Source organism: Podarcis melisellensis (assembly GCF_964234715.1).
Source record: "Podarcis melisellensis genome assembly, chromosome: 5".
NCBI lineage: Eukaryota > Metazoa > Chordata > Lepidosauria > Squamata > Lacertidae > Podarcis > Podarcis melisellensis.
The window spans coordinates 45,323,408-45,467,586 of record NC_138537.1 but is presented as its reverse complement, the minus strand read 5'-3'; the positions used below and the strand labels follow the sequence as shown (position 1 = coordinate 45,467,586).

Sequence of the window (144,179 nt, the reverse complement as noted above, 5' to 3'; positions counted from 1 at the left end):
AAAGGCACTAACTTGGAAGTTTTGCCCCAGTGCACACTTTACTCAGAAGTAAGCCCTGCTTAAGTCAATGCTCTCTGCCCTTGCTCTCTGATGTGAACATGCAGTGGCACACACTCTGGAAATTGGTCAAGGCAGGAGAGAAAACAGGGGAAAGCGAATCAGCTATGGTGAATTAAAAGCCTCAACTGTCACCACATCAGCCAAAAGGCCACTCTCAGGGCAAACAGAGGGAACGGGGGGGGGGGGAGAGACAGGAGCAGCGGCCGTGCTAGGACAGCGGACCAAGCAGCAGCGTCCTTACAGACAGTACCACTGCAGACTGGGGAGGGGGCTCTGCAGGGTTGCTGCATCAGCCCATGCCATGTCAGGATCGTTCCGCTGAGGTGCTGAGAGAGGTGCAATTGTTGTCCATCAACCCTCCCCCCCCCCCCGAGTCTGCAGCCTTGGCAACCTCTAAGCATGTCTCTGCCAAATTAAGATGTATGGAGGCCCAGGAGTAGTTCCAACAATAAGGTCTCCTAAATGAACATGCCAGTGGGAGCTTTCTTTCCAGGGCTTACTGCAGCTGTGGGGAGGTCTGATTTTGTTGGGCTTGCTGTAGGGTGTGGGGTTAAAAACCTTGCAATACAGCATAACCCTGATGAAATACACTAATCCATACAGCTAGTAACTGAAAAAATAATAATTCATTAATTCACTGGCAACACTCAAAATCCATACAAAGTAGAAGACTCTTGATCACAAAGAAAGTCTAATCAGATCAAGTGAATCCATGGCAAGAATTTAATACACAACAACCCCCACTTTCCATTTCTTATTTTTTAAATTACTATTTCTGAATTAAAAGTTTGCTTTAATAATTATTCATTTATATAATGAAAGCAGGTATCACAACAGGATACAATACTAGGCAAATACTAGGGGGTTATTGGGTTGGTTTTGTTTTTTATTTTGATTCTGTATTGTGTGGTTTTATATTGTGATTTTATCTTGTTTTCACTCTGTTTATCTCTTGGAAAAGCTCATTTGGTTTCTAAGACCGAGGGAATGAAGATTCAACTTCGCCTTTATACAATGAAGTATTTAATATTCCATTGACTTCTTTCATCTCAGGACACAAGAGATAAACCTCTGGTGGATTCCTGGCAAGAGAAGTAGACCATAACTACATATTCATAGCTGCTCCCACAACTTGCATTGTATTCCTAGCCAAGGACTAAGCACATTTCTCAGCCCTGCTGCATCAAAATTCTTGGAATTCTGCATTCTGTTATTTTCTATTGGAAACTGCAAGTTCCTGCACCTGCAAGGAACTGTTAATAGCAGATTTCCCAAACATGTCAACCAGGTCTTTTCTGAAATGGTTGGAAAGAAGACTCAAAGATACAAAACATATGGAAAATACTTGCAAGGGGAACTGCAACTGCCCACATTTCACAGATGCATGTGAATTCAGATGCATGTGATATCATGGGAATTCAGAAGCTTGTCTTTTTCTGTAACACTTGAAGTATAGCTAAGACATATATTGGGGAAAAATTGTTTTGCCCAACCAAATTTCCATATCACTGCATTAAGTTTGACTCCTACCTCTCTCCAGCCCATTTATCTGATTTTTAAGGGTATCCCTTTCAAATTCAGCATGAGTCTTTTGCTCTTCTACAGCACGTAATTTTCGCTGCATAACCTCTCTCACTTTAGAAAGTTTTGAAATCTCTTGACGCATCTGAGACACCTCATCTTCTCTCGCCTACAGAAAACAAAAGAACAGGAATAGAGAGGCAACAATTAGTAAGGTATACATCAACTTTTGCTCCTACTGCAATGTGTTGGGTAAAAAAAAATTATAATAGCCATTGTCATTTGCAATAAAAGAAAATATTCAGAGCCCTGAAGGCTTTACAGAGCACAGCTTTTGTTTTTCATCCTCTTTTCTCTCTATCCTTTTTCTTCCGCTGCACTCTTGAGCTTTAGTACCAAGTACTCAGCTTGCCATCACTTGCCTAATGACAGCTGGACAGAAGAACTAACAGTGCACTCCAAGCCCAAGATTCACCAGGATGAGTGAGTTTGGACTAGGCAGATCTTGGGCTGTCCTAGTTCAGCTGGTGTAACTCCCTGATCATGGCTCAGCTGGGACTCAGCCTGCAGAACGCAAACGTATGCAGGGATGGGGTGGGACAGCATAACAAGAGACACTGATTCTTAACCTTTTAGTTCAGTCACATGATCTGGCAACTCAGCAGATCTTACTTACACTGGCAAAAAGAGTGGTGCAAGCCAACCTCTATTTTAAAGTATTGTATTCCCTCTTCTGGGCTCTGGCTAATCAGCCAACAGTAGCCCCACTCCTGAAAAGAGTTTAGAATATTGGTAACTTATGCCAACAACAACAAGGTTCTGTGGCATTTTAGGGTGTAATCCTATGCACCTGGAAGTAGGACCCATTAAACTCATAAGGCTTACTTCTAAGTTGACACTCATAGAACTGTGTAACAGAAGCTTTTGTAGGCTTGAGTCTACCATGTATCTGATGAAATTTGTGCCACAATTATTTTTTTAGCTTTTTAGGTGCCAAAAGTTTCTTTGTTCATATCCAAAGGAAGATCATCGGCTGTGATAATAGCCTTTGATAATGACTTTTTTTATAAACATGAACATAGATCAGAAAATACTCTTGATAGCCTGAAATGGAAATCCTTTTACTACACCAGATAAATATTTTTATATGCTTCTAGAACTTGCTTCCATTGTTTTAACCAACCAGGCCCCTTGGAAGCAAACACTTCATCAGCAAATGACGTCTTCTATTTAGAAGAACAGGTTGTACATTACTAAAGTTCAATAAACAATTGGTTTTCTGTCCTTTTCTTTAACAGAAACCATGTTGTAACTGCAGATGTGTTCTTGACTGGAGATTAGACAAAAGAGATGAACAATGGCAATATCTTAGGTATATATAGTGTCTTTCATCTCAAGGAGAGATTGGCCTATCTTGGAAAGGCAGGAATCTCTAAGATGCCACAAAAACAATGTAAAAAACACAAAAGGTCAGGGAACAAATTGGAATAGAAAAAAGACAGTAATAGGAAGAATAAGGTTTTTGCGGAAAATAAATTGTATGAGCAGATTATGATGTCACCACTTCCAAAGTTTGGGCTATCCTGGATGTCAGTGCAATTCATGTGCATGTTTTGTAATGTAATTCTCATTGGGGGTGAGAATGTTTTGTCCCAACAAGAGTTGTCTTTCCATAGCTGCTATTTGTGTTTCAAAGGAAGCCTCAGTGATCAAACATCTAGACATATAAGCTAGTAGTCACACACCTACCAAGCAGCCATTATGTACAATGCAGTTTTGAAACTGGGATAGTATCTGATGTCATACTGAACTTACTCTCAGCTCTGTGGTTTTCTGCTGGTTCTCCTGCATGAGTTGATCAATGGCCAAAGTATGCTGTTCATTTTCTTGCTGGAGCTTGAGATTTCTTGCCGTACACTGTTCAAGTTCTTTTGTGGCTCTTTCATTCAGAATCTGTGGAATTGTGGCACAAAGACATAAATGTATAGGACGCACACACATTTCCCCTTCATTTTTGGAGGGGGGAAGTGCGTCCTATAGGGCGAAAAATATAGTATAATATACTAGTACCACCCTCAGCTTCTATAAGGATTCCAAGGAGAACAGAATTCCTTCACCTTTTTTTTTTAATCAAATGCCATTTACCACCGTATTACTGTAGTAATGTATCCTATTTGAGAAATATGACAATTGTTCAGCAGCTGGGAATGAGAATGGCAGCTTCTAATGAATAACTCAGTGGGTGTAATGTTTTTTGTAGGATCTTTGTAAGCCTCCCTCACAGATAGCCGATAAATATTTTAATGCCTTATTGACATTTGGCAGTGTACAACACTTCCTGTAATCACTGCAAATGAGCAGTAGAGTCAAATGGTTCTTATCAGCAATCATGAAAATAAATTATAAATCTTAGAAGACATATGCTACATTAATAAGAAGCAGGGAGTATTATGAGATGGTAGACTACTTATTTCATCACTGCAGAAGATCCCAGGCTCAATCTCAAGCATTTCAAGGTAAAGGATTGCCGTTGGTACAGCTGGTGAAGACTGCCCCTAAGACCATGATACATCACTGCCTGTCATAATATTGGTCTAGATGGGTTGGCGTCCGTCTGCCTTGAGAGACAATGGAAGAGTGCACTTTCAGGGGTGCCTGTCATGATACTAGTCTAGATAGACCCCAAATTTTAATATAAAGCAACTTCATATGTTCAACATGCTCATAATTACTTGAGTCCATAGAAGTGCATATTCCAGTGAAATTCAGTTACCTCAATAGGAAGGACAGAAAAGGGTAGCAAGACATCATTATCTGACAGACTGATTAAAATCAATACACACAATACATTCTGGGAGCAGAGAAGCATGTTAGTAAAGCAAACTTGGCGCCATTCTGCAGCTGCTAATAGCTATGCCAGGACTGGCCCACAATTACCATTCATAATGTGTAAATGGATCATCACATCATTTTAAAAGGCTACGTCAGGACCAATGCATTTGACAGAGACAATAAAATTTTCCTTTCACTTCTGCATATATACTGAATCTGTGTTTGGTTTTATTAAAAACTTCATCTAAATGAACAACTGTCACAGACGTCTACCCAAATACACTCAGGGAATGGAAGGAAGGACTATACATTTGCATGACACAAGCAACTCCAGGAAGACTTTTGTTCCAGGAAGAAACTGCTTTACAATTACCAAACCTCTTTTATTGTTTACTAAAATTGCTTCTCATAGGGCTTTGCAGCATCAGGGGAAATGGAGTGAAAAAATAATCTAGACCATTTTAAGGCCTGACCAGAAAAATGCTAAGAAATGATATTTTGGTTTTTAAAAATGAATACTTTGCACTCTGACAGCAACTTCTGTCTAAAGATCTTTACCAGCATTCTGACAGATAACCTCACAACACAAGTGACAGATAGGAAAATATTATTGCCGTGCTTCCCTATTTATCTGCAGGCTTCAATGTTTCAGAGGGAAATGAGCAACAATTCTATGTTAAGAAATATACTAGTATGAAATGACAGTCTGGTGAGCCATGGCATCAGAGCATGAACACTGTTTTAGGCAGAAGTGAAAGTCCATTCTTATGTTTTATTAGTTTGAGGCAACTGCAGAAAAACATCAGCTTCTGCTACTCAAGCTGCATCAGTCTACACCGAGACAGTCATACACATGCTCTTCTCAGCCAAAATCAGCTTCTGGCCCAACACCACATATGTGGTGGTGTGGATTATCCCTTTGCACAAAAAAGCAGCATTCACACAATAATAAGTCAAATAATAAGTCAGCATAAGCTGATTTTTCCCCACAGCTGCCATGCTGCTTAAACCAACTGTGTGTGAATATACCCTGAGACACTGACATTTCCAAAGTGAGTGCTTGAAGACCTACAGAAACTAAATAGATTCTGGTGAGTTTTCTGATAAAATTCATTTATATACAAGAAAATATGGCATATTCATTTTAATGTATCCACTAAAAAGGTTCAAACGCATCTGAATCAAGTTCATAGAAATATTCAGTAGAAAGCCAGTAGCCCATTTAATAAGACATAAATACAACTACTAGTCGCTATCTGGAGCTGCCACATTTTCAATGCACCTTTTTTTTTTTAAAGCAACAAAGGAAAGACCATAATTTCAAGAACTATCACTGGGCTCATAATGGGTAGTGCTAGACTCACATATGTAAAACTGTGTTATGTGCTGCTGGATAATTTTACAAACCAGACATGAGTTCCATCTTTAGAATCCTTCCTGATTCCTGCTCTCTCATATTTGTTCCTTGGCAGACCTCAGAGGAAACAGGAAGTACCCTGTCATCTTACAGTGGGGAGTGAGGTACAGTCCAGATGCTGTTGGATTGGGAGATGGAGTCCAACAGTAGGGAACCATGTTTGCTTCCCATGTTACAGGATCCCACAGTTATGCATTCATTTATCTCATGTCATGTAACTAAAGGCTCACACTCAGAGATACTTTTAACAAACCCAAGGGACCAGGATGTAATTTTGTGCATGTGGCTTTATTGTCCTATTTTGCCACAAATCTTTAGAAGGCATTCTCAAATTACTTCAGTGCGAGTGAGGGAGCAGGTGGGATTTTTGTCAAAATCTATATTAGCCGTATATGACCAAGAAAAAGAAAGTGTTTAGTTTCCCCAAGTGTTTTCATTCTGTCCTGAAAATCTGACCTTGATCTGAAGAGTCTATGTGTGTGTGTTTTTAAGGAAGTTCAGTGTCAGACCCTACATTACCTTTTGCTCCTTGAGCTGCTGTTCAATTCTCAGGAGTTCCTCCTTGTTTCTATTCATATTCTGCTGCATTGCCTTCATTTCAGCCAATTTGCTGTCTAATTCCATCTGCTGCTGTTTTAGTTCCCTCTCCATTTTTTCTTTTCTTCGGGCCTCCCTTGAAGCCTCATTCTGACGCAACTGGATTTCCTGATTAAGCTGCAAACAGCAATAGAGGAGGAAATGGCAAAAAATATTTTTCTTTTAATCAGGGGAATCAGTAAGTGTATATTCTACCCACATATAAGTTTGGCATTCTACTTTTTGCTATTTAAACAATTTACAAAGCATGTGGACAGTAAGGTAAAAGTAAAAGGTAAAGGACCACTGGACAGTTAAGTCTAGTTGAATTTCATAGAATCATAGAGTTAGAAGAGACCACAAGGGCCATCGAGTCCAACCCCCTGCCAAGGAGGAAACACCATCAGAGCACTCCTGACATATGGTTGTCAAGCCTCTGCTTAATTTGACTATGGGGTGTGGCGCTCATCTCCGCTTTCAGGCCGAGGGAGCCAGCATTTGTCTGCAGACAGCTTTTTTCAGGTTATGTGGCCAGCAAGACTAAACTGTTTATGGCGCAATGGGGCACCGTGACGGAAGCCAGAGCGCATGGAAACACCGTTTACCTTCCTGCCGCAGCAGTACCTATTTATCTACTTGCACTGGTATGCTTTTGAACTGCTAGGTTGGCAGGAGCTGGGACAAAGCAATGGGAGCTCACCCTGTAGCACAGGTTCAAACTGCTGACCTTACAATAGATAATCCCAAGGTGGTTTAGACCACAATGCTACCCATGTCGCTACACAGTAAAATTGATCAGAACCCCAGCCAAAGTGGGGCTAATGAGATAAAGTCAATGCTTCACATGAAGAATGGAGGTGAAGGTGAAGCACAGTTGGTTAAGGAATGGTTTTGTGAAACAAAATATGTTTTAGGGAGACTTCAGGGAAGACAAAGAAGTGATCTGATGAACAGTGAAAGGAATGTTTCAGGAGTGAGGGGCAAGAAAGTCTAGAGATCGCTGAACACCCCACTATCTACCCCACAAACCCATATGGGCTTTACAAGTACAAGAAAGAAATGATCACAAAACTCAGATGGGATGCAAGCAAAAGGGATGGAACCAGCAGAAGGAGGAACCCTGGTTCTCAGGCTGTTCCCCTCCCACTCTACCTAAAGTTAAAAACCTACTCCTGCCTCCATTCTGCCCTCTCCCCTAATGTCTCCCCTCAATCTAATCTAGATTATAAACTCAGCAGAGTAGAAACATGTCTTCTCAGTATTTATAAAGCAGCAGCTCCGGTTGGTGCAGATTTGGCAAACATTTAAGTCCCCTACAGAAGGAAAACTTTCTGAAAAAGATATGTCAGAGATTAATGAAAGAGATTAAATGCACTGATGATGCTCTGCCACTGATGACTTCTCACCAACCCGCCTGGAAAGGGTTTAGGAAGTAAAATAGCAGGTGGTAGTTAATAGAGACAAATTGGCAAGCTTTGAAAGCCTTCTAGACAAAGACAAAAGTGACAGCAAATAGGGTTTACACAGACCTCAGCAATGGTTTGTTCCGCCACAGTTTTTGTCATTTCTGCTTCGTGCTGTTGATCTGACATATTTGTTACATTTTCACGTAACTTTACAACCTCTGACAAAAGCTGGTCTCGCTCCTTTGTTACTTCTTCCTTGAATTTTAGCAATTCCCGCAGGCTGTGGGGGGGAAAAAGATCTGAGTCAACTTCTCCGTGTTCTCCGCAAAATGTGCTTTGTGGGAAATGATAGTGTAAAGATATAACTGCTTTACATGAAACTCCCCTTCTATTCGCTCACAAAACCTGTCAACTAAATTGCATGTCTGTGAACATTTACTAAAAACACCCTATTACTACTTAGTAGCAAAAATCACAACCCAGTAGTTTTTATTCTTCAGCTGAATTCATGATTCAAACTTAGTTCCTTCCAACCTAATGATCAGAACTCTAAACTGTCATGCTCTGCAGCATGCTCACGGTATGCCCACTCCTCTACTCCTGCCTTGCCATTTTTTGGGTGTCTCCCTTTGGATTTGAATAGGCTGTCTCAGCTAATCTGAGATATTACATGACACATAAATGTCCAGGATCCAAGAGATGTACAGACAAGAACATAATCTGCCCAGGATATCTGCTCATCCGGCTTCAGCACCGTTGACCCTCCAAAGACCTTCTGACCAACAAAGAAGACTTCCCTTTCTCCCCTGCTGACCAGTATACTTTCCCACCTTTTCCATGAAGTGTTTGGCAAAGCTCTCTAGTTTCTGTGCCCTGCATTAACTATTAACTGTACATGTAAATGAAACAACCACATACTGCAGTGCTAAAATTTAGATTGTAAGCTCTTCAAAGCAGAGACCCACAGGGAAGGTGCCATGTGCACTGACTGCCAGTTATTGTTATTATCAACAGCAAAAGTTAGACACACTGAGTAACAATGAAAGACACTGGGTTCCAACTGAAAACCCATGTGGAAGGCAGCTTGAATTTATGCTCCAAGTATGCTGGCAACTGCTACGCTACTGTTACACAGGTGCTCCCAGCAGCAAACCAAATATCACAAGATTAACAGTACAAGCTAATATAGCAACACCAAATGGTTGTGGCAACTGCTTTCCCATCTACCAATCACACTGTTGCACACCGACAATTTCTTAACATTTTTCAAGGATAGAAACCACTAATCACTGCAGAGATTGAAGATGCCCCCATGGCCTTACATTCCCCAGAACATAAATCCTAGATCAGGGGTGGCAAGTGCTTCTGGGCTTGAGGGCACATTCACCTTTGGCAAACACTCTGGGGACCACATACCAGTGGTAGGTGTTGGGAAAAATGTGTGTGGGCACACAGCCCCCCCCCCCAATTACTCCCTCCCCCACTCATCATATGATTGATCTGAAGACCAGGAAGGGGCAATTTGTATCCTCATCAGGGAACTGGACTTGGCCAAGGAGTTTAAACCTTTCTGCCCACCCCAGTGCCATGCTTCTTTTATTTTTACCACTGCTAAAATCAGTGGCAGAAAAACAGTGGCAGTGGGAGGGGGCACATAAGGCATCCTGGCTAGGGGATAGACTGCTGTGGCTTTTGAATAAAGTTTATCAAGCTATTCTGAGGGTGCAAACACACAGCTTTTCACACATGAAATATATTTTCCCACCTAAAAGATAACATGTGCAGGTTTTTGCAAGATTATTTGCATTATCTTTATCAAATGTAGTCTCAATGAATGGCAATTTCTCCCAGTCCTCTCCGGATGCAACTCACTTATGCTCCTGACCCAATGATAATCCAGATCCTTGCTCCACTAATTTAGTCAAGTTCACGATTTCCTCTTTAAGAGACAGGATGGTTTCCTTTGCTTTCTGCTCCTTCTCATAAGCTGCATCCACCATTTTCCAGGCCTTTTCGATCTCCTGTGGATGGTTGAAGAAAACAGTTTCATATATTTAATTAAAAATGAACAATTAGCTAATTAATTTTCCTCCAGGTTAATGAATAAAAGTTTTCAGCCTTCTTTCAACCTTTGGTCTTCATCTGTGTTCTGTTCTATTAGCCAATTCTGTCTGGCCAGTAAATATTAGTACTTTCAATTAAGCAATCCATACCTACTAATATGGAACATTATACCTAATTATATTGTATTTTCAAAGTTATTTATTTTCATCAGCATGAATCTTGCTTAAAGTCCACTAGAATCTGTGGCCAAGTTTATCCATATTTTGCCCAGCGTTTCTATAATCATAATCTTAAAATCCAGCTTTTCTCTTAAAAAGTCCAGAAGGAGATGACAACTAAACATTCGAAAAAAACTTTCTGACATTAAGAGCTGTTCGGCAGTGCAATAGACTCCCACTAGAGGTGGTGGGCTCTCCTTCTTGGAGGTTTTTAAGCAGAGGCTGGATGGCCATCTGGCATGGATGCTTTAGCTGAGATTCCTGCATTGCAGGGGGTTGGACTAAATGGCCCTTGGGGTAGCTTCCAACTCTTAAGATTCTATGATTGCATTTGATTCAAACAAGAAATTCAGGGGTAAGCAAGCTAGTATTTTTAATATTTTCTGCTTATCTCATAAATGAGTAAACATGATATGAATATTTGGGAGAATGATTAAAATGCAAAGCAATTTATGGTTAAGCTAGCCCATAAACAATGGGGGTCAAAGGAAGGGTACTCAACCATGACCTGAAGCCATGGGTTTTGTCACAGAACTTCAAATCTATTGTTTGGGATATTATTTTCAGCTCATGGCCAGGGATTTTTTCCCTTTCTTTGTTAACCATCATATACTAGTCCATCAAATCATAAAAGTATGGAGAGAGTTCAGGTAGCAAGAAGGTTATCCCCTTAATATCTGTGGCTCTTGGGTCAGGAAAGCTGCTTGCTGCCACATCTTAGCTTCTTCTCTTCTTTTTTGGGACAGCTCAGAAGGATAATTTGAGTAAGACTTTTTTCAAAAAGGCAAGCTCTCTAAAGGATTATCATAAAGCTTTTGAAATGTGTTTTCACCTATTACATCTACCATATTTCTTCTATGTTCTATGCTCTCATACCACATCTCATTATGATGTAAATATTGTTTGATTTTGAAGTGATAATATTAAGCTCACTGTCCAGTTCAATAAAGCATTATAAACATAACTAACAATATGTTTAAGAACAGAAAAATTAGCCTCAGCCGAACTATTTTTGTGTTTAGAATCTAAGGGCCAATCTAGATTTGGTTTTAACTGCATCTTTATATTTAATATATATTTCTTTAAAATGCAAATAACAGCCCTGCGGTGGGGTGATAATTGTCATGCTCACAGCAGGCAGTGTGATTTTCCTCTGCTTTAGTCCTGAAATAACCCATCTAAAGCTACTATTTGTATTGAAGGAAAACCACTTGTTGTTGCCATAAAATTAATCCTGGTACAATTCCATGTTTTAAAATAGTATTTAATATCCATGTAACATTTACATTTGTTTAAGGAACAAATTTGTTCAACAAAGCAGATGAAGGGGAAAATAATACAGGAATATTCCTTATCCCATTGTTGTTGTTGTTTAGTCGTTTAGTCGTGTCCGACTCTTCGTGACCCCATGGACCAGAGCACGCCAGAGCACGCCAGGCACTCTTTATCCCATTAAAACCCCACAAAATTTCATTGATGTTTTTTCTTAGCACTGCAGCCCCAAAGCAAGCCATCAAATAGATTCTACAGTTCTATGATATCAGTTATTTTTTACAATACTGTCATAATAGTTTCATTAAAATCAGTGTCACCTGCCTAAGTAAAAGGTGTCATATTTCACCTGCCTAAGTGAAAAATGGTCCAATCAATTAGCCTTAAGCTGCAACTTTACTGTACATTCCCAAAAGTTCCCAAAGGACCACAGTGGCACAACTGGATAATTTGGTGCATAATGTAATTGCTCATCTCATCTCCATACTCTTCCTGCTCTCATTGACATAGTCAAATGAGTCTGTACACTCAGATGAAGGACATCTTAATACCAAATGGGCTTCTGTTTTTGTCATTTACTTTGGCTAGAGCATGACTATACACAACATTATGAAAGTGTCCTCTTGTTTGTTTGTTTTATTTCAGATGGAGGAACACAAGGTTGTTCCTTTTTGTATCAGGGTAAAAGGACACAGAAGTATTAATATGGTAAGATAATAAAATAAGCAGTTCAAGTATGACTGATTGAAGATACAAAACAAAAAAGATTGCAAAAACCTGTTAGATCTAACTAGAATTAATCTTATGCTAGCCCCTAAAATTAGATATATAAATACATTATATTTTTACCAAATTCACACTATAAAATTAGCACATTGTAAATGTAGGTTGTGTCACTCTGAGCAGTCTGACATACACAGTAGTCCATTTCCTGCATATTATTTTAAATTCACTTTCAGCACTTTTGCTGCTACACTGTAAATGTGGCTTCTGTTGAAAACTGGAGGGATGTATGTGATGAAACAATCACACAATAGCTTTACCACATGCCAAACGTTGCATGGGTTCATTTGACCTACATTCCGAAAATGCCAGTTTGATGGTGAACACTGACCTCATTAAAAACTTTTCTAGGAATGTTACAGAAGAAGAACAGGGGGAGTAGCAAGGACCCACAACTTCAGCATGCGTACACTACACATATACATTTACATTATACTCTAGTTTAACAACTGTTTCAAGTGACATGAGAATAAAGTCAATGTAACTGAATGTGAATGTATGGTTTAAATATGTATTATTAAATATTTAGTATAGGTGCCGTGAGTTTTTCTGCATAATCTGATCTTCCCTCTCCACCACAGATGATTAACAGAATTAGAAGAGCTGAGATCAACAGTAAAGGGACATCAACTTCCACTACAAACTGTAACTCACACCAAGTCATCATACTAAGGATCATGAAAGTGCTAACATTTTACGGATTCAAGACCTCCATTTATTACTATGGCCTCAGTTATGCATTTGTCATGTTTTGCTTCCCTTACCCTTTTCAGAGATGCTATTGTTGTCTGGTCATCCTGTGAGAGTTTCAGGGCAGTAGCCACTTTAGCCGAATTCACCACAATCTCTGCATTCAGCTCCCTGCATTTTGCCATGAGACGCTTTTCATTCTCATAGGACTTTCTTAGCACTGTGTGGAGCTTCTCATATTCCACGCGAAATTTCTCAAGGCTTTGATCTCCTGTAAGCTCATTGATGACTTCTTGGAAGTCTTTTTCCAACGCTTCAAAGATATTTTCTTCTATTGCAGGTTTGTCATATTTTTCCTGGATGAAAGGAAAGGGAGAATCTATCAGTCAGTCACCAAAGGCATCTTGATAAAGATAATGACATATCCCAAGATATTGGTATAATAGCTCCAAGGTACCTCCTTTTGATTAAAACATCTGTGATTATGGCAACTCATACCATATGAAGCTTACATTCCATCCTATTTTAAATGTACAATCCTTTAGGCAAGCAGAGTCTTTTAAACATGACTTCAGCCCATCTATAAAGACTTACCATTACACAAAGTATCCAATTATAAAACACAACTTTTAAAGATTCCAGTGTTTATATCACAACTGCTGTCTTTGTTTTCATGATCATATATTCCTTGAAGATGTCACTTCAAAGTATGCTGTTCTTCAATTCTTCACTAAGCAGTTACTTGGGATGGGGTGGGGGAATCAACACCATTTCGGCCTTAAAATAATGCTAGTCTTATCAATACTTTGTAATCCCAGGAAGTTAGAGAGTATATCTAGGACCTGGCAGGTTACAGTGCATGGTTTACATGCCACAGCCTGGAAGCCATTTGTTTGACAATGTTTGTCCTACATTTCTGTACACTTCCTCTGAAACAACTATTAGAAACAAGATATTGAATTTAAGTTGGATAAACCACAGATCTGACGAAAAGAAACTGATTTGCAGTATAATCCTATGAATGTTTATTCAGTAGTAAGTCATTTTGAGTTGTTTACATTTTCAATAACTAAGTTGGTCTGAAATAAAAAACACTGCTATTTGTATTCAAAAGTAAGTACGCCCCATTGAGTTTAATACAATTTACCTCCATGTGAGTATAATACTGCAGCCTAAATTGTTCTTACATAAAATCACACAGATCACTAAACATCACATTTTAACAAATAGATAAGGAATCCCCAACTTTTTGGGGCTCAGGGCCATACTTAGAAATTTAAGAGACTGTTGTGGGCACCATTTCATAGAAGAAAAAACTGAAGATTCTCAGACCCTTAGAAGAAAGAAAGAAAACAGGCAAAAAGCAAAACACCTATACACATCTCAAAACAAATAAAAAGTTTTTTAAAACACCCCTAAAAAGACAATCCCTCCTAAACAAAAGAGCACACAAACACTTGTTTCTTTAAAAAAAAAGAGACAGGCAGGGGGGCTTGACAGGTAACTAGTGGGGAGGTTTCTGAGGAAGTTGTGGTGCACACAAGTACCACACCAGAAACCCCATCTGTAAGGGAGCCTGAAGGAGTCCAATGAGGACTCAATGACCACATAACGCTGACTGATTTGAGAGGTAAAAATACTGTAAACAGCCCCAACTATTGAATTTCTAAGAAGTCAGAACTGCCTACAAAAATAGAAAAATCCAATATTTTAACCCAGCCAGAACTGTGCACAAGTGTGTCCATCCCAACTCACAAAGAAAAACCCCGGAACAGTTCAATGGGGACCGAGCATGCTCAGTGAGCATGGAACGCTGATCAACTGGGAGGAAGTGAGAAAGATGTAGAGGGAGGAGAACAAGATCCCATTTGTTTCAACTAATATATTTTAGCTAGAGAAGCCAATATATCACAATTGTATCACCATGCCGCCACTGAGCCTATAGCACACAATATTGCACCTCACCATAAAACTATTTCAATTCACAATGCTTAAAATGTAATAGTATTCTCTACTCATGATAAACTACTTCCTGACAGAAAAATATGTGTGAAATCAAACGGAAGTAAAGATGTTTTGTGGGCTAAGGGGAGCAGTGAGGCTGCCTCTGTTTTATTCTCCCTGTCTGAGTTCATGCCAAACTCAGTTATTCAGCCCATAAAGCTTGGTTTATTGCCCCCCGTTTGCCCAGAGTATCAAGAAACACAGGCTGGGAACATTTCAATTAATAAAGGACAAAACTAAGGGGAAAGGCAACGGCTAGCTGAAATGACAAAAAGATTGTTAGCTACAAGGTGCATAGGACAACTGTACTAGAAGACACACAGAAAATGGCCTCTCTTAAAGAAACCCTTGCAGAACGTGAGCGGGGGGGGGCCGCGGGAATAAAGACTTGAGAGATGAAAGAAAGGGGGATTGAAATAATAACAGACATACAAAACAAGAGAAACAAAAAAGGAGTCATTTGTTTATTTTGAGTTTTTCTATCCCACCCTTTACCAACTGTCCCCAGGGAGGAAGTTTTCACTGTAAAATATCGACAAATCATTAAAATAATCTTATATACATAATGACTAAAATAGCATAAAGCATCCTTTAAAACATGAGATCAACCAACCAGCAATAGACAACAAACTGAGTTCTCACTCCATCCCAAATGCCTTAGCAAAGTTGTTAAGAGACAGAGAGAGAAGGAAGGTAGTGGGATGAGGGAAGGAGTAAAAGCAGGAAGGGGCAAAAGAAAGATATAAGGAGGGGAAGAGAAAGTGAGCAGGTAGGAAACGACAAACAAGAGACAGAGAAGAGATCCAGCCCTTGTGTTGGGGGGGGGGGGGTGAGTCACAAAAATGGAATAGAGGCGGGGACCTTGGGATGGCTAGTGGTGTTAAATGCTTTCCAGGATTATTTATTATTATTATTATTATTATTATTATTATTATTATTATTATGGTCATCAACAATACACAAAGATTAGTCCACATGTTGATTTCTTACTAAACTGACAACCCATAGGATCAGCACATGTTCCACGAGTACAAAAGAGAGTTGGTGCCCCTGACGTTTTTTCTCTCCATTTCAAGTTCAGCGCTACACACGTCTGTTGGCGTTATCGTTGTCTGCTCAGGCCCACAGGGGAAATGGTTGATAGGAAAGCAGTGAACAAGGTTTAAAGAAGAGTCACCGATATACATAGAGAAGGCATTATGAAAACGAAAAGGGAAACTGAACATAAGAAGAACCCTGCTGGATTAGGCCAATTGGCCCATCTAGTCCAGCATCCTGTTCTCATGGTGGCCAAACAGACGTCTGTGGTAAATCAGCAAGAAAGGACCTGAGCGCAAGACCACCACTACCCTCTTCCTGTGGTTTCCAGCAACTGGCATTCAGAAGCATTAGTGTCTCTGATCATGGAGGCAAGGCATAACTATTATAGCTAGTGCCACTGATAGCATTATCCTCCATGAATTGGTCTAATCCTCTTTTAAAGCCATCCAAGTCGGTGGCCATCACAGCCTCCTGGGGGAAGGAACTCCATAGCTTAACTATGTGCTGCATAAAGTACTTTCTTTTGGTGTCCTGAATTTCCCAGCATCCAGCTTCACTGGACATCCGTGGGTTCTAGTGTTATGAGAGGGAGAAAAATTTTCCTCCAGTCATTGACAGATGTCAGCAAGTGATAATTAGAAGAAAGGAATAGAAAACAAAATGGGGAATGATGACAGAGATGGAATACAGGGCAGGATGGAATACAGATGTGGGAGAAACAAGTTAAGAGAGTCATTCTGGGAAAGGAAGGGATCAGGGTAAAAAAAATTAGACAAATTCATGGGCAGGAATTCTAGGACACAATGATGGGTAGCGAAGAAGAACTGGGCAAGAGGTAAGGCATGGGAAAATGTGGAGAGCGAAACACTTAAAATAGGTGTATGATCAGCCATGTAAACTATTCTGGATCAATTAATCCAGAACAAAGTTCTACCTGACTCCATCACTAACTCAGATTATAATCCCACTTTTTCACCATTCTTAAACCATACTACTTCTGCGTACAATAATGGTGCAAGGTAGTGAGAGCGCATCCTTGAGTTCTGGCGAGGAGATGTGTGGTGTGTGTACATACTCAAGGGGATGGGATGAGGGGTTGTTGTTTTTTACACCCCATGTCTTTATAAAATAAGGTGAGAAAGGACATTGTCGTGAGCCTACGTACAAGCGTGCAAAGTTTAGATCTATTAAAACTGGCGAAATCCACGCTATCATGTATGTTACTGCGACTGGCAAATGAAAGAAGATATTCTTCTACTTCTTCCCCAGTATTAGTGCGGGGAGGGGTGAAGGGGGACGCGGAAATACCTGAGAGGGCGCCCAGTAACCTTTGTTTCCTTTTGGGGAGAAAGGAGGCGATTCCTAGGTATGGATGGATTGGGGAAAATGTGTTGTTAAGGAAAGGTAATAAAGGGGAGGGGGGAGCCCTAGAGCGGCGGCGGAGGAGGGGAGATACGGAAGAGGCTGCACCGTGAGGAAGGGGCTCACCTCTGCCATTTTTGCAGCGGGTGGAGAAGCGCAGAGGCCCCGAGGTGAGAAGGGAGAGAGGACCCCGCGTACAGGCCGGGCGAGAGGGCCTGTCCTTCTCCTCGCTGCCGCGTTGCCGCTGTGTACACGGGCCGCCGCTCTCGTCTCCTGGCAACCGCTCCCCCTCCCTCCCCGCGTTCGGCCGGGAGGCGGCTGGGCTGAGAAGAAAGGGAGCGCCCCAAAGAGGGAAGAGGACCCCGAGGGTCTGTAGGGGCCTCGGAGTAGCGCAGGCGGCAGGCGGAACCCGCAGGGCCCCAGGAAGGCGCCTTCTGCTGAATCAGACCATTATTAGTCCAGCACATCCAGCTCAGTGCTGCTGCTGCTGCCCATTGAGTAGCTCACTGGGAAACAAGGTTTTCCAGTTCCCAGCAAGTGACTACTATGGGCTCTTTCTTTGGTCCCATAAGCTGCTCATTCCCTCATGACTGCCAATTCTTGATTTTTTTTCTCGAATATTTCCGTGCTGCCGTTCAGGACGAAGCCCACCTCAGTACAATAAAACTAGAACTGCACTCTACAAAAACACAGCCCAACTCAACACACACCTGTGAATCCAAGCTAAAACAATGAAGAGGGAAACGGTTTTTAAACCAGTGGCAGTGTAAAGCATTATATAAAGTGCTTTTTCTGGGGGGACGCAGGGGTACACATGCCCCTAAATATTTTGGGAATCTAAGTTCATTGAGGGGCAGTATTTCAATATAGGTAGGAAAATGAGAGTACCCCTAAACAATTTTTAGGGGGGGAGCACTGATTATATATAAAGCATGGGTGTAAAGCATCAATTCAGCCCAACCTCTCAATTAGAAGAGTGCCAGAGAGAGGAAGGAAGCTCCAAGCCACAAATCCTGTTTCGAGAAGACTGATGTGATGTGAATGTCTCTGATCTGGGATAGTGGTTTCACACCTAGTTGTTGGGTGATGACCACAATATTAAGCTGCTTTTATACAGCAGGCACCTCCACCTCCAGACTGTCACTATTTTCTGATGCTAGTCCATCAATTAATTCGGTAATTAATTGATTGAGAGGTCTTGCACAACTAGCCTGCTTCCCCCCAAAATCAAACTTTTTGTTATAAGGAAAGTGACAGGAAAATGCACTGGAAAGTGCAGGATAACACTTGCTTGACTCATCATCTAACCTCACCGCAAACAGATCAGAATGAATAAATAGCTGTCGTTTTCTAACTTCTGTGCAAACAAATCAATCCATAATGATTGATAGCAAAGGGAAGAACATTCCAGTTGGCAGCAATAGGAACTTTCTGGCATAGTTGAAACACCCATATTCTAACTCCAGTTGTCACTAGCTGGGACACCAACACTCAATTTTGCATTGCTGAATGTTCTTCTATGCTATAACAAGATAGCCAGCCTCTTGCAGTGTGTTGCCAACATTTCAAATTATCCAAGCCTGTGAAATGGCAGGCTGTGTACTCCTCAGTACCTTATGTGTTCATTTGCATGTGTGTGCACTGTGATTAGATGCATCCACTACCATAAAACCTATTCACAACACATAACTAGAACTCTAAATTCTGTAGAAAGCATCCGTATGTATGGAAGTCTCCCTCCCCACTTCAAAAGATCATGGAGATCAAAATTCAATGCATGGAGGGCTGTAAAGATGAGAAATGTGACATGCTGCAAGGTGTAGAGTTTGCCAGCATACCCTCATTCTCCCTCAGTTAAGGAAAGTAAATGCCCAAATAGAACTCCTGACATTTAATTCCTAGGGTGGGCCGAGGGGAAAAGCTGAAACTTGAAGAAAAACAATTCCATGTGTATGATTGCTAATAAAAAGAAAAAAGCCTGCCCCAAAGCAAAAAAGGGACAGTGATTTACTAAGGATAACTACCACAAAACCAGGGTTGTCATCTCTAGTAAATAAAAATAACTGGAGTATTGGAATTAGCTGGATCAGTCACCTACTGAAACCCTTTTGGATGCTGAATGAGCAGTGTTTGGTGAGTGAATTGTGGTTAAAGAGGAGGCTTATTTGTTGCAGACATGCTTATAGATAAGAAAAATGAAGTTATTTATTGTAGGAAGTGCATAACTTGGATAGCACGTTGTCTAGCTCTAAGCTAACTGGTCTAGAGAAGATTGAGGCAGCCTTGCTTGCTTCTTTGTTCTCCCAGAGAATAGTTAAAGATGACTTCACATCTTAAGGTTCAAGAGAGAAGTGTGAGGAGGAGGAAGTTGTAAAACAAGATGCAACCTGAGAATATCAGTCTAACAACAAAGAGTTAGAGAGGTCGGATCAAGAGCTTACAGTTACATGAATAATATGAGAATTTGGATGTCCCTAACTCTTCTGTCTTAATCCATGCAAAACCCCTCTGCAAGATGAGTTGCACACAGACTTCCAGCATGGAGTATATGGAGGAATGGAACATGGACAAAGTTATGTTATGTGACTGCTATTGTATCACGCTGAGGTCCAGCGCCGAGGGCCTTCTGGCGGTTCCCTCATTGTGAGAAGCAAAGCTACAGGGAACCAGGCAGAGGGCCTTCTCGGTAGTGGCGCCCGCCCTGTGGAACGCCCTTCCAGCAGATGTCAAAGCGATAAACAACTACCTGACATTCAGAAGACATCTTAAGGCAGCCCTGTTCAGGGAAGTTTTTAACGTGTGATATTTTACTATATTTTTGGTTTCTATGGAAGCCGCCCAGAGTGGCTGGGGAGGCCCAGCCAGATGGGTGGGGTATAAATAATAAATTGTTATTATTATTACATTAACAGAGGAATTCTTTGGGGGAGTCCTCTGTGCTTAATTCTAAAAAAATAAGGACCCAAAAGTCAGCTGTGCCAGAAATTGGTGTCCTCTAGAGGCCTTCTCTATTATCCCACAGGCACAAGGACTGATTGCAATTGCTCTGTGCCCTATCATTAGGAAGAGTGGTTGCAAATTCTTAGTTACATATTATTGCTATATTTTCTGCCAGGGAGGAGCACTGGTGGGATTTTCTTGTCTTGGGTGTCAAAAAAATTCACCAGCCTTGAGGACTATGCACTCTGCCTTGGTTGCAGGGCCCTCTTTGTTGTTCTGCCTCAGGCAGCTAAATGTCTTGGGCTGGCCTTGGCTCTATGTGCAAGAAAAAATGTACACTTCATATCTTCAGAGGCATTGTTTCTTGACCCTGGCTCAAATGAAGCATTGGAGCAAGGGAAAGATTGGATGAGCATGGAAAGAGATTTCTCTGGTGCAGGGAAGATTATTCCAGGCAGGAAAGGCTGATTGTGAAGGTGTGATGGAAACTACTGGAATAAATGGTGGGGGGGCAGGTCTTAATTTGAGTGAGTAAACAGAGAACCTGGTTCTGCCAGAGCTCAGTGCTGGAACAAATTCAATTCAGTTTAACTCCGCTTAAACACAAGCAGCCAAGTATAACTGGATAACTGTGGATCAAGTTATAATTAACATTTATTAAATGGCTGCATACCCAGTGATTATTGCGTACACATTAGCTGCATAACCAGAATCTTAATTTCTGTTTATTTTTATATATCTCAGAATCTCTCACTTTCACTGAACTGTTTGCCTCCCTTCCATTCCAGTCACAGTGAAACTGAACCCACTGAAGTGAATTTCATTAAAATCCATATGGCTCAACAGATTAGTCTGTTAATCAGAACCATTTCTTCCTATTTTCTTGCTTTGCCCTTTCTTCTTCTGTCCTCTCCTTCTTTGCAGATGTTTGTCAATATTGTCTCTTGGATAGATGTATCTGCATCTTTTGACTTAAATAAACATAACAGCCTCTGCTGATTTGATATTGGTGACATGGCTTATCTGCATTGCAACCAGCATTCAGCCGGAACTGAAAATTTCTAAGAATCAGTTTAGGCACTTCTATTATTGCACTAAAATTAAATTGCACCAGTCCAAAGAGAATAAGATTCCCTCTTCAGACTAAGGCACTGCAACAAGCATGCAGGCAGATTATTAAGGCTTACTTTTGTTCCTATAATATTACTGTGCTATTAATTATCTCTGTGTGAAATGATACAGCCACTGAGAACGGTTGTAAAAAATGACAATGGCTTTCGACCCTGTATCTTCTGCTCTTTCTCAACAAACCACAGCATGCATATATGTGTCTGAATGTTTTGCTTTGTGCCAGCAAGGTTTGTAAGCATATGAAGTACTGCAAACATGAAGTATTCCAAGGTACGTGACCTGGCATAAAGCAAATGATCTATGCAGGCTGTGGCTTCTTGAGAAATAGCTGATGATGTCAAGGCATATAAGAGTAGAAGAATAAGTTATGTTAAGATTATTACTAATATGCATATGTGTTATATTTAAGTTATTTTTTCTTATTACCTTGTGCCTGACTGTAACACAGTATGCATTGATTATATGATTAAACAGAAAAGCAATTTTTTAAAAGAGAGAAATAGCTGATGATGCAATGTCAGTGTGTTATAAAAAATGCAAAGTAAGCTATAAAAATATTAGCAATATTTTACAGCACAGATGTGGCCAAGAAAGTTCAGACCAGTTTATGTGACTATTTGGTGGATACTGTATATGTGTTTTACCAGTTTTGTAATCATAGCGTTAAGGCAAAAGTTTAATGCCTCCGTTGGATTGCAGTGGCATTGAAGTAGAAAACTGTTCAGGGGCTTCAGGGGCCATTTCTAATTCATATACAATGAAACCTCTCTACTGTCTCCGCACCTATAAACTCTCTTGGAAGACAGGTTACCCAGGAAAGAATATTTGCTTATGCAATGTTATAATGAAGAAAAGCACTAGATGGCACTATACAACCATAATCTTACAGTGGAGATGCTTAGTTTTTGCCTAAATTCTATTTTTTTAAAGAGTAAACTCATTCCAAAGCTTTTTTATGTAATGATTATTCCCCATCTCCTTGATCATTGCTTTTTCTGTTCCTTTTCCATTTCAATTATATTCACCTTGTAATCTGATCATGTTGTGTGTTGTCTGCTGAATCTTAACAATCTTAATTATTACTATCAGGCTACACACAGCTGTTGCTAACTATAGGTTTATTAACAATTTTAAGGTTGTCTGTGGTTTCATGGGAGGTAAGAGATCACAAACTCACATGGAAAAGATTTGTAAATTGCCTGCAGCCTGCCCATCCCCATTGTCCCCACTGGAAACCATGAAGGTTAAATTTAACCATGAAGGGCAAGCATGCAAACATTCACTTATACCTTACGCTAGCCACCTGCGGCCTGCCCTTTAAAGGAGAAATTGTGAATTACAGAATTTTAAATACCCATCATCATCCTTGCCTTCACTCAGTTTTGTGTACAACACTCTTCCATTTTCTTCTAGGGGGAGGGGCCTCAGAAGTGAAGTAGCCTAGAGCCTCTCTTCATCTAAATTTGGCCCTGGGGTCAGTTCACTGTCCCTCAGACCTTGCGGGGGAGCGGACTGTGTGTGTTTTTTGGGGGGGGGAGAATGAACACATTCCTATGCCCCACAAATAACCCAGAGATGCATTTTAAATACAGTAAAAAGACACATTCTACTCATGTAAAAACACGCTGATTCCCAGACCATCTGGCAGGCCAGATTGGGCCGGATCTGGCCCCCGGGCCTTAGTTTGCCATATTAAGTCAAAGTACAAGCAGGCTTTCTGTATGGGAAGAAACAACAACACACACTATTATTATTTTTTTTGTGGTCCTTCCAGGGCTGTATATTCAAATAACATGTACATTATCACCTTTCTAGGAGTAAAACCTGCTAGAGGGCTGAAAATTATAAGGGAATATAGCAGAATTATGCTTGTTGAAAAGACATAACACCATCAAAAGGACTATCACTATCACAAGCCAGTCCCTGGGAATGCTGACTGGATGAAATTTGGGGGAGGGGGGAATCCCCATCTGAGAATAAATGTCCCAAATGTGCTGCCCTTTAGAAGTACTTTTAGATGGAAAGGTTAACAACATTAATATTCCAACAGATCATGCTCCCCGTTAGGTGTGTGAGTGAGAATAGTCAAATGCAGCAGAGGGAAAAGCAACAGGCATGAAAACAGATTGGCTTGGTTCTATGAGACTATATAGCTCTGGTTGGATCTCTTTCTCTACCCTGGACATGACTGTGCCAAGCTGTAGGAGAAATGCTTCTCTTTGATGTGTCAGTCAGTGATACAAAATGAACAGTATGTTCTACTCTCAACATTTCGTACTGGTTCGGAAGTACAAGGAGTATACCGTACTAGGCAGAGTGCATCAAGCAGAACTGGCATGTCCAGATAACTGGAGTCTCCATTATTCCCAATAGTACATTTGATGCTAGATCACCTTATGCCACGTAACTTCCTAAGTGGACTGCAAACAGTGCTGGATTTACGTATAAACTAAACAAGCTATAGCTTAGGGCCCCACTCTCTTGCCCCACCCCCAAATGTAAAGGAATAAAACTTGGATGTACATTTCCAAAATATAAGATAAAAAACAAATAAAATAAAACCTACATACAGCAACAGTGTTTTGTGTTGTGTAGGCTCCTATGATGTACCGGTAAGTAATGGGCCCCGCCTGCTAGCCTACTCCCTAAAATATCACTGGTAATTATTTCACTATTAATAAACTTATTTCAGTTCAACAATTACTTTGATAAAATACATATTTTGTGATGTGCAAATGGCTTTAAGATACCTATTAGGTCCATAAATTACCATATAGCAGATATTCAACACAAAAAAACAGCAACAACTTGTTGTTGACAAAGGACGGCTGGACATATAAAGGGCCCTATTACCTTCAGTAGCGTAGGGCCTCATCAAACCTAAATCCGGCCCATAAGTACAATGTAGTAGAATGTAGAATCGGATGTATAGATGCCTCCCTTCTTGTGGCCTATACATCAGGGCAACCAAAGCCAATAGAACAAGTGCTCTGGTGCTAGAGCAACCGCTTTTTGCAAACTAAAAAAACCACACACATGCATTACAACCGATCTATTGGCTTTAAGAGAATGCTCATTTCAAGCCTAACTTATTATTATTAATCTAGAGCATTTGTACCTCACTCTTCAGCCAAAAAGGCTCCCAGAGTGGCTTACATACAATCAGCCCACAGGCTTGAAATCTAAAATAAAATGACATGGATACCAATCTATACCTCCTGCGTGTACAGTGGTACCTCGGGTTACATACGCTTCAGGTTACAGACACTTCAAGTTACAGACTCCACTAACCCAGAAATATTACCTCGGGTTAAGAACTTTGCTTCAGGATGAGAACAGAAATTGTGCAGCGGCAGCACTGCAGCAGCGGAAGGCCCCATTAGCTAAAGTGGTGCTTCAGGTTAAGAACAGTTTCAGGTTAAGAACAGGCCTCTGGAACGAATTAAGTTCTTAACCTGAGGTACCACTGTATAAGGAATAAGAGTCCAGCATCCTGTTCTCACCATGGCCAGCCAGGAAGCCTGCAAGCTGAACATGACATCAACAGCACTCTGCCCAACCTGTGCAGCCCAGCAACTGGCATTCAGAGTTGTGCGAGTGGAGGTGAAATGCAGCCATCTTGGCAAGTAGCCATCAATCAGAACTTAAGAAGCCCTATCCTGTGAAGAGTTAAGCACACCTAAACCCTTTGAGTCCAATGGCCTTAGGCAGGATCAGGCTGTTCATATGCAAAGTGTGGTCCTTGTCTTTTTTGTCCATTATTACAGTGGTACCTCAGGTTACATACGCTTCAGGTTACAGACTCCGCTAACCCAGAAATAGTGCTTCAGGTTAAGAACTTTGCTTCAGGATGAGAACAGAAATCGTGCTCCGGCGGCGCAGCGGCAGTGGTAGGCCCCATTAGCTAAAGTGGTGCTTCAGGTTAAGAACAGTTTCAGGTTAAGTATGGACCTCCGGAACGAATTAAGTACTTAACCCGAGGTACCACTGTATGTCTTCTTTCACAGATTGAGATGGGGGGGGGGGAAGAGTCTGAGAAAGGATGACCTGCCCACAGGGAGGCCAGGTAGCAAGTTCCAGACACACGTGACACTTGAATCCTGGCCTCCTGCACGTCTGCCAAACAAACGCTGTTGCATATTAACATTTAATATCTACTTTAAATTGTTTAAAATGCTTTTCTCATTTGTTTCTTCACTCTCCTCCCAAGGAGCTTGAAGTATTGGGAGCTCACAACCACCCTGGAGGGTAGGGAAGAGCAGGCTGCACGCTTTCACCAAAGCAAGGCCCGCGGGTATTTGAACCTGCATTTATAACGTCCAAATTCTTGGCACCGGCAATTGGCTATTATCGAGCAGACTCGAATATAGAGATTGGCAAACCGATTTTACCAAAAAAGTAAAAAAAGTAAAGAAAGAAAGTGAGTTTCTGAATTTTTAATAGGGTGTGTGAAAACACAGCCTATATAGAGGTAGCAACGGGAGTTGCTTCAGTTCTCGCTCTGTATTTCATATATATTGCAAGCCACGAGGAGCAAACTCCGGAAAGTTGTTGCGTCGTTGCTTTTCCCCTTTCCTCGCGTCTTGCACAACAAGCAGAATTTAAGGGCGTCCGCGATTTCTTCATCCCTCCGCGAGTTTCTGCTGTGATCGCCAAAGGCTGAGAGCGCTGATTTTATTTTTTTAAAAGTCTTCTCTTGCTTTCCACCTTAAGGGCGTCCCGGGACTCGACCAAAAGTTGTGCGCGTGGGAAGGGGGGGGCGGGGGTTGTCAGAACGAAAAACAGCGGCCGCCAGGAAATGAGTAAGTTAGAAAGTGATCGTCGTAGTAATGCCAGCTTCGTAGGAACGAGCGTGGAGGATGCCGAGAGAAACGGGAAGGAGCTCCGACTGAGCCCTTTGTCCGCCTAAACTTATCCGGCATGAAAGCCGCGTGAAAAAGTCCGGCGTAGGAAAGGACGCGGGCAAAGAGATCCGTGTTAACCGTTTAGGGTCGTATAAGAAGTTTGCAGGACGCTGTAAGTATGAAGTTTAGCACATTCTGCCACCAAAAGGTGGCCATGCAATATATTGCTTTGGTGTGTGCGCCCGTGTCTTTGTGTCTGAAAACGCGGTTCCAGGTTTGAGCCCGTGTTGCTTGTCGAGGAGGCACCTCCATCTTCGCCGACCGGGGGATGCGAGTCTTGCCCCCTCGCCTTGCCCGCTTCCGCCCTCCCCTTCTGCTGCGCGCAGCCCCCGGAGGTCGCCTCCTCGTGAGGAAGGGCGAGCAAGGCGGAGCTGCTGCTCCGAGGGTCTGCGAGAGGTATGCGCGATGTGGCCTTAACAAGAGGAAGTTGGGCTTGTAGTGAACAGGGCAACATCTTTCTTAGTTGCTTGAGAAATGAGAGCGGAAGAGGCGCATCAAGCAGGGCAGGGGAGAAAAAGCACCATTTAAAGACATAGTCTCTGTCCCAAACCCTGCACTTCCCCCACGAAAATAACTTCGTTTTTGTAGCTGGCTGCGCATCCTTTCTTTCTTTCTTTTTTGCACACACGCCTGGGTTGTACTAAATGCATTTGTTTAAAAGTAAGCCCTACTGACTTCCGCTTCACTTAATATTAAAGAGATGTGCTCATGGACATAGCCAGGATTTTTGTTTGTGATTCTGCCCCCCCTAACAAAAGATCTCCCCCTGGTTTGCTATGGATTTTTATGGAGTTTTATTGAGGGGGGGCAGCTACACCCATGGGTGTGCTTAGGATCAAGGCCTTGAACATGTCATTGACTTGTTAAGTTTCTTGGCTTCCCGGTCATGCAGCCTTTGATTTGCTTATTCAGAAAGTAAGGGCTGCCATCAGATCCTAAATGATACAATATTCTTCAGATAACGCGGGACAAAGAATAAAGGATGTGTTAGTTAAATAACACTGACTTTGTTCTGTCCATCAAACCTGCAGTATGGACTGTTCATATCCAATCTAGCTTCTCATCAGGTAGGTACTATAAGGACCTAATGCTTGGAACTAATTTATTTACAGTATTTATATGCTGCCCAATAGAACTGGCCTCTGGCTGACTTATGACAATAAACCATTACAATGCAATTACAATCAATAAAACAATAACAGGTAGCATAAACATGTCAGTGGCATCAAGAAAAAAAAGTATAATAAGATGCACTGTGTTACTAAGAGAGCACAGTAGATCTACAATTTGGAGGATTAAGAGTGTGCAGATGTAACAGAGCCTATGAGAATTGAATGGTTTTCACCTGGTGCTGAAAAAGGTTTTAAAAAGCAGCAGGTAAGCCTCCCTGGGGAGGACTTGGGCAGCAATCCTGCATACACTTATTTGGAAGTGAGCAGCACTGGGCTCAGTAGCACTTGTTTCTGAGTAAATATGCATAGGGATGGGCTACCAGACTCATTTAATTCTACTGCTTTGGATAATACATTGCTACTTCTGACTAGAAGGGGACTGGAGTATGAAGTCTCAATAGCTACTAGTAACGGGTGGCCTCTGCGATCAGAGGCAGCTTACCATGCAATGCCAGTTGCCAGGGAGCAACAATGCGAGAGTGCTGTTGCATTTAGGCCGTTCTTGTGGGCTTCCCAAAATTATCTGCTTGGCCACTGGTGGGGGGGAAGGATGCTGGAAATAAAATTTTCAGCATAGTTCTTCCACTGGCCAGCAGAGCTTGCAAAAGCATTATGATTATTGGTGGAAGCACCTGATAGAAACATTAGCAGCAGAAATTAGAGGAAACCAGCCACTAGGATAACCAAAGAAGGGGCTCAATGAAATATGACACTATATTTTGCATATTTGGCTTGACCCACTCACTGCTGAACTGAAAAATATATCTGACACAACTCTGAGAAAAGATGCGGTGTGTGCCTGTGGCTCTATTATATACGTGCAACAAAATGTTTGCCTGTAACTGTGTCACAAAATTTATGCCCAGCTGCATAGTTTCCATTTAGGTTTTTAATAGCGGAGTGCTCCTGAAAGGTAGACATTCCAGTTCTAGGTTGGGAGCTGGCACAATTTGGGTGTGGCATGGGCAGGGATGCAGCTGTGATTGAGGATGCCTGGCCCACGTGCTGCCAGAAGCAGTAGGTGCCAGCTCAGCTGTATAAGCAAAAGCCCTGGCCCACATTTTTTTTAGCAGAGAATGTGCTAAATGTGCAGGATGTGAGGCAAATGGGAAAGAATGGAGCAATGTGCAACAAACAAAACAGATACATGAGGAAAAGAACTACATATTTGGAACCTTGCACAACATTAACTTAGTGGAACTGGTGTAAACTTTGAATAATATGCATGTTAACCATGCAGGTGGCGCTGTGGGTAAAACCTCAGTGCCTAGGACTTGCCGATCGCATGGTCGGCGGTTCGAATCCCCGCGGCGGGGTGCGCTCCCGTCTTCGGTCCCAGCTCCTGCCCACCTAGCAGTTTGAAAGCACCCCTAAGTGCAAGTAGATAAATAGGTACCGCACTGGCCCCCAGCCTCTTAAGTGAGATGGGCGCACGACCCTAGAGTCGGACATGACTGGCCCGTACGGGCAGGGGTACCTTTACCTTTAACCATTTCTACTTCTGTCAACCGTGTGACACCTTTCTGAGGCACATGTTGCAGTCCAATTGGCAGTAGTCTAGTGCAGTTTGAACCAACTTCTTCAGCACTATGGACAGTTTTGGAGAAAATATTTTGAGTTGTGGATTGCTGCTGTTTTGCAAGTTTATGTAAACATTTGTATACATTTAGCGATGGCTCATCTAGGCCCCTTCTGCAATATACATTAAAAGCAATACAGTGGTACCTCAGGTTACAAACGCTTCAGGTTACAAACTCCGCTAACCCAGAAGTAGTTACCTCAGGTTGTGAACATTGACCCAGGATGAGAACGGAAATTGTGCGGCAGTGGCACAGCGGTAGCGGGAGGTCCCATTAGCGAAAGCGCACCTCAGGTTAAGAACAGTTTCAGGTTAAGAACGAACCTCTGGAACAAATTAAGTTCATAACCTGAGGTACCACTGTATTACAGTATGCCACTTTAAATAGTCATGGCTGCCCCATGCCCCCTGGAATTCTGGGAACTGTAGTGTGTTATGGGTGCTGAGAGTTGTTAGGAAACACCAATTCTCCTCAAAGAGCTACAATGTCCAGAGTTCCCTAGGAAACAGGATTGACTGTTAAAGAGAATTGTAGCTCTGTAAGGTGAATAGGGGCCTCCTAACAACTTTCAGCAAAACCTTTTCTTCATTGAGAATCACTATATTCCTGAGGATAAAGATCAGCAACCTAAAGTTCAGATTCTGCAGAAACAGTGGTATTTGGACCAGTCTCCCCAAACCATTTAATAGACACAGTTGGCAGAATCTGCACCTTGTCAGGACAAACAACCAAAACTTTTCCATCTTCAGTAGTAGGACAGGTAACAGCTCATGCAAAAGGCAGAAAATGGTTGCAGGCAAACCTGGTTTGAACATGATTACATAGCTTTGTTCATTCCTGCCACCTACTGCATGTATTGGTTGTGGTTGGCAGGAACTGTACTTCAAAACAGCTGGAGGGCATCTGGATGGCAAAAATAGCCTTAGGCCTGCCAGATGCTCTAATCATGTGAAGTGTTTGGCTGTCAAGATGTCTACCCTCATGAAAGGGGTAAGATAACATTACTTCCTGCTAGGGCTTTCACCCTAATCAAAGACATCTTCATTGATTGAATTTGTTGATTAAATGTATTAAATCTGCACAAGTTAGCACGTGACTAAAACGATAGTATTGAGGAAAAGGAGTGCTTTCTTTGTTTTTAAATGAGGTATGCATGTATCACAGGAGGCAGCATTTTAGAAGTGGGTATCTGATACTGTGTGGGAGTAAAAGGGGAAAGCCTCCTTCCTGCCCTCTGCAATTTTTACCAAGCGTTGTACTACAACGAAGCAACACGGGGAGATTTTTTAAATGTTTCGCCCAATTAATTGGGAACACTCCTTCATCAAATAATGCAACCTATTAAATAATCAAACCCATTAATCAGTGAAAGGTTGCAGTTCAGCTTCCTGGATGTTCTCTGTTCAGTAAAGAGGAGCTCAAATGTACCAAGCAAGAAGTTTTATTAAATAACTGTGTACAACAGGGCTTCTTTCCTTTGGCTACTTCCTCTGGCTTCTAGCTCCACCTCTTGCTCGGGGCTGACCTCTAAATTTGATATAGGAAGTGCCCTTAAAGGAGGGGTGTGGAGCCTCCGGCTCACAGGCTAAACTTGGCCCATGAGGCTGTTTTGGGAGAGCCACATTCATCCTCCTCACACTTTACGCTATGTCAGATCTGGGGCAGATAAGGGCCGGACTAATTGGGAGCTTAAGGTGGGTTCAGCAGTGCCTGGCACTTGGGAACCCCACAAAGGATTTTGACAGGTGGATGGGATGAACCACCTGAGAGCCAGTGTGGTGTAGTGGTTAAGAGCGGTAGACTCGTAATCTGGGGAACCGGGTTCGCGTCTCCGCTCCTCCACATGCAGCTGCTGGGTGACCTTGGGCCAGTCACACTTCTTTGAAGTCTCTCAGCCCCGCTCACCTCACAGAGTGTTTGTTGTGGGGGAGGAAGGGAAAGGAGAATGTTAGCCACTTTGAGACTCCTTAAAGGGAGTGAAAGGCGGGATATCAAATGCAAACTCTTCTCTTCTTCTTTTGAATAATGATAATAATAATAATAATAATAATAATAATAATAATAATAATAATAATAATTTATTAATTATATCCCACCCATCTGGCTGGGTTTCCCAAGCCACTCTGGGCAGCTTCCAACAGAATATTAAAATAAAATAGTCTATTAAACATTAAAAAGCTTCCCTAAAGAGGGCTGCCTTCAGATGTCTTCTAAAAGTCAGAGTAGTCGTACAGTTATATAAAAAATTATTGATTTGTTTATACTATTAGAAATACATAGACAGATAATTATGAAATTATTGTGAGGTTTAATAAGTTAACTGTTTATATTTGGACAACTTTTCTGCTGTACTTTTTTGGAAGGAGAAAAATAATCATTTCCTTAATAACAATTTAAACAATTTATTTAACTAAAACAATAAGATCATAGCATATGTATCCATGTTTGTAAACTGATGTGGTTAAACGGTTGTTTTTTTTTAAAAAAAAAATAGACTGTTTTAGCACACATGAAAAACTTAAAACAAATCCTTATTTCCTGAGGAATAGCCTTTGGACTGTAATGCAACTTAAATAGAAAACTATATTTAGAAAGATTTTTCCTTCAAAAGCATTTTATTTTTAAAATCCAATTTAAATTTTAAAAAATCCAATTTAATTTTTTTTAAAAATCCAATTTTATTTATTTTTATTTTTTAAAAAGTCAATGGTTTTTATCCACCCTGTTCTTAAATGGAAAACTGCCCAACTCTGCTTTTTGACATCTGGAACAGTATTATCATTTCTAAACAGAAGGTATAGACATGGCGAGAGTCTGTGTCACTGTGAGGACTTAGAGTCATGATGCATCATTTCCATGGTGCTGCAAATTAGCCTTCTAATGGGAGAAGAAGACTTCCATTTGGCTATTCTACAAAGCAATTCCTTGTTGCCTCCTGGTTACAAACCAAGCAACCATTTTTGCTCACCACAGATGTGTCCCAGATGAGTAATGTGTTGGCCAATTGCCTTGTATTTGGTGGATCTGCCATGGAGACACATGGCATGGCCCTTCTAATATTTTCTGCTGCTTCTAGAAGGAAGAGGGTGAGTGATATTTAACTAAATTTAAATTATAGACAGATCTAAAGTTTCTGGTAATATCGGAGTATCCAAGGTGCACCTCTGCACAATGACTCTTCAGTTGTTGCACTGCAGCTCCCATAATTTCTTACTTCTTTTAAACTTTTTATTAGGGAATTGTTTGGTTTTATGTTTTTATATTGTGGACTGCTGTGATATATTTTCATGATGCAGCAGTATATAAATCTTTATAGAAAGAAAGCAAGAAAGTTATATTGGCATTCTTCACTTTGCGATGAAAGTGGGTGAAATGCTTTGGTGAGTCACCACACCTGTCTATTCTTGTACTCTTTATTCTCTGCTTCTGTTTAAATGTATGTGATGCAGAAACTCAGCTCTCCTTCTGGAAACTGCATGTGGTGTGAACAGTACAGTGGTACCTTGGGTTACATACGCTTCAGGTTACATACACTTCAGGTTACAGACTCTGCTAACCCAGAAATAGTACCTCGGGTTAAGAACTTTGCTTCAGGATGAGAACAGAAATCGTGCTCTGGCAGCGCGGCAGCAGTAGGAGGCCCCATTAGCTAAAGTGGTGCTTCAGGTTAAGAACAGTTTCAGGTTAAGAATGGACCTCTGGAATGAATTAAGTACTTAACCAGAGGTACCACTGTACATGTTTTATTTTAGCATCTTTACTACTGGCAAATTCATTGTTCCTAAGGGGCTTTCACTTTCTTCATCTCTTACAAACAGGAAAGGCAAAGCCAATGTCCATCAGATGTGAACTGTTGATTTCACGTGAACTATTTCCCAAACTCTTCCCCATCATTGCAGTCACTTGTGGGCGTCTGTCTTTCATTTATGGCAAGACCCATGACAATTTAAATTGTAGAGGTCAGTGTCTGGAGTACGCTTTTGGTCCCTTCAAGGGTTTTGACATAAAAAGGGAAATCTGGTGACATTCTGATGCATTTCTAAACATTCTGTCTCATTGCTGGTGTAACTTTCCTTACCTTCAAAATCTATAGCTTTAGTTTATTCTTCTACCTGGATGTAAATCAAACGAACTAGAGAAGGAGTACCTTTTAAAAGGCTTAAAGCAGTGTCTTCTGACACTGTCCAGTGACCAAGTAAAATAAAACTAGAAGCAACACAATTGAGCAAATCAGCTGTAAATGGTTGAAAACATGAGGTTATTAAGGTATGGTCATGCAGCCTGCTAGTCTTTTCACACTTTAAACAATATTACACTTTATAGCTTTAGAGTTTCTTATGGGCATGGTTTATTCCTGTTAAGGAAAATTCCAAGTTGAGCTGGGCTGTTGAGTATCTTTGCACCCTGAGATTTTCCTTAACATTCCTAATCAACCATTGAATTCCTGGCGTTAAATCTTTTTCATCGTCTGAGAAATTGAAAGGGATCATTTTAGGGTTACCATGTTTCAAAAAGTGAAAATCTGGACACACAAGGGGTTTTTTTGGGTGCCTTCGACCACAGTATTCTGGGTATGTCTGGACGTATGGCAACCCTGGCTTTGGAGCTGCTATTGAACAGAGATGCCTGAATGTTCAGCCCTTTTTATCTGTGATTTGAGATAGATGTTGTAAGCTGCTGTAAATGCCCATGTTCTGTCCACGCAGCCTGTAAATGACTGCATATCCTTAGTGGTACAAACAAGACTTCTCTTAAGTTGTCTGAGGGGTGAGGAAACATTTGAGCTCTTGTTTACTTTTATACCTAGATCTAATTCTTGTTCCTTTCTTAGTAATTGGCAAGTGTCCAAGTGGGGAAGCTTTTGGTCCAGGAGTGCATTTTGTCACCATGAATTCTCACCGCTTTCTGCCAAGTTTTCTCCACTTCCTCCTTTTGTTTTGACAACTTCCTGTTCCAAGGCATGATCCAAGGGCACATGATGCAGCTACTTTGCTGAAGCAATGATCCAAGGGCACATGATGCAGCTACTTTGCTGAAGCAAATCAGGTCTGGATCTGGCTGGTCAATTCCTAGATGGTGGATTGCCCTGGAAACCCACCTGTCCAGCCTTGAGTTCCATGATGAAAGAAAGAAAGTTGGGAGATGATGATGATAGATGATAGATAGATAGATAGATGGATATAGCTATAGATATAAATGCTGGTAGGAGATAGGAGAATGGCAAGTGGTTGTATAAAGGAAACCATAGTTACTGCTGGAAACAGGACATCCAGGCATACAGGGGTACCCATTCAGTCCTATCTTTGTTTCAGTCCATAAAACGAATGGGGTAGGACTGCCTCTCTGCCTTCAAAAAATGACAAAAGTGGCAAGAATGACTCGTGTGACAAATAGGTAACTGGGCAAGTATTTCAGTAGAGCAACTGGATTGGTTCCAGAAGCAGCTGATTTGAATATAAGTATTTGCCTTATTGACCAGGAGAAAAATTACTTAAAGCCTGGCAATAATTTTACGATAATAACCCAGTACATTGTTTGTGTGCAGAAGCTACCCAGCCCAGTTTCCCTATTGGACATATAGGGATTTTTAGTCCTATTGAAATACTACCCTAAAAATGCTGTATCTTGTGGGATCTGCTGGTCCAGAGTCTTACATATTGTTCCCTTGCTGATAGGAACACATCTGGCCAATGGAAGGAAGAAATGTCAAAAACTATGTGAAGTGCTTATATTGACTAGGATTGTTACTGCGTATGGCCCCTTTTCATAGGCATTGTTATTTTAGGGAGTCCCCAAAAGCAATTGTCATGAGGCAATGTGATCAAATGAACTGCTGCTGATGCTGCTTTTAAGCTTCTCGTTGAAACCAGAGGAACTTTCATAATATTGTAGCACAGTTCCCAAGCAATAAATGAAAAAAGCAGAATGTCATTTTTGACGCATGTAGTTGTGCCTTGTAAAACCTCACGACCGAGAAGTGCTGAATTAGATTTGGCTGGGTGCTAAGATCTTCAGTACAGCATACTTTTAAAGACAATTTAGAACAAGATGCTCGGTTTCAGATAAAACTGGTCGAGAATAACTTTGGTTGTGCAATTTTGTTCAACTATTTTTTTCAGGAGAAAAAGTGGATCATCCTTGCTTCAGAAATACTACACTGCTTCTGTTTGCCTTGTACAGGAAATGTCCTTAGGCTGTTAAATAATATGTCACTCCTATTGTTTTCTGAAAGAACAAATACTTGACCCTGTCTCCATTTGTGCTCTGGTAAAGGAGGAGCCACTTTGAACATCACACAGGAAAAACGTCAGGATTTCCATGAAAATTATTTACCCGTAATAATTGAAAGGGAGGTCCTTTCTAAAAGATAACAGCATGTATGCTGGAAAGAGTGGCCAGTGCTGGCCATGTGACTGACTGCTCTGGCAAAAGCTGGATGTCCCTAGTATTTGTGATCAGTGGCAGCATTTTGGCAAAACGAAAGTTTTCTTTTGAATCTCCACAAAGCTATCTGGAGATGTCCGATCTGCTGTGTACCTATTCCTAATTGGTAGCTTAAAAAGCCACATTGATGGGGAAGGGCACTCACCTCATTATTGCAATTTTTGGCATAGGTAGCACAGGACCCATCAGAAAGAGTGTTCATGGTGGGAGGCAGAAATGGGCATTTCGCATTTTTCTTCTGCTTCATCCCCAGATCTAGTCTGACACCCAAAAGGCTAGTAGAGGAAGTACTGATGCACTGGGCCCATAGCCAACAGGATCCCCAGACTCCTTTTGAAGTCAAATGTGCAGCTCCCCTTCTAAGAAATTTCTATGAGATGAGCCAGTCTGGCTGTTCCTGCCTTTTAGTATTTTTAACCAATAAATAAAGGCAGAACTGTGATTGATTAGTTGTTTAGACAGCAGGTGATAGGAACCCCTGGTGTTGCTATCCGCTCCTCTTGAGTGCAGTTTTCCTGCTTCTGTCTTCTTTTCTACTCTTTGGAATCTCCATATTTTGCTTTTCCTTTCTCCTGAGCAACCAGGATGGACCTTCCTGTGGTGGACTCTTCTGAGATCAGATACTCCGTAGAAGTTAATTTTTGAAAATCCCGCTGGCACCGTTGCTGACATCAGAAATGAAATTGGCAAAGATGTTCCTGGCCATAGAGATAATGTGATACGAAAAGCTTCCTTTTCTTTATTTCTGCATAATGCCTGCTGTTAAAGACAATGGAACACTATGTATGCTGTGGCAGTGGCAATCCTAGATAGCCTACAGTCTTGGTGGAATACCAAAAACACTGTGAAAATGCTTTTTTTAAAAAACGTTTTGGAAAATATATTGAATTTACCATAGCTCACTATCTCCATCTAGTGTCACATTTGTATATTGCACTTTACAACACACCTAAACCATTTTATTTGCCACTCTATAGCTGAGTCCCTAGAAAACATGGCCAGAGAAACTAAGAATCAGGATATGTTAGAAACACAAAGGAGAGTACAAGGAAATGTTGAGGCAATATTTGCTACTTTTAAAAAGATGTGGGTGGAATTCAATATCGTTCTAAGGAGATTGTTCTCTCAGCACAAGTGTTTATGCTTCCGTGATGAAACGACTTCCCCATTTCACCCCTGCCCTGTCATCAGTTAATACAAGGATAAAATCTTATCATAAATCCCTCTTCGAGGCAGAATCAGCTAAATAGTCAACCTTTAGCAGTACGCACAGGCATTTTGCTTTGATTTTAAAGTAAAACCTTGTATTAGACCATACGGCATTAGCTGAATAATTTTAAACTCAGCATTTGAACACCACCAAGAGTGAATGCCATTGTTGCAGGCATGCTTAGAGACCACAGAAATATAAATTGTTTTTCCTTTGCTGTAACCTCTGCACCCTTTACTCTCTTATGTGTAACAATCTTCCTTGCTGATCATCTTTCTAAGGTGGAGTGTCCTAATCTTTTAAAACTTTCATCATATCACATAAGCTGTCTCATGATAGCGGGTATCACTAGAATTCATAGATGATCCATTATTATAGCAAGAGCTTTGAAGAGACAGCAGGTGTAATTGAAACAACTGCCTATATATGAAGTTTTACTCTCCTTGTATAGCCATTCCTTTAACGAGGTTTTAAAATGTGTGTGAGCTACAGTTTGTCAGGACAGATTGGCCTGATTCATTTGTAACGCTAAACCATAATTTAACGCTTCATGCATGAGCCTTCTCCTCCTTCTCCTCACCTCCAAAGTGTCCACAGATCAGAAGTGTCTGCAGTTTCTCGTAAATAAAATAAAAATTAAATAAACGTTCACCCTGTTTAGCATCCCAACCAGAGCCACATTCCTACAAGAATCTGCTGCATTGAAATGTCACAGAAGGAAATAGCATTTTTGGTGCTAAACAGAAGAGTGTCTAGAACCTCTTTCGAGGAGCTTATCCCTATGTCTGAGTTTCCTGCAAATCTTGCTCCTCCCAAAGTGAGTTGCCTCTATTGAGTTCATCACTAACTTTGTGGGTGAGATTGGGTGGCGATGTTTCTATTTTACTTAATGTACATGTGGGGTTTTGTGTCAGCGTCGCTTGTGCAGGTTCTCTTTGCTATTCGCTTGTGTTGCTTTGGTGTTGAGAGAGGTTGGGTGTTGGCCTGGGGTGTGGTTGTTCATTTGTGATTGGTTGTGGTGGGGTGGGTGGTTGCTTTGGATCAGGTTAGCCACACACACCCCTCCACCTCTTTCCACCTTTACTTCCTAATGGAACACTAATGTCTCAACAAATGAAACTGATCTGTAGAAAATGTAATTTGAAAAAAGAGACATTGCACATACTTTTGTAAACCAAGAAATCTTTAATAAAAATACATTTTAATATTTTTTTTACAAACTTTGTGGGGGTAACGAAAATCTGGGAGAAGGGAAGTTGGGGAACCTTGGCTTCTATCTTTATGGGCTCAAACAAGTCCAGAAGGCATTTTCCTCTTTCATAATTGGCAACACAATGAAAGTGAAGCAGTTTAATCACTCGGTAACAGAAGCCAGGTAAACACCCCCTGAAGGGTTTATGTCAGAGCTGCTCTGCTCTTTTTTCTTTCTTCCCTCTACACTACCCATTGAAGTAGACATGCAAAGTGGTGTTGGTGACGCCCTTGTTCCATCTGATGTTGCTAACCAACTGGTGTGCACAGGTAGGGTGGGAAAGCATGTATAAATATTAATAAAAGCTTTGTGTGTTTGTCAGGGCCGGGATTATGGTTGTTATGCATCTAATCTCATATACGCAAGAAACGCGGCCACACCTTTCAGCCCCGAGGTGAATGCTGCTAGAGCACTAAGATCAGCCGGCATAGCTTGCTTCTCACCAAAATGGCAGGTCTCTTAAGGAAAAACCTTCAGGCATCAGGGTCTTGCTATGATCTTGGCTTGTGGCATCTCTTCCCACCGGTTCCCAGAAGGCTTGCTAGATTGCACACCCTTGCTTTGAAAGGAGCGTGTTGGTGGTGTTGCCTGTTTTCCATGTAGCATTTATACATAGAAATAGATGTGATGCACACATACTTCATATAAAATCTGCTTGTTGGTTTCCCCCTCCCCCTTCTGTCTCTGTATTATGCCCTGCTGAACCAATTTTAAATCACCCTTTTGTTTATGAACTGTGGCCTCCAGTTGACTGTAGAAGAAGCCATGCCCATTTGATCAGGTAAGGGACTGGGGCATGCCCCTAATGAGCACCGCCTGTTATCTTGTTGCTGTCAAGCGTCTTCCCTGCTCACTTCCATGTCAGAGGCGCCTTTAGTTAGTGTTTCAAGACCAAAGCCCCGTCGCTGGCAACCCGCCATGCTATATTTGAATCTCAAAACATACAAGCTGTTCTCTAAAAATACAGAGCCAAAAAAGGAACTCTGTGGCACTTCCTGAAGATCTCTTGCAAACGGATGAAGGCACCTTGTAGCTTATTTTTAAACAACCTCGGTGGGATTTGGGTTTGGAAAATAAGTATTTCCTCCTCTCTTTTTTTTTTAGTTAAATAGGATATATTTAATTTTATATGGATGCCTTCTAATTGAAGTATTACCTAAGAGTTTAAGATAACAAACACTTTTTTTTTAGACCATTCATGGTCCTCCCCCATTGCCTCTTCTAAACAAAGCAGCCCTAATACTCTTGGCTGTTCCTTGTAGGAAATATGTTCTTTGTAGGGCTGCTTCTGCTATGCAGCAGGGTATAGTGAGGAAATATATGAAGGAAGGTATTTGGTGTTTGAATGGTGCATCAAGACTTGAAAGGGGAGGTAGCTAACCCGATGTCCTCCAGATGTTTTGGACTACAACGCCCATCATCCATGGACATTAGCTATGCTGACTGGAGGCTGATTAGAGATGAAGTCCAAAACAACTGGAGGGCACCAGGTTGGCTACCCTCATTCTAAAGTGTTTGTCTTAGCAGAGGAGGATTTTTTTTTCTGGCTTCAGGCAACAAGATATATTGGGGCAGACCTGGTTCTATGTGCTCAATACCCCTTTGCTTCTCACACCATATACCCCTTGCAACACCCCTATGCTGGTTTCTAAGCCCCTCTTGGAATTCACACAAACTGTTTGTCCTCATTTTCATGATCCTGTGCCAGCTTCCCCCACCTGATCTTTCTGCCCTTGTCTCTCAATAAGCCCTTTCCCACTGATTGTCACTCCTTCCAACTCTTCCACCCATAGTGTAGTGGCAAATCCAGATGTTCAGGGTCCCTTCATGACAGTCACAGCCATTCTCCTTCTAAGATTATACAATAATCTTATAATTATACTGTAATAATAATTGGGGGTACATTAGGAGGATCTGTGCAGATCTCCATATGTTTCCTTTCAGATAGCTGTACTGTGCATGTGGTTGGGCAAATGATTCAGTGTGCTCCCAGTATCTTCTTTTGGAGTGACTTTAAGTTGTACTTTCATGAAGTTTCATTGTACGTAATAGAACTTGCACAGCGTTCTCTTGAAACTGAAGGAAGCGCCTTGTGTTTCCAGTGTTCCTAAATGCTTGGCTTTGGGGCATATAAAAACCCTGGGCCACTACCCGACTTTGAGCCACTCAAAAGTTGCCTGCTTTTTCAAGCCGCCTTTTTGCAACCTCCTCTCAGACCATCTGCATGGTGCCCTTCCTTCAGATCTCTCCTCAAAGCCCACATCTTCCATGAAAAGTTTAGCATGGCCCCTTAATTCATTCCCACTACCACCATAATGAAGTCTAAAACACCTGCAGTTGCATCGGATCAATTTCTCGTTACCCTTCCTGCACTCTCATCACTCTTCCCCATTATTATCAAAAGCTGCAAGATCCTCGAGGCAGAGCCCTGAATACTTCTTTTTCAATAGGCACCAAGTCATACGCTAGTGACTAGACCTTTGCAGTTTGATTCACCAAACAGAATTCAGTCTTGTAGCTAGTAAATCTGGTTTTTCTCTGTCAGGGACTGCAGAAACAGGTTTATCTACCCCCTCCAGGGCTATCACCAATCAAGGGTGGTGGGTTAAATTCCACACTGTGCAGGGTGTTGTCCACCAGCAGCACTTAATAAAAAAATCTGGCTGGTTTTTGTGGTTGTGTTCTTGCTTTTAAAGCATCTGTGTTTGATGAGGTTTAGCTTTCCCTTTGGAGAGTGGTGTGCTGGAGAAAATGACAATTTTCTAATAATGTGCAAATGACGGTCATGTGAACGTCTGCTGCTGCAGATCCAACCTGATAAAAATTAATTAATTGTGCTGCACTTGTAACAAGGATGTGAGGATGTCACCTAGGAAAGGGTGAGACAGGAAGAAATAATACCATTTCACTTTGCTCTTCTCAAATCAGTTGCAGGATTTGTGCTGATATATCTGTGCTCTGGTGATGGATCTAGGGGGTGTTCTTTTTAATACTATCATTGAAAGCAAAGAAACAAGAAGATAGATGGTTCGCTGTCCTTATCTACTCACCAAGACTGGAGCAACTCTAAAATGTTTGCTAAGATGAGGTTGAGCCAAGGGACTCTTACGCCTGCCCTTACTTTGCACATCCAGTTTGGCTAATTGTGAGTTTTGACAAAGAAGTCAAGATCCTATGTGTTCAAATGGTTGTAATCTATTGTTCTTCCGTCTGTCCGATAGCACTTGTATTGTTGCTACAATGGGGATTGAGCTAGTACTGTTCTTCTCAGCCTGTAGACAAGACAGATAGGAAGGGCAGCATTTATCTCGTGTATTCTCTTGTGCCGTGTAAGAGTAGATGGATGGTTCTGCTTTTGAAAAGGTCACTCTACCCTATTTTTAATCTGGAGTGCATTACACTGCATCACCTATACGGACTCCAGCATCTTGGGGAGAAACAGCAATAAACTATTGATCCATCTTCCAGTAATAGTTTTTGACCACCCCACTAAGGTAAAGGTAAAGGTACCCCTGCCCGTACGGGCCAGTCTTGACAGACTCTGGGGTTGTGCGCCCATCTCACTTAAGAGGCCAGGGGCCAGCGCTGTCCGGAGACACTTCCGGGTCACGTGGCCAGCGTGACAAAGCTGCATCTGGCGAGCCAGAGCCGCACACGGAAACGCCGTTTACCTTCCCGCTGGTAAGCGGTCCCTATTTATCTACTTGCACCCGGAGGTGCTTTCGAACTGCTAGGTTGGCAGGCGCTGGGACCGAGCAGCGGGAGCGCACCCCGCCACAGGGATTCGAACCGCCGACCTTTCGATCGGCAAGTCCTAGGCGCTGAGGCTTTAACCCACAGCGCCACCTGCGTCCCGCCGACCACCCCACTACCACCAATCTAATTCATACTCAACCACAGTAGGGTCAACTCCCATGTTAAATAGATGGACAAACGGTTTAAATTTTATAAAAGCCCCCATTAATGAAGTGTTGTTGATGATGATGTCAATGAGATAGATATGTTTTCAACTGACAAAATTGAATGTGGTGCTTCAGCGGTTGCCTATAGTTGGGAAGGTTTTTACTCCTCTGTCATATGTATGTGGTTCACTTGTAAATAAAGAAAGGCCTTGCTTTACGGCCATACCCAATCTGGTTGCTATGGTAACTAACTGCCAGGATTGAGGGCAAGGTGGCAGCTGGTAAGGTAGTGAAAAATCCAGTCTTAGAATTACAAAGGGTTGGCTATGCCTTAGCCCCGCAGTGAAACCAAGCCAGTTGATGCTACCTAGTGATGAAAATGTGTCACTGGACAGAGGGGCTCCTTACCTGGCTTCTCACACCCATCCTCTTAAAAATCTCTGGACAGCATCCATGTTCTCTTTTCTCATGATTGTGGTGTGCTCTGTTGTGGGAATTCTGATCTTTATTGCTAAAGTAGCAAAAATTTCCTTGTATATTGATTGATTTATAAGGTAGGATAAGCACCAGGTTGGGGAAGACTGGTTTAGGCCTTTCTCAACCTTGGGTCCCCAGCTGTTTTTGGACTACAACTCCCATCATCCATAGCTAGCAGGACCAGTGGTCATGGATGATGGGAGTTGTAGTCCAACAACATTTTGGGCCCCAAGGCTGAGAAACACCACTTTAGAGGGGTATGCGAAGAAGGGTTCCTGCAGTGATGTCAACAGTGCAACAACAATCTTTCCTGATCCTCTCTCCTTTCTCATTACATTTTTCCTCATGTTTTTATCTGTGTTTGCATCTACATCTACATTCTTCATTATTTTTTGCACCTGTCTCCCTTAAGTGCAAAACCCTTGTCTCACTTTCTATGGGATGTGCACAGGCTGCTAAACATATAAGGACACTTAGATGGGAAACTGCGGGAGGCAGTGGAAGACAGGAGTGCCTGGCGTGCTCTGGTCCATGGGGTCACAAAGAGTAGGACACGACTAAACAACAACAACAACAACAACAAGATGGGAAATCAATTTGCAAAACAAAAGAGACTTCATCTAAAAGATAAAGGCTGTGATCCTCACCCCATTTACCTGTAGGCCACATTGAATTCAGGAGGACTTACTGCGTAGACATGGCATGGATTGTTCTTATTAGTTAAGCTGGTGTGCTCGGTTACTGCAGAGGGGCAAATCTTTGAATCACATTCATTTACAGGCTTGAAGGGAATAATTATAGGTTACTGGCAGCTGTGGGAACAGGATGGGTGCACATCAGCACTGTGGAAATATTAAATGGAGTCCTTTTGGATTCAGAATTATTATCTGCTTCCTCTCACTGTTCACATTATGCAGGATGTATATTTGGGGTGGGCTGCATGTGGCAGCCACCACTTACCTGTGACTCCTTCCATCACATGACTAATTTCTATACCTGCCGTGGAGCTGGGTCTTTAGATCCCCTCTCCCACACACTATGGGCTCCGTGCTATTGCCATACAGTGATGACGTGATATGTGCTACACCATGAACAGAACTCTTTCTCAAATAGAAGCCTGCAACGGCAGTAGCGAGGGCTTTTATGGGATCCCAGGAATCACTATGGCGCCATGATGTTGGCTGCAGGGACAGCTTCTGATAGTGTCTGACCAAGGAACAGAGCATCCTATGGACCACAGCACTCTAGAGCAGGCATCCCCAAACTCAGCCCTCCAGATGTTTTGGGACTACAACTCCCACGATCCCTAGCTAACAGGACCAGTGGTCAGGGGTGATGGGAATTGTAGTCCCAAAAATATCTGGAGGGCCGAGTTTGGGGGTGCCTGCTCTAGAGACATGATCCACAGGCCATGTGCATAAGGGAACACAGATTATTCAGGCAAAACAAGTGTTCATAATAAAGTAATTAGATGTGTTACACACCCACCCTTCACTAATAAGAAATCAATTTCATTTCTCTCTTTGCCACATACTCCTGAAAACACAGCCTTGCTGTATACTGACCCTTAACAATATCTTCTTAGGAAAATATAACTACTTTCTATGGGAAGTATTCAAGTAATGTTTTGTGCTTTGAGATTTTATTACAATCAAGCAGTAAATAAATATTGTGACATAAATAAGGATTAGTGCCACATCAATTGAGATTCCCTCCACCACCACCACCATCCCCAAATCTGCTCCAGAGGGTTGGAGGAAACCCCAGTACAGAGTTAGGGGCGGGCAGGGAAGAAATCTTTGCACAGACGGAATCTTAGCGATATCACCACATTGAATACAACCCTGTATCTGAAAGTTCGCAGATATTTCTTGTGTTCCTAAGCCGAGAATTCATCTGATTTCCTTGTGTGCATGTGCAGATCTAAACACAACTGACTGTTTCCTCTACCTCTTCCTCACAGGAAAGTTTTTGCCATGCCAGCAGGAATCTTCCGGGTGTGCCTGGTGGTTATCACGGCTATCGTCAACCATCCGCTCCTCTTTCCAAAGGAAAATGTCACTGTTCTTGAAAACACACAGGAAGTCATCCAGAAGATGAAAGAGCGGGAGGAGAACCTGAGACTGGAGCAGCTTAAACTGGAGCAGGAGATTGCCATGCAGGAGACCTTAACAGAGCCTTCAGTGAAGGCTGCAGAGACAGAGGAGCAATACAATCACAATCCCCTCTCTTGGAATTTCTGGACTGCTTTGTCCATGGTGGTTTTCCTTCTGATTGAGTTCTGGCGGCAGGACTACAAGGAAGGGACTTGGCAGAATTATGCCAATGAGGAGGATGAAATTAGTGTCCTTGGGAAAGCGCTCAAGGGAGTCGTCCTGCCAGACAATGCCACATTGGCCAACTTCTATGAAAAATGCCTCCAGCTTGTGACGGGTGATATCGCCAGAAACCGAGAGCTTGTGGAAGGCTTTGCAGATGACTTGCTGGAAGCCCTGAGAAGTGTGTGTAACCGAGATGCAGACATGGAAGTGGAAGAATCCATAGGAGTGGGGAGCATGTATGAGAACTGGAGAGCTCACAAGCCCTTAGCTTGTGACTTCATTGTCCCTTTTACTCCTCCGGAGCCATATTGTTTCCAGTTAGAAAGCTGGTGTTCGGAAGAAACCGTATCCCCAGACAAACAGGGTTATGGGATGATAAAGATCTCGCGGGCGGATGAGAACTCAACAGGATGTATCTGCGACAAGACTAAACTCGGGGAAGACCTGCTGTGTCTTCTTCACAGCAAAATGAACCAAGCTAGGCAGAACCAACATATGGAGGACCTCCTTTGTTACAAGGACACTCGATACCTTGATTCTGACCAGGTTATGACGTGGTTCCAGCTTGCACTTACTAAGGCATGGAACAAAATTTCACACAAGTACGAGTTCAACCTCACTTTCAATCTCCTGGATGCGCCTGGGGCTCTAAAAATCAAGTTTCGATCTGGAAAGACCATTACTTTCAACCTCACCCCGGTGGTACAATATGCTGATTCTGATGTATATTTTATCTCCCATTTCCCATGCAATAGCCTGGCAGAGGGCCCCTCTTCCAGCATTCACTGGCTTCTCACGTTTGCAGTATATGAGAAGAGATACATCCAGTTTATTTCCAAAACTCTGCCTGCCAACTCCTGCCACCTCAGCTGCCTCCAGATTCTGTCCTTCCTTCATGGAAAGCAGTGCAGTCTAACAGGCGCAAGCAGCCTTACAAACTACCACTTGAAAACAGTGATGCTACATTTACTACAGACGCTTCCTTGTGCAGACTGGGCTTCTACGCAGCTGCGAGCCAGGCTGCAAGACATGCTCAGATTTTTAGAGAAAAGCTTGCAGGAAAAGAGGCTTTACCACTTTTTCGTTGGGAACAGGCACCTGCCAGAGGAACTGGGTATCCCCATAGAGTTCCAAAAGGCAGAACCTCTAAACCTTTTCCGCCGCTTTGTATTGCAACGAGACGCTTACAGAAAGACTATGGACACGTTTCATGAGATGCTAAAGAACACAGCAGCTTTAATAAATGAATATGCCATGCATGTTCCCAATGGACGAGTGACCTCACTACATAAAGAACCCCTGTAGCCAAATCTCTGAGAATTACAATGTGGACAGATCTCCCCCATTGGGAGCAAACTGCTTTGTATGCTCACATAACTCCAAAGATTGGTAGAATGGAGATACTTTTCTCATTTTCTTCCCAATGTTGTTGGCTGATATTTATGCAGCTTCTAATGTTTAAACTGTTGTGTATAAAGTTTGTTGTAAATAGTTTAAGCAAAGGAGGTATCTAATTTATTCCTATATCGACATTACAGACCTTGGGATTTGGTAGAGTCTGTGTGGTTTGTTTCTGTGAAGATGGAGATGGTGACAGCTCTGCAAAAGGAGTCCTTGTAGGAGAGAAAACATAGTTTGAAAATTGGTGATAGATGGTCAGCCCTGTACTTCTCAAATGATCAATCATCCACTGTGAAGGGAATTCTTTTATTTTGTCCTAAACTATTAAGCAAATGCAGGAATAGGTTGCAGAAATACCAGTTTAGTAGAGCTTCCTGCAACTATAGCCACTACATACTTTCACACCCTGAGCCCCTGGAGAGGATCTAGAATTTCTGTCCACCTCCAGTGAAATATATGCATATCTATGAACCAATGGGAATACCCACAAAAAGCTATCCAATGATGCAAGCATCATACAGGGTATTTGAGCATGCCTTTTCTACATTTCCAGCTACTATTACTTTTAAGACTTGACACACCACTAAAATTCCTTTTTTGTATTTCTCTCCAATAGCACCAGACCTAACTGGCAAGAATATTTTCCAGAACTGTTAGATTAACCACTGGCCTAAACAGATCATTACCTTGGTGCCAGGGATCTGAGTTTATGATGCGTTGCACACACTCTGGTTTATTTTTACATGTTAAGTGTCACAGGCAGACCACAGCAATAAACTGCTGTTCTCAACAAAATGAAAGAATGACCATATGTTTTAAAATTTCCTGAAATTCAGGTTCTTCTACAAAGATGACATCCTGGATTGGTATCCATATGTTTGGTGTAATGTGGGGGGAAAGGACAAAAATTCAGGTATGGGTTTTTTAAAAAAAGGATCCTTTTGAAAGGCAAAGGTGCTACTAGTTATAGTGGCTGGGCTCTGGCTCCACATTTGTAAACAGCAATTCTTCTGAATACCAGGGATCCACAGGAGGCGAGAGCGCTCTTTGCCTTAGGCCTGCTTGTGGGTTTTCCGCAGGCATCTGATTGGCCACTGAGAAAACAGGGTGCTGGATTAGATGAGCCATTGGCTCTTCCTTTGCTGCTTTCCACCTTGCATTTGTATCTGCCAAGACTCTGAACATGTGCTAGGTTTTGTTTTTTTCTGGAAAAGGGCTTTGGAAGTGGCAGTTATCACCTGGAAGTAAGACTTTACTGCTGCTGCTGCTCTCTAGTGCCCAGGCTGCATTGCTACGCTGCTACTTCTTAGACGGAACACGCTGTGTTCTAATAGTTAAATGCCAACAGTACTGCGGTCGGGGGGGGGTTGTTGTTTTTGATTTAAGAATGGTCTCCTGAACGGAGAACTTGACTTCTGGATAAACAGAAGTACAACCACCACATAGGTTCATAAAAGAACCAAACGTGATGATAGGCAGAATTTTCATCTTACATAATAAAGCACTCCTTACCTGCATGCCCATGTAGCAGTGTAGGTCCACTCAAATGACACACAGAGAACATGGTTCATGCCACCACCAATCTCTATTTAATTACTTATTAGGAGGGAGAATATAGGGATCAAATTGTGCCCCTGCCCCACTTCCAGAAAACAACATGCCATTTGTGCTTTGTTAATAGACCAGCCAATGCCTTTGCAACCGGGTCTCTGGGTGGAAGGAACCATAGGTGCATATAGTACCAGTATGTTTATGCAGTTCTTATGCACATTTATGCTTCTAGCTGGAAAGAGAGCTTTCTGACATCTGTATTTTCATTAAACTCTTGTCTTCTGCCAGTTCCTTTCATGGAGCTACAATTCTCAAGATTATCCTGGGAAGATCATTAAACCACTCGGGGAATTGTAGCTCTATGAGGGAATAGGGGCCTCCTAACAACTCTCAACTACCTTGACAAACTACAGTTCCCATGATTCTTTGGAATGGCACTGTTTTAAATATGTAGTGCAGTTGGGGATAATAATAATAAGCCAAAAAAGTGCATTTCAGCAGGTAAACTAGTTACACATCCTACCAGAAAGAGCTTGCTCACACAATGCTATTTTTCTAGAAAGAGGTGACAGAACTTACCATGAACACAAGTTCTGGCTGGGGGAAAAAAGCCCTGCCCACACACTTCTTTTTAAATCAGCCCACTGGTTATTTCACTGACTGTGCAAATGCTTATTTGTTATCTGACCGACTTTAGGGACAGTGAAAGCTGAGCAACTCCAGTCCCTAGCAGAAGTGCTGAAATATCAAACCAAGTGTAATGTGCTCCTTTTGGCCCACGCTATAAGGGCATAAATCAATGATTGAGAAAAACCATTTATATACCTGTAATGTAAAAAACTTAAGCGGAAGATGGAAGAAACAGTTAAAACCTCTCTACCTTTTTTTAAAAAAAAAAGAGTAAAGGTCTGGAAAATGGGTTTTGAAAAATGACAAGTCCAGGGAAGCCATAAAAAGGTGTCAGACACCTCACTGCAATACCTTCCTCCTTGTAGTGTTCTTTTTCTAGGCAGCTTCTGCACTTTTAAATTTTTAATGTTTCTTCCATTCTTGTCAACGTGCTATATAATTGACTCCTTGTAAAATAGTGGCTCCAGTTAATAGGCCTATTAAACAACCCATTGCGACTTCAGTTATTTTATTTTAAGTAATTACATGGTTGAAGTGGAAAAATCTCTCTCTTCTTTCTCAGTCAGCAATATTTCCAGTTTTGCTGGTCTTGAAACAAAGCTCTCTGAGGAAACACAAAATCTGAATGTTTATAGTATGACACTTTTTGGGGTTATGTGTTTCCACAAGAGTTGCTATCCTTATCTAGGTCGTTATCAAGCACTCGTGAGGGGTTTAATTAAACTGATGCTTTAGTAAGACTTTAAAAACACAGACATTTACATTTAGTCTACAAAACGCAAGGTATTAAAAATGTCTTACTCAGCAAGCAAACCAGACTGGTTAAAACAATTTGAAGTATACTTACTATACTTACCTTCCTAAACCTTCTGCATGAGCAGGAAAACATTTTGGGGAAGGGTAATACTAAGATTTCGACTGAGTGCATTCTTGCTTGGTAAGCTTCATGGAAAGCAGTCAAACATTTCTGACAAAGCAGTACATAGCAGTATGCTACTCAGACCAGTTAATAGGCTGTTCTTTCTGGATGTCCAGTCTTGTGAATGTTCTGGAACATGCCTAGGTTGCCGTTGAAGGAGGAACTCATGGCAGAAATGGGAGACTCTCTCTGCAGGAATCCAGTACGGCCTGCACTGGATTTTGACGCTGAATACACAGGACAGCTGCCACCTGCAAAGACTAGTTTAAAGTCATTTCAAATGGCAGCTGTCAACCTGACAGAAAGGTGCTTGGGGGTGCCTCAGGAAGAGTTAAGTGATATTTCCATTCCATCATTAAAAAAGAAAAAGAAAAGGCAAGCAGCCTCCATTGTATGCCTGTAATGTATGCATTCATCCTCAAGGTGACCTGAATAAGATTTATGCTTTATGTATTATTAATGGAAATCCACCAGTGGCAAAGGCGTTGTGTAACCAAAGAAAAAGGGGAAATTGCTCATTTTCTTACTTTGCATCCTTTCGGCTATAGCTCACTATCTTCCCAAGAATAAGAGAACGTGCGTTGTTCAGTAAGTAAATCTGCAATTGGGCATGTTTTATGCCGATTCCAATTTAAGCAGAGTCCACACAACATACAATCATTCAAAAAATCTTTTATTTCACCTTCTACCATTGCCATTCCTTGCCTCTTGTAAAGGACCTAGGATAATGGCTGACACTAACTGGTAAATGACAAAGTAGTATATGCCGCTTGTTCTAATTATTTACTGTTTCCTGTGGAACTACCAAAAACTTCTAAGACAACAGCAGCTGCCCACATGTGGTATTTGTCCATGAAGACATGACTTCTGGGATAATATCCTTTTCTGATGCAGCACCCACTGCTGTTGCCCTAACAGCCTTGAGAGTTGTGCATTGTTACACTTTTTTGGTTGGCTACTTACAGCTAGAACCAGCCATGGAACCAAGCTGCAATGTACAACTCAGAGGTTGAATCTAAGTCATTGTGTTTGTGGAACAAGTACTGCACTGCCCCTAAATCTTCTCTAGAGGGCCAGGAGAATCCCCAGAGCAGATTAGGTCACAGGGAAGAGGAGGAGAGAGAGGGTAAGCTCTGTTAACATGACTGACAGTTGTTCTGTTCACCCAATAATTGGATTCAAGCCCAAGTGGGCTGGTTCTACATGCAAATGGAAAATTGCAAGTAACTGGGGCATAGTGTGGACATAAAATTGTCAGATGTAGAACAGCTGAAAAATAGCCAAGAGCTGTACCTCTGCCAGATAGAAAGGCAGTAATAAGTAACTATTATTATTATTATTATTATTATTATTATTATTATTTATACCCTGCCCATCTGTCTGGGTTTCCCCAGCCACTCTGGGCAGCTTCCAACAAAATATTAAAATACAATGGTCTGTTAAACATTAAAAGCTTCCCTAAACAGGGCTGCCTTCAGGGCTGGTTGAATAATATCCCTACATGATGTAAAGCTGTTCATACAAGACCCCTCATCTATTTAAGTTAGCAAGTACAAGTGCTGCTTTGCATAAGGTTGCCAGCTTGCCCAAATTCTATACTTACGCCCTGTTATCTGAATAGTAAAGAGGATGGGCTGTCGCTCAGTGGTAGAGCACATCCCTTGCATGCCAAAAGATCCAGGTTCAATTCCTGACATCTCCAGGCAGGGCTGGGAAAGACCCATCTAGAAAGTCATTGCCAATCTGTGTAGACTTCTGAGCTTGACGGACCAGTGGTCTGACTGTATAAGCAGCTTCCTATGTATGGGGGAAATGTATGGATTTTTTTATATGATCAATTTTTTGTTTCCACAATTAAAATAAAAACAGCAACACAGCTTGCTTCCTAGGGTGCATCCTGAACTTTTCAAAGGCACAGCAAAACTCAGCCTAGCACGCACAGCATTATATTTTAAAGGTAAAGGTAAAGGTACCCCTGCCCGTACGGGCCAGTCTTGACAGACTCTGGGGTTGTGCACCCATCTCACTTAAGAGGCCAGGGGCCAGCGCTGTCCGAAGACACTTCCGGGTCACATGGCCAGTGTGACATCGCTGCTCTGGCGAGCCAGAGCTGCACACGGAAACGCCGTTTACCTTCCCGCTGGTAAGCGGTCCCTATTTATCTACTTGCACCCGGAGGTGCTTTCGAACTGCTAGGTTGGCAGGCGCTGGGACCGAGCAGCGGGAGCGCACCCCGCAGCAGGGATTCGAACCGCCGACCTTTCGATCAGCAAGTCCTAGGCGCTGAGGCTTTAACCCACAGCGCCACCTGTGTCCCACAAGCATTATATTTTAAAATATAGCATTATATTTTACTTGCACACTAACATCTCCAGCGACATAACCTCTCCTGTGGAGCAGCAAGGAAAATTAACAGGAAACGCCTGTATTTTTAAAAGTGTCTTTATTTCAGAACAGCGGCAGAGCCAATACACATGCCTACCTGAGGAAAAAGACGTTACAACTTTGGTGGGCAAACAAAGTTAGGCAAATTCTGAACATCACCCTTTTGGAAAAGAAAGCCTTATTTTTTCCAGGTGACCTGTCACTTCAGCACAGCCATATCCCTACTGTACATCAAACACAGAAACCAAACCAATAGTGGACAGTGCAGTGCAGGTACCAGCTCTGCATGTGACGGCAGTAGCTCCATCTTCCTTTTCCAACTATTGAAAAGGCTTCCCTCCACTAATTTTCAGAGACCGTAGTCGCAGGCCTCGTGGCTGTTCTTCAGGTAGAGCTCCAGGAAGCCTTTGTATGTCTGAACGTCGGTTACTGTAGCCTTGACAGCCGGATCCAGCTTCATGGCTTCAACCCAGTGTTTTAGCTCTGGTGTGTGGTCCAAACAGCTGCAGAGAAAATGAAAAAAGTCACTGTGAAGCCTACATCTATGGTGGTTTGTCTGCAAAAGGTCTCTGGTAGAACACATGTTTTGAATGCAGAAGGTCCCAAATTCAACCCCTGGCATACTTCTGAAACTCCAGAGAGCTGCTGCCAGACAGTGTAGAATACAATATTAAGCTCAATGCATCGTTCGTCTACTTCTCTATAAGGCAGCTTCCAAACTACTAAGCTGTCTGCATTTAGCTCTGTTGGAAGAAGAGAGATTTTTGACATCCATTATGCTTGGCTTCCTTGGAAATGATGAGATGCTTCAAAATAGATAGGGGGCACTGCTGCACTGCTCTAGTTTTGGAGAGCAGGTGTGTCGTTTCAGCACTTAGAATTAGAGGGGTTTTTCCAGGCTATTTGGCCGAGAGATCAGCCCACTGGCAATGCAGCCTGAAATAACACACTTTCCATGGCAAGAACTATACTGCTGGACCAAGAGCCAAGCTACATTAAGTTTCTACTTCCATTTGCCAGCCAGAGGATTCTGGATACCCACAAGCAGGGTATGAAGGAGTGGTCCCTTGTTTACTCCCAGCATCTGGAAGTTCCATTTGGCCAGCACAGCTAGAAGCTATTCATAGTCTTCGTCTCCAGAGTGGCTCAGAGAAAAAACAACACCCACATCTCCTTCCTAGTTGTGTACTACAGAGCCAAACTGGTATGGGATGTATAGTGCAGCTGTCTACAACCTAGAAATGGAAAAAGCATGCTACCTGAAGGTGGCTCCACAAGCTTAACTGTAGAAGGGCCATAGCTATGAGGTAGCGCATGATGCTCTGCATGCAGATGGTCCAATACAGTGGTACCTTGGGTTAAGAACTTAATTCATTTTGGAGGTCCGTTCTTAACCTGAAACCATTCTTAACCTGAGGTACCACTTTAGATAATGGGGCCTCCCGCTGCTGCCGCCGCACAATTTCTGTTCTCAACCTGAAGCAAAGTTCTTAACCCGAGGTACTGTTTCTGGGTTAGCAGAGTCTAACCTGAAGCATCTGTAACCTGAAGCATCTGTAACCTGAGGTACCACTGTTTTCAACTCCTGGCACCTCCAGGTAGGGCTGGGACAGACCCCTGTCTGAAATCATTTGAGAGCCACTGCCAGTAAGTGTAGGAAATACTAAGATGGACCAACTGCCTGACTCAGTATAAGTCAGCTCCCTATGTTCCTATCCTGCCCCTAGTCAACTCATCATTCCATTTTTTTAAAGGAAAAGTATACAAATGTCTTTCGTATGATGATAATCCTATACACTGCATGCAGCTGAGATGGCTTTGAAGTCAGATCTAAACCTGACATTATGCCAAAGAAAAGAAAGTAAAACCTGAACTCCTATTATCTGATTTGCTGTACAAGTATAATACAAAGGGAATTTCTCAGAAATCCCAGAGCACCGAGCCTGACCCTGGACTCTTCAAGGAGAGCAGAGAAAAGGCAAATCATCAGAGGTGTCTGATCCTCCTCTAATTACCCTCTGGACACCTTGCGGCATAGTTTGATAACATTTAGCCTTGGCAATGTTTCTAATGAGAATTTTAATCCTCCCACAGTAATCACAAAACTGTTAGGTTACATTAAAAATGTTTTTTTAAAAAATATGTGCAGGAGTGGCTGCATCAGATAAAGCAACAACAACAAAAACTCCATTAAGGTGCCACTAGAGCCTGACAGATTGTGGTAGAAGCTTCATCAGCCTCGTGAAACATGCAGGTATTATTACTCATGGGATCCAAATATATCACATCTCAGCTTAACAAGGCAAGAGATGAGCAAGCCTTTTGACCAAGCATTTAGCTTCTTCACTCCTCCCTTTGCAGCTACAGCCAACACAACCAGGTAATTTTCTGTTAACTACAGTTTCTCAGTTTGGACAAAATGAGAAACCACAGTTAACAGCATTAGAACAAGGTAAGTTTCTAAACCACGGTTTGAAGTACATTTAGTATCCAAACTTGTTCTGAAGCTCTTAACTAGTTTTTTTCCTCCCTGAACTGGGAAGCTGTGGCTAACAGAAGACTTTGCTTGCATGGGGAAGACCAAAGGGGCTGTGCATACAGCCAAAAGGGCTGCTCATACCTTGGACTTATTAATCAGAGGAATGATCATCCAAGTGTGGCCATTATCTGTAGTGAGAAAAGAAACCCATTGTCTTGATCGAATTCAAATTGAACAGAACCGAATCTGCCAGTAAATACTAAGATAGATCAGAAGGGATCACTCCAGAAACATACATTCAAGTGAGTCAAATGTGCATTTTCAAGTGAGAAGAATGATTCTCCTCCTCTTCCACACCCACTTCACTTCCGCCAGACACCCCATTGCCTTGCAGATTACAGATGAACCAGAACAAATGGCAGTAGCTCTCCTCTATCAATGGTGCCCATTGGCAAAGGGACAAGGGAAGGAATGTAGCTGGAGAATGGTACTCAAATGTGAGCGGTACAAATGATTCAAAGGGCTTACTCATATAACTCGTAGGGCTCCATACGCTCAAACCAAGGCCAGATCAGATAGTCGATCATGGAAACAGTGTTCCCACCGAAATACTTAGTCTTGCGGTTTACTAGAATCTAAAAGGGAAAGAGACACATGACATTCCTACATAAAAAGCACAGTATACCAAGAGAACTTGCAGAAACTGAAATCTAGAGTGAGGAAGGGGAAAGTGGTTGCATATATAACAGACAGAACCTTGTTATACAAAGCTCAGTAGTTTCAGAACTTCTAGCCCTATGTTGCAGACCTGTGCGGAGATTTTAACCTGTACTGGTCCCGAGTAGACTGCACAATAGATCACAGACCAAAGTTGCTTGTGCAGCTGGATTTTAAGAACTTGTTGGCTGCAATTCCAGATTCAGCAGAAAGCAAAACTGCAACCACTGGAAAGCCCTAGGAGCTCTCTGTCTGGAAACACTCGGTTTTTTGTTTGAAAATCCCTCTCCTCAGACAGAAACAAATCCATCAATAAAGATATGAACATGGCTCCCTCTAGTGGGCAGCACTAGAGTCTGCTCAGAGTGCGTAATCCCAAAACTAAAATATGTGGAAGGGTCACAAGTTTCAATGAGCCATTGTGTGGGATGCGGAGGATCAAAATATTAGACTTTCACTGCATGAAGTACAGCTATGGAAATAAGATACAGAGAACAGAGCGATATGTTCCCTAACACAGGTTCAACAGATCTCTTAAGCCTAGTAACGGAGTAGAAGAGTTGCCTAAGGACACAATGCTTGAATTTAGTTGGAAAACCGAAGAGACCTTTAGTGTGGAATGGAAAGGAGGAACCTCTCTCCCTCACAATCAAGTTAATGTATAGCTTTCTTTGGAGCAATGCCCCCCACCCCCAACTCTCACCTCTTCAAGTTTCAGAAGCCTTTCTCGGAGCTCATTCTTCACTGCAGAGGCATTGTCTCCACTCCTGAGGGCCAACAAATACTTGTGACACAGAGGAGTTAGCTAAGCAAAAGCAGAGATTGCCATGTTACCAAGGTGCAGAAAGGTGCTTAGCATTTTAATTCAAGGAACATAAATGCATGCTCAGAACGAGAGGTAATTCCACCATGACTAAATTTACAGCAGTAGACAGCTCGTCCTCATAAAGCCCTGTCAGTAAGAGGGTGTAAGTTGCAGCCCAGCATGGCTTCCGCTGGCCAACTGTTCTGAACTGTAGAGGAGTCTTTTCACCTTGGTAGAACATCCATCCACACCATCTTTCCATTAGTATGAAGCAGGAATGAGGAACCTGTGGACCTCCGGGTGTCACTGGATTCCAAATCCTATCAGCTCCAGCCAATGTGATGGGTGTTAAGAGTCCAATAAGAGGGCCACAAGCTCACCCCCCTGCTATAAAGATGCCTAAACGAGTTGTTTTCCTCCTCTAAACTATTTGGTTGCCTATTGAGATTCACACCTTTCTCTTTCCCATATTTAATTGTATACTACAGACAGAGAAACATGTCCATTTTAGTTAACACAGGGCAACTTTCCATTGTGTGATGCTACAGGAGCTTGGATGTGTTCCTCAGACGCCTTATTAAAAAAATTCTAATGGATTTTGTTGTCATAGAAGTGAATGGGTTTAAGATGGAGAGGAGGAAACACAAACCAAGGGAGATAAACCCACAGAAAACATCTCTCAATGCAGGAGAATGTGGAACAACCCAGAAGATCGTACCAGATATCAAACCCCCCCCCCCTTCCACTCAGGATCCAGACTAACCCTGGTCTAATGTAGAATTCCAAGTAAGCTCAAAGGAAAAGCAAAGCTACACAGTACATTAGCAGTTCTGCTTTGCTTCTATACTTTAGTCCTATGTTGGGACAACGTATAGCAGCCACCTTACCCTGTCTGTATGTTCCACATTCACCAGTGTTTCCTCTGTTGTCCCTAGTCTACAAAATCCCACTTTCTCAGTTATACCAGCCTGGTCCTGTCATCTTGTACCAGGATCTGTGCAGGATGCCATAAGTGGCATGTCAACACACTAAAACTCTTTGCAGCAACCAGTTCCTAGTAACACCCAGCATCAGGTCACATTGTCCAGTAACTTTAAAACCACTGTCTTTCTTCCACAAATGTTTTCTTTGCAGATCTCAGGTTTTGCTTTCAGGCACATGTTTAAAATAGGGCAGCAGCGTTGCCTAGCAGATTGCCTGTAATCATAACAATGCCTTATCAAGTGTTATTTTCATACCACACACTGAAATGAGTTTCCTGTTGCTCCTCCGTACACACCTTGGAGAACTGTTCCAAGAGCATCTTCTGATAAGCTTTATCATAAGGATCTGCAGGATACAGCTTCTTCTCTGGATACGCTTCATCCAAATACTCACAAGTGATTGGAGACTCATAGATCAACTGGCCCTTGCTGGTCTCTAGCACAGGTACCAATCCGAATGGGCTTTTCTCAAAAAACCAGTCTGGCTTGTTTTTCAAGTTGATATTGACAATTTCATGACTAAAACGTATGACATGGAAAAACACAGCAAGGTTATTTTGCCAACTTGCCTGTTACAGTTAGAGTCAACTTCTGCTATGTTATTGAAATCACCTAAGGTTCTGTTTCATATAGGCTACATGGTTACAGAACTCCAGATCCAGCCCTCTAACCATTAGGAACTAGAAGGCAAGGGGTCCAGATGACGAATGGGGAACCACTGGCCTCTGGGCTTGATCCAGACCATGGGTAGGCAAACTAAGGCCTGGAAGGCGAATCCAACCCAAATCGCCTTCTAAATCCAGCCCGCGGATGGTCCGGGAAGCAGTGTGTTTTTACATGAGTAGAATGTGTCCTTTTATTTAAAATGCATCTCTGGGTTATTTGTGGGGCATAGGAATTCGTTCATTTTTTCCCCTTCAAAATATAGTCCGCCCCCCCCCCCCAAGGTCTGAGGGACAGTGGACCAGCCCCCTGCTGAAAAAGTTAGCTGATGCCTGCTCCAGACCATGGACTCCATTCTAGCACTCATCAAAGGGTTCTTTCGGCAGCTCCACCTCCTCCTCTTGTTGGATGCAAAAACATCACGGGTCAAAATGGGAATCTCCACATTCCACTGCCTCATGCTGTGGCGCACACTTTCTGGGTGGAGTGCATGGGTGCATAGAAACACACCCTGTGTCAATTAGAAGGCAACTCCCATAAAGCTTGATATGCAGTGAACATCTGCCAGTTTTCAGCCCCAAAGGTGGTTAAAAACAATTATAATACAATAAAATTAGGACTAAGTGAAATTAGAGAGAAGGTTCATTTGATCTGGGGGCTGGAGTATTGTTTGGGGGAGTTGTTGGGTGTGGCCGTTGCTGTTAATTTCTGTATATTTTTGATCTTATGATTTATGTGGAAATTGTTCTATTTGGTTGTGTACTTTTTGATGTTTGATTTATTGTTTACAACTAATTTCGTTACGTTTTTAGAAAGGTGGCATACAAGTAAAATGACTGATTGACTGATCTTACTTGATTCCTTTGGCTTTGAGGACTAGCCTTGTTCTCTGTGCAAAAGGGCAGTAGCGCATACTGTAAAGACGGATCACTCCCTCCGGCACAGGCCCTGGAGCAGAACTTCCTGGAATACAAAGAGACTTACACAGGTCATTCTGGTCAGAACTAGCAAAATTATAGCCTTTTCTGAACAGAAACCATAAGCAGGCCATGACTTAGGGCAGAGAGAACAAAGAAGCAGAGAGAAAAAAGGGAAGCCTTCCAAAAAATAAATTCCTCTGGTATTTGATATGCTCCATTTTCATAACCCTGCAGTCATTCCAAAGGCTTTTTTCACACTGGTGATTCACATCTTAATTCAGATGAATTAGCAGAGGAAAGTTAATGGCAACAGGAGTGGGAGGATGCCAAGCTACTGATCTGAGAATAATTCCACAGCACTCAGATGAATTGCTGCAAAGTAGGCAGCTTGTACACTGCAATTGTTCTGCACTTTTTGGAGCTTAAGCCTGCAATCCTGTATCCACTTATCTGAGAGTAAGCCCCATTTAACTCAATGGGATTTATCACTGAATAAACATGTGCAGGAATATGTTGTAAAAAAACAAAAACAAAAGATTTGGCAGCATAAGCTTAGCGTTGCAGTACTCATTTCCCCACCTAGTATGGACTTATGGGGCCCATTCACCACTATTCATGCATGACTGCAGGGCCAGGAAGAAACAAAATGAACGTCCCAACATGTCTCAACACATCCATCTCTCTGTGTGTATGCAGCAAAGAAACACACACACAACTCCCTTGCTAGACTTGGGCATGTAGGCAGATACAAAGTCACAAGCCAGGAAGGAAGGTTGTGTGGGAAAGACACTTAAGTTTATGCTCTTCCCCAAACCAAGGATGTACTTCACGGACTTGGGCTAGAGGAAAGAGACTATAGCTCACTCAGGATGATCTGTGGCCATGATGGCATCAGGGTAGTTATATGCCATCCCATTTTCAATACTGTTTGCATCTACCAAAGTTTTGGATGGACATGTATTTATTTCCAGTCAGGGCATGCCCCATAACAATATCCTTTAAATTATCATGTTCTAGGACACAAGAGTGCTGCTTTTTGAGGTTTCATGAGCTCTTACAACCCCATCTCATGATTTTAACAGGGTGCTCTTTCTTTATAGCAGTAACAGGTCTACAAATCATCAAAACTCATTGAAGGACTCCTACAATGTGCAAGTTGTTCTGCAGTTACCCCATAAAGATCCATGGTTTATTAAGAGAAAAAGTGTGTGGCACAACACTGCCCTCCCAAGTTAATCAGCATCTTGCCTTCAGTGCCAATTGAAAAGTGTCTCATGAATGAATTGGGGTCTGGTGTAGGGACACAGCACGGAAGATCACAACAGACTCTTTTGGGTCTAGCAAAATATGCATCTGGAGAATTTGCCAACTGGGAAAGTAGCTACTTACTACAAAATCCACTTCTGATATTACACTGCACCCTCAATTAGCTCATTACCAGCAGCGGCTAGACAAGAAGTTTAGGAAGCTACACCAACATCTGAACAGACCTTTAAAAGGTGTGCAAATTAAACAGTCATGTTACCAATACAATTATAAGTGCAAATTGTCCAGAGTGCAGGGGGAGGAGGTGACCTGAGGCACATTAAAGTCATCAACGCCAATCCTATTTTTCACATGCAGGACTGTGCACAAACAGCAACGCGCGTATCGCATCAGACGTAGCTCAGAGGAGAGAGAGAGAGCTCACGACCGTTGTGTGTTGTTTTTTTTAATTAAATGAGGAAACTAGAGGAGTGACACGCCGCCATGCAAACTGCTTTGAAGAGCGTTTATTTTTAAAATGCACGTCGCTTTTAGTGAAGTTCGTGGCGAGCTGCTTCGGAGATTTGCTTTACACAGAGTTTCAAGGAAAGAGTCCATTTTGAAACGTTACAATTTCATAAATAGTCCCAGGAAATCCTCCCCGCCCTCTCTTCATATACGTGCCTCTGAACGTATGCGCCGCAGCAAATCACGTGGCGTTAAATAAACGCAGCTTTGCATTATAATTCTCATTTTTAAAACACATCAGCGGGTGGGGTGGTAACGAGCGGGCTGAGAGAAGGGGGAAATTTCTTCCCTGACCGTAATATGGATGAAAATCACTAAAATTAATATTTGCTGGGCGTCGGAAAGGCGCCACAAGGAAAAGAGGCACAGGCAAGCAGAGAGCATGCAATGCTGTGGGAAAGAAGCAAACCCTCTCACCTTTTCCTAAGCTCCTAGCGAATTCCCCAGACATTCTCCCTGGTGTAGTCAGCAGACAAATGATGGACACCGAAGAAAGGGAACCTCCCCGGACTCGGCCGACTGTCTCCGCCCACATCCCTTGATCCCAAGATCGACCGACTCCGCCCCCTTCGTTATTCTGCGACGATTCCGTTATAGAAGCTTGGCCTCAGAACTTGGCCACTTGAAAGCGCCTGGACATACCAGTGTTGGATTCACACATAAGCTAAACAAGCTATGTATAGCTTAGGACTACACTCTCTTGTCGGCCCCCCAAAAAAATTAAAGGAAAAAAAGCTGGATGTACATCTCCAAAATATAAGATAAAAAAACAAATAAAATAAAACCTACTTACAACAGCAGTGGCAAATGGCTTAGATACCTATTAGGTCCATAAATTACCATATAGCATATATTCAACACAAATAAACAGCGACAATTTGTTGTTGACAAAGAACAGCTGGACATATAAAAGTCCCCATTACCTTCAGTAGCTTAGGGCCTCATCAAACCTAAATCCAGCCCTGGACATAACGCTGAGTGGATATGGATAGCAGTGGGGCTTTAGTTTTCCAGCCTAAAGGTGCTTCAGCTAAAGTCCTACCTCCACTTACACTGAAATCAATATTTTTTATTTATGCATTCATAGCCCACCGTTTATCCAACGCGCTCAAAGTGGAGTACTTGATTCTCATCCCCAATATTCATTGAAACCCCAAGTTGTGTCTCACACCAAATGTAACTGACCTCTGGAAAGGACTCTGAACGGAAAAAAGAGACATTATATGTACAGTGGTACCTCTGGTTACATACTTAATTCGTTCCGGAGGTCCATTCTTAACCTGAAACTGTTCGTAACCTGAGACACCACTTTAGCTAATGGTTTACATTCTCAACTCAAGTTCCCTGCACTGGGGCAAAGAGCAACTCCACCCTGAAAGTACATATACACTGCAACCAAATGGGAGTAATAATAATTTGCACCTCAGGATATCAGGGCTGTTCCTACCACATGGTTCTTCCCACAGACTGCTCTTTGTGTGGTTTGTGTTGGTTGTTTTTTAAAAACTCCCTACAAGAAGAAAACTAGCACGGCAGGAGCAGGCTGGACTTGCAACGAGTTTGAAACAAGGACAAAAATGGAGTGATTCGTTCAAAAACAAAGTTTTTCAGAGTACTTCCTGGGCCCACAGGTCCCTGACATACTAAGGATGCATGTGATACATGCATAGCAAAGGCAAACACTGAATCATGCACATCGGGCTCACCATGTTCTTTTAATACCTCCTGAGAAGTAGTAGTCCAAAGGATTGCCACCAGGGAGGCCAGATGTAAAGGATAATTTTACCTGTTGTAATATCAGCCTATAAAGTTAGTAACCCAGAGTTGAAAAACAGTCTTGTAACACTGTGGCCAAATCATCAACAACAATGGTGACTCTGTACGGTGGTACATCGGGTTAAGTACTTAATTTGTTCCAGAGGTCCGTTCTTAACCTGAAACTGTTCTTAACCTGATGCACCACTTTAGCTAATGGGGCTTCCTGCTGCTGCTGCTGCTGTGCCGCCGGAACACGATTTCTGTTCTCATCCTGAAGCAAAGTTCTTAACCCACGGTACTATTTCTGGGTTAGCAGAGTCTGTAACCTGAAGCGTATGTAACCCGAGGTACCACTGTATTTTTATGCACAGTCATCCTAGCTATGCATTATTCTTGCTTTGCTTTTTGCTATCTTATCTTCCAGCATTCCATGTGATTTTCAGCAGTTTAAAAAATGTGGCTTTTCTTGTTTTAATTTGTGAATTAGGTTGCAAAGGAAATCTAACCTGTTTCTAACAATTTAGAAACAGTCTTCCTTGGTATTGCAAGACTACTGCACATTTAATAATGAAATCCTAGGGCTCAGTCCTAATAAGTGTAAAGTAATAATATATCTTTAAAAAACATTCAAAACACGTTCTTGCCCTCAAGGAATTCTGGATAATGTAGTTTATTCCTCGGTTACATGTTCCAGAAACCCTTATAAACTACAGTGCCCAGAATTATTTGAGGGAATGAATTTGTGCTTAAAATGTACTTTAAATCTCATTATTACCAGTGTGTGACTTATCTGAGCTACTTACAGCTCTGTTGGTTTGGCTGCATACACGCCATATGGTTAAAGTACATTTAAAGCAACTCCACCTCATGTGAATTGTATTTGTTAAGTGTTCTGGAAATTGTAGCACTTTAAAGGGTAAACTGTCTTTCCCAGGATTCTTAGGGTCGGGGATGTATTTTAAATGTATCCTATAGCCTGTCACAGCAGCAAATGAAAAGGAGGGTAATTGGAGAGACCTCTGCACTATCCTTATAAAACAAAAGGCGTTCCAGCTCCTCCCAGCAACACATGCCTTGGCGTGCCTGGCACAATCCATGATAACAAGAGAAAGAGAACAAAAAGCTCTGCCATGTATCTACGTACTAGAGTTTCACAAGGAAGGAATACAATATCAAGAGTGTATAACAGGGGTCAGCAAACTTTTTTAGCAAGGGGCTGTTCCACGGTCCCTCAGACCTTGTGGGGGACTGGATTATATTGGGGGGGGGTGAATAAATTCCTATGCCCCACAAATAACCCAGAGATGCATTTTAGATAAAAGCACACATTTTCCTCATGTAAAAACACCAGGCAGGCTCCACAAATAACCCAGAGATGCATTTTAGATAAAAGGACACATTCTACTCATGTAAAAACATGCTGATCCCTGGACCATCAGCAGGCCAGATTTAGAAGGCGACTGGGCCAGATCCAGCCCTCGGGCCTTAGTTTGCCTACCCATGGTGTATAACTAGGAAGGTTTAAAATAGTAGAACTGGAAAGCATTTGGTCTCAAAGGAGCATGATTTATTTGTCCTTTCCTCTCCCAAAAGTATATGGTGACCTAAAATTAGATTATGGGAATAAAAAATAACAACCCTTCAACTGAACTTAATTTAGCACACCAACAAAAATAATGTCACCACCAATTTAAGCATGTCTTGGGGAAGGGACCTAGTCTCTAGTGTTTGCTTTTAAATGCTTTCTTCCCTTATCTATTCAATGTTAGAACATTCAGAAGTTTAAAATTCCAAACTAAAAGACATTATTATTGAAATTGAAATGCTTTATTGTCACTTGTACCTGTATACAGCGAAATTACACGAGCACCCCCCACTCAGCTCTCTTAGTCTTAATTCCTCTCGTTTACTGACACACACCCGAAAGTCAGTTGCCCTGTTGTTATCTTTTCATTCAGCAGCCTAACAGCCCATGGATAGCTGTTCTTTACCCTGTTGGTGCGACTAACCAAGCTTCTATATCTTCTGCCTGACGGCAGGAGATCAAGAAAATGCCGGCCAGGATGTGAATCATCCCTGAGAATTTTCCTCTCTCTTGAGGCAACATTCTTCCGCTATTTCATCCAGCGGATTCACGGGACAGCCCGTAATATCTTGTGGTGTATTCGCCACCCTCTGTAGGCACTTCCTATCAGATGATGTCAAACCAGTGTACCACACCATGATGCAGTATGAAAGGACACATTCTATTGTTGACCGATAGAAGGAGATCATCAAATGTTGATTGGCATCGTTCTTCTGCAATACTCTGAGGAGATGGAGTCTCTGTTGGGCTTTCTTAACCACCTGGGTTGTATTTATTTTCCAAGGTCTTCACTGAGATAATTAGCCTCACTTGTGAAAATGCCCCCATAATGTTGTTGCTGTTTTTTAAGCACCTGAACATTTGTCATTTTTATTGTCGTTTGATTATACTAGCATGACAATAAACACAATTTGAATAAAACGTGATTAGAGCGAGACATATTTACTCAGAGGTCAGTCCCACTTAAGTTTCAAAAGGACTAACTCTCAGTTGTGTATAGGAGGGCAGCCTAAATATTTTAAAGATGAAAATAATTTGTTTTTAAAAAACGTTCCCGGTTTCGTCGTCTCATCTCATGCACGTTTCCTGGGCAGTAAATTCCACAACGTGGGAGCCGAGCTCCATAGGTCCCCCATAGCATGAGGGGCAGGAAGAGAGAGAGCGCTACGTCATCCAGCTATGCAACTTCTTAGAGGGTGGCTCTGGATATAACCCCACCCTCCCAGCGCGCGGAAGGAGTCAGTCACGCTCGGAACACGAGAACTGAAACGGCAAGCGGGGCGGGGCGAGTCAGCGACGGGAAGCCCGTCTTAGCCAATGGCAGGAGTGGCCGGGTGTTGCTAGGAGACGGGTACAAACTGCTCCGGGCAGCGCTCTGGCGAAGCTGAGGGTAGCATGGACAGCGGGAAGTCGGGCGGCCGCCGCCCAGGCTCCGCTCACAGAGCTGATCTCGAAGTGAGGTGCGAAGGGGAGGGAGCGGGGGACGGGGACTTGCCTGGTGTTTCTTGTGTCCGAAAAACCCCTTCCTCAAGGAAGCCTCTCCCCTCTTCGTACGGCCGCCTTCGCTAAGGTGGCGCCCGCCGGACGCCTTGGACTTACGCGCGCTGGCTGGGGCTGATGGGAGTTGTAGTGCAAAGCGTCTGCGGGCGCCACCTTGGCGAAGGCCGCTATGCACGCTTGTTTGAAAGAGAGTGCTGCTGAGCTCAATGGGGCTGATGCCTACATGGACGATAATGCAGAAGATTTGCTCTGTAAGACCCCGTCCTTCCCTCCCGTAGCTTGTCTCCCAAAGCTTGCCACCCACCTTCCCGAAGCCTTTTATTTCCCCCAGGGTGGCTCACACTTCTTCGTGCCTCAGTTTTAGTCGGTCCCCTGGATTTCACATCATTAACGTCCCTTTCTTCAGGAATGTAGGTGCAGGAAAGCTAGCTAGACCTTGGGGGGGGGGGACGACCAACAAATGTGTGATACTCTTTTATTACCCTATCTGAATCAAGAAGTAAAAATATATGCTGTGGTTTTTAAATATTAATATTGATAACGACAAATGAAGTCTGGTTTCATTCCCTCCACCCTGTATATAATCTGCTTTTCATTCTTCAATATATTATGATGATGCTAACAAAGCAAATATATTTATTGAAGTCCCAAGTAATTCCAGCTATCTGTCTTGTCATTCATTCAGTATAGTGAATGAAGGCAGATATAGCAACACTCCTGTAAATAACAAGATTTTGCCAGAATAATAACAAAGAGGTGGTTTCTGTGTCCCAGGTTCTTTTAAAGTGAAGATTTAGATAAACTCTGATTCACCTCATTTCACAGTCCTTTCCAGGACTATTTTCAGAGTCTTTGTTTATGTTCTTATTGGAGGAGTCTTCTTTTTTTTAGTTACTAAGTAGGTTGCAAAATTTATAAATATTGTACAATCTATTACTGCTTTCTGTTTTTCTTCGCTTTAAATATTGTGATGCATTTTCCATTCTGCAGCTTTTTGTTTGCAGTAGGTGAACCATAAATAAATTATATTTGCATTCATTCAATTTAAACTGAGGGGAAGTGCTGTTACATCTTTTTCTAGTTGCAGGTTGTGTATGTAATTAGTGAACACAAACAACAGTGGTTTTCCTCAGTGGAAGCTTTGTTTTACGCCACATTATCCATTTAGCAAAAAACAAAACTCTTTGTTTCTTTTAAAATGTCATATAATCCTAACTTTCTTTCTTTCTCCACCCCTTCAAGATGGGTACAAGGATTCACTAACAGGAATGTTGGCTTTGTCACCAAAAGAACTGTCTGCTATCCTTGTGGGAATTACATAATATTTGTTAACCTTGAAACACTGGAGAGATCCATCTTGCGGTGTCACAGTGGAAAGATAGAAGCTTTTGCAGTGAACCCAAACCAGAATGTCGTTGCTTATTCTGACAGGCAACTGAAACCTGTGATTCACATCCACAGTTATCCAGGACTAAAGAGACAGGCCAAATTAAAAGGTGGGTCTGATGGTTAATCGAAACCATCTTGAAATGGTTTTTAGAATTTGGTGTGGGAAAGGCATAAGAGTTGTGCTAGATCAGACCAACAGTCTATAGCAGGGATCAGCAACCTAAGGCCTATGGGCCGGAAGCAGGCCATGGAGGTTGTTTGGCTCATGAGTCGCCCCCGAACCAAGCTGCCTGCTTGCGCACTGCTCTAAACCAGCGCAGTGCGACGTGGGGACTCGCTTCGACGGCGCTGGAAACCACGTCTGTGTGCGTGCAGATGCCAAAAACCATGGGCGCGTGCACACAGACTCCAAAAATCACAGGCACACATGCAATCTTGCCCACAGAGGGATCTCCACAGGACCGATCCAGCCCAAGCTGACCCCTGGTCTATATAATCCAGCATTCTCTTATTACAATGGCCATTGATATGTCTCTGAGAAGTCTGCAAGCTGTACATGAGTGCAATAGCGTGGGAACCTGAAGGTCATATGACTAGTAGCAATTGATATATTCCATGAATTTATCTCATTCTCATCCCACTTGGAGACTACTACTGCATACTGTGGTAGCAAATTATACATATACTGTTATGATATTATACTTGATGCTTATAATTTTATAGTATTAAAATGTTCAGAGATCAACCAAGTAGCACATGAATATTTACATTTGTGTGTTGCCTTATTCCTTAGAAATTGTGCAGATCTTGAGCTTGCAAAGAATAACCTTTTCATGGGGCTTTAAAAGCATTAATAAGTGCAGCCTCTCAAAAAAAGAAAGGCTGCATAAAAGAGACCTTGGAATGCTATTACATGGTATTCATGCAGTGGGATCAAGATAAAATACGAATCTAGTCAATATGAGACTAGTTTTGTGGTGTATAATTTCATTTAAAATGGAGCAAGTTGGAGACCAGTTACATTTGATTAAAGAGAGGGAGAGAGAGGAACGTATGCAACCTGACTATTGAAGATTGATAAAAAATAATATTGTTCTAGAGATTCTACACCTGCAGTAAATAGTTTACCCCAAAGGAAGGTGGTACTTTCAATACACTAAGTGCTGGAAAAGTTCAAATTATTCATATTGTTTCATGCCCCCCCCCCCCAATCTCTAAGCAGGGTGAGATTCCAGGGGTTCCAGGTGCTTACCCAGGCTTCCCATTTCCTTTTGGAAATGAGGCACAGTGGAGACTAGGGTGTCTTTATGATATGTGGTTTATTTACACATACTGTATATACTACTTTAGCCTACGATGGAGGGGTTTACGGCACCCCAAAATGATATTGTGTCTCCCATAGCTGTAGCCTTCAATTCAAACAGAAATCAAACACCATGCTCTGACTCTTTCTCCCCATCACCTCAACAGGTAGCTATCTTGGCATGACTAGCTTTTAACACTTGATAAATCCAAAGATTAGAGGGGTCTGGCACGCACACACACACACACACACACAACTCATAATATAAATCTATTCAAATGAATTAAGCAAAACCGCCAGGGTTGTACAGATTTGTACATAGTGTTTACTATAACACTCTAGTGAAAGAAAATTAGACCCTCCTATGTTGGCAATGTACAAAGCCCTATGATATGGTATGGTATGATAGGAAATAGCATGACAGCATGAAGCTGCAGAGATACTAAATCCATGCTATTTTATGTTTTAGGACAAGCCAGCCTGGACTACACCTTGCTTGCATTCAGTTACACAGGTCCTTACCTGGCCAGTTACTCCTCAATCCCAGACTTTTCCCTTACAATATGGTAAGCTTACAATATGGATAGATTGTTTATATTGTATTGTATTATATTATATCATAATATTAGCTACTTAATAATTCATATTGCTTACTAATAGATCCTTTGCTGTCTGTAGCTAATTTAACACCTGTCAGAAATAGGAATGTCTTCATTTTTGCATAATACAGGCAACTCACCATTTGCACGTGATTGGCACATGTGCAACTGCTGACATGTGTGCCATTTTTTAGCGCCTCAAGGGGGCAGCATGGACTTATATGTGTCCCGCTGACATGCGTGGTGCCTTGGAATGCAACCCCCATGCACATGGGGAGTTGCCTGTACAGACAAACTCACAAACATCCATTCATGTAAACAGATGCAGGCAGTGAGCCTATGGCCTTAAAAAGTACTCTGACTTTCAAGACATTTTGTTCAAGTGACCACACTTTTGCTGAAAACCACAAGTTAAATTCACTGTGCACAAGTTAGATTCATTTGAAAAAAGTTCCAAATGATACCTCATTTTCCACAATCAGTAAATACTGCTGGTTTCCATAGTCTTCCATAGTCCCCACCACCCCTACATCTGAAATAAGTTGTCTGAGGTAGCATATCAGCCACCTGAGGTTTTAGAAAGACATGTAAAGCACATTAGTTTCAGCAAGCATTTGGGGGATTGGTTAGTCACTTTCTTGTCATTTTAGGCTACAATTCTATCCCTACTTATTTGGGAGCAAGCCCCATTGAACTCATTGGGACTTAGAGTGGTACCTTGTTTCTCGAACTTAATCTGTTCCGGGAGTCTGTTCAGCTCCTGAAGTTCGAAAACCAAGGCACGGCTTCCGATTGACTTCAAGAGCTTCCTGCACTCAAGCGGAAGCCGCATCGGAAGTTTGACTTCTGAAAAACGTTCTCAAACCGGAGCACTTACTTCCGGGTTTGCAGAGTTCGGGAGCCAAGCTGTTCAAGAACTAAGGTACCACTGTACTTCCTAATAGACATGCATATAATTGCACTGTTAATTGTTTTCACTTAATCCTCTTTTGCTGGCATTCTATCTGATTCTATGGTTCTTGTTCTATGGTGTGATTTTATGTTTTCTGTTATAGAGAGGCCGAATATAAATTTACCAAAAAAAATTCAAAAAAATTAAATTAATATTTTTGCCCCATTTCATTTTTGATTAGGGACTGGAACAAAAAAGTTATTTTGTGCAGTCAGTCACAGATGGGAGTAGAAGTGACCGCAATGAGTTTTAACCCCATGAGCTGGCACCAATTGTGTTTATATAATGGGACTTCTGTTACACTTTGGACCATTGAGCGGAATAATGAAGAGCACATTTTGAAGTCAAAGTAAGGTTAATAGAAAGAGATGTTTCAAATGTTACTTTTATTTACACTAAGATTAATTTTTGTGCTAGATAAAGAGCGTTTTTGCAGCTGATGAATGGTAAAGCATGCTTTCAGGTGAGGGTCTACAGATTAAAGAGTTGCTATGTACCGTATTTTTCGCCCTATAGGACGCACCTTTCCCCCTCCAAAAATGAAGGGGAAATCTGTGTGCGTCCTATGGGGCGAATACAGGCTTTCACTGAAGCTTGGAGAGCGAGAGGGGATGGTGCGCACCGACCCCTCTCGCTCTCTAGGCTTCAGGAAGCTATCAGCAAGTCTGGGGAGCCCGCAGGAGTTCCCGCAGGGCTCCCTAGGCTGCGGGTAGCAGCCTGCTGCCCGGCGAGCAGGGTGCCCTGAAGCAGAGCGCCCCGCGTGCCGGGCAGACATCGGCCAGCCCCACAAGCTCGGGGGACAGCAGGGAGGCGCAGTGCCGCCATCCCACTGTTCCCCGACCTGATTTTGGGGGGGAAATAAAGGAAAAAAAGTTTTCCTTTATTTCCCTCCCCCAAAATTAGTTGCGTCCTATGGGACGGAGTGTCCTATGGGACGAAAAATACGGTACATCAGGTGCCTCTTGGGCAAAATAAACATGTTCTCTCCTTTGCATTTTAGAAAAACGTATTTTAGATATATGGAACAGCCCTCGTCGTTCCTTGTCTTTAAAAGGAAATTTTCCAATTATTAACTCATTTTCTGTTTGTTTTCTTACATTTATATCCTGCCCCCGCTCTCCCAGTCTTCCATCATGGAACCCAACACAGTGTACATGTGGTTCCCAGTCGGTCACCGATCCAAGCCCTGAAGTGACCCAGACTTGCTTTGCTTTCACAAGGTGGCAGCTTCATGTGCCTTCAGACTATGCCCCTGGACTTTATTAGTGATGCCAGTCCTCAGGCATATGTTCACATTATGCTTACTGTGTATCCAATGTGCTCCTACTACTCATTTTTGAAGCTGCATTCACATGACATAAGCCACAGTCCATATTAGCAGTGGTGGAGGAAGTGGGGAGGGCGGAGCACCCTGGGTGCCACCTTTGAGGGGGTGACAAGAAGGCACCCCGTGGGGGGCTCACCCTGCCACCATCACACCGCCCCAGCCGCATGCGGAGGATCCTTCACTCGCGGCTACACCCTCCACCGCCGTCCGTACAACGCTCAAGCAGCGCTGTCAGCAAACCACCCAGGGGAGTGTGCGCTGTACAGACGGCGCACGCATGGCACTGCTCAAGCTCTGTACAGAGGCCACAGGATCCCTCCGCCACCACATATTAGTCTTGTAGTTTCTTGACCAATACTTCTGTATTATTATTTTTTTATTCCTTAAATCAGCTTCAGTCTGATTAGATAATTGGATGTGGAGTAAGCAGAAATGTGAACACATACCCTAAAAGCCGCTGCACAGAAGTAGATGAGTGTGTAAGAACAGATGACAGCTTAATCAACAGGCTTGGGGGAAAAACCAGAAGTACCAAAAATATATGGGGGGGGGGAAATAAGGGAGTCTTAAGAAACTCGAAATAGCCTAATGAGAACTAAGCATGCACAGTGACTACAGATTGCTGTTGGAGGTGGAGAAGAAAAAGCTGAATGGGGTATCCTGGGGAGCATGACTTCAACAGTTTGTTGCAATCCCGCTTGAATTTTCCAAATACTCTTCTTCTGTGCCATTTTTCTCATTGCTTCAGGTCAGTTAGGCTTCCTGCTGAAGATGGAACTTTAGCAGATGAGCAAAACAGCTTCTTCTCCCATCCCATGGACAATGATCCTTACTTTGGCCCTATTCTGCCCAATTCAGCCATTGCTGGCTTGGTAGGAGATGAAGCAGAAACATTTAAGGTGAGTTCTGCTATGGATATAACTACTTGTGGTCAAGATATCTATTGAAATATCATTGATATAGGACAGCACAACTTTTTATAAAACACTCAGCAATTTTCCCTGTGAAAAGTAGATAACTGCAATCAATGCCAGTCAGCACTGAATGAGTAATTTATTTTTTAGTACTATTTGTTTTAGTAACTGAAATGTTTTTTTAAATTGAAGCCTAAAGATGACATTCAACCTTATGTTCACCCTACTTCCCACTGCTGGACTCAAATCTCTGATCTGTATTTGGGCTGTGAAGAAGGATATTGTTTGAAAATTGGTGCAGACACATTCAAGGCTACAGTTATCCATCAAAAGCTTTCCCCAGATGCTAAAGGTTAGTGCAGTTTCAAGTCAAAGATTGTCCCCAGCCTTTTCTGATTCATTAGGATGACCAGGGTCCCTTTCATAGAATGAGAGGGGCAACTGCCTCCCCACGTTTTAGACTATGTAATTCTTCTTCACCTGCACATGTACCTGGACAATTCACTGGTTACACACACTGATCTGGTACAGTGGTGCCCCGCAAGACGAATGCCTCGCAAGATGGAAAACCCGCTAGATGAAAGGGTTTTCCGTTTTGGAGGTGCTTCGCAAAACAAATTTCCTATGGGCTTGCTTCACAAGAAGAAAATGTCTTGCGAGTTCCTGCGGTCCCCCCCTTTTTTCCCCAAGCCGCTAAGCCGCTTATCAGCTGATCCGCTAAGCCGCTAGCCGCTTAACAGCTGATCCGTTAAGCCGCTTATCAGCTGATCCGCTAAGCCGCTAATAGCACTAAGCCGCTAAGCCGCTAATGGGCTTGCTTCGTAAGACGAAAAAACCGCAAGACGAAGAGACTCGCGGAATGGATTCTTTTCGTCTTGCGAGGCACCACTGTACTGCTTAGCCAAATAACAGCTTAGCACGAGTACAAGGTACCAAAGAAGAGACAATGGCCCCTTTGCTCCTTCTTCAGTCATTGTGCTGCTGTGAGTTAAACAGTGGTTTGGCTGAATGTGTCATCGCAGTCTGGGTTATTGAAATGTCTGGCTACAGACAAACCAGGAGCTGTAATGAAGGTTTGTTCTTCATTTACATCTCATGTTTATCTGGAGGAGACATGGCTTATGCCTGGATTCAGGCAATATGACAAGACAAACCATGTCTTCATCTTGCTGCAACATAGCAGCAGGAAGGAAGAGCAGAACAGCAGCAATCTCTGCTCCAGGAGCCTGCACACGTCAAGAATTGAGCCACTTTGTAACTACTATTATAAATTAGTATGTTAGTGCCAAAGACAAAAATTCCATTTCTTCTTCTAAATGGTGACTGTTTTAAGAGTGGACCTTTAAATGTTGCTGTGAACTTAGACCCTATCATACAATTCATGCTTTAAAAATATGGAAGCCATCTTCGATTGGAATGGTGTGGGTCTCCTATGGCCACTGAAATGCAATAGATTTATTGAATCCACTAGCTTCACAGCTGGTGGTCTTAAAACTATTTGACCAGTGCTCCTAATATTCTGCCACATTGAACTCCTCTCATCTTCATATTTATTATTTTTAATTAATGGCATCACGTTAAACCATCCCAATAGTTATTTCATTCTGCTGTGGACATTATTACAATACAGACATTTCTTGTGAGAGCACATAAATGCCTTCCATCTTCAAAACTGAGTAGAAGGAAAGCCAAAACATGGTCAATTGCCCATATATCCATGTGTGTGTATGCCTAGGCGACACATTACTACTTAGAATGAAGGTATGCAGTTCCCAAACCAAACCCCATAGAAGTGATTACTGCAGTCTTCTGAAACTACAGTAGGTGCTTCACAAATCCAGTAAATACTGGTTCTACACTGTAAAAATCTACAAGCAGGTTGGTGTAATGAGGAAGCCTTTGTTTCTTTTAAACCATATCATGTCTGGTCCTCAATATACTGTGTCAATATACTGTGTAGGCCGCAACTGACATAGCCTTGTTTCCTTTGCAGCAAAAAGAAAGGCAACTTTTCGATCGGTATCACAGAGTATGAAAACAGAAGGTATTTACTTTTTAATGCTAATTGACTTTGCAGGAAGCATCTGCAAAGGGGATTGTATGTTGCTGTCTGGTAGGAAACAGCTAATCAGAGTGGCATATTTGAAATGAGGGGGTGGTGTTTTATTTGGTGACTTCATCAGAAAACTCTCCAGTGTCAGCAGTAGAATTGGATGGCCACGAAAATGAGCTGTCCAGATGCAAATTCCACCTCCAAAAGTTTTATGAATGATAATCCATTATCAAAGTACTATATTTTGTACACTGAAAAACAGGTATACTAAAGAATAGTACTGTAAGAAGAAGAGGTTCTCTCACTCTGTGTAATAAAGAGAGCATATGTGCATGCAGACAAGCATTAAACCATAACAAGGATTACACCATAACAATGGGTGTTTGCCACACTTTTACCAGAGAAGAGGGATGGGGGATAGATAGTTTTGGAGGGATTGGAAATGCTGGTGGAAGAACTAGAGCCTTTTGATGCTTCCATCGCTCCTTTGGTTTTGTGTTATGCTTTGTCTTATCAGAAGGACAATAGGGATTAAAATAGTAGGAATAAAGCTGAATAATCACAAAGGGACCAAATCCTGATGGGTTTCAGGCAGGTGTGCAACAGGGGAGATGCATTATCACCTTTGATTAAATCACTTTTGCTCCCTCTGTTAACTTTTACTTTTTTATGTTGTTTTTTGATAAAGTGAAACTGCATTTTTGGCTTTATTTTGAAGGGAGCAGAAGCTTCAGCCCTTCTCCTATTTATCTTCTTAACTCAGAGCTTCACCCCCAGTTGCAAAAAGAAGGCCACAGTTATGTTTTCTACTCTGGGCTCATTATTGCCCATAATCCCTTTGTGGCAGACCAGGTCCTTGGCCTTGGAATCCTAAACATATTTTTCTATGGAAAAATGTGGCAGTGCAATTTTCAAAAAGTGCAAATTCAAGTGGCTATAGAAGGTTCATAGCGTCTGTGACATAACCATGGTTCATTTTGTGATGATCCAGGATCCTTTACCTGTGGTGATCCTTGTTTCAACAGAGTGATACTCTACAAGGAGATAAATAAGCCTTTGCGGCTGTATCCTGGCATTAAATATAATTTTTGACTAGTAAGAATTTTGAAAGGTCTGTATATGTAAATGAATCAGCCTGATTCACACTTCCCAGACTAATATCAGTTCAGATTGCAGTTAGGCTTGGGGTTTTGTCTTTCTTCAGATTTTGTGATACACATTTTATGTGCCCTTTGACATTTTTTGAGCCAAAAACTGTATTATTGTTCTTAAAACAAAACCTTAGAATGGTGCAGAAATGGGTTGGAATGGACTTATGAGTGAGTACATATAAAACTGAAACAGATAAAAAAATCCATCCATCCCTGTTCCTTATTATTCCATGGTACTGAGTGGCAGTACTGCCTTTGGAGATTAGTTATGAAATTTAAGTGATAAATTTTTGAAATCTCTTTTATTAATTCTTTTTGTAGCTGAAGAAAAGAAGGAAGCTCAGAACGTCAGACTGCTTGCTATGGCACTTCATAAAGATGGACTCTATACAGCTGGAAATGTATGTAAGGCACCATTTGGTAGAAGACTGTAGCCTCATTGTGAGTGCCAGCCAGCCAAACTCCAATGTTAGCTTTAGTCCTATGCTAATTGCAGGTGTGCGGGTGGCGCTGTGGGTTAAACCATGGAGCCTAGGACTTGCCGATCAGAAGATTGGCGGTTCGAATCCCTGCGACGGGGTGAGCTCCCATTGCTCTGTCCCTGCTCCTGCCAACCTAGCAGTTCAAAAGCACGTCAAGTTCAAGAAGATAAATAGGTACCACTCCGGCGGGAAGGTAAACGGTGTTTCCGTGCACTGCTCTGGTTCGCCAGAAGTGGCTTAGTCATGCTGGCCACATGACCCGGAAGCTGTACGCCGGCTCCCTCGGCCAATAAAGCGAGATGAGCAGCGCAACCCCAGAGTCGGTCACATCTGGACCTAATGGTCAGGGGTCCCTTTACCTTTACCTAATTGCAGGTGTGCAGGCTGGATTCAGACTGGAACAACATTGAGGGTCAGAGTGTGAAAGCCCCCAGCCACCCCTAGTCCTGACCTGTTTGGAGCTCTAAAAATAGCTATTTCTGCAAGAAAAAATGTGCATTCCAGAGCAAAGGATGTGTGATAGGATGAGAGAGAGAGATTTGCCTAAGGTCACATAGTAAGCTCATGGTGGAGATGATATTCAAATCAGGGACTTTGATCTGTAGCTCAGTCACTTAGCTGCTATGCTACACCGACTCACAGGCATCAGCCACACCCTTCTGCTAATTCCCCACCTGCTGCCATAATATGCCATCTTGGAGTTGCACCAAAATTAAACACAGAAACTTGTTGCTTATACCTAAGTCCTAAGAGCCAAACTAGACATAAGGCATTGGAGATGGTAAGTGGATATACTGTATTGGCCCGAATATAAGCCACACTTTTTTCTCAAATTTGGGCTGTGAAAAGTTAAAATGCAGCTTATATTTGCAACCTTACCGCATGGCTCCCCCCCCCCACATACCAGGAAGCAGCCCAGGAGTGCTGGGCAGTGGCACGCTGCCCACCTGCCACTCCCAAGCCTCCCCCAGCTGCCAGAAATAAGGGGGGAGGCCACCGGCAAAGCAGCACAGCTCCCTCCTCCAGAGAGCAGCCCGGGAGCGTGGGGCAGTGATGCGCGAGCTGCCGTAAAGAAGGGGGAGGCCGCCCGCAAAGTGCCCCCCCCCGAAAGCAGCCTGGGAGCATGCAGCCCACCTGCCGCTCCCAAGCCTCCCTTGGCACTGGCTTGGGGAGGTAGTGCCGGGAGTCAATAGTGCTGGGAGGTGGGCCACACCCACAAATAAACCTTGAATTTTAAAGGTGTGGCTTATTTGTGGGTGTGGCTTATATTCAGGCCAATGCCTCTTAATTATTATTACTTCCTTTTTTTTAAGTAGCCACAGGATGGCAAACAAATTTGGTTGGGCTAGAGCAGTGTTTCCCAACCTTGGGCCTCCAGCTGTTTTTGAACTACAACTCCCATCATCCCTAGCTAGCAAGACCAGTGGTCAGGGATGATGGGAATTGTAGTTCAAAAACAGCTGGAGGCCCAAGGTTGGGAAACACTGGGCTAGAGCACTGACAGAGGGAAGAGGTTAATCTTTCTCCCTGCACCATGATCCCAGTTTAAATTGCCCCTCTCTAAGTTGCTGTTTTCCCATAAGGGGCAAAGACATGTACATTTTCACTAATAGTGTGTTGGGAGGGTATTATTTAGATAATAATTAGGAAATTAGGAAAACATTATCGGGAAAACACAGGATTGGGAAAACACTGTCCCTTTTTAATTCCACCTAGTTGGTTGCTATGCTGTCTTGCTAATTATGCTTTTAAAGGTGTGTGTCTGTTTTTGCCTAGGATGGCGTTGTGCGTTTATATAAAATCAAAGGCAACAGTTTTCAGATGGAGGACTGTCTGGAAGTGGAAGAGCCCATAACAAATCTTATCTTCTCCCCTGACTACTTTTACTTATTAGTAGAAACAGAAAAGGTATATTGTGAAAGGCAAAGTTGCTGATAAATGGTTCCTACCTTAAATTGGGATATTTTAAAAAGTGAGCCCATAATCAGTACAATTTGGGGTCTATCACACACAACAGAAGTGCAGCTATTGTAGGAAATAATCAAATAATGCTGGATACTGATTTTGCATCTGATTTTAATCTTTGCCTTAACATGCAAATGAAGATTGAGGTATGAAATTCAGAAGATTAATTCATATATCTAAAATAAACTTTTAACCACTTACCACAGCTCTGTAATTGGGAGCAAAAATGCTGGGGGGAAACCCATGGTTGAGTGTGTATATGTGTGTCTCTGCTTGCTTGAATATGTGCGCATGCCTGCTTGCCTATCAGCTCACCTCTGTATATCTTTCTCTGCCTGCTTGAATGTATCTGTGCTTTTCTGCTAATATGTCATTCCCCCACTGAGTGTGTGTGTGTGTGTATCTATGGTGTGGGCAGGGTGTGTGCGTCTATTTGTGTATCTATGTGCTTTATTTGTGATTAATATATGGGGTATGTGTGCTTATGTGTTGGTTATGCTCACTTTGGTCACATCCACATGGCATTTGGCCCCTGGAAGGATGTAAAATCCTCAATATGATGCCCAGGTTAGCCACTCTGTATCAAAGCCCTGGAAAGATAAGATGGGTTTACCTGGCACTGAGAATATAACATCATGGGCACCCATTGAGACTCTCTGGGCTGAGCATTCCACAACCATATTGGCAGTCCACCACTGAAAAGTCCCTTCCTTTAATAGCCACCCACTACACTTCACCTAGGGACGTGGTCTAAACCACTGAGCCTTTTGGGCTTGCCAATCAGAAGGTCAGTGGTTCAAATCCCCTCGACGGGGTGAGCTCCCGTGGCTCGGTCCCAGCTCCTGCCAACTTAGCAGTTCAAAAGCATGCCCAAAAGTGCAAGGTAAACGGTGTTTCCGTGCGCTGCTCTGGTTTCGGTGTTTTGTTGCGCCAGAAGCGGCTTAGTCATGCTAACCACATGACCCGGAAAAACTGTCTGCGGACAAACACCGGGTCCCTCAGCCTGTAAAGCGAGATGAGCACCGCAACCCCAGAGTCGTCTGAGACTGGACTTAACTATCAGGGGTCCTTTACCTTTACCTTTTACACTTCATCTGGCAGGGGAACCTGGAGAAGGGCTATTTAAAAAGATCTCAGAGTCTGGGCACTTTACACCTATCTTTCTTCTTCTTAGAAAATAGCTACCAGCATTTCCTCATTGTGCTCTGCCATATTAGCAGTAAATCAAGATCAAAAAAGTAGTCAAATGTCAATGAAATTGCATGTGGTTGTTACAGAAAGCAAGTTGTTAGTGTGACAGCCAGTTTTTCAGTCCTTTATGGAAATGCATAAAATAATTGAATCATATAACCTGGTGTTTGTCAATTTGAGTTCAAATCTACTTCTCAACATCTAAAAAAGAAAATTGATAAAGATAGGTGCATTTTTCTCAAAGAATTTAGGATATGCTTTTTCTGTCCTCATAATAGATTGTCATATCCACTTAACAGGGATCACTCTTTGCTTTTAATCCTAATGATAATGAAGATGTTATCAAGTTAATGGATGCCAGTATAAGCCATTTTGTAGGAGCTGAGTTTCTTGTTCCAGGAAACAAGCACTGTGTGGTAAGGAACTCTTATTTTCCAAATAACAGAAGAGAGAACCAGTGTTTTTTAATGCACTGTCACAACCTTTGCCAGCTTGCAGTCCTCCAGATGTTTTGGACTACAACTTCCATTAGCTGTAGGAGTTGTGCTCCAAAATAGCTAGAGGCCACCCAGTTGGGAAAAGGCTGCACCATCATCTTGTGAAGGCTATTACAATTCAAGATTCCAAATGAGATCCGGAAACCTATTTCCATATTGATTGTTCTACTTTGATGTTTTTATCCTATTCATTTTACAAAGCACTATAAGCAGTTGGATAAGGCAGGCTGTAAATAAAAACTAAATACAGGCAGTGACCGTTTTTGGCTTGTCCAATTGACACACGATCACCGATGCATAGGTCGTTTTGGACCCAGAAGAGGGCAGAATGGGGGTGTAATGGGGCAGGGTGGGCTTATGCATGCTCTGCCAAATGTACGTGGGGGCTGGGAACGAGACCCCTGCAGAAAAATGGTCACCACCTGTAACAAACGAAGAAGAAGAAGAAGAGTTTGGATTTGATATCCTGCCTTTCACTCCCTTTAAGGAGTCTCAAAGCGGCTAACAATCTCCTTTCCCTTCCTCCCCCACAACAAACACTCTGTGAGGTGAGTGGGGCTGAGAGACTTCAAAGAAGTGTGACTGGCCCAAGGTCACCCAGCAGCTGCATGTGGAGGAGCGGAGACGCGAACCCGGTTCCCCAGATTACGAGACTACCGCTCTTAACCACTACACCACACTGGCTCTCCAAAGTTGGATCCAGCATACAAAATTGCTGCCATTACATCTGTTGGTTCTTAAGTAAACTTGTTCAGTGCAAATAGAGCACACTGGTGTCCATGGCTAGTATGTCAAGTCACCAACCTGATTTATTTTCAATTGTTGCTTACAGTGTTTTTCCCTCTTATATTGTAGTCTGTAGCAGGATCAGGAGAGGTACATGTTTGGCAGTTGGAAGATGGTGCTTTTGTCAGCAAGCTATGTCTACATACCTTGGTATGCACAAACAGAATCTGAGTATGTAATTAATGAGACATTTTATCTGTTGTCTTATTCAAGCCAGCAATACATTTGGTCCAGCAGAGAACTAGAGTTTTGAGAGAGACCAATATTATTTTTCCTAGTAAAACACTCTATCCAATAGAGCTTTTGGTATAGAAAAACCAAGAGTACTCTGATGGTACTTAATGAGAAAAATGAAAAAGAATATGATATTAAAAATATGGATTCACTGTCTGCTATTTTACAAAGCATGCTTTTGAACTTCTATGGAATTTTTAAAACATTTCTGAAGCTGTTTCATATGCAAATGTGTCAAGAATAAAACAAAAAAAATTATGTTAACGAAGTATGGCCTAATAATGATCCATGCGTGATTGATAGGATTCTTTGTCAAAACCCCATAAAAGTAACTTGCACTTGAAAAACTAAGAAGCCATAAAATGTTTCTTAAGATCCTGTCACGGTGAAATTCACTGTCATTTGTTCTTTCCATAGGTCACTGCAATGGCCTGTAGCCTTTCATGTTCATGTGTCACAGCGGGAACTAAAAAGGGCCAACTTTACTTTATAGATCTTACTGCCGTTGAAACGCCTAGGGTGGTTCACCGAGTTTCCATTTCTGAGCATCCTATTCAATTTTTGCAGTAAGTATATTGAGAAAGCAGAGCAAAAAAGACTGCCTGGGCTCAAACACAAGCAGGGGGCCCACAGGATACAAAGGGGTCAGCAAACCTTTTTTGGAGGGGGCCAGTTCACCTTCCCCCAGACCTAGTGGTGGGATGGACTGCGCACGTGCGAAGGAGGCAGCTTCTCTCTCTCTCTGTCTGTCTGTCTCTCTCTCTCTGTCTGTCTCTCTCTCCCCAGCCCCTCCCCTCCCCCAAACCTAAATCCGGCCCTGGTCGGGCACCAGCAGCCCGTGGAGGGAGTGACAGATGCCACCATCTCCCTGCCATATCAGTTGCCATATTTCAAGACAAAAACAATACTTAATTAAGCATGGCAGCCCCATCCTCTGGAACTCTGCCTATTTAGATCAAGTAGGCACCATCACTCTACTATTTTGGGTGCCTGCTAAAAGCTATTGTGTTTATACACACCTACTCAGATGCTTAGAAAATTGGAGTAACTTTAGTCTGTTAACTTATGTATGCTTTAAAGTAGGGTTATATTTTTTTCTTGATATACTATTTTATCTTTTGTAAACAGCTTTGAGGGTTTTTTTTTAAACAATCAAGCAATGTATACTTTTAGTGAAATAAATAGTTAATAAATAATTTTTGATGTACTATATTTGTTCCTTTTCCCTCTCAAGCTATGAACAAAGTGGTCAGTTTCTCATAACGTCAACAACAAATGGATATATCTTTATTTTAAATGCTCTGCCCATGGAATCATTTCAAGTCCTTGGATACGTAGGTAATATAGTACGTTCAAAATTCATGGATATTTGTTGCCTGCATATGCTAGCTGCAATATTTCCAAATGGTAATGGATATTATTTCCTGAGCATTTTTAAAGAAGATGATACTCTCCAGAAACTGAAGGTTTTACTTCAAAATAATAGTTTGTCTTAAGGCTGAGAGAGAATATCATCCGGCCTGTGTACTATCCACATTTAAAGGAAATTTAGTGACACTGGATTTTTGCTAGCACCCTGTGAATATTTGCTTTAGTTTCCTTAAAAATAAATAAGTGTCTGCATAGCTTCTATAGCTACAGAAGAAAATCTGAAAACACTATGGCAGGTAATTGGGGGAGGGGGGCTGTTTCCTAAAGGCTCTTTCTGTTCATTGGAATTTTGAGGACCAACTCAATTTTTTTTAATGGGTTTATAATAGAACTGATATATATCCACTCATTGTGACCTGGTGTATCTATCATGTTGATTTGGTTTTGGAGTGAGCAAGCCTAACGCATAACACCCTTGCACAAAGGAGCTGTAATGTGCGTCCTTGAGTTTTTAATAATAAAGTGGTGAAAAGAACGGTTATCAGAACTCCTACATTCTTTTATAAGACTGAATGCATTTGTTAGGTCCCCAGTTCAGATCAGGGTCATGGTGTTGGCAAAGAGAGATTTAAACCAGCTTTCTAATTCTGGTTTGTCCACCTTCCAAGCTGCAGTTTGCAATATGCTTAAGTTGTGTAACAAATTACAAGTGATTAAGAGTGCCTTCAATTGGGACTAGGTTTTTATGTGTATATGTGTGATATAAAGTTGACTATCTTCTACTTCCAATGTTGCTGGGAATCAGAAGTAGGAAGTGTGCTGTTGTAGTAAGGTCCTATTTGCAGGTTTCCCATAGGCATCCAATTGACTATGGCAAGAACAGGATGCCTAAATAGATGGACCTTGCGCCTAATTCAGCAGGGCTTTCCTTATGTTCTCAGGTTTTTCCCTGTAGAGAAATAGTCACAGACAAAGAGGCCCTAATTTCAAAAGCTAGTCTACCTACCTCTTTACTTGGTGTTACCTTCCTAGAGCTCCTAATATATTGTACGCCAATAGAAGGAATATATCATTGTGATTCTCTACCTTGCTTGAAATACTGATTTCTCTTCACTTTAGCAATGACCAGTGAGATTCTTGATATAACTTCAGTCTATGATGTGGAAAAGAATTCAACTGAAGTGATTGTACTCCTTTGTCCACCGGAGATCAAAAGGGCACGAGTGGAGATATTTAATCTTCCTTCAAAGATTGTTCTGGGTAAAAATGAAATACCGTGTGAAGTTCTGCTATAGTTGTGTCCTGTATTAGTCATTTTTAAAAATCACATATGCTAACTGCAAACCCATTCTCCAGGTGTGGAGCCCTTCCTTGCCAAAATGGACCATCTACACACAGGGGTGGGGGTGGTATTAGCAGACTAGTGAGAACCCCAAGGTTCACAACAGTACAAGCATTATTTGGGGTGGACTCTAAAGAGGGGAGGGAGAACAGGACTTGCAATATTTTGTGATCATGAAATGTTGGCTAACTGGAGGTGGGAACAGAAAACTGGAGTTGAGAGGGTGGGAATGGAATGGAACATCCTGTGAAGGGATGTGGCTAAGCAGGAGTACTCTACCACTCTGCACATTTCGTTGTGGGTACTTCTGATACTTTCTCTCTGTGTAGGGTAATCACAGAGAATGAAGGGAATCTAGCATAGTAGAACCAGGAACGAAAAGCAAGAAAATGGAGAAAGCCTTTGCTTCTTATCTCCATAATGTCTCATTTATAGGGAGAAGTGTGAGGGCTTGTCTACACTTCCGCTTGTCAAGTGCCAAGAAAACATGGGTCCTAGCTGTTCTCTGTTTGTCCCATGCTTTCTAGGCACGGGTCTGAGTGGTTTAGCTGTTGTCCTGCCATTTTCCCCTAGAAAACCAGCTTTTTAGTGTTAAATCGGAGCAAACATCAATCCAGAGAAAGCCTGATTAATGTTTGTTCCAATTCAGCAGTAAATGGGGTTTTCGCAGGGGAAAACAGAAGTGTGGATGAGTCCTTTGTACAGATATTCTAGAGATTCAGGCTATAACTACACATTTGATTGAGATTTAACACTTATCATGTGCTATTTACACATGCTATTTACACAAGATTTAACACTTATCATGTGCTATTTACATTATTATTTTTTAGTGAGAGATAACTACTGACATGGAAGTAACGTCTTTCTCTCTTCCCCATCCCACTATGAATCTTTTTTTTTCTGCAGAAAATGATGAGTGTATCAATGAAAGAGGGCAGTTGAAAGAAAGTGTCATTCAGACCCGTGGGTATGAACTAGAATATGCTCTAAGTTCTGTGGTCAAGCGGAAGGACAGCATAGTGTTTGGCTATGCTAGCCAGGCACCTTTCATCTGCAAATACCATCTTACGGCAAAGGTATGATCCTATTGCACAATAAATGAAGTGACTTAAGGCAGTCAACCTAGATGTGAAATTTGTTAACTGCATTTCCATTTATTTAAGCTCTTAGAATTCACAGTCTTGGAAGCTCTTAGAATTCACAGCCTAACAATCTGGGCCCTACAGCAGTAGAAAGAGGGTTTAACTCCTATTCCCGTTTTCCTTATGGACTCCCCAGTTTCCCAAATCTGACACTTTATCCTAGATAAGTAGCTATGTGTGGCTTTCTACCATCTTCTTGCAGGATGCACACTTGTAGTTCACAGGAGCCTCATGCTTTGCATCAATAACAATCTCTGTGTCCTTGATGCTGTCCTCAAACCAGTCTGCTGTGCTTTTTTGCTAAAAGAGGACATAGCTGTGTTGTAGGTTGCCTCTTTGATGTAGTTCTACCTTGCTTCAGTGCCAGTGCTTGTTCGACGGTATCGGAGAAGCATTCACAAAGTTCAGGTATGGCTGTTGCAGAAGTGTTGATTTGAGGCCACACTTTCTGCTTTGTGCTATCCATCTCTTTGGCTGGAGATGGATCTTGCTCACCACCAGGGAGTGATCCAAGTTTAATAACATGTCCAAAAAGGAACTAGTTCCAGTTCATGATCTTTCATATACAAAATGAAGTAGTTCCTTCATGTTGATTTCACAGTTCAAGTTCATCCAGTTGGTCCTCAGTAATTTTCCTCAACATTCAGAATGTTGCAAGCTGCTGTGGTGAAGTATAAAACAATCAAGTTGGAAGTAACTTAAGGCTGTACATCAAGGGAGAATGAACTTGAAGATGAACTAGAAATTGTTCCGCGTTCTACACCAAAATGAATTTAATTCTCATTCAGTTCACCTGCAATTACGGGAAATACTTTCAGGCATAGTTCAGAGATTTCTTTAACTAATTTAGGAAACTTCATTAAATCAATCTATTTAATTCCAAGCACTGATGACATCACTGGCACATGCCAGGGCCTGGCAGTCTCAGTCCCTGATTGGCATTCGCATAGTAGATAGGAGATTCCCTGCCATGCTTCCAAGGCTCTGTTTGCAAAGCCAAGAGCTGTAGTGAGGACTGTTGGGTTGACACTGAGCAACTAGGGAACCTGGTACTCACAAGAACTTCACGGGGCCAGCAAGACTGTAACGTTCTGGAGAGCAGCTCTAATTTCTGCTTTACATTTAGTACTGGTGAGTTGTATGAAATACAGAAGCGACTTGGTTTCTGCCCAAAAGAACTACATGTAGGGTTGGCAGTAAAACCTACTACAAACAGCAGTCCCCATAAAGATTTAACATAGCTCTGTCTTAAGTCTTAAAAATTGTCCATCCTCTTATTTTCTTTTGTTTTCTTAGCCATTTTACATGAGGATTCTTGAATACTACCACAATCACATCTGCTATGTAATGTTACCTGTTCGATTCACAGATAACCTGGAAAGACCAGCCAGTCATATTTGCAGAGAAGACGACACCAAGCAAACAGTTTGGACGGGGTTTCCTGGAATTGTCAGCGCATGGCAAGTGGTTAGCTTCAGCTTCAGAGAGTGGCCTCTTATTTATCCATGATGCTTCAAATCTGGTATTTGTCATAGTGTGGCTCCCATTAACCTTTGCTTGTCAGAAGTATTTCATAGGTGCTTAAGCTAACTAATAAAATAATCTATGCAGCTTAATCTTTCATGCACGTATTATTCCAATTTTAACCCCTCCAGTAACACTATTAGTGCTACTAATAGCAGACTGCTGACAAAAGAATATCTATGCATTTTATCTCACTGGTCTCAGTTAAAAATAAAATACCACTTTCCCCCCTTTCATTCAGTGATCTGTTTACAAACGAAGCAGTCTTTATAACAGAACAACATGCTCACATTAAAATTTGTGCATAGTGTTACTGTTTCTTCACATTTCTATTATTTGGGTACAACTTAATTTAGCTTAATGCAGGATTGGGTCTTACCCATGGCATGCAAATCTTTGTGTTTTGGCTCTGGTTCAGGCAGACCAGAACACAAAGGACTGGGGGCAGGTGACATAACCTAAGATAGGAGTTCTGAAGATGGCAGATGGGAGAAAGGAGGATGCATGAGTTCAGCAGCTTCTCCAATGGCACGTTGTACAGACTAAGTTGACTGTTGTCAGAGCTTTATAGGTCCTTATCAGTGGGTGCAGATTGGCCTTTGAGTTCAGCTGATGTTCTTCAAGTTCATCCTGAAGCTATAAGTCATTGTTGAGCTATGGAACTCTGTCATGGTTTTGCTGAAGAACCACCCTGAACCACATTGAACCATGCTTAAGAAACTAGGAGCTAACCATGAGATGGTGTGCTTTTTGTCCCAGCTCCTCCCTTGTCATTCATGAATTCCACAAAACATTTCTGATAACCTTAACCATGACAAGGGGCTATATTTATCAGTTTCAACCTAGCTAATGAGAATCAGGTCCCCTCTTAACCAGCGATTGCTGGCCTCCTTCAAATTCCAGTTAGCATTAAACATGGTGCAGATATAACCCTTAATCAAAATTAAGATTGCCATGGTAAATATGTATAACTTGCAATCTGTTGGAATCAGAGGCCTTTTTTGGTATTATTCTGAAAAACTTGTGTAAGGGGGGGGGGGAGTTGCACACACTAGCTCCCCCCCCCATGCCTACCTAATCCCATGTTGAGCATAAAAATCAGTTTGGGTTTTCTAAACCTGCTTTTAGAAGCTTCCTCACAATCAGAATCCTAGTGTTATCAGGGTTCCTGGTCGCAAGCAGGCTTTTAAGCACATTCAGCTGAGCATTCTGTGAGCCCTCCTTCAAACCTTCTTGTGAAACATGAGAAGTTTGTGGATGGCATGGGTCTCACCAACATGCACAGACATTGAAGATGGGACTGCTGTGCAAAATCCCCTACACAGTGTTAAAACACAGAATAATGCCTGTACAGAGCTAGGATCTTACTTCTTTCCAGGTATGAAAGAGTGAAGTGTTTTCTGCACTTTCAGAGCTTCATCTGCCACAGCTATCAGTGAGAAACTCATGTGCATGTGACGCTCTAAATCATGGCCTTTGTCTCTAAATTAATATTCAGCTTTTCTCATTTAAACGTGAATATAGTGAACCACATACCTATTAAAATGGACATGGCTGCAGAATGTGTTTTAGATGCATTTATTTCTCTGTTGTAATCCTTCCAAAACTCTTTGGTCTGATGGTGTAGATTACAACAATTAAATAAACTGGTCAAGTATTGACATAATGTTTCCAATCTCTCTTGTTTTAAAAATAAACTTTAAAAATTTTTAAAATGAGAACAAAATGCAAACAACATTAAACATACTGATATAACTGGGGTGTAGTGGCGGAGGAAAACTAGAATGGATAAGAGGAAGGGGAAGAAAAGGGAAAATAATACCCTACATTAATTCATGTGCTGCATCTTTCATCAGTATCCAAGGCATTGAAAAATTACTTTATCCTAATCTTCTAAAATATATCTTCTCCACAAACTTAATTGGATCATTGGGGGTCTATGTACCGTCTCTGTTGTATTGATGTACTGTATATAAATTTTTTAAAACCAAATAGCATAAAAAACACCTGATTTAGATTCTTTCCTAGTTACTTTTCATTGATATGTGAGATGCTCAGAGAGAGCTGTATCCCAGATTCTACCAGCCCAATCTCTTCACCATAGTTAAGAGAATAAAAGCAGGCTGCGGAATCTCAATGTCCCTCTCTCTAGAAGGAATTCCTTGACTATCAGGTAACAGTGGTATTTTCTCTCTCTTCCTGCTTAAGGAGGTTCTGACTCGTGAATACTGCCATTCGTATCATGGACAGGGAATCAGATCTTTGGCATTCTCACTGGATGGCCAACATATTCTTGTAAATGGCATGCAGGACGGTGCACTTGTTTGTCTGAAATGGAAGTATGTATAAGCTGAAGAATGCCTGTATATGACATAAAACAGCCTTTCAGCAATTCCATTAGGCTATCATTTCCTATTCAACAGAGCAATTTAAATACTTTTATATACTTATATCTCTATTATTTGACCCCAAACAACTAGTTTTATGTCAGCTAAAAAAGGGCAGCTAAGGGTCTCTCCTGCTTTTTTTCTAATGTGTCATTAACAGTATACTGGATTTCCCCCACATTTTTCTGCTTTATTAGGTGTTCTGCAGTGCTTCCCAATGTTACTATATTATTGCTATCTGAGTGGCGATGGAGGGTGGGACTCTAGCACCATAGCAAAAGAAAACCTGCATAAAACTTGTGAAGTTGGTGGTGTAAAAATTTACAGGATTTTGGGAGGAAGTAGAGCAACATGCAGTGAATGTAAATGGAAACTGCAGGTGCAAACAGTATTGAAAGTGGGAATGCATATAACCATCATGAGCACAAATCACCATGAATTGCAATAAGAAAGATGTCTGGAATGGCTCTAATTTAATTGACATGGGCTACTATCCTGACCATTTATTTTTGAGCAAATAAGCATTGGATTTAGATATAACAATCTTTTGATCAGTCCATTAATTATGGTGGTACAACCTTACCAATTTCCTAGTCATTTAATTTCTCTCTCTCTTTTTTGCAGGAAACTGGGAGAGCGCAAATCAAAGGAGGCCACTGACTTCGGAGCTTACCTTCTTAGCAACGTACTCAACAACTATATTTTCCAAGGAAATGCACACCTAAAGACCATGCGAGAATGGGCAGTGGCATCAAGTCCCATATATAAGTTATCATTGGATAGCATTTCTTCTCAGGTTTTAAGACTTTTTAAATATACTAGTGTGGTATTTGAAACATAGGTGCTATATAGATCCGTGATGTGCATGTATGGAAGTTGTGGATGAGTTACAGTGCATCCTCGATCTGTTGTTAGAGAATGTATGGAGAAAATGACTGATGAATGCTCTGGATAAAGTGATGTGATTGGTGGGGGTATTGCGTGAAGCTGCCATAAACTAAGCTTAGTACGAATAAAATACAGAATTGATGAAGATATATATACATATACATATATATATATATATATATATATATATGCTTTCGTAGATTTTCACGGGTACAGGAATGCAGGTTTTGGTGTCCTCGGGTGTCTTCCCGTGTAAAAGTTGGGGTGTCTAGGCGACGTTTCGACGAGGTCTCACTCGTCATCTTCAGGCTGGTGCTTTCGGCTTCTTGTTACTGGAACAGAGCAGGATCTCAGTGTTTGAGTTCCTATAAATACTGTTGAGGGGGTGTGGTGTATAGCCTCCAATGTTCTGGGCAGAGAGGAAGTTCCCAGGCTAGTGTGCCTTTTCTTCTTTTGTTCCTTAATTACTTGAGGGATATCTTGAGTGATTTCTTGAGTGATATCCTTCCTCTCTTTTCCAACACATGAAAGAAACAGGACACGAAATTAATTTTGCAGATTCCAAATTGCTCTTTAACATGGAACATCACCACAAGAGAATAATCATGGAAGCCATCGAGATAGAGAAACACCCTCACAACATGAACAAGCGTGACGACACATCCCGCTTGCCAGACATCTGGAAATTAGCCCTCCCCACAAAAACTGACACCAGATCCAGAGGCACACAGAACGCCATCACCAATCAACCACACCAGACCCAAACCCAGACCCTCTCCACAGATAAATTACAGACACCATCCAGTAGCCAAACCATGGTGGCACCTCCGGATGCTGCACCCCCCTGCAATCCCTACACAGATCTGGCTGACACAGGCCACAAAACCACAGCTCGCCCCTATACACGAAGCCAAGCCAGAGCACAACTAAGTGCAGTACAGCCATCTTCTCAGAAAAACTCTTCACAAAGTTCAAGAGGTCAAGACACAAAGACTTTAGCAACTAATCCACACCTAATGACCCACCTAAGTGGTACTCAGGATATCACTCAAGAAATCACTCAAGATATCCCTCAAGTAATTAAGGAACAAAAGAAGAAAAGGCACACTAGCCTGGGAACTTCCTCTCTGCCCAGAACATTGGAGGCTATACACCACACCCCCTCAACAGTATTTATAGGAACTCAAACACTGAGATCCTGCTCTGTTCCAGTAACAAGAAGCCGAAAGCACCAGCCTGAAGATGACGAGTGAGACCTCGTCGAAACGTCGCCTAGACACCCCAACTTTTACACGGGAAGACACCCGAGGACACCAAAACCTGCATATATATATATATATATATATACATATACATATACCGTATTTTTCGCTCTAAAGGACACACTTTTTCCCCTTCAAAAATGAAGGGGAAATGTGTGTGCGTCCTATGGAGCGAAGACACCATAGCCCCGCGACCCTCTCCCGGTTGGATAGGTGACGCTCGGCTCTGGCAGGTGCCTCCATAGCCGCGCGTCACCTCTCCAGCCGGGAGAGCGTGCGCGGAGCTAAAGCAGCCCCCCGCGACCCTCTCTCGGCTGGAGAGGCGACGCGCGGCTATGGCAGGAGCCTCCATAGCCACGCGTCACCTCTCCAGCCGGGAGAGCGCGCACGGAACTAAAGCAGCCCTTCGCGACCCTCTCCCGGCTGGAGAGGCGACACGCGGCTCTGGCAGGAGCCTCCATAACCGCGCGTCACCTCTCCAGCCGGGAGAGCGCGCGCGGAGCTAAAGCAGCCCCTCGCGACCCTCTCCCGGCCGGAGAGGTGACGCGCGGCTATGGCAGGAGCCTCCATAGCCACGCGTCACCTCTCCAGCCGGGAGAGCGCGCGCGGGACTAAAGCAGCCCCTCACGACCCTCTCCCGGCTGGAGAGGTGACGCGCGGCTATGGCAGGAGCCTCAATAGCCGTGCGTCACCTCTCCAGCCGGGAGAGCGCGGACGGGGCTAAAGAAGCCATAGCCCCGCAACCCTCTCCCAGCTGGAGAAGTGACGCGTGACTATGGCAGCAGCCTCTCCGCTGCGCCTTTCCGCTGCTCCCAGACCTGCTCTTTGGGGCTGGTGGTGGGCTCATCCTCCTTGCTATGGTGACAACTATGTTCTGTTGACAGAGATAAGCCTGAAGCTTCCTCCCAATACTGGAGCTACAGAGGAGGGAGCTCAAAACATGAGCAGGTTCTGCAGTATGTTTTAGATCTTCATTTCCCGCATACAAGGAGAAAGCAAAACAAATGGCTACCTTCATGCTATGGTTCTGAACTAAAGACGGACAATGGAGAGGCTCGTCTCTGAGCCTTCCATGCAGTTATAATGTCTAATGTGCTAGAGGAAATAGAGCCCTGGATGCTTTCCCCAACCCTCAGAAGCTCTGAACTGCAGGGAATTGGCTGAGAGTTCATTTGTTCCTGACCTCATTGTTATTCTAAAGCAGCAATGCGGCAGCAAGCAAAGGCTATAGCAGCCAAGACTGCTGCTTGTGGCTGGAAAGCCAAACAGGAAGTTTGTGACTGTTGCCATGGGAACAAAGGGGCAGTCCATTCTGTACTGAGCACCGGATGTTAGCTCAGTGGGTTTGTCATATGACCTGTACAGGATGTACATGGGTGGAGTTGGAGTTTCTCTCTGTTTGTTGAAGAGAGCAGACATCTTTACTGTATGACTGCTTAAAGACACAAATAAAGACATGTAGATACGTTTCTGTCTGTGTCTGATTCCCCTCCCTGGGGATATGCAGGGAGCAGGGAGAAGGAGGAGAAGCAGTTGGTGTGTTTTCCTCACAGCCTGAGGAAAATCGCCGGAACGGACCTCGAGTATGTTTATTCCTGCCGGGAGTCGCCGGAGGGAGGTCTAAGGAATTCAGCCGGTGCCTGAACAGATAGGCACATACCTCAAGACGGGCCAGAATTCCAACAGTGGTAGCAGAGGATGGTTGCTGTTTTCATCGACCTCTGTATCAAGAAGTTGGCCTCCATGGAAGCCTGAGGTGAGAAGGCTGATTCTCTGCAGCCAGAAGCTGACCAGAGGAATCTGATAGCCAAGCAACGGAGCCCAGGTATGAGATTTTCGGGCTTAGAAGTGTGAATGCAGATTGAGTTATTCTCTGCTTCACGGGGAGCAGTAGATGGGAGAAACAGCTCCAGTCAAAAGAGAAACCGCATTCCAAACATTCCTGTGGTTAATCCTGTCCAAGGGATGGAATGCACTGTTGCTAAGCGACGCCCTTCAGTGAAGGCCATGCCTCAGAGAGGAGAAGTGAAAGTTAAAATGGAATGTTTTGACTACACAGTCTGAAGAGCTCTTGGAAATTTCCAACGCAGCTAGCGTTCAGAGCTGCCAGGTGGCACAGAGTGTAAACAAGCCAGCTATTGGATTTTAGAGGCTTGTGTTTGAGAGTCAATGCAAGGACTCAAAATGGATGCCAAGAAGGGGGGAGGCCTGCCTACTCCAGACCTTCTGACCAGTGACAATTATGCATCTTGGTCTATTAAGATGAAGGCCCTGCTGCAGAATCAGAGACTGTTTGGGGTGATTGAAAACCCCATTCCAGCAGCACCAACGCGTGCTTGGGAGTCACAGGATGTGAAGGCCAGAACTGCCATAATTCTGTGCGTGTCAGACTCGCAGTTGATCCACATACAAGATTTAGACCACGCGAAACATGTTTGGGACACGCTGAGAAGGACACATCAGAGAGATGCAGGTTCTTCAGCGCTGCTGTATTTTGAGAAGCTGACCAACCTGAGGCTTGCGCCTGATGGAGATGTTCAAGCGCACCTGACGGAAATGAAATTTCTGCGTCAGCAGATGGTGGAACGTAACTTCCGTCTGCAGGAGGAAGTGTTTTGCTTCATGGTGATCAACAGTCTGAATCGGACTTACAAAACGGTTGCCAGTCAGCTGGGGTCTCTCCCAGCAGCGGATTTGACTTCGGAGAGGGTCTTTGCCGTCGTGCTGAATGAACATGACAGACTTGCCGCCCTGGAAGTCAAGGACAAGGGGAGCAAAGAACGGAGTTCTAACGCCCCCACTGCTGTTGCTACTGGAGGAAACGCTGTAGCTTTGAACCTTGTCCGATGCTACAATTGTGACCAGACTGGGCATCTTCAGCGGTACTGCAAGAAGCCACGTAAGAACAGAGGAGCTAAGGCGAGCTCCACAAAGTCTGAGGCGTCAGACAAAGGTCACACCAAGCCAAAGGCAAAGACTGCAAAAGCTTTGATGTCGCTAAAAGCCACACCAGAGGTGGGAAACTTCTTTGTCCTAGACACTGGAGCCACAGTTCACATGACAGGACACAGAGGACTATTTTCTACGTTTAAGAAGCAAAGCGTCGCGGTGCAACTAGCCAACGGTCAAGAGCTGGAAGCCACCGGGATTGGAACTGTGTATCTTAAAAGTCTGAACTTGACTATAAGCAATGTTTATTTGGTTCCAGAGTTGAAGTATAATCTGCTCAGCGTTTCGCAGATCGCCAAGAAGGGACTAAAACTGTCCCATGATGATCAGAACTGCAAGATCTACAAAGATGGAGAGTTGTATCTTTCTGCCAAAGAGAAAGATGGACTGTATTTGTTGACTTTTGATCAAAGTGATTACATGGAATGTAATTCTTGTGATTTTAACATGATCTCTTTTACAGGTGTAGCCAAGAAGAACACCAAGCAGGTCACCTCGAGGGTCGACAAGGCATTTCAGCGGGTGTATGCTGATGTGATTGGTCCTTTAGCACCGTCTAGAGGCAATGCAAAGTATTACCTAATATGTGTTGATTCTTTCACAGGTTTTGTCTGGCTTTATCTTTTGGAGAGACCGAAAGAAGCCTTAGAAAGGTTTAAAGAGTTTTGTGAAAAGGTTAAAAATATGCATGATGCTGACATAGATTGTCTTTGCACAGATGAGAAGCCAATTTTTCTTTTACAGGAGTTCCAGAGGTTCCTGAAGAAGAAAGGGATAAGACACAAAGCTGCTAGTTCCGAAGAAGCTTGGAACAAATGTGTCTGTAGTAGAGTGAACAAAGAATTGCAAAAGGGAATGCATGCGCAATTGCTAAGTTCACATCTGCCACATGAGTACTGGGCTGAATCGCTGATGTCATTCTGTTACACGTGGTTGAGAAAGTTTTCAAAAGAGTTGGGATGTTCTCCTTTTGAGAAACTGTTCCACAGAAAACCTTCTGTTGCCCATTTCAAGGTTTTTGGGTCTCATGTGAGAACAGAAGCTCCAGGTGGGGTAAAGAATGCCAGAGGCATTTTTGTGGGTTATGAAAAGGGTCTCTACAGAGTACTTTTGTCTGAATCTGGTCAAGTGATTCTCACAAAATTTCTAGAGAGTGCTCCTGAACAGGAGAGAGTGATTGTTCCAACATTTCCCACAGGTGATGATGATTCTGATGATGATGATGATGAGTTTGATCTTATTGAGTTCAGTAGTACTGATGATGACAGCGATAGCTCAGACAGCTCAGTTGTCACAGTTATTGAGAGGAAATCTCACGTAATGACTAGACCCTCAGAAGAGGAGGATGAACCACTGATTAAGCTTAGTACTGGTTCTCCAGAGAGTCCAAAGGTTGAACCAGAAATCAAAGAAGAGCAGCACCTCTTACGTAGGTCTGAGAGAGCAACAAAGGGTGTACCACCAAAGAGGTATTCACAAGAGTTTGCTAACTTAGCTGTTGCTGTTGTAAACGACCAAGGTCAGATTGAAGCTGTGTCTGAGTCAGAGACAAAGGCACAACAGAGAGTTGTTAACCAAGGTAATGCAGATGCACTCATTCCTTGGAAGTCACACAACCAGAAAGGTACATTGGTAAAACCAGTGGCGGGTAGTTCCAAGGGTGGAACTGAAACAACAGGGGAATGTTATAAGTATAACAACTGTTTGTTTTCTTCTCTGGATGACGCTTTGCTCGCAGCACGCATTGATACTTTAGGGGGAGTATGTTATTCTAAAGCAGCAATGCGGCAGCAAGCAAAGGCTATAGCAGCCAAGACTGCTGCTTGTGGCTGGAAAGCCAAACAGGAAGTTTGTGACTGTTGCCATGGGAACAAAGGGGCAGTCCATTCTGTACTGAGCACCGGATGTTAGCTCAGTGGGTTTGTCATATGACCTGTACAGGATGTACATGGGTGGAGTTGGAGTTTCTCTCTGTTTGTTGAAGAGAGCAGACATCTTTACTGTATGACTGCTTAAAGACACAAATAAAGACATGTAGATACGTTTCTGTCTGTGTCTGATTCCCCTCCCTGGGGATATGCAGGGAGCAGGGAGAAGGAGGAGAAGCAGTTGGTGTGTTTTCCTCACAGCCTGAGGAAAATCGCCGGAACGGACCTCGAGTATGTTTATTCCTGCCGGGAGTCGCCGGAGGGAGGTCTAAGGAATTCAGCCGGTGCCTGAACAGATAGGCACATACCTCAAGACGGGCCAGAATTCCAACACTCATTTTGTGCAGCATGGTATCAAGGATAAAACCCCACCCCATGAGGCAGGGGCATGTCCTAATTATGAGAAGTTTGTAGCTGGCCAACATGGCCACCCAAAGGATATTGGCTCCTTGCAGTAACCCTATAACTATAAGCGTCCTGAGCTCTTTGAAAGAATGGTAAGATAAAAGTGATAGAGGCCATGGATCATCATTCCGTCCCACTTGGCATTATGTGTCCTCCATGGCATTATGCGTCTACTGTTGTGATGATGTTTTAGTAAATATAATGCTTAGTATAGTTCTAATCCCTTTAGAAGCAAGGAAATGTGATGAGTGGCAAAGGTTTGTAGGGCTAGGCCCCAGACCAGCATAATAGTGAACTTAGTTTTCTGATTAGTTTTTATAAACAATCATTTTTATACGATAATAGTAACAACCATGGTAGTCTGCTACCAGCATTGGCAAATCTTGATGGGAGTCTGTGCAGAGCAAGTAGTATAATAATTATTTCATTTATTCAGATTTATTTAAATTTGCACTCTCCCATCCTATAAGAAAAAATAAGAGAGCAAATGTTAAATATCTTAAAATGAAAATTCAGTATATAAAATGGAAATAAAAAATACAGTACTAACATATTTTGGTGGCTGAAAATTCTGAAGATAAATTGATAATAGCTCCTGTCTTTCTTTCTTTTTTAATATAACGTTGCAGAAGGCATCATTTATTGATACAACAGAACAAGATGAATACTTTCTTCTGACTCAAGCAAAACCTGAAGAGACGACATGGTTGGACCAGAAAGCAGACATGGTAATTTGTCCAGTGCTGCAATAAAGTCTCGGTGGCAACTGAAATGTGTTTTGGTGTCGTGCTGCTCTGTTTTTAAAGCTGCCCCAGTATCAAAAAACTGGTAGAAATCGCTTGGGAGTGAAAGCCAAGCAGCTTAGGCTATGTATGTACCAATGCCCCTCTTTTCATTTCTGTTTGATTCCTCTTTAGACCAGTTTAGACATTACCAATCTGGTTGAAAAAACATGGTTCGCTGAACCGGGAAGAAGCAACAAACTTGAGAGCCCACTCCTCCCCAGTCACTTTTCCTTTTGCATGCCTAGCTTCCTGATTTGTTTGTTTGCTTTGACATCCAAACCTGCAAAACTAAGCCACAGTTTCCCAGTTTGGATACCATAGGAAATCATGTAGTCTGCTGCTAAATATGGCACATGAGAGGATTACTGTATGGAAAGGCAGGAGAGGGTGCTCAAGTTCATAACAAATTATCAGTCCAACAAACCAGGTTTTGTTGGAATGGGAATGTGGTGTCTGGACCAGATCTTTGTATCAGAAAATTCATTTGCTTCTCTCAGGAAGTTTGCAGTCTGCACCATTAATAGCACAGGATTACAAGTGATTGGGACACTTACTGTCAAGCAAACCTGCTGGTTGGTCACCCAATCATTCACCACTGGCGCCTGTCCTTATTTCTGTTCTAGCCAAGTTTTTTGACTGAAACTACAGGCAGTAAGATTTTCACATTATAATCTCCATTAGAGCTTACCTGTACTTTATTTCATATATCTAGAATCACATTGTTAGTTACTTAGCAGCTCCCTCAAGGCTGTTCCTGGCTACTTCTTCTCTGCTCTTGGTCATTACCAAAAAATTCTCAGTCCTACCCCCGGAGCAATGTCATTTGGTGGGGAAGGCAGCCCTCATGTTCTTGTATTGTACATTTCATGTAAGCCAACTTGAGGATCTTTCTATATCAAAAAATACAGGGGTGCTTGAAGCAAAACAGGAAGTGCTGCACTGCTGCCAGCACCACTATACCTGCTGTGCCAATTTTGAGAGATCTCACCCAAAATCAAGCCAATGTCAGCATCACTTCTCCACTGGCAGAGGTGGAAGGGCACCTGCAGGGGGTTTCTGCTGCCTTAAGTGGCGGCCTCACCCTGCCTGATTCAGAAAGATGGGTTAGAAATCAAATGAATGATTAATAAACAAACATATTTTCCTCTCTCTCTCTCTCTCTCTCTCTCTCTCTCTCTCTCTCTCTCTCTCTCTCTCTCTCTTTGTCCTTCTCTCTATTACATCCTAGGCTATGAATGTGGAATCCAGAAAGTTTCATGGAAAGAGAAGAGAAGTAAAAATCAGAATTAAACAGCTACGCAAAAAGGTGTGTGTTGACAGATTGTCAGAAGCATTTTCAGGGCATTGCCCTTTAGCTTTTCCATAGCCATAGATTAACACTGCCCATTTCATAGTGGCTTTTAAGCATAGCTTTAAATCCATTCTCTGGAGACCCCTAACCTGAATAGGAGCCATTATCCCCTAATGACTGGAAGCTAATATGGGCAGAAGAGATCAAATGAGTCATTTTCACAGTGTCAAAACTCAGTTGCAGCTGCATATAAAGGGCATTTAAGAGCAGACCCACATCTATGTGCCACTTAGGGAGGAATTTCAAAGCCTGCATCTTTATTCTGCATTTTATCACAACATACAAAAAGCGAGCCTTGCATATTCTGCAGCAGTAACTTAGGCTGAGGTTGCCTCTTATATGTGGATGCTTATTCCAACTGTCTTGCACTTGGATTTCCTTCTGCCTTCATGAGATTAGATAACATGTGTACCGCTGGACTCTTTAAGGCTGATTTTATTACAGCAGGTAACTGGATGCCACTGTAAATGTTTCCATTTGGTTGCTGCTATGTGCAAGTGTTGATTACCACATAGACTGGCATGATCATGTGGAGTTTCTTTATGCCAGTGTCTTATGTTCTGCTGCTCTAGTTTTTATTATTTGATATATTTTATTATTACAATGGTTTCTGTCACTTATTTTAATGACTGCAGTTCTCCAGGGTGTTTTATAGCGGGAAAGTGTGATGATAGCAACAATATCCTTCACTTTTGGTGGTGATGTGCCTCTGAATACCAGTTGGTGGGAAGCACAAGTCAGAGAGGGCTGTTGTGCTCAGGCCTGCTTGCATGCTTCCCATAGGCATCTGGCCTGATTATTTATACTAGTGAACATAACTAGGACTATTGTAGAGAATCTTCATTTGACAGAACCATTCCATGAGCTAAGCAATTCCCACATGTTATGGCTTCCATTTGGGAGCACCACATCATGGAGCCATTTTGCCCTTAGATGTTAGAGATAAGATCATGGCAGTGGTTGTCTTCAAAAGGGAATGTTGACTTCTCAAAAGGGAGTGTAATGCCCAATAATGAGATCACGGGAGGCATATGGGTGAGTGTCCAAGCTGCAAGTAAGAGCAGAGCCAGATGCCACATATTGGAGTCAGTGCAATGCAGTAAACCCTGGAGAACTTACAGAGGCTGTAAGTCACTGTCATGGACATGACTTCCCATAGTCAAGATGAGCAGTCTGAGTGGGGGGAGGGTAGTCAGAAGAGGAGGAAAGAGACATGCCTCTTTCTCAACCAACTGAAGGCAGTGGACTACAGCCCCCCTTCTCAGAAGGAGTAGAGACTGTACTTTATCAGTACAGCGAGAGCAGGCTGGACGGAGGCCAGTTGTCTGAGGAGCAGTCGTTAGTCACCTAACAGGGGAGGGGGAACTCTGTCAGAGGAAGAGGTGGGAGATAACCCTGAGAGTCCCAGGGCTCACAGAAGAACAAAGGTCAAGGAAAGGCATCAGTCAAAGAAGAAGAGGGGGGTGCTTTCGTGTTTCTTGTTGAAGGCGCAATTTGAGCTCAGATGCCTCAACTTCATCTTGATGGACGGTCGCTAGTGTGAGCAGCTCTGAGGTTAATGGCTGTATACAATAAATCTTCTTGTAAATACAACTACTGCGTGCTGATGATCTGAGCTGGCAGCCTGCCAGATCCTGACAGTCGCATAGATCCCAAAGAAACAAAAATACGATCAGCGTATTTCCTTATTAAGATATTCCAGAACAATTATGCAAACAGGATGAACTTTTCAGTTATCCCATTAACAGTGTACAGTGGTACCTTGGTTTTCGAACATAATCTGTTCCGGAAGACCATTCAAGTTCTGGAATGTCCAAAAACTGAAAACTCAATACAGAAGCCTCAATACAGAAAACTCAATATGGAAAACTCAATACGGAAGTTGCATGGCATGTTCAACTTCCAAGGCACATTCAAAAACCGAAGCATTTACTTCCAGGTTTGCAGTGTTCAAAAACCGGAATGTTCGAAAACTGAAGTACCACTGTATTTGTACCAGTGTAAGTCTACACAGCAGGACCAGCAGCACTTAACAATGCTGATCAAGTGTGTGTTTTATGGGTTCTAGCTGCAGAATTTGTGTGGTGGCTATTGGGACTGCTTTTCCAACACCTGCATGGAGAAGGAGCAGTGTCTGAATCATTCCAAACTTTAAATGCACTATGTACCTCCTACAGTTTCATAAGTAGATAGATATTTGCTGATATTAAAAAATGGAGATGCAGACTTCCCAAATACTCTAAGACACAAAGTGGAACCACTCAAAGGCTGTTTGGCTTCCTCATACATGTCCGCTGTATGTTTGGACAAGCATGTTGCACCTTCACTTTTTACAAACACATTTTGAGCCTCCCTTACTAATACTTTATCATTTAAAAAAACAGATTCAGGATATGATGTTTGAAAATGCAATGGTACCAAAAAATGAGATGCTGGAGCAATACGAATTCAATCTGGACGTAGAAGAACAAGACAGACAGCAAGTGCATAGTGAAGCAGAAGTAGCAAGGGTAAGGTGAACTTGTGGGGAGAGATTGCTGCGGAAGAGAAACATTGGGGACAGAGTAAAGAACTAGAACACAGGAACACCAAATGCTGGCCGAAACTTTTAAAGTTACCTAAGGCAGGGGTGGGGAACCTCTTCTGGTTGATGGGCCAGATCCTTATCCCCCTGCCCTCAGAGAACCAAACTTGGCAGGTGGCCAGCTGTATCCACTCCACCACCAATCAGACAAAACCCCACACTGTAATCAGCACGCATTCTTATCTGCAGGCAGTTATCTTAACAGGACAAGCAGACTGACACAGGCAAACAACACACACAGCTCTTGCTGGCTAGGAGATCAGGCCAGGCAGGGGGCAGGGGGCAGGGTGGTGCAAACCAGCGCTTTCCTACTTAGTCCTCCTGTAGGTTTGCTTAGCACATTCTAATATATATATGATTTTCATGTAACCTAGTGGAATTTGTATCCTTTTCATTTGTTCTTCCTGTTATTAAAAAAAGGTAAAGAAGGATATAGAGATGGAAAATCTGGCCAACTGCTATTTACGTGAGATCATCAAACAAGAGTGTTGGGATACCATGTCGGTTAAAGGGCGTTCAGTTAAGGTAACATCTATTTACTTTTTCTTTCAGCTTGGTCCTGTTGTAATTAAAGTACTGAAGTAAAGTACTTAACAGAGCAATTCTATAGATGGCTACTTGAATTAAGGCCCTTTGCTTTCAATGATGCTTACTCCCACATAAGTGTACATGAAGGATACTGTCCCATGAGCCAGAAGATCTCGTGGACAAAACTCAATAAAATATTAATAATAAAAGAATGGCAGCAAAAACAATTGGAATATGCAGAAATGGCGAAAATCACCGGAAAAATAAGAAATCAAGATGGCAGTCTTTAATTTAGACTGGAAATCGTTTATTGAATATTTAAAAATTTATTGTCAACAGATACAATCATTAGCAGAATTAATGTAAAGACGTGCAGTGAGATAAAACCAATTTTGAATGTATGGGATAATTAATAATTAGGTGTAAATTAGGAGATGCAGTTAAGACATGAATTTAAGCAACTGCAGAAAGTGGGGGAGGGAGATCGAAATGGGGTATTGGAATTTGATGTAAAATGGGAAATGATAAGTAAAATTTATATAAAAAACAGAAATCAGAATAAACATAGTAGGAGCTAAAAAAAAAGAATAATAACAAATTTGAAAACTATGCTAATTAGGAGAGAACTAGACTCAGTTTTGGGCCCAAATGACATGACAAGCTATGATAACTCAGAAGCAAAAGCTACCAAACTCCTCTCCATACATGCTTTGGTTTGTTCCTGCTCATTCACATTGCACTAAATTGTAGTCTAGCAGGCTGTGCAAACACAGCCAAAATATTAGTTGCCTTGCATCATATTGACTTAAAAATTCATACGTGTTGTTGTTTTTTTCAGGCCAGAGATACTAATCATAGCTCAGACAGAACTGATCAAAGGGGAGATTTTTTAAGGATCTAGAGAACAGGGCAGCCTGGAAAAGCTCCAGGGCCTTGGTGAAAAATGAACTATGCAGTCTCTTAGTTTGTCTGGTCAAATTGTGGGAAGTCTCCCAGTCCCAACAGCCCATTGTTGTTGAATGAGAAAACCCCAGGTTCAATCCCTGCTATAGCCTAGGGAAGTATCCTGACAAACCTGGAGAGATGCTGCCAGAGTAGACAACACTGATAGGGGGACCAATGGTCTGACTCAGTATGATAACTTCCCATCTTCCTGTGTAAGGCTTCTCTATATTAGCAGGCTATGACTCTGAAATCTTAATTTTGTTACAATTGGCAGGAGCTGACGTTTGTATTGTTGGTGTAAATTTTCAAATGAATGGACAGAGATTGCACATGTCAGTGTTGAAAATTTTCTTGAAGTAACATGAAAGAATCTCACGCACACAGAATCTTTATTTCCCCCTTCTCCACCCAAAAGGCCTTCCACTCATCCTGCGAAGTTCAGAATTACCCAATGAAAGAACAGAGTCCGGAAGAACAGTACATGTTGGAGAGAGTTTGTTATTTAAAGAAGATTGAATCAATAGATCTAAAGGTAGAATCTCTTTACCGCTACCAAAAATAAATCTCCACCCACATGTTAAGATTATATAATAACCCTAATGTTCATGGCCATCCTCTTAGAGGTTTCCCATGCTGAATGAAGTGATATTGTTCATTATAAACCTTACACCTCATAATTTAGAATTTTGCTCTTAGAAATACTCCCTCATTAGCCCTATATCCTTAACCATGAATTTAAAACAATTGCATCTACTATGTGTCTGAGCAATAGAGACAGAAAACTCCTATGAACAGTACATATGAAACATAGCAATTCATGTTAAAATACTCGAACTTCTTGGAAACATATAACATGGAGTACAGAAGTCAGTATTCCCATGAGTTCAGGATAGTTGCCCTGAGATTACTGCTGCCCTGACTATTAAATAAACTACTTTTGTCAGAGTTTAGCTCCTTGAATTCCTGCCTTTTTCATTTGAGAGGTTTCCATTAAACTTTTAGGGCCAAAACAGATTTCATGTTACTCATTAATTGCACGAGTAGCATCTGTGGTGGTGGGGCCACTTTGGATCAAAACAGTGGGATGGAAGAGAGTAGGACCTTGGTCCTGATCAGAATCCCTCCCTCCCTCCACCGCTCCCCTGGCAGCTCCTTTGTGCATGAGAGCTTTCCTCCAAATTAAATATCAGTTGGGGCTGAGGGTATGCAGGTCAAAACTGTGGAACTGGGGCCAAAAGATTAAAATAAATCTCCTCCATCCTATAGCCCTAATTCAGATCAGGGTCCCCTGCAGCTCCCATTTACTTTCTGAAAATTTGTGCACAGTTGTTGAATGAGAAATGTCATTTCTGTTTGAGGCCAAAGGCGTAATGTATACTATTATTAAGGATTCACTGTTCATCTCCAGAATTCTTCTTCATTATGCCCTTCCTGTATTTCTGCTTTTCCCATCCCCAAACACGAAGAACTCTAAATTAGACAACTGAGGCTAGTAGCAAACACCTGTAATCTGAGGCACACTTCTAATGAAGTAAGCTTGTCAAATACTCCTGAGCTATGTAAACTAATCAGATTTCCACAAACATTGTTTCTTTATTCTATTATTGGCATCTTTTCTTTTTTCCGTGAGACTCAACCCATCCAAGCACTGACCAGACCCAGACATGCTTTGCTTCAAAATGTTTGCTTGCCATGTGCCTTCAGGCGATGCCCTGTTCATTTTGTTTTCAGGCGCTCACCTTGCATATATGTATATTTTAATCTGAAAAATTGTTTCATGCCAAATTCTCGGATATGTGTTCTGTAGGATCCATATGATTTTGGCACCATGTGTTCAATTGTTCTAAGCCGCTGTGTTGTTTTATACATATCTAGCTTCGAAGGCAAATCGTTGAATTTGAATCTCAACCTTCAGTCATTGAAGGGGAAAAGACAGAGGAAGGGGAGAAGCAGGAAGAAGAAAAAGTAGATGCTCTGGTGGGGAGCCTGAGTTCACTTTATGGTGGAAATACATCAACTTTATACCACCAGCTAGAAGTGCACACTCGAGAGGAGAAGATTAATCAAATTCTATTGCTACGGGTAACTTTTTCATAGGTGTTTGCTTATTATTTCATTAACTATATCTACTCAAAACTGCTCTTCAGTGTCCTCTGATGGGATAGGGGTTTTTGCTGTAAAACTGTTCATACTATCTGATTTCTTTGGAATTTTGATCCTTCATTTACTTGCTTTTTATACTCTCTTTTTTTATAAAAGGGAATGACAGAATGCAGGCCACATAAGCAACAAATGTGGCTGCCCCATTATCACAAATTTTGCTTGGAACCTGTTAATTGCTCGGAACATGCTAGAATCCAAATGATATTTTAAGTCAGTTAATAATATTGATTAAGGAGAGTCCATCTTTGATACAAGGACTGAAGAAGATTGTCTTCTAGCTATGTAGTTCTAGGATTCTATTCAAAGGATAGTATAGTATCCTTTGAAAATCAGTAAATATGAAATCCCTTGTCAGCTTAAAGTTATGTGGCATTTGAATGTGCTCTATCTATCTATCTATCTAATAACCCATCTTTTCTCCAGGGAGCTCAAGGTGCATACATGGTTCTCCTCCTCCCCATAATTAATCCCCACATCAACCCTTTGCAGTAGGATAGGCTGAGAGGCAGTGACAGGCCCAAGGTCACCCAGTGAGCTTCATGGCTGAGTGGAGTGAAGGCTCCTGCCAGATATTTACAGGCAGGAAGTTCCAAAGTGTAGGGGCTGCCTACAAGTGTACAACAAATATTATGTGGCACCTGTAACAGTGCTAGTTCCATAGACTGAAGCGGTTGAGTGGGCATGCTGTTAGGAAATAATTTTATTACCACATTTGTTCCAGAGTATAAAACAAAGCTGACATTCTTTGTTGAAACAACTTCTGTTGGAATTATGTAAGATTTTGAGCTTCACAAAGCTCTTCTTTAAGCAGAATGAGGAAACTGAAACGATGCTTTTGAGTGTGTATTACAGTGGTACCTCTAGTTACAAACACTTCTGGTTACAAACGCTTCAAGTTCTGAGCTCTGCTAACCCGGAAGTAGCTGCTCCCGGAAGTAGCTGTCATTGTAGGGACTAGTCTACAGGTTTCATTATGTGGTTTAGAATTTTACCACATACCTTTTGCAGTATTGCTGCCATCTTCTTACCTGTTATTTCAGAACATCATTTACAATGTGAAGAGTCATTTCAATAAGGAGTTTGATGCTGTCATCCGAATGAAAGACCTAGAAATTGCACGTGTTCAAGAAAGAAACGTTAGAATCGCAGAGATCCTGATGCAGTTGGAGCTCCAAGAAGAAATTTGGGTGCCAGTTCTTTCCGAGAAAGAGAAGCCAGATCAAGCACTGATCATTCTGGACTCGGAGGTCGAGTATATAAAATTCAGATCTTTCTTGCCTTGAACACTAAAAGTGCACCAGTAACCTGAGGAGCTGCATCCTTTCAAAGAGGATTGAACAGATCTGGTGACATTTGTCATGGCATATACTTCGGCCCTAGTATTCCCGGGCAGGCACTTGCTTGAGTGCAGGGGTGGGGAACAGGGTCCAGATGCAGGCTGGATCCTGAGCTTCCTCAGCAGGCTGCTTGGACAGATGGGTGGGGCTGCCCAATTGGCTACTCAGTGTGTAGTCAATCCCAACAGGGCTTGAGGTTCTGTTTCAACATTGTGACCTTGAAGATGTACCCCTTACTGTAGAATGTGGATATTTTAGGGAATAGACTCTACAAGGCCATGAGAGAGTCCAGTATTGTTGTCAAGCAGGGATGCTAAGAAAATGACTGGTATTTAGCAGGTAGGGCGGGGACTGTGAATTCTCAGACAGCCTACTTGCTGAAAAAGCTGAATCTGAACGTTTTGTCTTCACAGATCAAAGTGGAAAAGTACTTGACCCCATTGCAGAAAGCAAAAGAAAAAATTATGTCTAGAGTTCACTATAAACGACGTCTTGCTGCTCAGGTAGTTTGGTGACAACAGGGCTTTATTTTCTACACTTTTCACTTCTCTCATCTCATACTCCATTTCTACATCGTTACGTCTTACTTTGTTCTCGCTTTCAGGAGGACAATGCAAGAGAACGTGGCCTTATGGACATGATGAATGGAGTCCTTGAAATAAAAAAGGAAGATATTTTAAAGATGGTGAGTCCTGTTTTTATCGATTTGTAGCTAAAGCAAGACTTCACATGACAACAAATAAATATAGCATTAGTCTCATAAAGAGAGACCTCAAACACTTTTTCTAGGAAACTGATATCATTCAGCCCTGAAGCTAAGCAGTGCTTAGATAGGTGGCCACCATGGAACTAAACGTATATCATGCTGCCTTGGGTTCTATGACTGAAACAGGTGGGCCGTAATTGTAAGAAAGTAAACAATAAAAATAGATTGGAGAGGTAGTGACGACTCTATGGCTGGGCTTCCCCCCGTGGCATGATAGTGGATTAACTCCACTCAATATGCCCCAAGAACTCTCCACCTATGTCTTTGGTAATGAAATGTCACTTGTGTCCAGACTCAGACTCTGGGTGGGGAAAAAGCCCCTTTCACTTCAGGTAGCAGCAATAAGGCAAGTTTTTCCTATAACTGGATGCACAAGGCATCCCCAGTTGTCTTTCCGCCAAGTAATCAAAGTGTACCTAAGGGCAGAACAATAACCTCCATGGCATGCAACTAACAATAGATCAAGGACCCCAAATTTCACATTCCCATACTCATACAGGAAAACAGATATGTTGGTGTAACGTGTGAACTAAAACATGGTAGTCTTGATAACATTCAAAATGACTTTGAAGAGGCAAAATACTTCCACTTTTGATCACAAACCAACCAAAATTCCCTGTGACACCTGAACCTGGGAAACTGTGGTTCATTTAAACTATGGTGAGAACAAACCAGGATCCAAGTGAGGTTTCAAAACCTTGGTTTCCCCCCTCAAATTCTAGTATAATCTAACCACAGGTCCCCGAGTTCACACTCGTGGGAGAGTGTTGTTAGTTTAAAATTAAAAGAAGCAGGTTTCAGTCTCCTTGAGGGTTCGGTATAGTGGAGAGGAACTGTGCAAACCTCAGGCCTACACAGCAGCAGTTCATTGATTATTTCCATCATGATATTGAGTGTCACCAGAAAGTAACATTCTGAATTTCAAGGTATACATCCTTTAAGCATTACAGTGGTACCTTGGGTTAAGTACTTAATTCGTTCCGGAGGTCCGTACTTAACCTGAAACTGTTCTTAACCTGAAGCACCACTTTAGCTAATGGGGCCTCCTGCTGCCACTGCGCCGCCGGCATGCGATTTCTGTTCTCATCCTGAAGCAAAGTTCTTAACCTGAAGCACTATTTCTGGGTTAGCGGAGTCTGTAACCTGAAGCGTATGTAACCTGAAGCGTATGTAACCTGAGGTACCACTGTATAATGTTAGTAAATATCCAGTGCTCTTTTTGAATCTCTCTCCCACTTTTATATATTCAGGAAATTCCAGCACCTGCTTTTACAGTAAAACAAGAAGCACTGTGGAATGAAGATGAGAGAAAAATATATAAAGAATATGAGAAGAAAGTTAAGGAACTGAATGAAGAGAGAGAGAAACACAGAAAGGTAAACAGAAATAAGATGAGAAGGAGGATTATCAAGGTTCTCAGCCTTTAAAAAGTATTTCTACCTACTTTAAGTAAATCCAATTCTGGTATGATTAGCTTGAAAGTTTCTATGACAAGGCAAAATGAAAATGTAAACCATAACTAGCTTTCCAAGAATTGGGTATTGTTATGTTGTTATAAACTATCTTATCAGGGGTTTTTTTACTCAAATTGTAATTGAACAGAGTGAATAATTAGTTATAATCACAACAGTATTAGATGAGCAAGAAAAATAACTATCTTTGCCTTGCATTTTTAGATTGAAAAAATCAAGTTGCTATTCATGGCCTGTTTTCACAACTGGACAGTTTACATTAAAATTAACTCACTGGAAGTGAACAAGTCTTAATGTAGTGAAGTTCTCAGTCAGCTGGGATGACCAAGAAACCTCGTATTGCTTGACTTAAATGTTTCAAAGGAACAATGTTGTGAAATAGGCCTAGAACTAAAGAAAATTGCAAACAAAATATACGGCATGGGATATCTTCAGGATATTGGTAAACTGGATAGAGAATACATTAATCACATCAGAAATGGGCATATTTAAGCCAAACTGTCGCTGCTGAAAATGCCTTTGAAAACTGGAAACAGTTGTCAGTTGGACCCATTGGCTACCTTTCTCCATCAGTCTGGGTTTTTTTTCCCTGGTTATCACCTTTTTGTTGGTTCATTATTTTTGTTCATTCCCTACCAGGGCTAATTACCTGCTAAATGACTAATAAGATAAGAGAGGATGCCATGTGTCTTCAGTGTTTCAAACCTGATTATAGCTGGGCTTGTTCTTACAAACATGAACATCTAGAATTTTACATGCTTTAAAAACAAAGTATCAGCTTTTAAAAGAAGCACAAACAAAAAGTTCATTAAGCCGCGATCTTACATATAATCTATATTCAAACACAGCACCTTTACCCCCCTTCCACCCCTTAGATTCTGGACACTGAATTGAGGAAACTTCAAAGTTCTATTCAGGAAACTACACAATCCTTTGATGAAATTGTGACAAGGCTCTTTGAGAAAAAAGTCAACTCAGAAATGGTTATATACCAGGTGAGCGTCTGCACGTATTCACCAGTGCTACTTCCTTACAAACTACAGTCTGACTGTTCCTTTTTGAAACCTTTTCCCAGGAAGAACTCAAAATAACTAACCTCCTTTACTCACTACTTTTGGATGAAGAGCTGAGCACAAGAGAAGCTGGGCTCCATCACTACCTTAATAAAAAGAGGAAGGAAAAGGTAAAAATAATGTTTGGAATTTGACAAAGTACCTGCTTCTTAATGGAATCTGCCCAACACTCTACAGTAATTCTTTCTAAAATCTCTCCTCTTACTGAATAAGCCACCAAATACATAGATACCCCTGGTATGTAAAAGGTAAGGTAAAGGGCCCCTGGACAGTTAAGTCCAGTCAAAGGCGACTGTGGGGCTGCGGCACTCATCTTGCTTCGGGCCAAGGGAGCCGGCGCTTGTCCACAGACAGCTTTGTGGGTCATTTGGCCAGCATGACTAAACCACTTCTGGCACAATGTAACACCATGATGGAAGCAGAGTGCACGGAAATGATGTTTACCTTCCTGCCACAGCGGTATCTATTTATTTACTTGCACTGGTGTGCTTTTGAACTACTAGGTTGGCAGAAGCTGGGACAGATCAACAGATGCTCACCCCGTTGCGCTGATTAGAACCGCTGACCTTCTGATCAGCAAGCGCAAGAGGCCCAGTGTTTTGGACCACAACACCACCTGTGTCCCTTTTTTTACCCCTGGTGCTGTGCATGTTATGCCCTCCTGCTATCTGTTGATGGCAATTTAGTATCTGTGTGAGCATAGAAACACTGTTAAAGAATGTATTGAGTTTCAAGGACGAGGGGCTAATTTTTCTGGGAACGGTTGTATGTACATTATTGCTCACTTGACTTTTTCTGTTCCAAAAGTAGTCAATCATATCTACTTTTTTTGGTGTAGGTAATATCTAATGAAGCAGTTAAGACATCCAGAGCAGAAGTGGACGCTCACAGAGAAGCCTATGACATCTTAGTTGTTGAAGACAAAGTAAGAACCTTAAAACCAGATCTCCAAACTGTTCAGCTGAAGCTGTAGGATTAAAACTCACAAACGCTGTTGAGATTATTTGGACTAAACTAATTTTACATTCAAGTAACCCAACTCAATTAAGTTGTTGATCACATGTATATGTTCCATTCCTATGCAGAAATGGTCTGCATAGGAATGGAACATTCTAAGGAGTACTAGTGTTTTGATACTAAACTGCCATTGTAGTCAGTAAATGGAAATAAATATGCCTAGATATTTGTGAAAAAAATCATGAGCTAAGACCTAAATAGCTAGAGATTGCATGGTCTTGACTGGTTTTCACTTGGTATTTCTTCTTATTCTCTCCACCATTCTTTCCATAAGACTCTGTTTATTTATAAAGCACCACCAGTGTATTTGACATTCTAAAATGTGTAAGAGGACAGCTCCCTATTGGTTTTTTAATTAAGCTTGCTGTTATAAAAATGAAATGTGAGGGCAATGTTGGCCTGAGATATATGAAATAAAGTGTTAAAATTATGCCTCTTCTCTACACTTTAACTGACTCATAAAGCTGGAGGTTGAGCTCAGGATTTGGGCACTGCTTCAGACTGATAGAAAGGTAAAGGTGAACAGTTAGCCTTGCTTTATGCCAGCCAGCACCTGGGCCTCAGGTTCCCCACATCTTGTTTATAGCGTATTGCAAAGCTGCCTTGGTGAATGTCTAGATTCTGTTAATAACACTATATATTCTACTAAAAAGTCAGCTTCTATACTCTGTAGCTCTATCAATGCAGGTTCTCAACTCCTTCAGTGTTTTCTATAGATCTTTCTCATGCAGGATGGTGCATACTAACACTGTTAAACTCAGTCCAGACTGACATAAGGTTGTGCTTTCCTCTTCACTGTTAGCTTATGGAACGTGGGTTTAGAAAGGAATTTTCAGATCTTCCCACTCATCATATTGATCAGCTATTCAAACTTTACAAACGTCGACCAAGGTAAGCTTTCGTGTTGATCCTAACCTTTTCCTGGAGCTCATTGTTTTTTTGTTACAGTACAAAGGAAAATACTTTTCCATGGGTGGCAGTGTTTTATTAGAAACAGTATAAATTGCTTTCAAAACCAGCAAATAGAACAGGATAGTAATGATGCCAGAACCTTATTATAAACGATCAGCTTACATTGTTCATTTGGCAAACAAATAGTTCTTGCCTGAACTGGCATCTTTTCCTTATTAAACTCAGTTCCATGTAGTTTTTCCCATATTATAGCTTGCTCAACTAGTAAGACTCAGCTTGAGAATCTATGAAGCTCAGTAGTGGCTAATCTGTGACTCTCTAATATTTTTGGGCTTCAACTCTTTCCAGTCTATGGACAGCATGGACAGTGGTTAGGGATTACCACTCCAGCAACTTGTTTTCAGTGGCGTATTATTGTGGTTTTGAATAACTCTAAGGACCTCCTTGACTTTCCCTTTCAACTTTCCTTTTATCACTCTCCTCATTTTGGGGAAGTTTCCTTTTTTGAAGTCAAAATGTGACTGTATGTATTGGACTTTCTTGGCCATTGTCCACTTTCATCTATGTTAAATATGATAGGACCACGGACACTGTTCCCAGTTAGTTCAACACATACATTTTACTTCAAGTCCTGGGTGCCATTTACAATTAAGTCACTAAGCCTCAAGCTATGAAGGTGAGCAGTCCATACTGCCATCCCATTGCTCCATGGAAAGGAATGTAGGCTCTACTGCTGGTCAATATGTGGAACTGTAAAAGCAAGCAAGTAAACAAGAAGGTAGCCAGTAATACCTACAAACTTTGCAAAAGAAATACAGCTAGAAACAAAGTGATCTTAATGACAAGCATCCTTATTCTGAATGCATAAGCAACCTGTAGCAGAATCCTTATTTGTCTGCTCTGTTCCATGGCGGAAGAGCTCTCAGGGCGAAGGTTCCAGCGGATTCTGCTAACCCCTATGGTGAACGGCCAGGCTCTGCAGAGGCTTTAAAGGCTGCTCTTGCCCATTTAATGAAGGGCATTGACGAAATGGATGAACCTGAAAACAAACCTGAGGGTCTTGACCTTCCCAACTGGGAACGTTTCTGTGAAGCTCGGCGAGCCAAGGTGGAAAGTGAACAGATGGTAGGGAAAGTTATTTGTACTGTGCTTTGAAAAATATTTTCATAGTTGAACAACATTCTGGTAATCTGATCTGAACTGAATGTTATACCAGGGGTCAGAGTTCCACAATACTCACCTGATAGGAAATGTATGGGCAGGCTCTAATGATCCCACAAGGCAAAAAACTCCCTTTTTATTCCTTTCTAGGCTTTGTATGCAGAGAATACATGCGCCAAGTCATCAGCTTCACAACATCCTAAACACTCCAATAACAGGGTTTATAACAGTGGTTTAGCATGCTATGCTCTCAAGCTATATTACAAACACACGCCACTTTTAGCCCACAGGCTCCCAAAGTAGTGAGCCGCATCACAGTACAACAAAGGGTACAATCACAAGGGGATGAGGATAAAAGAAAGCCTTCCCAAGCTCATGAGCACTCAGCAATCCTACATCCCACACACGAGAAACCTGAACAGATTACAAGAGATACTAAACATGTTTACCACAGTTAGAGGAATTAAATGATACTCTTACCTCTGAAAGCATCCTGAAGTATTAAATTTAAACCACCAAAAGGGTGCAAGCTGCTTGCAGTTCTGCTAAAGAAATTGGATTATAAATTCTGACTCTTGGCAAAGAAAAGGTTGAGTGGTAATGTGAACATGTTCTGCCACTCTGTTTGCTTAGGTGAAGCAAAAAGCACTGATACTTGCAGAAATGCAGACTTTCCTTCAGAAGAGGACTGAAGATGATGAGAGGCTACGGAATGACATTGAGCAAGTTTTTGCTGAGCTCAATCTGTAAGCTTGCTTTTTCCTTTTATGTTTACTGACATTGTGGTATTACAGCCTTAACAAAGGAAAGCTACACTGCAGTCAGTTCCACTGACTCCTATTGCTTAATCTGCTTTAAAAAATATTCTATGCTAAGGCTAACTATGTAACTAACGCCACACCTAACTTGGTCCTTAGAAGGGTTAATACTCATTTTTAGCTACTAAGGTTCATAAGGTGCTGTTATGATTAATTCCTCCTTTAAATTCATTTTCAGGCCCAGACTAACCAGTACGCTGAGTGCTTAGACTGCAATCTTACACCCATCTTGGAGTAAACACAGATATTTCTGAGTAGACATGTATAGGAATATACATTTGGAATATTGCTGGGAGTATTCCAAATACATTTGCCATAGTGTGATTTAGAACTATATATCAGTTACTGAAAAAGTTTTTTTCCTTTGCAATTGTAGGCTTCGAGAGCAGAAGATGACATTTCAGCTAGATTTGATGGTCCAGTTTCTTTTTAAGCAAGGACAAGTAGAACTAGAGGGCACCAATTTAATACCAGATTACAGAGATGCTATTCTTATCAGCAGGACCATAATTGAAGAGCTGAACAGCGTAATCCGGGTAACTGGTCTTGTTTCAGAACTGAGTTTGTACAGATTTGCACTGAAATTCTCAATGGTGTATGCTGCACCCATGTAGTGTAAATGATCTCTGTGCTTCCCACCTTGTAGCCATTAATAGGGTAAGCCTTAATAGTGGGCGAGTGACTCAAAAGTCAACACATTTAATAAATGCACAAAAAGGACCCTTCATTGGAATGTGGCTGCAGTTTTTGTTTTCTCTCATTACAGCTGGGATTTTAGAATTCCAGTCGATAAGTAAATAATAAAGCTATATATGGAGTTAATTTCCCTCCTACCCTGCACCCCCAGGCTCAAGGAGAAAGGAAAGTTGCCAGCATGGTGGAAAGCAAAGATTTTCGTAAAGGGATATTTCAGCTGGAATGGGAACATAAAAAAATGCGGATGCAAGTGGATGATCTGAACCAAAAGGCTCGAGATATTCAAAAGCTGAATGTTACCAAACATCATCAGATTGTAAGTTACCGCTCCACTGATTTTACTATAAATTGAACCAACTGTATGTTTCAGGAAAGTGATTTTTATTCAGTTGTTTATCATCTTTCATTAATTGGTGCATCTAAGAGTTCCACTCTATGTGAATGAAGTATGGTGTTACTCCAGTGACATCTTACCCCAGGAATGGTGTTTGTGACTAGTATTTTGTGCATGTTATTACTTCATAACTTTAGTATTGGCATGCTACCTAAGAACTGCTTTGCATGAGAAACTAAAAGATTTGGGCAGTACGCAAAGTCCTAACACACTATTGAAGAATACTTACACAAAGGGATCCAGTTTGCAATGGGCAGCAAGGTTTAATATCTGGGGCATCAACTCTGTTAGCTTGATTTCTCTCTGCTTTTAATCCCAGTTCTTAAATGCATTAAACTATGACAGCCGAGTGAATCATGAAGTCTCAATAATGGAAGGAACGCTCAATTTTCTAGATAAGGTAAGCTTCCTTTGGAAATATGTGTATGCAGTGTCTGCCTATTTGACACACCCACCTTTAACTCAAAAGTATACAACCACCCTCACCATCCTTAGTTTAGGCACTACTTCCTTCTGGGTTTTGGCTAATGCCATTATTAAATAAATCTAATTTGCTTCCTTCTCTATTCTTTTTTTCAGTGTACAATCACTACCACCAAAAAATCTGCCCTGTCTCCTGTTACTATGTGCAGAGCTAGGCATATGTCGTCCAATTGTAAAAGGATTTTCTCATGCTTTCTTCTCCAACTGCTGTATACACCTACACAGCTTTCTCGCTTCCAGTTTATTTGTGTGGTATCACTTTGTGTTGTACCAGTATTTTTTATTAATAAATATAAACAATTTCATCAAGATTTCAGAACAGCTTACAACAATTATATATACAATAAAACTTGTGTTTACACAGTTTTCTTCATCCCCAAACTATTAAAGAGCTGCAAACATTTCAACACTTCCATGGTAGCTAGCCCCACTGGCAACAGTAAGATTTGCTTAAGTAAGGGCATATAGGATAGGATGAATCATCTTCAGTACTGAACATACATATTTCAAAGTTAAGTCTGTTAAAATGAGTGGGACTTAAGTTTTTACACAAACACTTTAGAATCCTGATCTTCCATTTCTAAATGTTTTCACCCGCTTCCTCACCATCTTTTTATATTCCTGCTTTTCATGTAGAACTTTAATTTTTGTGTTAGTTTCATGCTATCAATATTGGGTGTGTGTTTTAATGATGATAGTATTATTGTTGCTGTTTTATGCAATTTACTTTGAGCTCTTATGTTAGCCACTTTGCCTGCAGCGGGGAAAGCTTGCAAAAAAATGTGTGCTAAATACCCAAATCTATTTTACCAAGGAAATAAAACTTGTTTTAGCAACTTTTCACTTAACAGTTCTCAAGCATCTTCTATGTTTGCTTATTTTTAAATGACCAGGTTCACAAGAAAAATGTACAACAATGTGAGACTGTCATGAAAGAGCTGGAGAAGCAAATTAGTGTGAAAGACGTAGCAAACCGAAAACTTAGCAAGGAATTACAAGAAATGCTTGTAATTGTGTCAGAAAGGCGGCACATTAATGAGGCTACTGGTGAGTCACATTTGAAGGATTACCAGGTTATTTGACGTCCTCTAACAAAGTTTAATCCACTGTTCATATCATTTTTCTCTCTCCTGAACTTCATCCTACAACACTCATACCAGTGTATATGTTATTAAAAGCATACAAATCAATCATAGAATGGTGGAAAAGTGACATGTGAATCAGGAGTGTGAGACAAGATCTTAAAGGCATCACTAATTGCTATGACACTGATAAACTGTGCCCCATTTTTTCCCAAGATTATTTTGGGTTATTTCTATGATGGGGTAATAGATTACACTACTCAATACAGCCAACTCTTGATATTCATCAGGATGCCAAGGAAATAAGTGTTTTATCAAATGCAAAACTGGAGCTAGTTCATGTTTCCATCAGCAGAATAAAAAACTGTTTCAATGTTGTTCCCACAATGCTCCCCTTTAAACATATGAAGAAAGCAAATCATATGGATAAGTTTGTCACTCTGCTGCACATTCTATATGACCAGACACATTCTATTTTATTTATTTTTTACAGACTCGGAGCTGCTTAATCAAAGGGTTACTAAAGAGCATTACGAGGACATTGTGCAGAGACAGCAGCTTGTGGATCTTGCAAAAGCACAGGCACAGGAGTTGTCAGTCCTTCAAGCTGAAGTGGAGAGACTGAGAATGAGAACATTCCCAGCTTTCTTTGATGTGCAAGAGTTTTAGCAAGGTGATTCGTCCGCAACTAGAAGCAATAAATTTCTCTTGTGTTAAATAAAAAGGTGTTTTTTTCCTAAGCACATTTAAGATAGCTTTAGATATTACATTGCAACTCGTTTTGATTCTCAAAAGACATATTATTCACTATGTATTTTACAATGGAATAAAAAAAGAAAAGAAATACTATATTATATTGTGCTTCTTGTGTGGTGGTGAAACCTTTGAGGCTTGCCAGGATTCAAAGACAGTTGTCTAAACTCTAAAGCACAATACAGGCACTGGGCCAAATGTTGTGCAGTGGGGATATGAACTTTAAATAAAGAAGTGTGAGAAAGAAAGTAGGACCGAGTGAAAACTTCAGCTAAGATGCAGGAAAAGCAGACTGCACCACCTGTAGAAAGGAAAGTAGATTGGCAAAATTATAGGAAAGGAGGAGCAGAGGGTTAGGAAGTTATAAACCACAACACGGCTACTGGACTTTTAAAATTGCAGCAATGTAAGTATGGCAGTTGTCTTCTATTCTAACAGCAGCTTTAAGACCTAAAGGGGCATTGAGAATCAAGAATAATGGGATGGGGGCTGAGTTTCACATACTGATTGAACTAATCGGGTACCTTTTGTAGCAGTCTTTTAATATTTAAAAGATTCAAGGATTCACAACAGTCCAGCAATGCAGCTCAAAAGCGAAATTTAAACTTTGAAAATATTTATCTTCTGATGTGTTAAGAATGAAATAGAAACACCCGTATCATGCATCTGTAAAGTCTTCTTCTGTTCTAATGTAATGTAACAGTTTATCATCTAATCCAAAATTGTCTATCAATTGAGTGAGACTTAATTTCCTGCTATCTGTAGACAAGGATGACTGTAGCTCATATAGCATTGCTTGGGAACTGCAGCGCCATTTTGATATTAGAGACCGCAACTCTGTTGGGTTATTCTGAAAGAGGAAAAGACAAAAAAGCTGAAGTTGTTTGGCAATATCCCAGTATTGATTTAACAAACAAGCATACATCACATTTGACAAGTTCTCTCCCTTTTCCAAATCTGCAATATTTGAAAACTTAAGTGCTGCACTCTCAACAATTCTAAAAAATAATAAATCAAAAGATTCTAGTGGAAAATTTGCCTAAAAGAATGGCATTTTAAAATTATGTTTTATCAATCTTTGGTATCTAGTTACTTTCCATATTGGACATTAGCCTTATTTTGCAGCATTTGCTTGAAGAACTACTTCCTATTTACACAGAACCATCAATGTACATAGAGAGCTTCACTTGTTCCATCAGCACAAGTACTTTTCACTGTGCAACTGAACCTCCCTTCCCATGCCCCTAAATCTCTTCTGGGTTCTCCCCCAACCCACTGGAGCAGATCTGGGGAAGGCACTTGAGGGTAGAGAAAGGGCGGGGGGAATTCTATTGCACAGAAGGAAATCCTTGGGCTAGCAGAAAAAATGCTATAGATACTATGCAGAACTGAATCACTGAAGGCAATTGACTTAAGTGTCCGTTGATTTCAATGAGTCTACTCCAAGTATGATTAACATTAAATTATCACCTTCATAATTTTACAGAGCTAAAATGAGATATAATTTTTATTCAGGATAAGTCACAAAGGAAGAAAGACAGCAGGAGAGACACAAGGACTTGCACATAAACTTGCACATAAACAAGACTTGCAGAGAAGTGCATTTTTTTTATATCAGCATCCTGTGTCTACAATAAGTCATTTCTATGGTTGATGATGGCTACACTGCAAAATGCCAGATGGGAGCAGCATTTGGGTTAATGTAGTACTTCGCTTAATTACAGTACTAGAATTAAAAGAGAACTAAGGAAATATTGGAACACACATTTCCTTGCAGTACTTGCTTATTTCTAAAAGCTCTCAATAGGGCCAAAACAAAATGAACATTTTCAATTAAATACATTTTCAAGAACATTTTAGCGTCTCACCTTTGATCTGTACATTTTGACGAGTTTAAGTCTTCGAAGAAATTCCTCCTTTTCCTGAATCTTCTTTGCTAACATTCTCTTTTCATCCAATAGTTCCCGTTGCCTGCAATTTGTTTCTGACCGAACTTCTGGAGAGCTTTGTATAGCTTCACTACATCCAGTATATTTCAATACACAGAGCTCTCTCTCTTGCAAAGCACTTTTCAAACACATGGTGACATCAGGAACTTTTTCTAAATGTTCACCCTCATTTTGTGACTTAGAACATGTCTCTCCTTTAGATAAAGCCCTTCCTTCACAAGGACTACCGTTGTTTTCATCATCTATTTTAAGACGCTTTGCAACAGTGAAAGCTGAATGAAAGGACCGTCTTGCTTTCTTCAATCGTTCTCTTAGAGTTGCACTCATTGGCTAAAGTAAATGTAATGGAGTAGTAAGAACGAAGGTTTTTTTTTGTTAATAACAATGGTATATAGAAACAAAAAACAAGCTACCTGCATGAACCGATTTTTGTTTTGTTTTATATATGCATGCATATACACATAACAGGCAAAAACAACAACACCCTAATGTTATCTATTATACCAAGCTTCTTCAAACTGCCCTCCAGATGTTTTTGAGACTACAATTCCCATCATCCCTGACCACTGGTCCTGCTAGCTGGGGATTATGGGAGTTGTAGGCAAAAAAAAAAAAATCTGGAGGACCGGGTTTGAGGAAGCCTGTATAATATATATCTTTCTTACTTGGGGCTTGGGGTCAAATTTTGTACCAAGATTTCTTTCTCTCATTTGCAGAAACCTCCAAAGATTCAGTGACATAACACCAGTTTAGGAGCAGGTAGGAGGGAGAGACATAATAAAAGCTACACACCTGTTTCCCTGAGCTGCTACTGCTGCTGCTCTGAGCAGATGTCTCGCAGTTCTTTGGAGTGGAGCATAGCAGTGTAGATTTGTTTAATACAGGCGTCTCCATTTTCAAAATGCACTCAGTTGCTGGGGATAGGAAAAAACCCTCAAAAGGCAAGTCTCATATGTACATTTAAGACACCGTTGTTTTTATTCCAGTCAGCCTACAATTTCTCAAAATTGGAAAAGCAGGGTTAACTCAGTTCGTGAGCAATTGGGATATGGTTTGATATTAAAACCTTCACCGGTGGCTATGCTTAAAAGACCTCCCCACCCCCCATGCAAGACTTCCTATGACCATCACATGGCATAAATTCAACAGGCAAAATATTCCATTTCATGAAGAAACAGATGGTACAAGGAACACACCTGTTGCATTTCTGCTAAATGTATTAACGGCATATTAATAATTGTTATTATTATTACTATTATTATTATGAAAGGACTCCCAGCCTCCTCAATGGCCGTTTGCCTTTGCTGGGCCGAGAGTGGTCTGACTACTGACTCCCAGAACTGACGCGAACCGTCCACTCGTCACTTGACAGCAAAACTGCCCACCGAAAACTCGCGTGCCGTCCTAGGCATCGGGGCCTCTCCGTTCCGCGCAGGCGCGCCTGGTGAGAAGGAGTGAATGAGTGGGTGAGGTGGGCCTCCTCGCGGATTCGAGCGGGTAGGAACTGGAACGCGGGCGGACAAGAAGCCCCGCCCCTTTGAGCAACGGTTATACTCCTCTGCCCCGCCCATGCGCAGACACACCAACTCCTTACCTCAGAGATGATAGCGTCAAGTCCGAGGAGCGGGCGAGAGGGAAACCCATCTGCTCAAAAACTCCCGCTCTGAGGGAAGCAGAGGAAGCAGTAGGCAAGGGCAAATCTCGTCTCGCGGTCTCCCGGCGCCTGCGCTCTCTTCTCAGAAAGGGGGCGGGCCGGTGTGGGGCGGAATCGCCGCCTTATATCGAGGGGAGCTGAGCAGGAAATTCCTTCCTGTACAGGCTTACTCGGAGGAAAGTCCTATAGGGTTCAGTAGGGCTTACTCCCAGGAAAGTGAATGTTAGGGTTTGCAGCGTTACGAAGAAAAACTCTCTTGATACCGGCCGGGCTTCCTTCTGAAGTAAACATGCGCGGGACGGCGTTGGAAGGAAATCACCTCAGAAATCAAATACGCCGTGTTGTTTTGTTTGGAACTCGCTGGATTTTCCACAGAAAATATGATTCAGGAATAAACAACGGGGGGGGGGCCGAGGGCGGGCTGCCAACGGTGTCGTTTGGATGCTGCGAAAAACTTGTATGCTTGACACACAATAAGCACCTGTCTTCTCCCACCCTCCAATGTTGGTTGGGTAAATTGTCCCTTTTGGAAACGTTATAAAACCACAATGTTTTTTTTTATGCAACAACAAAAGAGAGTAGGCACAAGGATGTATAAAGTCACTGATTCGCAGGGAGCAAATGAATAAGGAGGTGCTTGCTATTTGCACGTGCTTCTTCTGGGAACGATGCAGCTGTGATTTTGTCAAAAATAGCCGAACCCAAATTTCCTATCTTAAGGAATTGCCTAAGAGTCAGACTTGAAGGTGTTTACATTTATTATTATTATTATTAATATTAATTATTAATTATTTTGAACAAGGTAGAATAGGAAAAAAGGGCTTTAAAAACTGATGATAGCTGCTTTAGGAGACTATTTGCCTTAAAAGAGGTAAAAATAAAACTGGAACAACAGTTTTATTGTGCACTTAACTTTATTGCTTGTTCACTTAAAAAAAATATAGGCGCAAGATAATTTACCTTTTCTAGATACTTGTATGGTGCTAAATGAAGCTGAGCAGCAGTTCTGTGAATATTTACCTGAAACGTGGAATTATGTGAGATTTACTTCAGAGTAAACCAGTGTTAGAAACTGATACACGAAAGCTAGGAGCTAAATGGCACCTTAAATCTCTTTTTTATAACAACAATACAAAGCTGGAAATGAATGAACTGCATATAAAATCTTATATTTTTCACATGGTCTAGTCTTCATCTGAAGACTGCAACAAACAATCAAACAAACAAACAAACAAACAAACAAACACAAAGCCATACTTCCCCTGCCTGCCCCCCTGATATTCTTAGGAGGGTCCCTTCTCCAGTCTTCAGAGAATGACTGGAAGTGGGAAGGCAGAAAAGGGTCTTTCATTCATTCAGTGGCAGTTTTAATCTGAAATACTAGGAGCAGTACTGCTTCCAGAGGTCAGAAACTGCTTGCATTAATGAAATTCCCTGTCGCAAAAAGCGCCTAGAATAATGGGAGTTTCAAACACGAGTAAACAGCCTACAGTCAGGGATGGTCCTTCTTGAAATTGTTACTCAACATCAACATGAATGAGTCACTCTCCAACATCATGCCACTTTAATGGGACAGGAATTCATTACCAAACCTGTCTGTAACATGTTTATTGTGTTATATAAGCACCACCTTATTGATCAATTAAGCTTTCATTTCAACAGCAGGGTTCAAACATTGCACAATCCATTCTATATTCTGTGAAGAGCATTTATAATAGTAATTGTACTAATACTTGACGTATGTAGTGAACATGAGTTGGGGCAGGAGGTGGTCAAGTTGACCTCTCCAGTTGCTTCCCTAAGTCATTTGTCATTTTGCATAGTTCAGTTGAACCTATTACCAGGCAGGAAATCCAGAACCTTCCTGTAAAATCCTGATGATGCCATTGTTACTCATCCTACTTAGGAAATACGTCTCAGTTTGCATCTCAAGAGATTTTCTACATTATATTGTTGATGTAGCTGAAAGCCAAACAGTTATGATTTACCCTCACAGTCAAAGGACACTATGCAGTCATATTTCTATAGCCTGGAGCATTAAGGTGGAGAAGCTTATGCAGTTACCTGGTGCTGCAGAATTTCCTTAGCCGTTCCCATTCCAGTATGGGCTTATGGTATATGGTTGTGGTTTTGCTAGTTGAATAACACTTGCTATTTGAACATTTTCTTATTTGTAAATTGCTATGCAACCTGGGCCACAGTCATGAATATGCTGTAGCAAAGATCACTTTGATCAGTGGTCATTTCCTGTCCCACCCTTGGTTCTTAGCCATGTGGTGTGGGTGTGGGCCTCTCCTATTGTGGTGGCGAAGTGAAGGTGTAATCTACCTCTCCTTATGCTATCTTTGTACTTGCCAGCTTTTGTAAAACATATCAAGATGCTCTCTTTTCTTTTCTTTTAGGGGATATACTTTTTGCTTTATGCTTTTAGGGGATATACTTTTTGCTTTTTGCTTTTAGGGGATATACTTTTTGCACATGTACACACCTATCACAGCTAATGAAGAATGCTATTTTGCAAAATCCACTTGTCACCAACTTCTTATTCCTTGCTTTTACCCAGTTTTGAAGGTCCTTGCTGCTCTTCCTTCATTTTATTATTGTTGCTGCTTAACTTGCCACTGTATTTGCAGCTTAAGTTTTGGGCAATACTTCATATGACTGATGTCTAAGGAAAACTCATGGTTCTGAAACAAGAACTCATGGTTTTTTAATTAAATAAAAATACAATTAAAAAACATACACACATAGCACAGCACATGACAATGGCAGGCGGCAAAATAATTCAGTAGTTCGCCAAGACCCTCAGCAGTTTTCAAGTGGGTTCATAGAGTGAAAGGATTGGGAACCACTAATAAAGAGTCTTATTGTGCTTTAAAGACTAACCATTTTTAAAATACAGAATAAGCTTTAGTGGACAAGAGTCCAGCCACTCAGTACATGATTTCATAGAAAACTTTGCTTAATGGAATTGCTTTGCCCATAGGTAAAGGTAAAGGTACCCCTGCCCGTACGGGCCAGTCTTGACAGACTCTGGGGTTGTGCGCCCATCTCACTTAAGAGGCCAGGGGCCAGCGCTGTCCGGAGACACTTCCGGGTCACATGGCCAGTGTGACATCGCTGCTCTGGCGAGCCAGAGCTGCACACGGAAACGCCGTTTACCTACCCGCTGGTAAGCGGTCCCTATTTATCTACTTGCACCCGGAGGTGCTTTCGAACTGCTAGGTTGGCAGGCGCTGGGACCGAGCAGCGGGAGCGCACCCCGCAGCAGGGATTCGAACCGCCGACCTTTCGATCAGCAAGTCCTAGGTGCTGAGGCTTTAACCCACAGCGCCACCTGTGTCCCATACATATGCCCTTTTTCAAGTTTATGCCTGCAGTTTTTAAAAACTCCATCATTATGCAGCTGTACATTGAAGATTGCACAGCTCACATTGTTGCAACAATAGCACTGAGGCTTCCTTTGAACACTTTATTGTATGCACTTGCTTTTTATTACAGGGCTGGTACTAAATGCTACATGTCAGATCAAAGTAATGAAAGCCCGGATGCTATTTCAATGGGACTGTCTGGAGATTTTTATCTGACAATGCAAAGGGAAATGAATGAAGTGCAAAGTCCCCATTAATCTAGTTTGCTAGCAGATCATCTCAGAAGAAACTTGGGGTTGTATCCATTGCCTCCCCCAAAATTTTGCAGATGTAGACAGTGTTTAAAGCAGAATTATGAACGACTGCCCTGATTGCATTATGAACGCAAATCATTATGAATGCTCAATAAAAGGAATGTCAAGGGGGACTTGAGGATGTTTGTGTCATCACTAGTGACTGTTGTGAAATAATCACTGTTAATTTTGCATACTTTTTAAAATAAACTTTATTATTATTTTTAAAAACAATTGCCAAGCATAAAGTGTTGTCTTCCAGGACAAATGCATGTACAGGTGTCAAATCTTAGATAGAGTCATCCACATGGCATCAAAACAGACTTGGAAAATCTTTTACATTGCAGATTATTTTACATATATTTAATTGCATGTATTAAAGCTTTCATTTAATGGTCACAGGCTCTTACAGAGGGACGCAGCTATCCCTCTGACCAGTGCCACCTAATAAGAGATTGCATGGCTGTTCTTTTTTCTCTTTCATACTGAGGCAGGGCTTTGCACTCTTATAAAATCCTCTGTTGCAGTATACAACTAGGTCACAGCTGTGTTGGCAGGTTTTTACCAACACAATATGTGTGGCACAGTGGGAGGTTGAAAGCCTTAATTCCTAACCTCTCCTACCCAAGGAAGGCCACCTGTACCTTGGTGAAGTCTTATGCTTAATCTGCCAACCAGGCAAGGTGAGGTTCCCATTTCCAGCAGTTGCGCACAATCTGCTGGGTGGTTCCACCACAGCCCCCATTCCATGGAAATGGCTTACATCACCTTCCATGTGCCTCTATTTTTCCTTTTACTTTGTACCCATCCCTTGCCCAAGTTGTGAGCGTAGCAAACAGTGTAAATGTATTTGCAACCCCCTGGGTGCTACCCCAGGGAAGGGGAAATCATGTCCATCTTCAGACAGCTTTAAAAAACCATGTGGTGCATGTGATTCAGATTCTGTTCAGTTGAACCTCTGGTTACAAAGTTGGTTGGACAGTGTTCTCGGTGCTACCAGCATGAGTTTGACCAGACTGCAGGAGGACAGGAAGACTGGAGTGCCTGGAACAGGTGAGGCTGCAGGTCCCTTATTTTGGCTGCTGGTCCCTTATTTTCAAATCTGTGACAGCTATGCAATTAGCTGCAAAGATGGTAGATGGGGTGTTTGCTTCTCTTGCCCAGCAAACCCCCCCTTCCTGACAGCTTACCCTTACAATTCAGGTTAGTTATCTTCTTCTGAGTTTCTTTTCTCTGTAATAGAGAACATAGCCAGAGCTCTGAGGATTTATCATAAAGATTAGGAATAGGTTGCCTCTGGAGATTCACTCTTTACAAGAATAATTAGTTCATCTCAATCTAGCACCTCACAAAGCACTCAGCTTTGTGATGTTAAGCAAACTTCAAAAGGGGAAAACACTGTTGGCTAGTAAATTAAACAAATTCTTCTAGAACTTGGCCCAGGTTGTCCTTCACCAGCAAAACAGGGTATCTGCTACCTGCAGGTACAAGTTTAAAGACCATTGTAAGGCTGCCAGATTCCTAATGTCAAAGCAATAATTAGAACCCAGCGTCATGCAATTAAACCGTTCAGTAATGAAACTTGGCAGCCTTGGGCAATGCAACAATTTGAGTCTCAGATTTTAGGCGTTGAAACACGTGCTCAGCTTCTAAACACGAGACCAGTTAGTCCCCGTTGCACTTGGTGGCCAAACACACAACTGACATTGACGCATCATGTACCTGCAGTAGTGTTGCCGATCCTATAAAACAACCTTTGCTAATCTGGAGCCCGCCAGATGTTTCTAACTATAACTCTCATCAGTCCTCACCAGGACATGCTGTGGCTGATGGGAGTTGTAGTCCAAAACATCTGGAGGACACCAAGTTGATGAAGGGTGCAGTTAATATAGTTCCTACAAATTATGCTATGCAGTTCTATATTTAGAGATGGGAGTATCAGTTTGCTCAGTTGCCAGTTGAAATGTTACTTTTCTTTGGACTTTTCAATTGCTTAAACTTTTTGGTTAGGATAATTATTTGATTTGAAATGCCACGTAGCAGAGTTGTAGATTTGGCATTCCCAGTCCTCCCTTAGATGTATGTCTATATAGTATATTAGCGTTAACATGCGTTTGCCATTAGACACATAATTATTAAGTGTATTTTGCCATGCATAAATAATTGTGAGGAGATGATGACTGGAAGAACTTGGAAAAAAAATATAGGAACTTAGGCAAGATAGACATCTTTATAGCTGCTATTTGTCCAAGCCAGCTTAATTTGACATTTCCTATATCTTGAGCTTTAGAACTAATTCCATATATAGACCTTTATAATTCCTGTGTGCCAATTGCTTGTGGAAGGGTGAAGGATGAATTTGTTATGTCTATATTAGAAAAAAAGTATTGTTGATTTTGAGTAATTAATTTGCAAACCTGCAACTCTGTGGAATGCATTTAACTGATTGACAAGAGGAAGAAGAGCTTCCTTTGGATTTTGGATCATTACAAGTGTATCATCGGCAAACACGTTGATTTTATATTCTCTGCTTCTTATTGTGATTAAGAGTCCATTCTTAATTGGTTGGCTAGAACCCCTTTTGCTATTACAAATAGCAGGGGTGACAGGGGGCAACCCTGCCATGTGTCTATAAATGGGTCAATTTGAGGAGTATCAGAACTGTTGACTACTTTGATTGCATGGGATTTGTGAAACGTAACTTAAGTCTGGTATTATTTGCTCCTGGGCACTTCCTGTTATTGATTGATTGATTAGTGTGTGTAGGTACTATATTGATTGTAGTGATTCAGAGACATTTCCTTAAAACAGGGATGTCCAACCAGTAGATTGCGATCTACCGGTAGATCCCCGTCTGATCCTGGTAAATCGTGGGATCCTTATCTTGTACAAAAAGTTACAGGGGGAAAAAACTCTGTGCAATCCTCTCCACAAAAAGCTCAGTAACTCTGGGCGATCCACTCCACTCACGCTCCTCCTCCCTCCAATGATGACAATGGGTAGATCACTGCCAGTTTTTTTATACTGGGAGTAGATCAGTCTCTTGGGAGTTGGACATGCCTGCCTTAAAAGAAACATTGGGATGGGAGTTTAGTAATGATGACTGGAGAATAATTTGAGAGGGTGGAGCCTGACTGGCTTTAGGGGCTCCAGCAGAAAACTTCTTGTATCTGCTGACTACTGAAATCACTGTGTTAAGTCTGGTGTCAAGGTACTGAACCCAAACTTATTACAGGTACAGAAATGTCTCTGTGTGTACACAGAATGGGGGGGAGAACACCCTTTATTTTAACTTTCTTCATTGTTCTTACCTATCACCCCAATCTTGAAGTGGTGAGAGAATCCAGGGGTTCCAGCACTTACCCAGGGTTTGGTTGCCATGGAATGAAGGTCAGCAGAGATTGTGGTGGCTTTGGGCTATATGGTTTTGTTTGCACACATATACAACCCAAGTGTAAAATGGAAGGGCTCATAGGGTTAACATCCCAAAGTACAGTTTTGTACTTTTGTATCTTATTTTTACAAATATGTTCATTTTCATTGACACTTCCCCTTAATCTCTGCATGTCTGTGAACATAGGTTGGAGAACTCTATTATAAAATTGGGCTAAGCACAAATTTAAATGGAAGTCTGTGTTTTGGTTCTTATATTGTTTTGAAAAGTTCAAATTTCATAGATTCAGCTGTAAATGTGGATTGAATTGTATTTCTCATCCATCCCTACCAGGACAGCAAGCCCTGGGGAATTCAATGGAACTTACTTCTGAGTAGCTATGTATAGAATTACAATTTAAGAGACTGAAAAGGTAGGCTCAGGAGGTTTTTGGCTGCCACGTGAGAGGCAAGCACAAGGAAGTGAGTTTGTTGATGTTCTGCTTTCATGTCTCATCTTGCACTGAGCAGCGTTCACAAGCATCTGCCCATGTGAATTCACTGCTAATATTTTATGCTTCTGGAATGTACCTTTTCATAAAGGACTGCCATTGTTTCAAGTCTGCACTTGGCAGATATGCCCCAGGAAAAACAGGTGCAGTCATGGCAGGCAAGAGCCAGCAGGAGAAAATGCAAGCCCTTTAGAGGGGAATAATCACCCAAGAAATCACAGTAGTCAGCCACACACATACCAAATACAAAAGGCAAAAAGAAGATAGGTAACTTTCCTACAATCCCTCAGAGGCATCTGTCTGCATCTGAAGTTAAAAATTAATATAGTAAAAGTCTGCTTAACAATGCATTAATATTATATTAATTCTAACCATATATATATTATATGAAAGGGTATGTTTCAAATGAAGCAATCACTTTTCCCAAAACTGTAACCAGTGCTGCTTAAATTAGGATTTAGTCTTAACCCTAGGGCTGTGTATGTATTAGTGGTTTAAAATGCAGTGAAGTCATTTCCCCTTTCAAGTCACACTTGCATGTTGTTGTGCAGAGAGGGCACAGATGTCTTCACAAGGTGCACATTACCTGATTTGTTTCTCCCCCCCCCACTCCTGCAGCACCACCATAAAGCTGTCATCCATGCATGCGCAAATGGTTGCCTCACATGTGCACACCTCAGCTGAACCGCAAAGGGAATGTGGCTTATGTTTTCCTTTTCGTCTGAAGCTGGTTTGAGGGGAAATGCACCAATCAGTTGTGTTTCTCAAGAAACTACAGGATAGCTCTGCCTCGCCGATTACATCATGTGTACATGGATTCCAAAGCCAGTAGTGGGAGTGCATAGCGTGAATGAGCACCCAGCTCAGAATCTGTTTGTCTATTAAAAACTTTGCTATCTATATAAAAAAAACTCAACAATGTCTCTATCCCTTGTTTGCGAAATTGCCTGTAGCATAACGAGGCTTAGGATCTTGGCCCAAGAACTGTGAGTGACAGGAACAAGCAACAGCTCTCTGGCAAGATGATGGTGGATTTTATATGGCCTCGTTATCACCCAGGTTGTGGGCAGCCTTCTCAGTCTGAGGCCCTCACTCCCTCTTGGGGAAACGTCTGAGGGCTGCTTGCCAGTACTGGGTGCGGTCAGATGCAGAGGTGGGTGGAGCCATAAATGTGACTCTCACCTTTGTTCAGAAGGCTGCGTTTCACCCACCCACCCACAAGTTGGCGATTCCTACACATGCACATATACCATACCTCCCAGAGTGTCCTATTTTAAGTGGGACATCAAGAATCACAGAAGCCGATCTCTGCTTCTGTTTGGGACCTGGAATGTCCCGATTTTGGGTCTGGTGCTCACCAGAAGATTCTCACTCTGGCACAAGTCAGCAGGATCAAACCTGAACTCTGGCATGGCCCTGGTGACCAGCACCAGACCAGAAGGCGCGCCCCTCCTGATGTCCCAATTTGGGGGGTGAAAATGTTGGAGGGTATGACACACGCACCTCTCTCCATCCCCCATCCAAATAGAGCAGATGGATTATCACAGTCCAAGGAGATAAATGTGCCAGGAAGCACCTGAGAAGGGTATAGAGCAAATCTAGTGAAGGAAGTGGCCAAGGAGAAGGATGTGCCTAGGAATATTCTCAAAGGTCACATATAGAGGCCTGAAGGCAGAGATGCATTGGGGTCTTGGTCCTGAGGTTACCCCACTCCTGTTCTAAGCATATGCCATGTTGAGCCTCTTCACGTGTCAAAGTTTTTTTTCTTCAGCCATAAGAGATAGAAACTCCTCACTTCTTAATAAACCTTGAATTCCTTCCTGCACTTTCTGTGCAAGATTCCATCCAGATTTCATAAAGCAAAAGTGCATGGACACATGGGCGACACACAGCTCTGTTTATCATTCATCACCTACATGGTTGTTTTCATGTGATGATAAAGAAGGGTGTGGGAGACAGGAGTTCAGATATTTTCTGAGTCACCAGATGAATCAAAAACTCAAGACAAGCTTATTAACTTTTGCCACGGCTGACGGTTTCCAAAGCAGAAATGCTGAAGGTGTGGCCTTTAGGTCTTTGTAGGAATCTATTGGGTTATAATCAGAAGCTGCATGTTTGATATCAGTTGCACATCATGGACTGAAGTCATGGAACAATAACATCCTTGAGAGTTTTGGTGCAAGTGATATACTGAGTCCTGCTTGCTTCACTGAAATAGCGAATGGGAGTAACATGGCCCCTGGATTCAGTTTTAGCATGTCACTAGGTTTTCTTTTCAGCTACTAAAGATCAACAAGCTGCATGGGCAAACTTGTTGGATTGGTTAAGCTGTCTCTAAGCCCGCATTGTGTGATATGCATATATAAAGGATGCAGACATGTTATGGCAAAGCAGAGGCACATTTCAAGATACCCTACCTAATGTGCAGTATGCAAGTCTGCAGCCCATTCTTGTATACCAGGAGAAAATCACTGGGCACTTCCTCAGGTTATTGTGGACTTAGTGCAGCTCATGCATGCAAGTCCCCTCCCCACAGTGTCCACACTATGTTGTTCTTATAACAATGTCTTCCCCTATACCCACCGCTTAATCTGGATTTACCATTGCCACAAGTGGTTTTTTTCAACAGAAACCATATCTCTGGATTAAATGGAAAAATAAAATGGGAATGAATTTTGATGTTATATGGATGTATGCTCCATATGTATGATCCATAGGTGCTAACTCTATAGGCCTGAGTGTACCTCAGCCACTTCCAAATATATTAGGATGGGGCAGAGCCCCCCATCTTGAGGGGCTGGGCCTTGTCGGGCCTACCTATGGCTGTGGCTGGCCATGTTAAGCCTCCCTGAGGCTGTGGTGGGTCTTGTGGCCTCTACCCGCCATGTGACATCACACATGTGCATTATGCATGTGATGTTGCATGTGTGTGTGCTAGGCTCCCAGCACCCAGTGTGCCGGGTGGAATCCAGCACCTATGGTATGATTAACACCGAGTCCATGGTCAACTGGATTTGGATTTGATATCCCGCTTTATCACTACCCGAAGGAGTCTCAAAGTGGCTAACATTCTCCTTTCCCTTCCTCCCCCACAACAAACACTCTGTGAGGTGAGTGAGGCTGAGAGACTTCAGAGAAGTGTGACTGGCCCAAGGTCACCCAGCAGCTGAATGTGGAGGAGCGGAGACGCGAACCCGGTTCCCCAGATTACGAGACTACGGCTCTTAACCACTACACCACACTGGCTCTCATGCCTCATGGATAGATGCCCTTGGGTCCCCTTGGCCCAGCCAACTGCTCTATTATTAGAGCTCACAAACTTAACCCCTGGGGTCCCCTTCCTACTCTACAGTTCTATGATTCTATGATCACTCCTGTGGCAGGAATTAGTAAAGTGGTACCTCGGGTTAAAAACTTAATTTGTTCTGGAGGTCCGTTCTTAACCTGAAACTGTTCTTAACCTGAGGTACCACTTTAGCTAATGGGGCCTCCCGCTGCCACTGCACCGCCGCCACGCGATTTCTGTTCTCATCCTGAAGCAAAGATCTTAACCCGAGGTACTATTTCTGGGTTAGCGGAGTCTGTAACTTGAAGCGTCTGTAACCCAAGGTACCACTGTACTTGATCTTTCTCCAACAGCCATTTCCCCAGTCCAAATCACACCAATCTCCACATGTTTTCCTTTCAGCAGCATTCCAGGTGGAACTCTGTTGGGGAAAAGCCACTAGGGTAGTTTATGCTTAGTGAAGAAAAATCAATGGGGAAAGGTACCCTTTTGCCTCTGTTCCTTTACTTAAAACCACAGCTGTTCAAGGCCCATTTGGGGGAGGGGGGAGGAATCATCTGCAGTTTCATGTAACAAGTAGTTTGCGCATTAGAAATAATTTTCTATTGGTGATTAAATTAGCTGCCCACAAAAACTTGGGGAGTGTAAATGTAAGTGACAATTAGAGTTTATTAAAGATATTATTTGGTAAGCATAGTGAATTCAAAGAGGAGAGCAACATGATCTCTTTTTAAAGTGCTGAGTTATCAGTTATCAACACTTTTCCGATTTCCTTTTAAGGGAGCTCTGCTCCCTTTGACAAAATCTTGGAAGTTCAAGAATAAATAGGCAAAGTGATTCATAAAATCGGCACTTTAAACCGTTTGTTGCCAAGAAACACCTATCCGGTTTCTTACTCATTGGGCTACAAAAGATGATCTAAAATTCTTCCTTGGAGACACCAAACATGTCTGTAGTTGAGGATGCATATTGGATAGGATGAGCACCACAGAGAAAATGTTATGAATAATTTCCACTGGGGATCAGTGAATACGTATACTTGCTCACTCAAGTTCAGATTGCTATAAGGGTGCCTTCTGCAGCAAACGAACCAAAAGTGAAAGTAATTCAGGTCACCAGTGGAGGAAGGCGGGTGCGGTGTGCACCGGGTGTCAGCCGTGAGGGCGGGTGACATCCTGGCAGCCCCCACCCCACCCCCGTTTGCCGCGCAGGTGGCACCTCCAGACACTCGCTGCGCGGGCAGCTAGCAGCACCCACCTGCTCGCTGTGTGGGTGGCTGCCCCCACCCCCGCACTGCTCCGGGTGCCAGGGCAGGTAGCTCTGCCCCTGATTCAGGTGTGTATCTCTGTCTTTGAATACATTTGTTTGCACACATATGGGAACCTTGGCCTAACGAGGTTTCCTAGATTTATGGGTGCTAGCATTTAAATGTTCACATAGAGGCACGTATTACTCCCATTTACTAGATACGTTTGCTGCAGAAAACGGTGTTTCCTGCCATGATAATAATTTGTAGTGATACCTTTGAATCCTATGTACGCTGAATAATATACAGGTAGGGTTGCTAATTGATCAGGACGAACTTTGGCTTGGCAGGTTATTGGTATTCTTCTGTAAAACAACCAAATTTGTCTTGGTGGCCAGCTTTGTTTGAGTAAACCTGGAATATTACTCAGTGACATTGTGGTGTAGTGGTTAGAATATAGAATTAGGAGTGAGGAAACCCAAGTTCAAATCCCCGTTCAGCCATGAGTTTGATTGGACAACTATGAGCCCTTCGTGATTTCTCAGCCTAACCTAGCTAATAGTGTCCTTGTGAAGATAAAATAAAGAGGCTTCTTGAAGGACCCTCCAAGTGTCCCTATTTTCCAGGGACATCCCTGATTTAGAGAAGCTGTCCTTGTTTCTGATTTTTTTCTGGAATGTCTCACTTTTCCTTAAAGCTAAAGGGACCCCTGACTGTTATGTCCAGTTGTGGCTGACTCTGGGGTTGCGGCGCTCATCTCGCTTTATTGGCCGAGGGAGCCAGCGTACAGCTTCCCGGTCATGTGGCTAGCATGACTAAGCCACTTCTGGTGAACCAGAGCAACACACTGAAACGCCGTTTACCTTTCCGCTGGAGCGGTACCTATTTATCTACTTGCACTTTGACATGCTTTCGAACTGCTAGGTTGGCAGGAGCAGGGACAGAGCAACGGGAGCTCACCCCGTCACAGGGATTCAAACCGCCAACCTTCTGATCGGCAAGTCCTAGGCTCTGTGGTTTAACCCACAGCGCCACCCTCCTCACTTTTCCTTAGTATGTCCCTATTTTCATTGGAGAAACGTTGGAGGGTATGCAGTTATCCGACCGCCCAAGCTGTCTGAAGACAATCCTGTATAGGGAAAGTTTTTTTTTAAATGTTTAATATTTTATTATGTTTTTAGATATGTTGGAATCTGCCCAGAGTGGCTGGGGCAACCCAGTAAGATGTGTGGGGTATAAATAGTAAAATAATCATTATGGAATGGGACATCTCTATTTTGGAGGGTATGAGGAAGGGTAGTCTACATAGCAACAATAAAGGTCAGCTGCATCATTGACACTTAGTTTGTATACTTAACAGTAGGAAGTGCATTCATCCAAAGTTACTGAATCCAGCCTAAACTCATTACTACGAATGCCTACCCTACACCTATATAAACTTTCCCAGGCCCAAAATCAGTTGCTATGGAAACAGACACCTTCAATGCACCAACACTGTTCAAATGCTGCTCTTATATACAAAGAAGGTCTTCACACTGAGATTTCCCCTTGTTGTTGTTGTTGTTGTTTAGTCGTGTCCGACTCTTCGTGACCCCATGGACCAGAGAACGCCAGGCACCTCTGTCCTCCACTGCCTCCCGCAGTTTGGTCAAACTCATGCTGGTAACCTCGAAAACACTATCCAACCATCTCGTCCTCTGTCGCCCCCTTCTCCTTGTGCCCTCCATCTTTCCCAACATCAGGGTCTTCTCCAGGGAGTCTTCTCTTCTCATGAGGCGGCCAAAGTATTGGAGCCTCAGCTTCACAATCTGTCCTTCCAGGGAGCACTCAGGGCTGATTTCCTTCAGAATGGATAGGTTTGATCTTCTTGCAGTCCATGGGACTCTCAAGAGTCTCCTCCAGCACCATAATTCAAAAGCATCAATTCTTTGGCGATCAGCCTTCTTTATGGTCCAGCTCTCACTTCCATACATCACTACTGGGAAAACCATAGCTTTAACCATACGAACCTTTGTTGGCAAGGTGATGTCTCTGCTTCTCAAGATGCTGTCTAGGCCTGTCATTGCCCTTCTCCCAAGAAGCAGGCGTCTTTTAATTTTGTGGCTGCTGTCACCATCTGCAGTGATCATGGAGCCCAAGAAAGTAAAATCTCTCACTGCCTCCATTTCTTCTCCTTCTATTTGCCAGGAGGTGATGGGCCCAGTGGCCATGATCTTCGTTTTTTTGATGTTGAGCTTCAGACCATATTTTGCGCTCTCCTCTTTCACCCTCAATAACAGTTTCTTTAATTCCTCCTCACTTTCTGCCATCAAGGTTGTGTCATCTGCATATCTGAGGTTGTTGATATTTCTTCCAGCAATCTTAATTCCGGCTAGGGATTCATCCAGCCCAGCCTTTCGCATGATGAATTCTGCATATAAGTTAAATAAGCAGGGAGACAATATACAGCCTTGTCGTACTCCTTTCCCAATTTTGAACCAATCAGTTGTTCCATATCCAGTTCTAACTGTAGCTTCTTGTCCCACATAGAGACAAGATTTCCCCTTGTACTCTGCATCAACTGATACAGCTTCCTTATTAGGCAAAATAGAGTAGTCCATCATTTTGTCTCACAATGGCCAGTCAGATGCCTATGAAAAGCCCACAAGCAGAACATGAACGCAACCACACTTTCCCCACTTCAGCTCCCCAGCAACTGAGGTTCTGATCAACTGCGTTCCCTGCAATACTGAAGGTAACTGAGAGCTATCATGACCAGGAACCATGCTGAAGTTATTAACTGTTCTATAGACACATCTAGCATAATTTACGGTACTTTGGTACCTTCTGATAATAGCATAGGCATGCTATAATATGGATGATATAGACCAGGGGTCAGCAAATGTTTCAGCAGCGGGCTGGTCCATTGTCCCTCAGACCTGGTGGGTGGCCGGACTATATTTTTTTGGGGGGGGGATGAACAAATTCCTATGCCCCACAAATAACCCAGAGATGCATTTTAAATTAAAGGACACATTCTACTCATGTAAATACATGCTGATTCCCGGACCGTCCACGGGTCGGATTTAGAAGGCGATTGGGCCGAATCCGGCCCCCAGGCCTTAGTTTGCCTACACATTATAAAGACCAGTGGTTCTCAACCTTCCTAATGCCGCGACCCTTTAATACAGTTCTCCTCATGTTGTGATGACCCCCAACCATAAAATTATTTTCGTTGCTACTTCGTAACTGTAATTTTGCTACTGTTATGAATCGTAATGTAAATATCTGATATGCAGGATGTATTTTCATTGTTGCAAATTGAACACACTTAAAGCATAGTGATTAATCACAAAAACAATATGTAATTATATATTGAGAAATATTTATTTCTAAATGAAATTTTGTCTTGAAGCATGGTGTAGCATGGGTAACAGTCTTAATATAACAACAGTAAAGTACATTGCTACATTGCTCTTGGCAGCACCCTAGGTGGCAGTGGGACAGGAGGGGCTGGGGGGGAGAGAAGCCCCCTCTGCCATGTGCGTGTGTACACACACACACACACACACACACACACACACACACTCACTCACTCCGGCCTACCAGGAGGTTTGTGGTGTAGTGAACCGGCCCCCCCCAAAGCTTGCTGACTCCTGGTCTTAGGTGACCTCTGTGAAAGGGTCGTTCAACCCCCAAAGGGGTCGCGACCCACAGGTTGAGAACTGCTGATATAGACCCACCTGCTGCAAGTGTTTAGCTGTGTAAAGGGCATTCAGAATTATTGTCTCCACTATGACATTCTAGCAAGAATGCATCAAGATGCTGTAAAATATGAGGCTCCCTTCTACCACACAGGGAGTTCAGCTACATGGGGGGAAATAGGGAGGAAACACCCAAGTGCACAGAATCGTTTATTGAGATTGTAGGTGGAGGATTTCCTCCCCTTTTCTCCTGCATTTGGTGCCTTTTCCTTTGGGTTGAACTACAGACCTTAATTGGTCCCTTGCAGGCCTGTGCCTGTATAATGGTGCCTCTTACAACGTCTCCCATTTATTACAACAGGATTAAACAGATTCATGAAGGGGAAGGTGGCAAGCTGCCACGATGGCTACATTGAAACTCCAGTTGGGGCTAAGAGAACAGTATGCCACCAAATATCAATTATTTGCAGAGGTCAGTCCTCTGCTGGAAGGGCTATTCAGTCCAAGTCTGATAAAAAATATCAATAAGGTAAAGAACCACAGGAAGAAGATAAAGAACAATATGAAGGGAGAAGACAGGGTGCTGAAGTTGCCCATCAACGACTAGCTCAAAGACAGGACGTTGAGCAGGCACACAGATAACCTGGTTACAGTCTTCTCTGGTATGGTGAGGCATATTGTATTTCAATTTATTTTCTAGTCATTTCTAAATTTGCATATTTGAATATAAATTAGCATGTGCAAATTTTATGTAAATCTGTGTCTTCTTTCGCCCTGAATTTGGGGGATATGTAACCTCTCTTTTTGGCACCCTATTTCCAGTTGCTTTTGTCTTCAAGTCATGCTTGTAGGCTACTTAGAAGTCCCTGGCTGGCCACATTGGGAAACAGGAGGCTGATATTCCAAGTGGTTTGCTTGTTTAATCAGGTGGTTCAGTATTTCTATGCCCTCTCAAGGTGACTCACAATGAATAAAATGAAATGATAAGAAAGATACAAAATTATAAACTAAAATGGTTTATAAAACACCTCAACACAGCCCAACAGATTCCCATGAAAGAGTTAAAACAATTTAAGGCACAGAGTTGCAACCATTCAAAAATTAGCTTAGCATATTTCAACTAAAAGCTGATTGAAACAAAAAGGTCTTCAAGGCCTCTTCAAAAACACGGAGAGATAAGGGGTCAAATGAACAAGGCTTGAGACGGAGTTCTACAAATATGGAGCCACTACAGAAAAGGCCCAGTTTCTTCAGATCATGAATCTAATTGACCTTCATAACAGGTCAGGAGGAGTCACTAATGAGGGGCACTGCCATGTATCTGACTGCTACTTACAGGGAAGGAGAGGGTGAGGTAGCAGGGAGGTCCCGACTCTGTAGATGGCTCACAGGGTCCTAACAACTCTGAAGCCAGTCTTGAGGCCTGGGCCTCATATGGTCTTTTCTTCAAATAACCTGGCCCTATACTATTTAGGACTTAAGAGTTAAATACCTTCAAATTGGGGCCAAAAATAAAAAGCCAACAAATACTTAACCCCAACTAGCTGCATTCTGCATCAATTAAAATTTCCACGCCATCTTTAAAGGCAGCTTCATGTAAAACACATTGCAATAGGCTAGACTGGATGTATTTGAGCTTGTAGCTTGATGTGTTTTATTTCAGCAGTTAAATTTGATTCCTGGAGGCAGACTTTTTTTTTTTACCCGCACTGTGTCAGATAATTGATAGGGTGGAGTAAGGCAAGAAACCATCACACACCTTTGTCAGGACTTGTTTAGGAAAAATGTTTTGGGGAAAAGAACATACGTGTTTGGGGGGCGTGGGGTAAAAGACATTAAATACTAGTCAAATTCAGCATTTTCTGAGGATCACTCAGTCTGAGAAACACCATACTGCTGAAGGAGTGCTTTATTCAAGGACTTGTGGGACAACATCTGGGATCTGGGTAGAAAGCGAACAATAAGGATTAGAACAGAAGCACTTCAGGTATGTAACACAAGACAAGGAAACACTCAGAAGGGTGCCCTTTTCTACTATAATTCTATCAGATTATTTGATTGTAAAAAGGGGGGAAAGTGTGGGGAGATAAATCTCAGGCAAAATATGGGCCAAAATAGCTGCTTATTCTATATTAAGAAGTCTAGTAATTATGCTATAGAGACTGAGTATTGAGACAGTTTGGTTATGGGGGAAATAGGTTTACAATTGGCATTGAAAGAAAAGCTATAAGTATACAACTTAATAGCAATACTCAGAAAACAAGCCAAAATAAGCATTTCCTCTCGCATCTGGGTCCATGTGGCCCAGTCCTGTGGATATTTAATTGAAAGTAAATTTTATGAGACTTACTTCCTAGTAAGCATACAAAAGCATTGCAGCCTTATTAGATAGGCATTCATGAGATTATGGTTATAGCTGTAGATGGGTATGGTATGTCAGAACCCTGGAAGAAAGACTGACTAATTCATTTTTTTAAGGCAGAGGAACTGCATAACCATCATTACAAAAATGTATTTATTGTATGCTAGTTCTGTGGACTATGTGTGTGGATCCTGTTTTTTGGGTACACTGAACCGTATCGCTCAAAAAATGCTTGCAGTTCTTTGCAGAAAGGAATTTTGTCTTGACTGTGAAAAATAACAAGCCACCTTTATCAGCAAGGAGTATATTATCAGGAATCACTGCACTCCTTTGTATTCCTGTATATAATTAAGTACCTAATCTTGAGTTATGGACTTTCAAAAATTAGCACCATTATGAAAAGGGTGTTTTGTGGATCATTATTAATTCTTTACATGGTGTCATTTCATGATCCAATTGTCTATTTTGCTCATCTCTGCTACTACTTTGATTTCAAATCTGGACTGTGGGCTTTCAGCCCCCCCCCCATCTGCAAAATAGTATTTAAATGTTTATCAACACTGATAAAACCTTTGCTAGATTCTACTATAGAGGCAAACTTTTCAGAAATCTTCTGAAGTTAAATGCTGAATTAGTCTCCTGGAAAATATAGGACCAAAGAACATGATTAAAAATTAAGCTGCTCTGAAGAGCACTGTGACTTTTATGGTGTTTCAATAGTGGCTTAAAGGGCCCAGAATAAATTTCCTCTACCTATGGGATAACATTCCCTTCTCCTGAAGTGTTAGGGGCATGACTGAAAAAAGAATATCAGAAGAGACAATCTCAGGTGAGGGAGCTGAGAGAAATATTGAGGAAGTGTAACGCACCATTTTACTTCCATTCACAAATTCTGACCAATTACTGTATTTAGAAAAATGCATAAATATACCCTCAGGGCAAGTTAACTGTTGGCTTCCGGCATTTAAAAAAATCTTGCTTTCTTCTGCAGTGTGTACTACAGATCACTTCACTGAGCTGGCTGGGTGTGTTGTACTGAACATATTCCTTATCCTAAGGACATTTGTTTCCTAGAGGCATGCATGACACATCTTGCTTGATCCTGCTCCCTACTTGTGGTGCATATATCAAAATGCAACTAATCTAAGGGTGCTTCCACTTAACCTGCCTACTGAACATTCATCCTGATTTGTTTGCTGGGAGATCAGATGGCTGATGCCTCAAACTAAGTGTTTTTCCAGCTTTGCAGTGCATTTCCTTGTCACGCTCCATATAACAAAAAAGTCTAATATTTTTTTAAAAGTTTGTTGCACAAGACCTCTGAATCAACTAAAATTGTGGCACCTTGATGCCACTTAGTGACTGAATCCCACCTCAAAATGCCAACAACATGGAAGCGCCCAGTGTTAACAGGGCAGGAACTGTGGTTATGGTTTGTTTAGAAGCATGGACCAGATTCCCCCATATCCTTTTCCGGCCTCTGAAGATTCTATCTTGAGCGGCCTATTCCAAGTTGCTTAACTTTGGGGGTTTTTTAAAGCTGAGTTTTAAATGCCTGACCAAATGAAGACTTTCTGTGCTCCTGCTCAAGTGCTTTAATACATCACACTGGGAGGGCAGGAAGGGTCTGAAAGAAATTCAACTTCCCTTCACCTTGGGCATCTGCCTTGGGGCATCTGCATGATGAGCATGAGAAGTAGCTGAAGGGACCACACAGCCATTGCTGGTTCTGTGCCAGGGTTCACTGGTAGCTGGGTGGAATGGCAGAAGCTGACACAGACTGAATCACACAAGTGGTTCAATGGAAGAGCATATGTGTTGCGTGCAGAAGGTCACAGGTTCAGTCCCTGGCACCTCCAGGTGGGGCCAGGAAAGACTCTTACTTGAAACCCCGGCAAGCACCACTCAGCATAGATATACCGGGACTACAGCAGGATCAGAGCAGTTTAATGTAGCATGAATATACTTTGAGAAGCAATCACTATTTGAAATTGGGAAGGCATTTCCCTTTTGGGCTGCTGGGGTTTTTCACCATCCCAATGTAAGCCTCAGTGCTTAAGTTCTTTGGCCATGTTATCTCACTGAACCAACGCCCAAGACATCTAGCGAAAGCCACACAGACTACCCCAGTATTGCTAAATACACCAACTGGCAGCAGCTGAAGATGGCAGAGATTGCACACAAAGCATAAGTTCTACCTGTGAGCTATGCTCCTTCCCTAAATTGCTCCTTCATTACCACAGTATCAACCTTGCTGTTCATGCATGCATTTTGCAAGCAATCACTTGCTTTGGATATAATTATATCACAAGTCCATTAACAATTATTTCTATTTGAAAAACTCTTATCAAGATAAGATAATTTCCCTTGTTTCTTTTAGATCTTATGCCTATTTCAGATAGCTCCTGGTGTATTTTTTTGCTCAATAGTTTTCCATAGTTTGTTTATTGTTTTATAGTATGCCCTGATGCTACAAAAACACCAGTATTAGTAAGAATACTTAATCAGCAATACTATCTTAAAAGAATAATGTTCTGCTCTGGTTTAGTTATAATTGTGAATACCTAGAATTAACATAAATTAACTTTTGTGTTATGCCACACTCCCCATGGCAGCCATTTTGTGCTATGCCACGCCTCCTCTCCCTCCATAGCAGCTATTTTTGTCTAGCGCCCCCAGCACTCTCTGAAAATTCGAAATGTGTCCACTGGTCCAAAAATGTTGGCAACCCCTGCCTTAGTCCAACCTCCTGCTCACTGCAGGAAAGTCAGAGCTAAAATGTCCCCAACAGATTGCTGTGTAGCCACTCCTGGAAGACCTCCAAATTTCACTTGTGATCCTTAAATCAGCTCCTTGAGCAAATGCAGCATTTTCAGTGGCAAGATATATAATAGTTTTTCTTTTGAATTCCCTCTCCTTTGATGTCTTATCACATGATGGGCATCCATGTGAAACACCAAAAGCAAATGTGCCAGCCTGCCTCATTTCTAGTCACTGAGATAACCATCTCTGTACCCGAGAGGATGGAACAAAAGAAAGCCTTGCTAGACTTCAAATTCCTGCTGTCGTCTTAGATATTTGAAGGAATGGTACACAGGACCCCAAAGCAGTGGCTAGGCTACTATAGTAGCTTAGCTGTGAAAGGTAAAATTGTTTGATAAGTGATATCAGCAGTGCTGGAAGATCACACAAGCCAACTGGAGCAGTTTCAGCGGCTAAAGTTGCTGTTCAAATCTGGGAAACTATAGAACAAAGGGGTAATTAATGGACAGACCTGATTTTGTTCTGCTGTTGGTGTGCTACCAAAGTTTCCTGTGGCTGCTGTAGGGGGGTTGTTTTTGTCTGCAGACCTCTCCACACCAGAGCAAAAAGTAGACCCCACCCCAATGTTGTCCTGGACCTTTCCCCCTTTAAATGTGGACTTTTTCAATCCTAGCCACTTTGGGCTTTCCAAGGATTGAAAGACCCTGCATTTAAAGGGGGAAAAGTCCAGGACAACACTGGGACAGGGTGGAGATTACCAGAGAGAAAGTGCTCTAGTGTGGACAAGCTATATGTCAATATCTGAATTCTAAGTGTTTGTATGAGAATGTTGATGTTTTATATGAATTTCTAATGGTATAGTGTATTTATTTTGATGCTTTTAAATGTAAGTCTCTTGGAGACCTTGATAACAAGTGAGTCACAAATCTAATAAATACTATTTATTTGTGTTTTTTAACATTGATAATCTGTACTTTCATAAAATATATCAAGGTGGCTTATAGCATATAAAATACAATAAAAACCAGCCTATAAATTAGAAACAATAAATGGAGTAGAGGAGATTTCTGGGGTTTTTTTTTGTTTTTAAATATTTTTTTAGATTGACTAAACAAAGCAAAACCTTTTTCTTTATTTCAAAAAGTGAAAATCCAGACACAAAGTTGGCCAAAGTTGTTGAGCTTTTTCTAGTTTTGTCCAAGGCTATTGAGCTATTAAGGAAATTCATCAAAATCTACACTTCTGACATTGGGCACATCCGGATTTTCCTGGACATTTAAGCAATTTCTGCCTGGACACTGTTTCCGACCACTAAATCCTGGCTGTGTCTGGAAAATTCTGGACGTATGGCGACCCTAGTTTAAATAGGGTGAAATGACAGGCTTAGGATTTGATTGCTGTGACCCAGGGGCCAGTTGAAGAATAATTTAAAGAACAGTAACACTGCACTGTGTCTTTCCTAGGATTACTGAGCATTCATCACCCGACAAATGCCATAGAATAAGTCACAGATGGGAAACCTGTGGCCCTCTACATACAGTATTGAACTTTCACCATCCCTGCCCATTAGCCATGCTGGCTTGGGCTGATGGGAGCTGGAGTTCAAAACATCTGAAGGGCCACACTTTCCCTGTCTGGGTTAGAGAGTATGCTTCTCAAATAGCTTTGAGTCCTATCGCCTTGAGTTTTGTTGTTAAATTACTTGGCATCTTTAAAATACTTGGAAATGTCCTCTTTGGACCTCTGTGGCAGGAGACTAGAGGGAGGGGGCACAATTTTTCTGTTCACGGCATGCACGACCAGACGCCATCTCATTTGAATCCTTTATTGCATTTGAATCCTTTATGTCACCTAAGGCAAGGCTTGGCAAACCTGTGGTCCTCCAGATGGTGTTGGACTCCAATTCCCATTGGCCTCAGCCAGCATGACTCAATGGTCATGGTTAATGAGAGTTGCAGTCCAGCAATATCAGGAAGGCCACAAGCTGCCAACCCTCTTCTAATGAGCTCATAGAAATATTTGTGGTTCTTCTCCTCACCATTCTAACTTCACAACAAACCTGTGAGGTAGTTTGGGCCGAGAGACTGTGACTGGTCTAAGGCCTTCGTGGCCAGGGCTGGCCCAAGATGTTTTGCTAGTTGAGGTAAATGACACAATGGCTCCCCCTTCCATGTTCAGAAGCTGACTGGCTTGGCAGTTGACACTCTCAACAGGAGAGCATAGCATCCCCTATGTGGTTGCAACAGGCTGGTTGTATTTGTGTGTGCTTGCAAGGCCATGTGGCACACATAGCTTTGATCTCCACCAGAGGGGAAAGGCCAGAGGTGTGGCTAGGGGAGCTGTTGCCTTTGCCTGCCAGTCTGTGCTGCCTGAGGTGATTCCCTTATTCTTCCTAATTGTAGGGCCAGCCTTGCTCATGACAACAGAGTGGGGATTTGATCTTCATGTCTGGTTTGACACCCTCACCTCTATTCCACATTGGCTGCTCTCCCAAATCCTGAAAGCCAAGGTTGAGCAAAAGAAAGGAACATGCAAAAGAAACTTTAGCAAAACAACAGAGGCTGAGAGAGTGAGGCCAAGATGCCACCTCAAGCCAAAATCTTCTCATAGACTGGGTTGGGTTTGGCTCCAGGGCTCCATTGTTCCACCCGCCTAAGCTCATCTTTCAAGCATCTTCCTTCAGTGTCGGAGCTTGTTCATCACGTGCGCCAATTATGACTCTGCCTGTGATTCATGGTTTAAGGTGCTGTGGGTTTGCTGAAGCGCCTCAGGCATCCATTATCCTGAGGAAGAGAGCACAGCAGTGAAGAAAGAGATTTGGGTGGATTTAGACAAACAATTAGGATGGATTTACCCTGAGATGAGACTCACTTCATGAGCAAATATTTTCCTCCACAGGAGCAGTATTTGTCTAGGAAAAAGGACACAATATAATCCCATACGGAGCTCAGCAAGTTTTATATTGGCTCATGCATACATGCAAGGCTGCTTTTGTAGGCATCTTTCTAGCCAATGTGGCTTGAGAGGAAATTCCTTCTTTAGTGGCAATCAACCAATCAGTGAGCATGCGTAAAACCACTTTCAATGTCATCCCAAAGGCAATTAAACCTTCTTCATGAGTTCACTGAGCCGTATGTAGGTGGGTGGAATGAAATTGCACCCACACCATACATTTAAAGCACTTTTACACCACTTTAACAGTCATAGTTTCTGCATGGAATAATGGGAACTGTGATTTACCCCCTTCACAGAGTTATAATTCCCAGCACTTGGAGCAAAGTACAGTTCCCAGGATGATTGGGGCAGGGGGAGGCATGTGATTTAAATGTTCCTTACCTCCACAAGTTCAGCAGATGATAGCAGATATGTGGCCACAGGTATAATAAGTACAAAGGGTTCTGTGGTCCTACAGGACCACTGCTTCCCATCTACTTGAATGTGCAACAACAGACCTTGTCCCTTCATAAACTACTTTGCTCCCATTTCTTGCCCTTTCAGCACTCCTCTTTTTATTATACCCTTCAGCAGAACATATGTTCCACCTTCCTGGTCTCTTTTCCCCCCTAATAGGGAGTCATGGTAGTTTATTAGGGGGAAATTAACCACTATAATTCAGAAATCTGAATGTTCCTACCTTTTAGTGCCAGAGGGGGTGGCAAACGCTAAACATAATTGCAAGCTAAAATAAAAGATTTATGTTGTTGTTATTTTGCCCTTCTTCTTGTAGGAGTTTGGGGTAGTGTACAACACTGTTAAAATGCAACAATGTAAAAATGTTATTTAAAAACCTCAGAAAGCTATGTGTCTGAAAACAGGAATCTAGGTGAACAAAGAACACCACTAATACGGCTGGATCCCAAGGACAGTCATACCCCAAAAGTGCAAGCAAACAAATATAGAATGTTTTTACAGGAATATTTTAAATTTTGAGGCTTGGAAACATTTGAAGAATAAAGCTGTGAACTACTGTAAATCTGAGCAATATTTAACACTGGCTAAATATTCCTGAGCTGCCACTAGATGACACTGTTGCTTCACCGACTAAAGCAGTTGTTTTTAAAAACAAGTTTCTACCTTTTATTCACCTTTCCAGAACTTCAATGAAATAATTGTGAACTTCAGATTTTAAACATTCTAACACACAATACCTGTGCCAAATGCCTTTCTCTTGTGAGAGGAATCGGTTTATCTTAAAAAACAAACAAAAACTAAACTTCTAACTGGCTGAGAGCTTTCCAGTCTTTATAAATCACACATATTCTCATCAAATAGAAAAAGGCGTATGAAGTCCAGCAGGGACTGTGTGAAAGTGTGCAAAATGCACATATTAAGCTGCTTCCTAGCCTAGCATTGGCTGAGGAGGGAGGAAGGGCCTGAGTGGGACCACTATAGCAAAGTAGCCACCGGGGGTCAGGAATATGTTAACCTTTCCTCTTTCTCTTTACCTTCATGTAGCAATGATATGGCCGCTGTAACAAAGAAAAACAAGCGGGATGGAACAGAAGTAACAGAAAGACGTAAGTGAAACCTTTTCTAGGAATAGATGATTCTTTAAGTTGATTTCCACCGACATTGCAGAGGTAAAAGTTAGCATGCAATCATTTCACTCTTCAATATCCACGTGGTTCAATGGTCATTATATCATTTAAAAAAAGGCTTATATATAATTAAATGTT

At 42.1% G+C, this 144,179-nt stretch overlaps 6 protein-coding genes across 7 annotated transcripts in view; 3 read left to right on the top strand and 3 right to left on the bottom strand.

Moving 5' to 3' along the window:
* Window positions 1-17,522, bottom strand: part of CFAP58 (cilia and flagella associated protein 58) — an 85,044-nt gene extending 67,522 nt beyond the window's left edge. Inside the window, 7 exon segments of the mRNA XM_081912547.1 lie at window positions 1,591-1,750; window positions 3,397-3,534; window positions 6,350-6,544; window positions 7,936-8,092; window positions 9,685-9,833; window positions 12,914-13,195; window positions 17,373-17,522. Coding sequence (XP_081768673.1) covers window positions 1,591-1,750; window positions 3,397-3,534; window positions 6,350-6,544; window positions 7,936-8,092; window positions 9,685-9,833; window positions 12,914-13,195; window positions 17,373-17,381 — 1,090 coding nt within the window. The 5' untranslated portion in view covers window positions 17,382-17,522.
* An 8,551-nt stretch (window positions 17,523-26,073) lies between these two features.
* On the top strand, window positions 26,074-46,133 carry ITPRIP (inositol 1,4,5-trisphosphate receptor interacting protein). Its single transcript, XM_081912116.1, has 2 exons — window positions 26,074-26,333; window positions 44,222-46,133. The coding sequence occupies exon 2, from the start codon at window positions 44,235-44,237 to the stop codon at window positions 45,882-45,884; it is 1,650 nt and encodes a 549-aa protein (XP_081768242.1). The 5' UTR covers window positions 26,074-26,333; window positions 44,222-44,234; the 3' UTR covers window positions 45,885-46,133.
* A 5,376-nt stretch (window positions 46,134-51,509) lies between these two features.
* Window positions 51,510-60,379, bottom strand: GSTO1 (glutathione S-transferase omega 1). The gene is made up of 6 exons (XM_081912364.1): window positions 60,223-60,379; window positions 57,967-58,075; window positions 56,746-56,968; window positions 55,365-55,466; window positions 54,473-54,579; window positions 51,510-51,968 (listed from the first exon to the last, which is right to left on the bottom strand). The coding sequence occupies exons 1-6, from the start codon at window positions 60,338-60,340 to the stop codon at window positions 51,815-51,817; spliced, it is 813 nt and encodes a 270-aa protein (XP_081768490.1). The 5' UTR covers window positions 60,341-60,379; the 3' UTR covers window positions 51,510-51,814.
* A 4,018-nt stretch (window positions 60,380-64,397) lies between these two features.
* Window positions 64,398-114,971, top strand: CFAP43 (cilia and flagella associated protein 43). The gene is made up of 39 exons (XM_081911982.1): window positions 64,398-64,608; window positions 65,891-66,144; window positions 67,810-67,906; window positions 69,073-69,240; window positions 70,967-71,117; window positions 71,325-71,484; window positions 73,126-73,176; window positions 74,658-74,737; window positions 76,595-76,726; window positions 78,274-78,390; window positions 79,327-79,407; window positions 79,909-80,057; window positions 80,726-80,829; window positions 81,982-82,122; window positions 83,114-83,283; window positions 84,719-84,871; window positions 87,082-87,212; window positions 87,885-88,056; window positions 95,322-95,420; window positions 96,706-96,783; window positions 99,213-99,338; window positions 99,833-99,937; window positions 101,301-101,417; window positions 102,761-102,967; window positions 104,089-104,295; window positions 104,799-104,888; window positions 104,990-105,070; window positions 106,402-106,527; window positions 107,499-107,618; window positions 107,699-107,806; window positions 108,535-108,621; window positions 109,516-109,604; window positions 110,543-110,750; window positions 111,420-111,532; window positions 111,981-112,140; window positions 112,452-112,616; window positions 113,014-113,094; window positions 114,071-114,224; window positions 114,753-114,971. The coding sequence occupies exons 1-39, from the start codon at window positions 64,544-64,546 to the stop codon at window positions 114,926-114,928; spliced, it is 5,073 nt and encodes a 1,690-aa protein (XP_081768108.1). The 5' UTR covers window positions 64,398-64,543; the 3' UTR covers window positions 114,929-114,971.
* Window positions 114,972-115,533: 562 nt separating this feature from the next.
* SFR1 (SWI5 dependent homologous recombination repair protein 1) lies at window positions 115,534-117,869 on the bottom strand. The gene is made up of 3 exons (XM_081912011.1): window positions 117,754-117,869; window positions 116,881-117,291; window positions 115,534-115,862 (listed from the first exon to the last, which is right to left on the bottom strand). The coding sequence occupies exons 1-3, from the start codon at window positions 117,853-117,855 to the stop codon at window positions 115,671-115,673; spliced, it is 705 nt and encodes a 234-aa protein (XP_081768137.1). The 5' UTR covers window positions 117,856-117,869; the 3' UTR covers window positions 115,534-115,670.
* Window positions 117,870-136,206: 18,337 nt separating this feature from the next.
* COL17A1 (collagen type XVII alpha 1 chain) overlaps window positions 136,207-144,179 on the top strand; it is a 60,365-nt gene continuing 52,392 nt past the window's right edge. For both annotated transcript variants that reach the window (XM_081911984.1, XM_081911983.1), the window contains exons 1-2: window positions 136,207-136,365; window positions 143,959-144,020. In XM_081911984.1, coding sequence (XP_081768110.1) covers window positions 143,966-144,020 — 55 coding nt within the window. In that variant the 5' untranslated portion in view covers window positions 136,207-136,365; window positions 143,959-143,965. The remainder of the gene's footprint in view (window positions 136,366-143,958; window positions 144,021-144,179) is intronic.

What these genes read in the sequence shown, in the direction of transcription:
- ITPRIP (XM_081912116.1), top strand. Translation starts at nt 44,235, where the DNA reads ATGCCAGCAGGAATCTTCCGGGTGTGCCTGGTGGTTATCACGGCTATC.
- GSTO1 (XM_081912364.1), bottom strand. Translation starts at nt 60,340, where the DNA reads ATGTGGGCGGAGACAGTCGGCCGAGTCCGGGGAGGTTCCCTTTCTTCG. An exon ending in CTCAAAGCCAAAGGAATCAA is followed by an intron (nt 56,969 to 57,966) that starts GTAAGATCAGTC and finishes CATACGTTTTAG; the next exon opens with TCATGAAATTGTCAATATCA. An exon ending in GGCTTCTGAAACTTGAAGAG is followed by an intron (nt 54,580 to 55,364) that starts GTGAGAGTTGGG and finishes TTTCCCTTTTAG; the next exon opens with ATTCTAGTAAACCGCAAGAC.
- CFAP43 (XM_081911982.1), top strand. Translation starts at nt 64,544, where the DNA reads ATGGACAGCGGGAAGTCGGGCGGCCGCCGCCCAGGCTCCGCTCACAGA. An exon ending in CAGGAAACAAGCACTGTGTG is followed by an intron (nt 78,391 to 79,326) that starts GTAAGGAACTCT and finishes CTTATATTGTAG; the next exon opens with TCTGTAGCAGGATCAGGAGA. An exon ending in ATCAAATTCTATTGCTACGG is followed by an intron (nt 102,968 to 104,088) that starts GTAACTTTTTCA and finishes CTGTTATTTCAG; the next exon opens with AACATCATTTACAATGTGAA.
- SFR1 (XM_081912011.1), bottom strand. Translation starts at nt 117,855, where the DNA reads ATGGAGACGCCTGTATTAAACAAATCTACACTGCTATGCTCCACTCCA. An exon ending in GTAGCAGCTCAGGGAAACAG is followed by an intron (nt 117,292 to 117,753) that starts GTGTGTAGCTTT and finishes CATTTACTTTAG; the next exon opens with CCAATGAGTGCAACTCTAAG. An exon ending in TCAAAATGTACAGATCAAAG is followed by an intron (nt 115,863 to 116,880) that starts GTGAGACGCTAA and finishes TTCCTCTTTCAG; the next exon opens with AATAACCCAACAGAGTTGCG.